This window comes from Hippoglossus hippoglossus, chromosome 22 (assembly GCF_009819705.1).
Source record: "Hippoglossus hippoglossus isolate fHipHip1 chromosome 22, fHipHip1.pri, whole genome shotgun sequence".
Classification (NCBI taxonomy): domain Eukaryota; kingdom Metazoa; phylum Chordata; class Actinopteri; order Pleuronectiformes; family Pleuronectidae; genus Hippoglossus; species Hippoglossus hippoglossus.
This window is the reverse complement of record NC_047172.1, coordinates 5,027,697-5,169,458: the sequence shown is the minus strand read 5'-3', so window position 1 is coordinate 5,169,458 and position 141,762 is coordinate 5,027,697. Positions and strand designations below refer to the sequence as shown.

Sequence of the window (141,762 nt, the reverse complement as noted above, 5' to 3'; positions counted from 1 at the left end):
ACATAAAAGTAAGAATAACAACCCAACAACAAACCCCCTCATACACACACACGCACACACACACACACACACACACACACACACACACACACACACACACACACACACACACACACACACACACACACACACACACACACACACACACACACACACACACCTCCAAGCCTTCAGATGGGATCAAAAGTCGCTCTGCAGCTGGGTGTGGCCTCTGTGTAATGATTACACCATGGATCGTATATACACTGAGGACAAAGTCACAACAGACACACATCGTGGTGTAATCCCATGAAACACACTGTTTCCTCAGCTGTGCAGCTACTGGTCTGTTTAACACAACCTGCAACCTTCATACTTATAATCATAATCAACTTTATAAATGTGGATAATGTTTCAATGTTTTCATTCATTTCAACGTCACTGTTTTTGTTTTCTTTGGATCCGTCAGCGAGGTTTTGTTTTCATGACTGCTCGTCTGACTGTCGGCAGGAATTTGCAGAAACTACCGAACCAATTTGATTAAAACCTGGTGGCAGGATGTGAGCAGAGGAAGAATTCATTTTTGTAAATTTCTTTTGACATTTCCTTTTGTTTATATTGTGTTTTAACTCATTCGCGACTTTTACTGACGTGTCTGTTTTTACTTTCCCCTTTGCTACTGTAACACGATAGATCATCTTATCTTGTCCTGTCACACCCACATACAAAGGAGAATAAAAGAACAAATCTAGATCAAAACAACGTTATTTGTTTCAACGGTTTATTACATTTATCCGTAACTTTCATCCATCTCAAGTACCATCAGTATACATATAATAAACAACTACATTTAAAGATGGTGTGTCTCTCTGACTACGAAGCAAAACAAAGGTGTGTGTTTGTGTGTTTGTGTTTGTGTGTGCGTGCGTGTAGAGGGACTTTGACTTGTATTATTCATCAGGGTGGGTTATCTTCCTCTTCATCAGCGAATAGTGGTGGAGTCACATATCAAGCAGATTGTGATGGAGCAGCAGGGAGGCTCCTCTACTGACGTCACAGCAGAGAGTGAATACTGAAGGATCAGAGCTCGGTGGTTCTCCAACTTGACTTTGGTAGATGTGAACTGTTTTATTAAGGGGATACAGAGAAGGTGCTTTTGGTTTATTACAGGTATTAATTATCATACAAAGTTTAACAGTGTGACCACAAACAAACATCTCTCTATCATCTCCATTACACAAAGTCCTGTTCTGACTCTGACTCTGTCTCATGAAGGTGTGACAGCAAACTGGACCTGACCTTAAAAAATAAAAGGACTTTTGTTTGGTGCATTAATAATTGATGGTTTGTTCCTCGGAGACGATTTGCACGATTAGTCATTTCATATGAAATATACCCCAGTGATTAAAAGACACTTATCAGGTCGGGGCGGTGGCGTGAAGACTCTGCACTTTAGTCACAGTGATGAAACACCACTGAGAAGATTATTCTTTTGAACAATAGTTTTATATATTATATAATGTCATATTCATATTCAGTGAGGTTTAAGTGCTCAAATCATCTTATACCATGATCATCTTTTCATATTTCATCTATTACATATTTTTCTAATACATCTTTCATATCTTCCTCCTTAGAATAAGAATAACAATAATATCAATATATTATTATCATTATGTCTTATATGTATGTACATTCTTCTTCTTCTCCTTCTTCTTCTTCGTCTTCTTCTTCTTCTTTATCTTCTTCTATATCTTCTTCTTTATCTTCTTCTTAGTAGTAGTATTAACTTCTACATATTTATTTGGCAGTTTTCTAAGCATTTTAAAAGAAATGAGTGGAAAAGCAACTAATTGAATCAATAAATTATCAAATAATATCATATATGTTATTTGATTTGTTTTTCTAAAATGTTTCATCTCTTCTCTTGACCCCACACTTTAATGATTGAAATCTAGATACACACAGTTTTAGGTATAAATTTGACAGTTTTAAGGTAAATTAAAAACGTATTTATCCATTTGTGGTCATATAAATGCCACAGAAAGGGGTGAATAAAGTGCAGTGGTCTCATTCTTTAGTTTAAGTGGCGCATGATGTTTTGTGCAACACACACATCCACCACACACACACACACACACACACACACACACACACACACACACACACACAGAAGCCTCTCCCCTCTGGTAGAAAAAAGTTGCGGTGGAGCTGTTTCGCGCTATAAGAAGCGGAGTGAGCGCATCCGCAGCTCAGAGCTGGTGCGTCCTGGTGCGTCAGAGCCAACAGGTCACTTCTCCACAGGAGACGCTTCTTCACTTTGTCCGCAGCAGATCCGCAGCTGACAAGATGCCAAAGTGCCCGAACTGCCAGAAGGAAGTTTACTTCGGTAAGGATGACGTTATTTTATACTTTTATGAGAACAAGCGTCTTTTTCTGTGCAAATTAGGAAACAGGAAGCTGAATTTCACCAGAGTGACAATAAGACAAGCACATGACTGCAAGCACACATATATATATATATAAATATCTAGTACAAATATTTATTTTAAGAACTAAGTACTTCAAGTTTTATATTTGTATTTCATTTATTTTAGTTTTGCAGAGTAGAAAGTTGCAGACAATTGTCTCCATCCACTCTATCACACTACTGCACGCACATTTTTAATAATGCACAAGTACAAACATACTGAATAATCAGCAAACTTCATTATTATTGGTGCACAGATACTTTAATGCTGCAGCTGGTTGAGGTGGAATCAATTTGAACTGATTTACTGTGTGAACTTTACTCACTGTATGTACATTATACTTCATTTAGAGTATATTGATATACAACTGTGCATAAAAGTGGATGTAGTGTAGTAATATGTTAGTGGATACAGGTAGAAGGAAGCAGAAAATGGAAATACTTCAGGAAAACTACCTCAGAATTGTACTATAATTATAATTACTATATAGTAACGATGCTGATTCTACTTCTTTACTTTGACTCAAGTCATATTTGAAAGGAGAACTTCTTTGATTTGTATTTGTACATATTTACATTGTGGTACTTCGTCGTTTATTGTAGTAAATTATCTTAATGTTTCTTCCACATATTATTATAGATTAACACCAGAACTGTACTTTTATAATGTAATATTTTGAGGTGACGCTACTACTCTGAAAAGTAACTATCGCCTTGAATTGAATGTGAAGGTCAATATTTCACCACTGCAGCATCCAAGCTTTTCACATTTCCTTCTAGTAGCCTGAAAAGTTCACTGCCCTGTGCAAAGTCTCTCTCTGAAGTTGCTTCGCTCGCTGCAGGAATTGAATTATCCTTCTCGATTAGCTGCATGAATAATGACTGGATGGAGCGGAGGAGGCAGGTTTCCTCCGTCTCACGAGGACCACGTTCAAAGCGCGGATGAATTACTCCGCTCTGGGAGGAGAGGGATGGCTCCATTTTACTCGCGTCTTAATCCATTTTCAAGATTGTCTCCGGTTCAGTGTAGAGCTGCGACAGAGGGAGTCTTCTCCAGAGAGACGCACAGAGGCTGAGGCCAGTAACAAAATACAGAGCCAGGTCTTTGGAGTGTCGGTCAGATGAATTTACTGTGTGACTGATGAGCCGTTGCTTCCATTCTCCCCCTTTCATGGATGAACCTTCCTCTTCAGGCCAAGACAAGCAAACCAATTTGTTTTGGCCTGAACAAACAAGCCAATCTCTGTTTTTCCATACGGGAGAAGAGAAAAATGCAAAAGTCTGGCTGAGGCAAAAGGCATCTGAAAGAAAGATTTTCTCTTGTCCAGGAAATTGGGTCTGGACATTTTCCAGAGTTTGGCTTTCACAATTGCAGCAGGAGATTTTCTGGGTCGGATGTGTTCACAACAACAGGAACATTTCTGGATCGTGCAGGCGAGTGGGTGGTGCTTGGGTAGAACACGAAGGAGGTTGGACACGACGTATAAATTCCGCTGCGGAAATCACGTGTTTTCTTTTACAGCACATCGACACAGGCGTCGGCCGTTATCGCCAAAAGCTCTCGGAACTCGTCGTCTTTCCACGTGTATGGCTCCTCTTTTTCATTTGGAGATATTTGTATTTGCCTCCATCGCGTGTTCGAAGCGTCATCGACAACCCACTCGCATGCTGTGAATTTTCTGGAAATGTTCCTGCTGTGTTCTCACATGAGCTCACTCTGACATTTTACTGGTGGACTGGCAGGAAGAGATTTAGAAATGTCCGGAGCAACTGACTCGGACATTTGCGTTCTCACATACAACCCCTTCCAGGACCTCCGTGCATGTCGTAAAGAAGCTTCAGTCTGTGATTACAACATCTCACTCCCCTCGTCCTCCTCGTCCTCGTCCTCCTCGTCCTCCTCGTCCTCCTCTTCGCTCCTTCTCGTTTACTACTCATCTGTCTAAATGTTAATCTGCCTTCAGATGGAAACAATCAGGCTACTGCTGCTTCTTCCAGCAGGAACCTGGTCCAGCTCCAAAAACATAATGCTTCTCTCTTACTGGAAAACTAATTACTTTTTTTTTCCGATCGTGAGATCACGGAGGCAAAGAACCTAAAATGTCTCTGTTGTTTTAAAACCTCAAGATCATTAACCTTAAAAGAATGAAAGCCAGTTAGCTCATGAGGTAGAGGTAGGAAACTAACCTGGTTCCGTGCGGAGGTAATAAAACCTGTCAACCAGCTCCTCTTAGTTAATCGTCGGCTGGATGAACTGTCACGAGAGCAGAGATCAGTTTCCTCATTAAACAAGAAAACAAAGGAGCCAAAATGAAAAACTCTTTCATTCTTCAACCTTAACACTTATTAATAATAATGAATAATATTTATCGGATGTAATGAGTGAAGCTGCAGTTAAGTTACTGAGTTGAGCTTCACTAAAGTTTGACCCAACAGGTGAACAGCTCTTTGTGCAGCAGCGGGGGTGCAGCTTCAGGTTTCTGTGGACTAAATCCTGCAGGTCACTTTAACGGTTTTAGAAACAAAGCTACAACCAGCATCACCACAGGCCAAACAAACAGCCCATTCCAGACAGGCAGGTTCAAAACAGCCACTGCACTGGTTTATATCAGGCGATATTATCTGTCGACCAATATATCAGCCGATCTCCATCTCCTATCGAGACAAAGTGTTGTATAAGCTGTTTTTCCATTCAGATGTGTGTGTTTGTGTTCACTGGACTGACTCCACAACGCTCCAGGCAGCGTGAGTGAGAGCAGGTTGGATTATTCGTCCGTCTGTCACACCTCATTCCATGTCAAGTTATCAGGTAAAACAAACAGCCCACGCACAAAAATCAAGCTCTATCAGATCCACGTACAATCAAGAGAAAAACACGGCCGTCGCTATCGAGCCGATCGGGGACGGACTCTCTGTGAGACTCTCCTCCATCGGTGCTCGGTCGGGCAGGGCCGCAGTGTTTGTTCAGTCCACTGGTTTGTTTTTTGAAGTTAAGTACAGTAATTATTTTGGGTCTGGACTGGACGTTCCATATCCGACCGCATTTTTCTGAAATGTTTTTGTGGAGCTGGCCTCAGGGGCTGACCCCACCCTGCAGCACTGTCTCTGTTGTGTAATCTCATGCCCCCATCAGGCTATTTTTAGGGAGGAAACATCATGTCATATCCTAATGTTGTGGGAATGTGTACGGGCTGGTGGGACAACCAGATGGTCCCAGAGGTATTTACATTCGCTGTCCTCCCTCAAAATCTGCAGATGTCGATCCCATTTTGTGCTCGTTAATTGCGACACTTCTTTTATTTGCAGCATTTCCTTTGCTTGCTTCTCAGAGGCTACGCCCTCTGACCTCAGCAGCTTCGTTTCCTGTCTTTGCTCGCAGTGTTCCCTCTTCTCAAAAGTCGTCCTAAACCTTCTCTGTGTCCTCCCGTAAAAGGCCGGGGCTCTTCTCCTCTTTTACAGTCCTCCTGGTGGGTGTTTGTGATGAGCTCTGCAGATAAAAAGAGTCTTTATCTGAGTTTATGAGGCAGATTCTTCAGGGACACTGAGTCAAAGCACCACACCCAGACAATGTCCTCCAACCTATCTATAAACTGTACATCTGGTTGGTGTAAAACCGATATTGGGCAAGGATGCACAGCACCAGGAGCTGAAACTCTTGTGGTGAACTGATTGTTAACGTCTGAATTCTTTCTTTCTCTGTGTGTCTGGCAGCTGAGAAGGTGACGTCAATGGGTAAGGACTGGCACAGGCCCTGTCTTAAGTGCGCTAAGTGCAACAAGACGCTGGTATCGGGCTCACACGCAGAGGTGAGGAATCTGGAGACACAAACACAAACACCTACAAGTCTGTTAAGTCCTTACTAAAGGGTCTTGGGTCAAAATAATAATAATATGATATAATATAATATAATATAATATAATTTAATATGCTAAAGTGTCAAGCTGGAGGAGGACTTTCTACAACCTGGCAACCCAAACGTGTTTTTTTAATATATGACTCATATCTAATCTTTTATTACTTATCCGTAATTATTAGCCAATAATTTAAGGGCGGATGCAGAATTTTTTTCTTTTCAACATTGTTATACACCTTTCAGGGAATAGTGCAGATGTCTTGATTTAACAGCCGTGTGTTCATTTCATAAATATGTGTCATTAAAAGTGGATCTAGTTGATATATATTTTGTGTTGCCATGTAAAAACCTGTGCAGATACTCAACTAAAATACATGTTGCAGTGGTTTTCTTATATAGGACGATGTTTTATGACCAATAAATCTTTGAGGTTATCAGACCACTTCCTTTTCTGCTTTCGAGCGCCATTACAGTTCAAGATGTTTTGACATTTCTGTAAATTCTTCTCTTCCAGCGTGAAGGAAAGCCTTACTGTCACTCACCCTGCTACAGCAATCTGTTTGGACCTGGTGGTGAGTACCGCTCCCTTCATCTGTTTATCAACATGAATGTTAAACCAGGAATAAATACCAGCGACTGAGGAAGTACTCAAACATTTTACTTTACCAAACAAATGGACTCAAGTAAAAGTAAAAGTAGCACATGAACTTTTCTACTTGAGGGAGTACTTGCTTGTAAATATAGTTATTGTCAGAGAAAAATTTAATAAAACAGGTCTCCAGCAAAGAAGCATGAGTGAAATACATGAATGAAAACTGACACAATGAAAAGCAGTGTGTTAACGAGGCCGTGTCCCAAATCACTCACTAATCATTACATAGTGACTTCAAGAAATCCAAACACAAGGAAAACAAGGTCAGAGGTTCACAACCATAACACTTCAAGTACTAAAGGTAAAAGTACTTGGAGAGTTTGGCCTATTCCCATTTTACATCTTTCTTGCATATCAATGGATCAATTCCCCTCTTGAACATGCAACACAATGCATTGTAATAATGTAGATGAGTATAAAATCTGAAGATATTTGCTGATATATGAAATACAAGTAAAAGTACTTTGTTACATCCGACCACTGAGAAAGACGAGCAGTGTGACTCGATCACCTTTGTTCCCTACGAGTGTGAGGACAGTGTTGTGTGTGTGATAGTGCTGAGGCTGTAAATGGTTCAGTCAAAGCACGAACTGTCACCTGATAGTATCACACACACACACACACACACACACACACACACACACACACACACACACACACACACACACACACACACACACACACACACACACACACACACACACACACTGTAATCCTGTAAACAGCCGTCAGGTTTATCTCCTAGAACTTTTTGTCCAGTTTTCGACCTTGAGGATTCTTCCCTCTGTTTTTATCTCCTCATTAAACCTTTAATTCTTCTTCTACTCTCTCCTCTCTCAGGTTTTGGCCGCGGTGGAGCCGAGAGCCACAAATATTAACCGACAGGTATTGTGCACACGTCCCTCATTCATTCGTCCCTCAGCTCATTTGCTTACATCTGTTCCCTATCGTGGATTTTCATGATATTTGTTAAGACAAACACAGAAGCTGAGCGTAAGCAAATCTCTTCTTGCACTTTGCACCGTCTGACGTGTTTTCTCTTGTGCTTCATCGTCAGGTTCAGACCTCGCAGTGAATATTGTTGCTTGGAAACTCGATGGAAGACGCCAGCTTGACGACGACTCCCAATAAAAACCAGCAAACAAGTTGTGCTCTGATTTAGAGGAAACATTTGGAGTGTCTGTGTTTTTATTCATAATACAGTCATGAAGAAGTCGTCCTCGAGTCTCTTCCTGTTCGAAATGTGGACATTTTGATTAAACTTTTTTAAAACTTGTGTTATTTTTCTTTTCTTTTGTCTATTAGTCTTTTTTGGACTCTCTCTATAAAAACACAAACTTTAAATATGAGAATTTCCTCTAGTTGAACACACACAAGTCCATTCAGCACTTGTGTGTGTTGCCGTGTGTAATTTAATCCATGTTCCCTAATCCATTTAAACCTATGACACATGCGAATGTTTAACATTTTCTCTGCCACAATAGACTCTTGAATCCTTGAGCCCTATTCTATCTGGTAACATCACCTTTTATACTTTAATAAATTAGTTAAAAATGATGATGAAATTAACATCATTGTCGCAAGATTAAGACAAACAACAACAACAACAACAACGTTTAGATGATCTTATTAATGACGATAAACTCAGTGGTGTCATTTATATCCAACTGGAACATTTCAAGCTCCAGAGAAAACTTTATTCTTACATCATGTTTATTTTTATTGCAGTGATATAATAAGTTTTGAGAAGATTTGAGGAAGTGTGAAACTTTAATAACTCTGAGGACAATAACATTCAAAAGATCATAAGCAGTTACTGGTACTTTCATCTTTATTACATGATCTTTCTAAGCAGGTAGTTTTCAGTTGTCAGGTCATCGTATATATATAGAAGTTCACATTTCCATTTTATAGACTTTATTTGTGAAGTTCAGATTAAACCCGAAAATAAATCACAAGTACAAAAAAATGTAAATGTCATAAAATAACTCGACCTCAAATTTGAGACTCAGTTTAATTTTTGTCATTTTCAGATATAATGTCACCATCATTTTATGGCATCAGTAGTTACAACAACAACAACAAAAAAGCTTCCAGCCACATTATGACATAAATACACTCAGGTCCTAGTGTAAACTACGTTGAGCACATACAGAGGATTCAGTCTTGGGAATAACAAATAATCACAGTTTTAACAAACTCTCCATCTGCTGCAGAAGATTTATTGTCACTACTGAAAACCTTGTGATGAGACTGTTTTGCCGACAACCGTCTCCACATTGGAGAATCAGATGTTTGCTGTGTGTGCTGATCTGCGTCATCAGATAATATGTTCCAACACTGCACAGGTTCAGAGGATTTAAAATCTGAACCCGGCTCACACTGGTGCATTGTGGGTATCAGCAGCTGAGGCCTGCAGCTGAGCCTGTGCAGATCAACCAGATGCTTCCTCTCTGGTTCTTTTTCGTCTCCGATGCCAAAACTTTTCCCCCTGCTCAGCCGCCAGTGGAGGAGTCGCCGCCTCCACCAGGCCTCCGCCATCGCGGTCTGACGGTGACCATGGCAACAGACACAAACAGGCCCCAACAGTCGGAGAGCGTGGCCCCCGTCCGCCTGCCTGTCACCTTTCTTCTCTGCAACAAAGACGCTCACTGTCGCAGGAGAATCTCGAGGCCACAGGAAACCGATGGAAACATGCAGAGGATGTTTGGCTGCGATGCATTTTGCAGCTTCTTCTTGAAACTGGTTGTTAAGCACATCTTCATCTTGTCAGAGACTCCTCCACTGACGATTCTGTCTCACTCAGCCCTTTTGTCACAGGAAACAGTGAATACTTTGTAGTCATGGTGACACTTCCAGATGTTTGCATGAAACCTGCAGCATGAGACGAGTTCACGGTTTGATGCTCGACCTGATAAGACGTTCTGGTTCTGGTAATGTGGCTGTAATTACAGATTAAGCTCCACAAATAGGAGTCAAAACAGGAAGAAGACGACACTGAACATATTTCTGGCTCCAAACACACTCCCACAGCAGATTTTTTGATTCATGACCCTGAGGCCTAGTGTATTAATAGAGGCTAATTTTCTGACACCATGGTAATGAAAGCATCATGCCGGCAGTAAGCATGTTTATGAAGCACTCATGTTGACTTAGGCTGCAGTTAAAGTGAAGTGCAAACAGGAGGAGAGAGCAGCCAGAGACGTTTACCAACGAAGACGTGTTGTGTCAGCGTGAATCAGACGCTCGCAGTCATGAAGCTGTAAAATTAGACCCATAAACATTAAATGAAGGGTCGGAAAATCTGTGTAGAAATGTCTTGTGGCGTTGACAAGTCAGGCGTGTACATGCAGAGCTGGGTGGGCAGGATTAGATCAGGTCAGCTGAATAAATGAATAAATGAATAAATTCACTCAGTGAAAGTTGTAAATAGTCCAGATGACGGCAGAGTAAAACAACACAGCATTTATGGGAGAGGTGATAAATTCTGCAATTAATTTTTGTTGTGTGTGAGACAGTAAAGAGTAAATAACCTGCCATTTTAATTGAAGGAAGCCCCTTTTTTTTTTTTTTTTACAAAGAATCAATAAACAACATTTTGAGCTTCTTTTTAAAGCTCAGTGTTTGAAACTTTCTGACTTTGGTGGCTCCTGGTGGCCGTGTGAAAAAAGACACCTGTGCTGAATGGGCTGTTGAGTCAGGGTATCCTTGTATAATTCTTTTGCTAATAAGAAAGGAAAAATCTGTAAAACTCATTTCAATAGTAAACGGTGTCAGAAACGAAAAAACTAAAAAAAAGTATTTAAAATGGTTTAGTTTTTTATTTTGAAACAAAAATGAAAAACAAAGTCACGTGATCTACTCGAGACGGAAGTGATATTTAAACATTCAAAGTAAAAGCCAAGAGGACAGAAGCTATAAAAACCCAAAGGTTATGAAAACACAGATGTTGTTGCATGAAGCACAAGTGAGCAACACACACACACACACACACTGCTGCACAGCTGAAATACTCACAATGCCAATAAAGTCAGTAAAGTAAACATATTAATAGTTGTACAGATGCCAGTAATAATGACAGATTTGTTATTTACGATGTTCATTAACGTTAGACACACATCTGAAGCTGATATGAATTATTATGTCAGTGGTTTGGCAGGTGTTTGATCCTAAATCCGTCTGTTGCACAGATTCTCCTCTTGATGTCATCACTGCTCTGGAAGCGTGGACACAGCATCTTCTGTCTTTGTGATTCATCCTCTGGGGAACATGAACATCCACACAGAAAGGTTTTCAAAGTGCTGAACTGACCAATTTACAGAATCTGGCTCCATATGCGTAAGATGTCCGGGATATCAAAGCTTCATTTCCTGAGAGGGGCGGGAAGTGTCAGTCTGTGGTCGAGGATTCATACACGGATACGGATTACGGTATTTTGTTTTTAAGACAGGATGTTGCTCATGTTTCTTTCAATAAAACCGACTAATACTGTTAGAACACAACACAACTGGAGATTACAAGAGTGGCGACTGTTAAACTCTTTCAGATGTGTGAAGCCATGAAATTCATAAAAATCAGGCCTGCTAGTTTAAATCTGAACGCACACAAACACACACACACACACACACACACACACACACACACACACACACACACACACCTCTCTGCTTTTATTAGTCTGAACATCTGTCTTTTCCTCCCAGACTGGACGTTTCAAAGTCGACCACTTAAGAATTATGAAGTGTGTTTGAGAAACTAATCTCCCGTCCGGTCCACTCACAGTTTCCACTCCGCTGTGACCTGTGAGTGTGAGAGGGGGACTTTCACTTTAGAAAAGAAACGCTCCTTAATGGTCAAAGTTTAATCAAAATGCATAATTGCTTCCCTGCTTGAATGAGAGTGAGGAATTACGGAAAAGACAAAATTCACATAAAATCCAGATCCAGTGGATTTAGATGTGGTTTCATAGGGAAGGTAGGATTTTATTAGCCACTGTAGAAAACTGTAAATACCACCAATGTGCAGCTGAGATAGCGTAAAGGGGCCTTAGTCATAGAATGGGTTTGGATTTAAGGGGACTGTTGGGCCTTTGGACGCATGAGCTCGACTTTTTCAAGCGCTGAACGGAAATCGTCAGCGCCACGTTGGTTTAACTGAAACTGTCAGAGGTATTGTTTTGTTCTGTAGAGTAAACGTTCAATCATGTAACTGTAAAGATTTGATTCAGCTGCCATATGTCTCACACACTTCTTACAGCAGAGCAGTTCAGGCTCCATCAGGTTTTGGCCTCAGGCTCCTGTTGGCCTCAGCTCTGATGACAAGACACATCATGGCCACACTCACCAGCTCCATGTTGACATGGACAGGTCATACTTTGATTGTGAGGGACGTGATATATAACCTGTGGTCTCTCTGGGCTCATGTGACGGATACTCAGCACATATATAAGTTATTATCACACCGGAGGGATTCAGGTGGATGCCAATGACCTTTCCTGCAGTTGTGTGGTTCAGTGTTTCCTCACTGATGTCTAATCTTCTCCAGCTGTAAAGGAGCCAGATAAAGTTGTGTTATTGCTCCCAGGATTCCTATTCCTCCCTTTCCTCGACTCCCATCCCTCCTTCTTGTCCTCCTCCTCCTCCCCCGGGTTGGAACAGGACACATCAGATCCTCCTGCTGCTCTTGTTTGCTTTTGCCAGATCGCCCCGGTGCAGGTGGAAGATGAGTGTTCATCTTCATCATTTCATCTTCAGCATCAAATTCTAACCATCCAGCACAGTCATAGTTTTATATGGCTGCTGTACAGGCCTGGATTAAAAATAATGATTAGTTCCCACAGCATGTGCTCTTGATGGGGTCATATTTAAAGGGTCTCAACCAGGGAACAAGGGAGGATTTTCTGTAATAATAATTCAACTTTATTACTTTTAACACTCACCATTTATACACTGCGGTTTTTGTTGTTCTTCATTTATCAGATATTTTTGGGGCAATAGCCCCACCTGCTGTTATCGAACATTTATGATTAATCATGATGAGCTTTCTCATTTTTACAGACACGCTGCTTTAACTGTCTGCATTTAGAGTTGATAATTTACACCTGTCCTTCTTCCCCCTATTTAAAGTCCTCATACTGATCACCACACTGTGTTTATGCACTAAGATATGTCACCTTGTTGCTAAAACTGATTCTGAAGAACAATTTCATCTGTTCGTCAACACAGGGCGTTTTGTAGAGGCAGTCAAATCCACCTAGGTTAATAGTTTCATATGTTCTTGAAAGTTCAAATTTAATCTTAAAATGTCAAGTTAATCGGTTATCTCTCTCTCTCTCTCTTCTCTCCCTTCTTTTCCACCCATCTCTCCCCTCTTTCTCATTTTTCTCTGCTCACCCCAACCATCTCCTAATGAACTACTTAAAGGTTCAGTGTAGAAAGGACCCACTCCTGTAAATATAAAGTATTTAAATATAAAGTATTTAAATATAAAGTATTTAAATATAAAGTATTTGAATATAAAGGGCCTATTCTAGGGTAAAGAAAACAACAATTTGTACAATTTAGATGAAACACACCAGTACAAACATCACTAGGATTATTTTATATTCCATTTCTGCCAATAGATCCCTTTCACATAGATCTTACTGAACCTTTAGTTTAGTTTAGTTTAGTTTACTGCCAATCTCCTGCTGCACACTCCAGTCCAGACGGTGGCGATAATGCGCCTATATTTGCCGAGCGCCAGTAAACCCCAGAAGAAGACGGCTGAGCGGAAGTGGGGCTCACACTCGGACTGTCATGGCGACCAGCCGCTGTTCGCTCGCAGCGATGCTCCGCAGCAAACTCCGCTCCTTCCTGTGCTGTTTGTTCGTTTTCGCGCAGTTCACGTCGCCGCCGGTTCGGGCCAAGGCGGACGGCCTGAGGGAGGTGACCGACGGCAGCTGGGAGGAGATCCTGAGCGGAGAGTGGATGATTGAGTTGTGAGTGTCACCACCATGCTAACAGCTAAGCAGCTAGCTAGCTTGTCAGTTAGCGCTTAGCTCGTGTATAACTAACATTTCCGGGGAGGGGGTGATTCCCTTGTGCGATCAGCCTGAAGCATAAATGTCCAGTTGTTATGTTTTTATAATTATTCCATCTGCCTCTTGTTGTGTTACTCCTGACAAGTGGATGAGTTGTGTGTGCTAGCAGCTGCCCTCCTTTAGCCGGTAGATGCTAACAACGAGCTCACCAGGGTCGTGCTCAGTAAACACTTTCACGTTGACTTCATCCATTTTTGCATTTTGTTCGAAGTTTTTCTACGTTGAATTAAAAGTAAACCTCTTTTCTTGTCCCCCCCCCCCCCCCAGCTACGCCCCGTGGTGTCCGGCGTGTCAGCAGCTGCAGCCGGTGTGGATGGAATTTGCAGCCTGGGGCGAGGACATGGGGGTCAACATTGCCAAGGTGGACGTGACAGAGCAACCTGGTATGTCCGGACGACCCCCCCCCCCCCCCCCAAACTAGTGATCATTAGATTCAACTGTTTAACGTCAAACAAGAGATTTCAACCCCTTGTTCTGTTAAACAGCAGAGAAATAGCGAAACCCAAAGCGGAGGAGTCAAATTTCCCATGTTGTCGTTATTGATGAGTCACATTTCAAGCTGTCTCCTTGTGACTACTTGTCTTACTTTAAAGGGATAGGTCATCCAAAAATGAAACTTCACTCATCTCCTCACCACTATGGAGGTGGGTGGGGGGATGTTTGAGTCCACTAAACACTAAACACTTTTAAACACAGGAGTCTCAGGGGTAAACAGTGTTGTAGCCAAATCCAATACAATTGAAGTAACTGCTGACCACTTCTTCAAACGTAATAAACAACAGATAGAAAACATAAAACGCCTCCATGCGGCTCCTGCGGTGTCATCCGAGCGTCAGCAAGCCCCGACATTCACATTCGACTCCAAACGGCGTCAGTTACACTATGTTTTTTTTTTTTGCCTAAAAGTCGTCTGTTCTCCTTCTGGATGCTGCTGCTGTAACTGCAGCTAAGAGGCCCGCTTTAAAAATAACCGCAGTCTAATAAATCTATGAGAGCAGACTGGTAAAATTCATCTGATTGTCTTTGTCAAATGTAAAGAAGCATAGTAAAGTCATCCGATTAAAAAGCAAATGAGTAATCGGGACAATAAAATACAAATTTTAACTACACAACACAGAAAAGAAGCTTCAACAACGAGGAGTTCATAATGAGGCAACTTTATTTTCATGTGTTGCGTATGAATGTATTTTTCCAGCTTCATTTTATCAGTAATGATCATCAGAGGAGAATTCAGTTGTCTGAAATGTTCCTTCCTGCTCACTCACTCTTCACACTTCCTTCCTGTGTAAGGTCTGAGCGGACGATTCATCATCACCTCACTTCCTACTATTTACCAGTGAGTTCTGAGTTATTTTGTGTTATTTGTTGCTTCCTCTTCCGTGTGGCTGCTCGTGGTTTTTGAAATGCTGCTGTGTAAAGTCTTGAAAGAACTACGCCTTCTGCTTTTTACTTCGTTTAGAATCTGAGCTACAAACTTTCATTCATTTGTCAAGCAAGAGAAAATGAATCTGCAAATGTTTCCGTACTTTAATTAATCGTTTGTTTTTTAACATAAAGAAAAATCTGTTCTCTTACTTGAGTATATTTGCTGAATATGCTCATCTTGATTTTAAATTGAATATGAAAATCACTGTATTTTTAACGGTGTGTCCATCAAAGAGATGTTTCCAAAGAAAACATGACTCATTATCTGTGTGTGTGTGTCTCAGCTGTAAGGACGGCGTCTTCCGGAAGTACCAGGGCGCTCGCACTAAAGACGACTTCCTGAGCTTCGTCGATGAACAGAAATGGAAAGCAGTGGAGCCGATTTCCTCTTGGTTTGGGCCGTCCTCAGTCCTGTGAGTTTATCCAATTCTTTACAGATTCAGGTCGAGGCCGTACAAAGTTATAAACCCCTCAGTCTTCACAACGCGCAAACATTTCCTGACCTCATCTACTTCTGTCAACACTGACTGTGGGGATACATAACCCCAGGTAACATATAACAAGTGCTGCTAATATGTTGTTAAATATGTCAACACTGCAAGAAGGTTTTCTAGTTTTTATTTGATGTCATCCACAGTCCCTCAGATTCAGATCTGTAGAGCATTTTCTCATGTAACCATTAGTTACTGTTGTTCCTGTTTACTTTGAAGTAACAGAAAAGAACCTGCCTGCCCCGTTGTCTCTATTTTTAGTGTCTCTCTGCGGCTTTAAAGCCAAAACCACAAACAAGTGCTTCTTCTTCACTGTTTTTGTGTTCAGGCTTCGTCTTCATAATGATGTTTGTTGTGATGTTACTGTTTTTCTTGATGTTACAGACAAATCTCTGTTAATTTACAAGCCGATGTTCTGTTGTTGTTTCCTCCTCCTTCTGACAGAATGAATTCAATGTCTGCTTTGTTCAAGCTCTCCATGTTTATCCGGGTAAGTGAGGATTTAACTCCCGTCAGTGTGCTGGTTATTATATATAGTAACATATTTACACCATTTCACACAGTCCATTCAAGGAAGACTGCAGTCCAGTGTAGCTGGGTTTTAAACTGACTTTAAGAAGGAAGCTCACTTGTAGAACAGATGATACGTACTGTGGGACAGAGAAACTTACAGAAAACACATCAATGATTGTTGAAGTTACTTATTATTTCCGGTGTCTGGTTAAGTTCAGTTCATTTCTTGAATAACATGTCACCAACAGTGTGATTCACTGATGTGATTCAGAGCCCAGTTGCACAATTGTTGTTCCTAAAATTAATTAATTATTGGTTTTGGAATTTTGATTGTTTTAAATTAAAAGAAGGAACAATGTGTCAGTGAGGCGCCTGATAGCTCGTCTGGTTAATCTGCTTCTGAAACTGGTCTGTAACATTTGATCGACTAAGAGTGATTGTGTTTTCCAGCGTTGTCATAATTACATGACGGACCAGCTGGGGATTCCTGTTTGGGGATCGTATGTCATCTTTGGTTTGGCCACTCTGTTCTCTGGGCTCGCTCTTGGTCTGGTGAGTAATTCCTCTTCCTCTGATCAGTTTCATTTAACAGAGAAACAGAATTGAAACTTTGTCCACTGTTCATGAAGCGTGAACACGGACATTGACGGTGAATTAATGGGTGGTGTTGTCTTGTCTTTTCAGCTACTGGTGTTCATTGCAGATTTTGTCTTCCCCTCTCGACGATTTTCTTCTACTAATTATTACCAGAGTGAGTTTTAAAAGAGAATTTACTGATCTAGTCCTGGTTTATATTGACTAAATTAAACAGTTAATAGAATAACATTTCATTGTGGTCTGTTTGTAACTGGTTCATTTACTGTCACTGATTGTTATCTTGATTGTGACTCTGCAGAGAAACAGTCCTTGGAGCAGGCGAGGTTACTCCACCAGCAGGAGGACGAGCACGAGGCTGATGGTGAGGAAGACGATGACGAAGATGATGAGGAGGAGTACGGAGACCAGGATGAGGTCTGGAGGAGAAGAAGAGGGTCCCCTGAGGGCCGCCCGGAACCCAGGGGACAGGGTTTGGCTGACGAATCTCTGAGGAAGAGGGTGGTGTGCAGCCGTGAGGAAGAGGATGAAGAGGACACTTAGAGCAGCAGTGTGGGAGTTCACATTGACCCGTACTTGTTTTGAGAAGAGCGCCTCAGAGCTGGAGGAGCCTTGGTCCTGAGCAACAGTGTTTACAGCAGGGAGCCCCAAACCTCCCCCTTAACCTTCCTCTTCTCCTCCTCCTCTGAAACACCTCGCTTCTTTTCTTCTCCCTCCCTCGTCTCTAACGGGAGCGCTGCAGACTCTCGCCACCGCCCTCTCTGCCTGATCAGCAGGCTCCGCCTGGAAGAAGCTAAAGAAACACTCCTGACACCTGTTTTTGCTTCAGCGAACAAACTGCCTGCCTGAGGTTTGCAATGACGTGCAGTGGAGATGGAATTTGCAGGGTTGTTTATGCTATGCATTGGTTTTTTTTTTTAAGATTTGTGTGTTATTTCATGTTTTTCTCTGAAATATTATTATTATTATTATACCAGGCTTGCATTTCAGGAGTATGTTGTTGAATTTTTACGCTTCTGCTCAAGTGTACATGCTGTCATTTTATGTTGCATTTATTTTACAAACCATGACAACTCAACCCGACGTTACAGTGTTCAAACAAAGTTTCACATTCAGAAATTGGAGATAAATGGAAGCGCCGAGGTTTTCATGTGACCGCAAACGCACAGTGTTTTCGTTAAGTGGTGATTTCACAATAAAAGCCACCATGTTGAATGCTTTCAGTTCAGACCAGTAGGATGTGTTTGTTTTGTATGTTCAGTAACTTAACAGCTCTGATTCAGCTGAAGTTCTAATCAGTCACACACTCTGATAAAAGACAATGGTGTCACATGATGCGGGTGATTAATATTGATCAGAGATCCGTCTGTAAACTAGAAGGACACATGGAGAACACCTACTTCTGCCCAGGCCTGTTCAGACATATCAATCCTCTTTCTCACAATCTTTGTGAGTTATTTGTTGAGGAATTCCCCAAAATGTAGAAAACGCGTCCACACACAATGTCAAAGAAAGTAAGAAGAGAAATCCTGTAAATCCTCCTTCAGGTCAACTCTGACCCGGGGAACCCTCCTTCAATCTTTCTGTGGTTTGGACAAATGTTCTGATAAACATCTGTTTTCCTCAGTTTCTATAAAGAGTGAATCCTGTCGGCGCAGGTGCTTCTCATTCATGGTTTAGGGGCAGGATCCCTGGGCTTTTCTCAGCGATCGCACCAGAACACAGACTGAGGCAGATTCACTGTCAGTTTGCAGAAAACAAGACCAGCTGAGGAACTAACCGTTTAAATAAGAAAAGCTATGATACCTGAGGTAAATACAGACCTTTTGTTAGAAGTAAATTCAACCAATTGGAATATACTAACATTATATTCACTCCAAGTCCAGTAAAACACCTGGTGAATGTCCTGTAGATACTGTTTGTCCCCATTATGTCTCATAACAACAATCTGAGGTTTAATCTAACAATTAAAAGAAGTTTACTTAACGGACTGAGATGAGCTGTCGGCCTGTCAGTGGGTCGACAGCTCAGTGTGTGCATGTGGTCATATGATTAAAGAGCCTGGCTTCCTTGTATGAATCCGTCCTGCTGCTGCTGTGTTGTGCGGAACACAAAGAGAACCTTGTTTTTATTAAACCACTTGAAATTATACTTTTATTTAGTCTAACAGATCAAATTAACTTGAATTATAACAATCTAACCATTATCACTCAGATTCTCAGTGTGTGTCCTCTTCAGTCAGCAGGGGCTGTGTGTGTATGTGTGTGTGTGTGTGTGTGTGAGCAGTGGTTTTAATACAGATTTCACTTTTAATTTAGATTTTAATGCTGTTTTTTAAATTCTGAAAAAAATCTAATTAATCTTTTTCTTGAGGGTTAAAAACAGAGTATGATTGTGTTTAGTTTTTTTACCTGATCCCTATTTACAGCTTGTAGCGTTCACATTTTACTCTGAGCTCCTTATTGTTTTGAACTTTACTTTGAATAAAGGATTAACTCGTGACGTTTGTGTTGTTTACAATAACTGAACTGACACAAACACTGTTTCATCAACAAGGGAAATGAAACAGCTGGAATGAATTTAAATGGCTCCAGGAACATTCTGGAAAACAAACAAGGATCAAATATTTGGAGAAGATGAGGGTTAATACTGGTACATGGTGTAGCAGCAGTGGGAGAAGTATTCACATCACATACTCAATAACCTGTGTAACAATACAAGTACAAGTACTGCATTCAAACTCTTACTGTTGGAAAAGTGCAGATCAGCAGAATGAAGAGAATTCAGGTCTCACAAGTCGGAAATGATCTGAATCACTGGATTAGCCTTCAACAATATTCTTGTTTGCTGTATAACATCTTAACTTAATAAAGTAATGAATAACAATAACTGTAAAATACATCTAGTGGAAGTAAATTGTAAGTACTTCAAACTTGTACTTGTATGTTTACTGTGCAGGAGACCTACTTGAGTAAATGTACAAGTTATATTCCACCTCTGCATATGGAGCATGTTTACAGTGTTTACATTGTTCTGTTTATTGTGTCACATCCTGCAGACAAAGATCTTTTTTCTGGATTACATCTTTTTTCATTACCATCTTGAACGTTTCACGTATTCTTCACGTTTCATAGTGAGAAACTTTCCTCCATAAAACTGCAGAGCTTGACCATTTAAATAAGATATCGCAGGCTACTTATTTATAAACATTTATCTCTATTTATCATTTCATGCTTCTTGCAGGACTTTCTTTATCATTTTGTGCCAAATATGTGAAAACCTGCTCGGCACAATTTGGATTCAGACTCTAAGCACCTCTTCTCCCGTCCTGTTTTTCACACTCAGAATTTTTCTTTATCAGTCGGACTCTAAGTCATTAAATTGGTTGAATAAAGTGTAAAAGGTAAGTTTGATTATTTAGAATTTGTAAGAACAAGAAATCCTAAGAAAATACATGGATAAAAAAATACTGGACAATGTCCTTAGTTGAACTTCCTGCCAGCAGATGTCCCTGTTGCCCTCATGTTGGTGAGTGCTCAGCCTCTCGGGTGTAAACAGCAAACTGGTGCTGGTGCTTTAAAGGTCACATGTTGCTTCTCCTCCACCTCAGGGCCCGTCGCTGTGTCACAGCCTTTATTACACTCCAGGTGATTTATCCACCGTGTCCCTCACTATCTGCTGTGACAAATGTGAAGTCACATCTCCCATGATCCTCTCTGGAGCTTCTTCATCTTCTCCTCCCCCCCCCTGGATTAAGAGGGGGAGTGGGACTCTGGAGCAGATCTATAATCAGTGCAGCTCCTGAGTCCAGAGGGATTAACCTCTGTGAGGAGGAGAAGAGGACGGGGCTGGAGAGGGATTCCCCTGCTTGCACCAGGCCGCTCTGATGTTTCCCTGCAGAGAGGCCGTGCAGTGTGTCGTGCACGTGGAAGAACACTGAGCTGATTGCCTGATACAAGCTGCCTGCACACTCAACTGATGCCGCCTCACTGGATTTGATTTATCGGGCTCACACACACACACACACATTCCTCTATGCTGGAGAGGCACACGGCTTTTTTATTGTTGTGCAGAGGAAAATGAAGGCAGATGGCATCGCTGCTGGTTCAGTGGCTGGCTCGTTTAGCTCGCTCTGGTCCACTTGGGTTCCTGTGGTCCCTGTTCTCACCTTAACGGGAAAGTTCTGCAGGAATGAAAAGACCCTGGATCACAGAGCGATGACGCAATTCATTCGTAAAGACGTTTTTTAATAAAGTAATTTGATTGATGATGTCACAGCTGTGTGGACGCGTCCCTACTTGGTGATGAATCGGATCCTCTCACTCGTCACATGTGGTTCAGGGTAAGAACCTTGACGAGAGTGCAAGTTCTCCAGAGGATGAATTCTGGTGATCTTCTGATTTCTTAGTCTAGCGCCATCAGCAGGTCAAAGTCAGTTCTTTCTTTTCTTTTTGTTAAGTACCAAGCAGAGGCTGGATGGACGACATGACAGCTCCCTAAAAGGTGAAGCCAAAATGTCTTGATTGCCTCCTGGTGGCTGGCTGCAGTATAGGTCATAAACCCTGCCTCCTCCATATTAGTCAGAGAATCAGAGAAACTCAAAATACATTTTTCTAAAACATGGTTTCTGTTACGATTGGTCGAACATGTGCATCATCTGGACCTAAATACTGCGGCTCCATCCTCCGAATCACGTCATCGGCGCCAGATGGCGGCATTTGGGGGAAGTGGAGACGCGTCGTCCATCTTTATTTACAGTCTATGGTTCCAAGTGGATTGGCTCAGTTGTCATTCACTACATGATTCAATTTAAGGACACACATACAGTATTATCCGTATCCCAAATATGACTCATTATATACTTTTCTATGTGGAAATATAAATATCTATCTCTCCTTTTTGGTCTCCTCCAGCTGGTGGAGCCTGAGGTGACTGTTACATAACTGAAAAATACTGAAGTACAAGTACCTCAGAGTTATAGGTTACTTTAGTAAATATACTCAGCAGTGTGTACTTAGTTTAACCCCGGAGGCTTCTGTTTATCTGCGCACGTGATGAGACGATGTCCACGACTGCAACCTGAGTCACTGTCTCCACCTCAGTGGCGAGCAGCCGACCACAAACACAAACAGAAACTGTCCGGCTCCAGTTTCTCACACTCCTCAATTCTCCATCTGATTCTTCTTATCATCACTGTCAATCACTTCAATTTGTGATAACAGGAACTTAAACCATAACAGGAACTCAAACCAACAAATGATGGATTTACAGGAGCCTATATAAAGTTTCCAAAAGAGAAAAGTTTTATGAAATGAGAGCGGGGGCGACTCTTCAGTATGCAGGAGGAGGCAGAAGCATTTTTGGATTTAGCTCTTTTTTTCAATTTAAATCCTCGGGCCAGTGGCCAGGACGGCTTTTGCTCAAACCACAAAAATCCCTGAGAAAAACGAGGCAGTGTTATATGATCCCGCCTCCCTCGCCGGGCCACTGGACGCCAGCGAGGTGCGAGTGTGAGCGTTCAACAAGGCAGCACTTGTTCTCCGAGCTGCTGCGTCCCCCTCAGCGTCCTCTGTGTGGTTGGACCATTAAAACCCATGAAGGAGATGAAGAGATTGAGATTTCTCTGTTTGGGCTTGTGATAATGATTTATTCATCAATCTGAAATGCTGCGGAGGACAATCACACGGAGACAAAGAGACGGCTATTGTTTTGGTTCTTTCTGCCTTTTTCTGAAATGTAGCTGCTCACATCACAATGTGCTGTATGTGCTCAGCTACAGGGACAATAACAGCGACTGTGTGAAGTTCAAAACCATAAAAAGATCATCGTATGTTCTGTTTACAGCAGCTTTGAAAGTTTAAATGAAGGTTTTAACAGCAGAGAAGCTTTTATACACTGGAAACAAGAGCTGAGGTCTAACACTGTGCGATATCATAAACTCTGCTTTAAACAAACACTAATTGAAGTTAAGATGTGAGATTAAATGAATTGTTCGGTTAACCTAACAAAATAAAGGTTATTTTGACCTCACTAAGACAAGTTTACTTTATTTTTCTGAGTTTTGTTTCTTTTTTAAAGTAAAAATTACAGATTTTTACTTTACAGTGTGTCGTTGTAATTTGTTGTCAAACTTACATTGGTGCTGCTGGTGGCTCAGGGGGTAGAGCGGGTCGTCCTTTAACTGGAAGGTCGGTGGTTTAATCCCCTGCTCCCTATGTGTGAGTGAATGGGTGAATGTGCCTTGTACTGTAAAGTCCATTTTCCTAAACAACACCAAGCTTGAATTTTTTGTTTTTCCAAACCTGATTTTTCAAAATACTTTATATGGTTTTCTTTCCTTTTTTCTGTCAAATAAATCAAATATTCAAATATCAGTCCGTCAAATGTTCTCACGCTAGAAATGTGGCAAACTTTTGAGAATAGCCACATTCACATTAATTCAGAATAAACTAATTTGCTGCCCTGAACCGAACCCTTCATGTAACCTCACCTTTCTCTCCCCCTAACCCGTCTGACTTGTTCGCCTGGCGCCCGGTCGTCACACAGACTCCTCTGTGTTCCAGCCCACTTGTGTCCATTGTACCGTTTTACATTAATCAAAAATACTCTACGGTTTAGTGACTAATTTCTTCTCCACTGTACTTTCAGTCAACCAAAATGATATGCCCTCTGCCTGCCCATATTTACATCTGTGAGCTGTGTGTCACTTCCTCTCAGGCCGATAATTACATGGGGGCTCATCCAGATGTGAAAAAACTGAAACACAAAGGTTTGTTGTTGTGTCTGCCGCAGGTATATTTTTGGGAAACCATCGCAGTCACGCCAGAAAGAAAGCACCCGCCCGTTTTTCTTTTTTTCCCTGTGTGCAGGAAACTAAAATAGCTGCTCAAGCTTCCTGCATTATAAACACACATAAAATGAACCCTGGCTGGGTTTGCAGTGTTCAGGAGGGTCCAGGAGGGAGAAGAAGAAAATATACACAAGGGTCCATTTTACTAAACAATATATATATAATTGACTCTCAGCCTTTTGATTTATCGAAGTAGAAAAACTCTATTAAACTGGATTATCCAAGGATTTTCCTCTAGAGACCAGCTTTATATGGAAAATGATTAAATACATAAAAGCCACATGTATGAAGCTATGAAACAGAGCTGCAGATTAATATTGTTGCTCATTTTCACTTACAGCAGTTGTGGAGAAACATTAGTTTTCCTTCTGAGTCGCCGCCAAGCAACTTTAAAGCAGCACTACGAGTGGGAATGAAAGAGGAAACATAAATAAAACCTAGCAAACACATTCTTTTAAAGCTAGAGACAATTTAAACTTGTAAAACTTTATGCAAAAGCTATAAATGTTCAGGTTTAATGTTCATGTTTATCTAAGTGCCAGGTGCTGATTCACTCCTTAATGTGTGTTGTTCTTTGCCTCAGTGTTAACGATAAGAGTCTCTGCTCAGAAGGAGCTGAATATTTAATCAAATCGCCCAAACAGAGGGTCAATCTGAGGGTTTGTTTTGGAGAGCGTCACCTGATATGAAACTCACATCTGCTCCTCTTGGATCAACTAAAAGTCCCCGAGCTGACTCACGAAAACACGCCAGAGTTTAAACATCATCACGTATCAGCAGGATGAGCAGAATATCTGGCTGGGAGTTTGGGAGTGGGGGTGTGTTTGGACGTCCAAATTCCTTTCTCACGCGTCCGTGTGGAGGGAAAATGGTTTTGTGCATCTTAAATCTCTTCACGGGAGACGGACCAAAGGAAAAGGGAAGGGAGGGATATTATATGGTTGTCACGACGTAAAAGTGCAGTGAAATGTTCCCTGTGACTGATTTATGATTATAAATGACATTATTACTGATTCTAGCAGCATTTTACTGTTGCAGCCGTTCTAGGGAAAGTTGATTTGAACTCATTTGCAGGTAGGTAGTTAGGTTCAGTGGTTCCCAGCCCAGGGGTCAGGCTCCCTACTGGGTCACCAGATAAAACTGAGGGGTCGAGAGATGATTAATGGAGACGGAAAGATGAAAAAACAAAGTTCTGCTTCATCAAATCTTTGTTCTTTTTGTGAAATATTGAATAAATTCACATCTCAAACAGTTATTTACTGGGTCAAGAGCCAAAAATGTTGTGAACCACAGTTTTAATCTTTAAGAAAGTTTTGTATTTTATGTTCTGACTATCATATGTTCTTTTTTAGCTAGTTAGTTATTTAGTATTATACATTATATAAAGTATCAAAAGTAATATGACTAATTACATCCATTCATGATACTAATACAGATGCATTGACATTTAAAGTAATTTAGATGAGTAATTTTACTGTTGCTGTTTGTCGGGGTGGAGATCGTTTGAACCATAGACTGTATATAAACTCGCCTCCTCCATGTTAGCAGATGGGACATGGACCAAACTAAAAAATACACGTCAAGTACATTTTTTAAAGATGACCTTGATTACGATCTGAGCTCATCCAGGATGTTTTTGCTTCATTTCTGTACAACAGAGAGGAAGTGGGAATGCGTCTCACATCTTTATCGACAGTCTCTAGTCTGAACCTTTAACTTATTCCAAACACTGTTTAGTTTAGTCTATAAAGCAACAAACAACCCTGGTGTTTATTTGAAATGTTGTGGAGTAGAAGGTCCCTGTAATATCAAGTAGACTAGAAAAATAAAGTGCCATAAAATAGAAAGAAAATCAAGTGAAGTACAAGAGCCTCCAAACAAAGCTCTTGAGTAAACACACTTGTGTCACGCTCCTCTTCTGGTGATGTCCCTCCGGGTCTCTTGAGCTGATTTAGAGACTGTGTCGGTTCAGAGTCGAGCGCTTTGACAGACGCTGATCGTCCGACGCACAAAGGCTCATATCTGAGACACTTGAAGAAGAGCAGCTCTGAACAAACAGTCAGATAAGAGGCGGGTCGGGGCCCCGGGGCCACAGGGCTGCCGTGTCTCTGTGAAGGTTAAGTCTCTGCTGTAGGTCAGGCTCAATGTGTTTTCCCTTTCACTCTGGGTTTATATGCTTTAGGCTGTGTAACATAGTTCTGCAGCCGTCACGTGGAAATCCAAACAAACCGAGCCGACTTCCCTGCAGCAACGAAACGTCAGCGAATGGATGTTTGTTATTTAGACCAAGCAGCCACGACATTATAAACAGTTACCTGTGTTTAATGTTGTGGCTGATGGATTCATGAGCTCTGGAGAGAAACGCTGAGGACAGAACAGTAAAGAGTCTTTACTGACTGGTGCAGCAGACCTTTCCACAGCGGCCTCAGGTCTCCCTTTATACTGCGGTTACATAACCATGGGAGTAGCTGTGGTGACGCCCCGCAGCGCCGCGAGGAAACGTCACGCGTGGTGTTAGCGCAGCACAGTCCAATGTTACATCAAAGCATTTTCTTCTAACCAGTAGTGACAGGATGTTTTGGCCTTTAGCCAGTCACATTGGTTTTCCCTCTGGCTCTGAGGACAGCTGCTGATCTGTGTGTCCACTGGAGACATGAGTCTGAGAACGTCATCGGCTTCTTTAACCTTTAACAAGTCAAATTACTTAAGCACATAATGTAATTTCCAGCAATGGACTCATACAGTGGCTGCAGGTGGAGGAGATTTGAAATAATGTAATTCACACATTTAAACTCACTAGATTTGGTGCAGATCTATTTGGAATAATTTGTTTTCCATTCCTGGATCTGCCCCCTGGTTTGGATCCGCACCAAAATGTATTGGAATCTTCCCTTAGCCATAACGTATCCTTCCACCAGGTTTCGTGGTTATCTATTGAGCAGTATTTACGTAATCCTGCAAATGAAAATTTGGCGTCTCATGAAAAACATATGAAAACTAAATTGTATGTGTCTTGTGTCCTAGTTAAGGGAGATATGGGCTAACAGGGTTTTAACTTTTTAGGGGGAATTCTGCCAAACTTCATTAAAATGTGACGGGGCCCTAGAGTGTGATGTGACACCGAATGACCGACCTGCTGAGCTGTGAAATAAGTCTGCAGGTGTCTAGTATAAAAAGAAGCTTCTCTCCGAATGTGCTATTTTTATTGAACCGAGATCTAAACCCAGGTCTCACAAGTGACGACAGGCTGGAGCACATCAGGTATGTAACAGCCAATAATTCACTGGAAATCATCTCTTACAGGAGGCAGTCCCCTCTTATGAGATAATGATAAGTGTTAGTCATGAGGACAGAAGACGTGAGAATTAATATCTTTACACTAAATTAATAGAATAAAAGTGGAAATATATGCAGACACCAATAGCTCGTTCACATTTCTTGTCTCTGTACAGACAATTAACAAGTATAACAATGCGACTTATGATCCACTTATCCTGTGTGTCAAACATCCAATCCTCCACATTGAGATCTCCTCGACACTTCCCAAACCTTTTAGCGCACGCTTCCTGTCACAGTTTCTGGCACACAGCTCGTTCTTCCTGTTTACATTTGAGACAAAGTGTCAGGAAAAGGGCTCCGGGCTCCGGGTTGAGACTCTGGTGTTTCTCTGCAGAGCTCGGGAGGAGAGCCGGGGGTTATTTCTGTTCGCCGACCTGACAGCCTCGCAGAGAGGAGAAGCCTCGATCGCCACGAGGTAATTACAAGGTTTATGTGACAGGGGAACAATCGCCGAACTTCGTCAGCACGCAGTCACTGTGTCTCGGAGGCCGAGGCCTTTTAATTGCAGAGCTCTGGTGTTTGTCAACATGTACTTTAAGGGGAAGGCTCAGGAGTAATGGAAGGGTTCATGTGACTCTGCAGGACGTCTACAGTGCTTAAACTGAGACTGGATGCATTACTCTAGTGTTTGTCCTCCTCTGTCACGTCTGGCTTTGTAGTGATGATTTAGCAGATCTGAGGTCAGATAACTTAATTAACCTCTGAGGTGTTCATGCATGGTAAGTGTTTCTCTGTGAGGTTGATCCTGAACAAGAGAAAACACACTTGACAGCGACACAAATTGCTTGAACCAGACCGGTCGAGGAATCTAAATCAGACGAACTCGTGCACATGATTTTTCTTCTTTACCAACATTTACACGCTTGATGTCTTTTTAAAGGTAAAATAAAGATGATGAGATGTGTTGGACGGATCTGGGACGAGCTGGTCAATGATCAGATCATGAGTCAGCATGTTTCCTGGATCAGCAGAAATGAAGCTGAGCGAAAGTTCAGTCAGGAACTTTGCGTTTTGCCTCTTAAAGCAACACTATGTAGCTTTTACCGAGCAACAGCGCCCCCTGCAGCCACACGTGGTCAAAAACGAATCCGAAGCTCTCACTGCGTAGTCCCACTAACTGAACTGAAACACAACTGAACAGTGGATATTTCCCATGATCCCCGGTTTCCTGAACCAAAAGCGCTGCTGCTGTAACAAATCTATTAAACTCTCTTTGGAATTCTTCATATTTTTGAATTTTCCTCGTTAAATATTAGAGATATTATTCAACACTGGTTTTTAATTACTTCTAATGAGTCTTTTAATCTGATCTAAAGTTTGTTTTAAGACAAGTATCACATTTTTATTGGTTTTCACAAATGATGGGGAACTTAACCGCAGTAAGTAACTCTGTTCATCTCATTGTCAACATCCGTTGTCACTTACTTCCATTGTGGTTGTGTTTCCATCGTGTGGCTTCTGTTGTTGTTGTTGTCACTTTTGCAGTCATGTTTTTCCGTTAACGCCCTCGTGTGAGATGTCTTGTTAGTGTCTTGCCCAAGGACACTCCGGCATGCAGAGTGGGGGAGACGGGGATCAAACCCCTGACCTTCTGGTTAGCGGACGACCCGCTTTACCCAGCCACAGCTGCCCGAGTTGCAGTTGGGATGTGAGCTGATGAAACTGTTATCACTTCAGTGCAGAATTCAGAATTTGTCAGCGGTGTGTCTGCAGCGCCGTCAACAGGGACCATCTTTGCCCGTTGTCATTCATGAGCTGCTGCTTCAAAGCCTCTGCTCACAGAGGATATGAAATGTGACACCCACTCGCTGTGTGGACGGCCGGCCGCGCTGACACTGATTGATTGTGCAGGACATGAAAAAAAAGGCCCAGTTTTGTCGTCCTGTGAAGTTCACAGCTTTGAATTCCACCCACTGTCTTAGTGAAACGTAGAGGAAGCTCGTAAGAAGGTGATTAAACTCGTCCTTTGAGCCCACAGCCACAGAGCTGAGAGAGAACAAACAGCTCTGAGGTGCCCAGTACGAGACGAGGACTTTGTCTCTGGAGAATCGAAGCATCTTCCTGGTCCCTTGTCTTTGCGCCTGTACCTTCGGAGGATTGACGCCTCTCCTGAACAGAATAAAGGGAATTTCACAGGTGCCTGAATTCCTGAACACCCAGGGGGGAAACTCCGGTCCGTCTGGACCGTGACATTCCTCCAGCAGCTTGTGGAAGATTCATTTCCCCTGACTAAAAGGTTTCATCTCCAGGCCTCTGATACCACAATCAGCTCCACAGCAGCGGGTGAGAGGTCAAGTCCCAGGCAGCAGAGGTCAGGAAAGTTCACGCCATGATGAGGGTAGTTTGCCTCCTGGAAGAATTCCCTCCTGTCTGAAGAACAGAGGGACTCAGGGAGGATTTTCTGTGTCTCTTTGTATGGATTTTGTTTGTTATGCCTGAATCTTTAATGCCTACTGAGGAATATTGTGTTATTGTACTAGTTTTGACTGATGTACTGTACTCATCTGATATTTCTTATAATGAAATGTGCTAATGCAGCTATTGTCTTAATAAAATAAACACAATGTTTCCTTACTACCTTTATTCTGAGATTTTCATCACAGCGATCCATTACAGGAATACATCAAACTCTCAAACAATACACGTAATAATGATAATGAGCTTTGTTTTTATAACTCTTTACGTAACAAAGTTAGAAAGTGATTAACAGAAAAAAAGGAAAATAAACAAACAGCAATTAAATTGCATGAAATATTCATAACAGTTCATGAAACAGAGAATATAATAAAGGATGTTACCTGTCTGATCTCAATCTGTAAACTGTCCCACAAACAAAGAACAAGCCCAACCTCAACATTTGAGAAACATCTGCTCACCTCCTGATTCTTTATCTGACCCACAAGTCACACACTACTATCTCTTTATTATTCTATATCAACAAACCAGTAGCTTAACAACCACAGTTACAGTATTACTACTTGAAAACTTCAATCTGCAGAGATGGAGTCTTTCTCTTCACGTTTTGCTCGTTTCAGGCAGACGGAGGAAAACTGCATGGCACAGATTTCTCATGGAGACACATTCCTCCATGTCAGCTCAGAGCCAGCTCTCTAAATGCAGGACAGGCCGTAACCTGTTCACCGCTCTCCTGACATCCTGCTGCCGCCCTGACACCACAGTAACCCAATCACTCACCTCTGCTCCTTTAACGGCTCACTATTTAAACTGCTTTTGTTCCACATCAAAATCAATTGTCAAAAAATGCATAGATTCCTTCTACTTTTCCTGTGATATTTTATCTTGATTACTACTTTGGTAAATGCCAGTGAGGTATTTTTTCCTCTTTTTTACGCTTAAAAAGCAGCATTTTTAAACAGCAAGAGGAAACAGGATCTTCACTTGGATGAATCCCAAAACACAGATGTTTACAAAGACGAGAAACCACAAGAAAACAAAACTACTCCGAAGCTTTGTCACAGTGCTCTGTTCACTCCTTCAGTAAAAGTCACCTGCAGGTATGAACACGTCCGGCCGACCGGAGCGCTGCGCTGTTGTCAAAGATGCACGGAGACTTCAAAAAACTAATCAGGGGGATTTTTTGGTGAAGCAGAACGAGACCTTCTATGTTGATCATGTTTCGGGGTATATGCGAAAAATATGGCAGGGTGGATTCAATTCTTATATCTTTAATAAAGTCAGTTGAAGAAAACACTCAAACTAAATTGAATATTCTTCGTTCACTTTATTTAAAAATTATAGTAAAGCAAATGTTAGGTTTTAGTTTTTATAGTGTACAATTAAAAAGTACCCATCAAAACAACACTGCGGAGAAAATACTTTCCAGAGATTATCGTAAACATCATTCTCAGAAGCACTAATTTGACTGATTTGTTTTTGCCAGTGTCGTATGTTTATTTGCAGTTTCCCTCATTTCCCACATTAAATGACGAGCGGTTCCCTTCTGCTGCATGTCCTCACAAGACGGCAAATTGAAACACATCATCTACTTTAACGGCCGGTTATTTCGAGAGGAGGAATCTGCTTCTCCCTGTGGGCGATCCAGAAACTATCAAAGCCCCAGCGTGCGCGCAGATGCGTGAGATGTTCGGGTGCCAAATGACTCCTGTTATTTTTCTTGTGCTGTGGTCGCTGCCAGAGCGATGGAATGAAAAACTTGAGGGTTGCTTGAAAATGTCCACACCAACCAGTTTGGGGTCTTTGGCTGAACTCAGAGCTTTATTAGAGTGCAGCATGATTTGTACACGGTTAATTACTTGGATTCACCTTTTCATTTTGATCATTTAAGCCATGGCTGTCACAGACTTACTGGCTGTGGCGGGGGAACAAACTTGTGACCCTCCTTGATGTGGGGCGACGTATGGTGTCAGGCCCGCCGCAGCTGTGGGAATTAACTTAAGTGTTGTTATTGGTGGCGTGTCTCTACCGACGAGGGGAGAACACGACGGCGACAGGCTCCGATTCCTCCTCCACGCTGCCGGCTTGACTTATGGGACACGAGATACACCATCAAACGCGTATTTCCCACAGTAACTGTAACCACACTTTTTCCGTCCCCTTTCATTTCTTGGGTATCAAGCTTCTTACAAATTTCACACTTCCTGGGAATTTGTTTACATACGAGATTGTCACATGCCATGCAGATGACTCTCTCCATGAGAAAATCACTGTACAGAAAGTTTGTTAAAGTTGGTTTAAACCTCAACGGTCTGAGTCTGTCTGATGGTACAAGCTTCTCACAGGTAAATTAATAAGTTATTACAGCTCAGGTAATTTTATACTTAAACATGACAAAATATAGAAAAGCATTGTTGTAATTACAAGTAGGGGATGATTTCTGATGGGTACGATATCCCTTCAGCCAGGTAAAAACATAGACTGTAAATAAAGATAGAAGAAAACGATGATGTCTCCACTTCCTCCCAAAAATGAAGCCAAAATATCTTGGAATCGAACGCTGCCATCTTGTGCATTTAGACCCAGAGCCATCAAACCAACCTTACTGGGAAAAATAACCATCATCAGTGTTATAAGAACTACTTAAAGTGACAGAAATCATCTTTGAGAATCATATATTTGACGTATAGTTTGACTTTTTAGTTTGGTCCATGTCCCATCTGCTAATGTGGAGGAGGCGTGATTTATGACGTACTGCAAAATGCCACCAGGGGGCAATTGAGACACTTTGGCTTCACTTTCCCTAATCTGTCTCAGTCTTTAAAGATGTGAGCTTGTATCTCCAGTGTTAAAGTCCTTCACTTAAAACTTCCACTTATTTCAGACTTACTATAAAATCCGTGTGGTAGAATAATGCACCTTCATGACATGAGGACATGTTGCCAGTGAAAATGATTCAGACAGTACAAGTCAAACAGGGACATAAAGAGACAGACACCAGTATGTAAATGCAGTTTCTGGGGGACCGGGTTCGTAGAAGATGTCAAAGCTTAGATTTTCATAAGAAAACAACAAGGCCCTTGATATTTCATGAGACTGAACCTGAGGCTCTAATGACTTTCCATAAATTTGGAGTTGAAAACCTGGATGGCTGTCTTGGCAGGAGAAACGTGCTTTTGTTGTAACTTAAAACTTGGGCTGGGGAAGTTTAGAGAGGCAACAACTTTGTGGTATTAGTCTCTGTGGTCCGTGTATATTTTCACTGAAAACAACAGATTTTCACATTCCGCAGCATCATTTATTCATCTGACAAGCATTATGGTGTCAGGCCTGCGTTATTAGATGATGCAAATCATTTCCCGCTGGGTGAAATCTGTCTCGCTTTGTTTATGATTGTTTTTTCTTTCCTGTTCTTGTTTTTTTTAATCTGTTCCCATGTGGAAGTTTTGAAACATCCAGTGTGTACGGACCTGACTGGGTCCACCCTGGTTCTTTGGGAGGAAACCGCTTCCATTCCCTTCATTTAGAAACCCGCCGCAGCTCCGAGCCTGCTGTTACACAAGCGGTGGGTTGGAGCGCGGCCCTCTCACATGCTGATGTTAACTACATACGCAGCACTTTCCCTCGGTCGAACCCCCAGCCCCCAAACCCACAGACTATCTATTAGACCCAAAACCAAGCTGTTCATTTGTGCTTGTGGTACAGAATTCCATTTGCATTACAGTAAAAAACTTTAGCTTTGTCATGGTACAGGAGACGATGAAGGATCGTTTCTCAGTGAAAAGCAGAACCTTGTGACTCATACAGCAATGGCCTGTACAGTAAACCCAATGAAACTGGATGAAGCAATGAAATCACACCTTGTTTCCAACTGACTTTACTGTGTTAATTGGTCTTAATTGGTAAGTTTAACTAACTTTATCTAGATATTATTATCTCGATGTATCATATCTACCCTTGCTAGCATTACACTATTCTTAACTACTCTTTAAAGTTATTCTATTAGAAGTAATCACTTTTTTAATTAGAAAAATATATTGTATGTCTATAAATTCCTTCGAATAAATAGTTATTTACTTTGATGAGACCTTATCATCATCAGTTTAAAATAAAATTCACGTACACCTCCCAAATTTCAGTATGTTAGCCAGTCAACACGTTCCAGATTAAGTAAGCAGTTTTATTTTATTTCAAGATGTAGGGGAAGTGGAGTTAGCCATAGCTAGGTTAGCTGTTGTTAGCATACCAGTTGATAAAGATCACGAGTAGTGTACGACTGATTTAATGAAACACAACAAAGACAGTAGGGCTAAGAAACTGTATATTACAACTAATTAACGTTAATTGCTGTTGATGCATGGAGCAGCCATCTTGGATTTTGAGGTCGGGGAAGGTATCTACTTTCGACTTCCTGAGTTGTCAATCTGACTTTAGAGTGAGTTCCACGTTAATTTTCACATTGTGAACTCAGAAATTCCGACTTCCCAGTTGAAATGGATCATTCAGTTTCTCCGAGCCGCTAGCGTGACCGTAGCCTTGTTGTCTTTTGTTTGTGCTTTCACTTGGAAAGTTTGCTGTCCAGCCAATATGCAGGTCCAGGTCAAAACAATATTTTCACTCGGGCCACATTGAGGCTAAAGTAATCCCGATTACGCATTTAGGCTTAAGTGACAGAGCTCGTAGTCACCGGGAGTCTTCAAAGACACCACTTCAGTCTCTTATCGCATTAATATTCTCCAAATGAAACGTATACATGGCTGTATAAAGGTCTCTCAGAATAGGAGAAGTAGCTCCTGTGAGGCACAGGAAGAGAGCTGTTTTGCTAAGGCCTAAAGCTGGAGCTGGTTTTCCTCGGTGACGCCGGGGATCAGCCCAACCCCGAGCGGGATCACAGCGCTCTCCGGTTCATAGCTGAAGGGAACATCTGGTTCTGTTTAGGCGCAGTGTTTGTTCCACGCGTCGTTCCAGAGGCTGTTTGTAATGTGTTCCTGTGTCTTTAGAGTCAATGAGGTCCCTAAGACAAGAGTTCAGCCATGAGATAATAAAAGTTAATGCCCCCACCCCCCTCCCCTCACCTTCAGAACTGTCCCTGAGCCTCAGCTGAAATGGATTTAATCTTCCTTATCCTTGACCGTCAGATAAGATCGCGTCCCTCTATTCCCTCAGTCTGCACTTTCTTGTTATTGTGTTGTGACTGTGTTTAGTATGAAAGCAGGTGGTTTACTTCTCTGTTGAAACAGGGAATTCCCTCATTCGTACAAGTAATTGGGGGCACAAGCGGATAAAGCCACCATTTAAAAGCAGACTTTTGTTTCAGAAGGAGAAAATTGCACCGCTAAGGCCCTGAAATAGAAACGTGGCGAGCACGCGGCCGACTCATTTCCGTTGCTTAAAGCCTCTTTTGTGTTGCTCTAAACGTTACAGAGCTACACCAAGAACTCTGTGTCGTAAATTTTATTTTTAGACAAATGTTGCGACTGAAATGTGGACGGAGAAACCAGCATGACTCCTGCTCTTGTTCCCATTCCGAGCACTATTACCACTATTTCCACTGCCATTATCAAATGCAACTCCACCTCCAGGCCTGACCATATTCCCAGTCCTTGTTTGCCTCAAACTCCATTCAACACTACTAGTTTCCTGGCTCAGTTTATCACAACCACCACACTGATCTCCTGGACAATCAGCAGGAAGTAAACGACCTCAGTCGGCCTCACATCAGGCTTTGTGACCTACACCATGATTATCAGCAGTCGCAGGGACACAATGAACGTTTTCCCTTTTTTTTTCGAGGAAAAGCCGTAAACATATCTACTGGCGAGGATTGTTTACAGAACCCTGAGGCCTGCGAAGCTGGTGCCAGACTAACTGGCTGATTGACAAATAGGCAAACTTAGACTACAGTAGATTATTGAACAACTCTTTACCTGTGTGCTGTGATTGAAATACAACATCACAGGCACGAGTGTGACATACTCTAAACAGAATACTCAAATCTAAAGGTTATGTGTATATTCAGATTTACTTTTTACTGATATGTTGGCCACTTGGTAATAGTGATGCAAACATTAATGTAACTACTGAGCAGCACAATATCTTATCACCGGCCACCTCACTCCTCGCTTGTTGCTCTGTTTTTGGTCTCAACCATCTCCTGAGAGACATATTTCTGCTGACGGCTAAACTCTGAGCTGCAAATCAATATAAATCTCAGTAAAGAAGAAGGGATCCACAGATTAAGGTGATAATTCTGTGGTGGCTTCATCGCCTCGAACTTTTTACATTGCACATTGTTTTCACAACGTCAATACTTTGTTATTATAAAAACATTGATTATAGCTACTCTAAGTATTTTATGAACACTCTGTTGAATCATTCAAAACAAAAGGGAATGTAAACTGACTGTCGAGAAGATTGTAGCCGCTGCTGCAGTTTCATAATGACTCACTACGAAGTGTTATTAAGAGGTGGTGAACTATGGTACAGCAAATTAAGAATCAAATGGTTATTGTTTTCCACCACTGGAGATAGTCAATTTATTTTCCTGCTGAACTTTCAACATTTTTCTCGCAGTCGACAGTAGTTAATCCTGACGTTGAGTATGCAGCTTACCTAAAGGGCCTTTAACGTCACAGTTATTGTATTCACAGCTCCTGTTAGCTCATCATTTAGGTTTGACTTCAAAGGCTTTTGTTAAACGCACACACTGAACACTTAGAAGAAGAGAAAACGTCCGACAGCCGCAGTGAGAATCAGTTTTCAGACGGGACTAATGTGACTGTGAGGAGGGAGGAGCTGGTCCACAGGTGCTTTGAAGCCGACTCACTGACTATGGGGGGGGGTTTCAGGGTTTGATCACTGAGGTATTTTATTGACGGCGGGAGCAGGGGGGGGTGCACAGCGCAAGATCACACAGTGAATGCCGGAGGTGAGGTGGCTGCCAGGGAGGAAACCAGGCACCAGTTAATCATTGCCTAATGTGTTTAAAGAGGAGAAACTACAACAGAGCCTGAGATTTCGTTTCTGAATATACAAGAGTCACAAGTAAATATTGGATTGTCCTTCACGCTAATGACAAGGTGCTTTGTTGGTTCCCTCGGGTTTGCAGATTCACTGTGTGCTCAGTCAACACAGAGACGTTAAGACAAAGAGGCTTGAAAAACTACATGAAAATACTCCTGAAGTAATTTACTGTTGGACAAGGAGAATAAATAGTAAAATATAATCAGAAGTCAAGAGTAAAATATAATCAGTACAAATAACACTTTTTAATAGTATAATAATATTTTATTGAATTTATTTCAGTTATCAGTACAGATGACTCTTACTATGCAGCAACTGCTCATTCATTAACTTGGATTTTTACTACTGAATGATTTTACAACCTAACATTACTCACTGGGACATCAGAGGGTGTAAGTCAGAGGCTAAATAATAATTAATAAAATCAGGGTGGTGCTGACAAAGTTTCTGACTAACTTATGCTACCATGTTGTTGGAGTGGAGCTGTTTAGTGACAGAAGGATTCGGAACACCCTCAGTGGAAACATTAGTCATCCTGTTAACCTGCAGGATGACAGACCAAAGTATTTTTTTAAATATATTAAAAATACTAATAACCAAACATCCAGATCATCAAGTTTTCGAGTTTATGATAAAGACAGTTAAAACCAATAACACTTAAGTAAAATCAGGCAAAGTTCTCAGATAAAAGTAAAGAGATTTTAAAGATGTTACTATTCCTGATACAACAATTACATTATAATATATAATATTTAAAATAATATTATGTAATTTCTTTATTGGAACAAAATGAAAAAGAAAACTTATTTAGAAAACAGGTACTTCTGCCTATAGTACAAAACAAGATGTAAATCTCGCTGAAGCTGCTGTTGATCACCACAAATGAACCTATTTACACTGACATGATCTTTTCCTTCTGCCTTATAATGAAACAAGATTCTTTGGGAAACCTGGTCCAGTAATTTGTTCCATGTCATTAACATGAAAAAAGAACCCAGCTTCCTAACACACACAATAGGAACGGTTCACGGCGCGGAGCACACACAAGGTGGGTGGCGCTCCCACGGGTTACTGTTCTCCTTAATTAGCCCATTACTGGATGACAGAGAAACAAACCGACCTGCGGGGGATTAATAGCCAACAAAATTCCCTTTGTTCCACCGAAAAAACCCTCCCGCCAGATACAGTAAAGCACATTTACGATAGAGAGCAGAGCTGTGAAGAAAAGAAACCCTTTAACAACGAATAAACAGTTACCAGGGCTGTAATTACAGCCCCTCACACACGGATACAGGAGTCAGGAGGGTCTGACAGCAGGTGAGCTTCTTGAATATGAAGTGTGACTGATCAGTTGGCAAGAACAAACAAGAACCAGACACGTAAACACGCTCGCGGAGAGTTCTGCTGAATCATTTTGCCTTCATAGGAATGTGGGTACTTGGAACTGATTCATGTTTATTGAGGAAGACTGTTGTTTCCTCTCGTGTCTTGTCATGTTGATGTCAGGAGTCAAAGCTGCGTCACTGGGACATAAAAATGCAGCCGGCCAATCAGAAGCACAGATATCCATCTGGGTAGAAAAGAAACTGACGAGGCTGCAGCGCTGACTCAACACCAGGACGCTGTTTGATCACGCACGGGGAATGTACTGTACCCTCAGGTGTGTTTTTCTATTTTGAAACAGGCGGCTTCCTCCTCTGTTGTGCTCCATCATCCATAGTCATGTGGTCTTGGTTGTAGAAAAGGTTTGACTTGTTTCAGTGGGAGCATCGAGGATTTAAAACTCTATTCAACTCAATTATCTGGATCTTTAGACGTGTTTATTGCCACAGATGAGATAAGGTTCAGCCGTTAGCAGTTCAAAAGGCTTCTGTGATGTTTTTTCTCATGTTAAAGCTGCTATTATTAGTATTTTTGTATTTGTCAACCCACAGGGAAGTAACACCCACCTCTACAGTTTTCTCCAACTGTAGTTTTTAAAAGCATTTTAGCACCTTTCAGCTCATTGTTTTGGTTTTTACGACCCACACTTTCACTGCTTTAATTCTCTCTCACCACTCTCTGACAGAAGAACCTGTATAAAAAGCTGCTGAACACAGAAGAACATGTAGAAGCTAAGCGAATTTCAACTCCTTGTAAATTAAAAGCAGTTAGAACAATTTGCCTCTGTCAGGAGTTACTGGAAAGTTGGAGCTAATCTTGGGGATGAGAGCGAATCCCCCTGATAGATTTAAAACAAATGGTGCGTGGTTGATTCACACTGTGTTATGGATGTTGATGAGACAGCGAGACAAGCAGCTGGGCGAGCCTCCTTCTGGCTCCACTGAGGGACGCAGAGCACAGCGTGAGTCACCCACTGATCATGTCGTTCACTTGAAGGATCGCAGTTCCTCTGTTCGCTCATTACGTGCGACGAGCAGCCAGGAAACTTTCACTCAAGAGTTCGTTTATCGTGCTCTGCTGTCGTGAACGCCTCGTCTCTCGTCGTCCGAGGCCTGGTGCTCATTTATATGAAAAAAAACTAAAAACCTTAGATCAAGTCAGTCAATGCGAACGTCTTTCAGATGTGACACGACATTGACTTTCTTTCAAACAGCCCTTTTGGGAGATTTTGAATAAACGGGGTAAAGATGAGGCCAAGATCTCACAGCACCGCACGTTAAACAAACATCAAACGCTGTTTCACAAAGGACAAAGGCTGCGAATAAAGATCAAACCCAATGACAAAGAGACACATCGCGAATTCGAGTCTCTAAATGAATGAAAAGATAATATTTTCCAACCGTTTGCTCTGTTCATTGTGGCGGCGAGGGACGGAAATGCAGATTGAGCAGGGAGTTCTAATTGTGAGGGTGATGACAGGTGAAATTACAGACGGCAACATCAGCCCACGTAGAAACCGAGTCCATCTTGTTCCTCTGTGTCTTTTGTTTTTGCAAAAAAAGCCACAAAGCTCTCTGGACGCTTACTGTGAATAATTAAAAAAGTGATTTCCTGATTTGTGTAATTTCATCACCAGATGACATTTACTGCATATCAACGCAATTATCGTCCTTCACTGACCCATATGAAACAAATTCAACTTCGCAATTGGGACGATAAATGGTTTTATTGAAAGGCTCCTGCTCCAGAACGGCACCCAGTCGGACTCATTGCATACAAAGTGCCTGTTTATGCTACATTCTGTTCCTGGGAATATCCCCCGTTCACTGGTTTGTCAAATAATCATTTCATTCGCTGTTGTGGCGAAAGCAGAAAAGCCATTAAAATCTCGAATTGACATTTTATTTCATTGTTTCATCATTTCTGCGTTGTTATTATGAACATGTTCACAAGCTGATGTTAGCATTTAGTGCCACTATAACGGCGCTTCGACCAAAAGTACCCAGAACCTTTACGCCCAGGAACTGAAAGGTTCCGGCAGTTGCACAATTAAACAGAAACTAAATAAATCCTGCTGTTGCCTTAGCCTTGCCATTGTTCAAGGAATTGTTGAGTTATCTGTTAGCTTCCAGAACTAACAGGTATAAAAGCCAGCACCGGTGAAATTCCTGTTCACGCCATTTGCAAAACGCTTACAAAACGTCCCACTTAACTATAAGTGAAACATCACCTGAAGGGTGAAAACTATGTGAGGCGCACGATCAAAGCCGAGCTGCTCTGGCCACACTCATGTTTTATTGCCTCAGTCAATCTTGAGATTACTGTCTGCTTTCAGGGCGAGGCAGGCCGCCGCAGAGCAAGCAGAAGCTGTTCCCGTTGACTGGGCTCTCTGTGCAGTTGTGTTGAATCATAACGGAGAGGCTGAGAGACGGAGAGGGACAGAGAGACAGTGACAGAAGCAGAGAGAGAGAGAGAGAGGGAGAGAGGGGTGGCAGCTGAGGGTGAGATCTTTGCCTTTTTCACAAAGGCTCCACAGTTCACATTTTAACTCGCAGCATCCCGGGTTGTGGCGTGGACAGGACGCCACTGCAGTGGGCCAATCAGGAGGGCACGCCATGCTGTCTCACCAGTCCCATCTGGGGGGGGGGGGGGATGATGTAATCAGACGGGGATGTAAACACTGACACCACCCTCACCCATGACCATCACCACCACTCCCTGCTGTCAGATGGGACTCTGATGACGTGCACTCTGTCAGGTCTCGATCCCACAGCCACTGACTGTAACACGGCATCAGGTCGTTACCTCACTGTGGAGTGATGAGTCTGAGACAGTCAGTGATTGTCCATCAGAGTCATGTCTCTGGTCATAGTCAAGACAATGAACCTCTATCTGCAGTGTTTTCATCTGTGTTTGTTTGTTTGTGAGCAGAATTATGCAAAAACTGTTCAACTGATTTCCATGAAATGTGGGTGGATCATGACCCGAAGAAGAAACCATTCAATTTTGGCATCAAGGGGCAGATCCAGGAATTCTTATTTTGCAACATTTTTCAATTTCTTAGAGAATAATTCATGCATCTTGATGAAAAAAAGGTGCAGATCCAAATACAAATCCAGATCTGATGAATTAAAATGTTGTGTCATAAACCGAATAAATCTGAAAACTTGATGCTTCTGAAAAAACATGTGCAGTTTGTAGTTTATGGCGTCGAGAGAGTGAAACCGCTGCTGTTTGAACCTCTATAATAAAACTGTTCCTCAGGTGTTTTCTGTGTGCGTGTCCCTGTTGATGTCCTGCACTGTTCTGTACATTACCAAAAAAAAGTGCAGACCTTTAACAGTGAATTCACAGCAGGACCAGTGAGCATCTCTCGTGCAGCCCGAGGGCCTCCAAACTTTTCATCCCAGTCTGCTATTTTTAGCCTCTCTCTTGACAGTGTGCGACGCATTTAGAGGGACACATAAGATGAAAACATTGAGCCTTTGTTCGAGCTCATGATGCTGCGCGCTCCGGAGAGCAGACAGAACAGGACGGTCCCTTCACTCAATATGTCCCTGTGAGACCGAAAGAGCCTGGCCTCTCAGCTCCTGTCCCCCCAGCGCTAAATCAATGTCTCAATAGAGCACACACACACTCACACACAGACACACACACTCACACACTCTGTTTTTGTTCCACATGAACTGAGAGAAAGAGAGGTTTACTTTTTCTGCCTTTCAATGTTTAAAAATGACAGAAGACAGGCAGGCACGTTACAAAACCATGATAAATACGTGACATAATTATACAATGATGTATCAGTTCAGTTCATGTTTGTTTAGTCCCACTGAACCAAACAATAAATAATAAATAATTTCTCTAAACCCTCCACAAACACCAATCGTCCCCCATAGTTTAACGAGTTGTCATTTCTTTCTCACTTTTTCCAAAACCTGAAACAAGAGGACACGTCTAAGACTTTGTTTAACAGTGTGTTTATCTGTGCTAAACTAAGCTGGCTAACACATCTGCACTGAACACAGATTAATGAGATCCAGTGAAGGACATCATGGCTTCTCTGTCCTCGGTGATTCCCTGGCTGTTTTGTATCTCTAGAAAGTTGGCCGAATAGTAGCAGAGCATTAGGCCACAGTTAAAAATACTTTTTAAAAATACATATAACTAAGTACACATATAAGAACATATAGCTCTCCTCTGTACCACAAACACAAAGATTATTTTGGTGGTGGCTCGTCAATCAGAGATCGTGAGGGCAGATCATGGATCGTGATCCACAATATGCTGATAAATCTGCAGCTGTTGTGATTGTTAACCTTGACAGGCTGCAGCAATAACGGCAATAAAAGTTCAAGTTAACGCTTTAAAATTGCTGTACAGAATATAATAAATAGCTCATGTGATTTAGGTTGTGGGAGGATTTAAAGCACAAACATTTTCCACTTCAGGCTTCACATAAACATAATAAGTAGAGCTGTTATATAAGTAGTATTAACGTTAGGATTTAAGAGTTGTCCCTTATCAATAATTGTGCTGATTCATTGTGTAATCCTTCAAAACTTCACACACGCCACCCGGCATCCCCGTCTCAGCAAATTTAATCCAGCGCCCTCCTCGCTCCCCTCCAATCCCCTGGCACCGGCGCTATCTCTGCCTGCGGAGACACAACACGCTGGGAGTCCAACACGTGGGAGAACAGTGAGTCTTTCTGTATCGATGTGGGTAGTATTTCTGACAGCGGATGGTGGGGGAGCGTTCCCAGCCTTGACGACATGTGTCAACAGGATTTATAATCCCCCCCCCGGTGCAGACACTGGGAGCATCATATCTTTCTTTATCCCAGCAACAAAAATGACGAGCGTGTCGGAATTCAAGGTCCAGCAGCACCTGTGAGGTCAAATTTGTTGACGAGGGATTTGTGTTTGGCCTGTTTCGGTTTCGACTGGCAGAGTTTGGGGAAGTGCGACTGGTTTTAGTTTCTGGACTTTGGACGAAGTGCTCGAAACCCAAACACCTCGACAGCGCCGGCAAATATTTGCTTTTGCCCCTTTTTTTTCCTTTTCCTTTCTCGGCACAACATGACTTTCTCTCTGCAGCCTCTTTGTCTGTTTATCACGGCAACATGTCCTCTGTTTTATCCTGTTTTGTCCTGCAGCGTATTGTGTTGTTATAATAAGAGGCTTAAGATACAGACAAGGACTCGGATACAGACTTGGTACAGATACTAAAACCAAGGTTGCTCGAGGATGTTGCATCCCGAGAGACACTTGGCATCTCTTGTCACTGTGCCCCAGTCGTGACCCTGCGCTCTTTGCTTGGCATTAATGAGTTATGATACAGAGATGTCAGGGCAGGATTTAACCTTGTCTTTTGATATCGTACATCATGTCAGCTTTGCTCGATGTTCCTCTGTGGAAAAGAACACGACAGATGGAAACAAAAAAAAGGACAGCAAGAGACACATCGAGATAGAAAAAGCACACGAGCAGCGAGTTTCATACCTGATCTGACCGGAGTCACATGTGCTTCAGATCACTGTCCCCCTACCTCTGTCTTTTGACCAGGGACACGTAAAGGAAGCACTGAAATAATCACATGCATTCAAATTCAAACTTCAGGATTATATATAGAAATTGTGGGCAACTTTTCGGATGCTGTTTTTCAACTGTGAAGTTCAGTTAAGCTCTATTCAATCTGATTTCAAGGGTGACTTCAATGAATATATCAGAGTCAAATGAAGTCAAGTCAAGTTTAAGCCACAGCGTCACAAAGAAAATAGCTCCTGTGAAAATAGCGTTTTATTTAGTTTGACAGTTGAAAAATATTATTTTTCACATTCTTGCTGAGGGTTAGACGAGGAAATCAACACCTCACTCTGTTTGGTAAACAGCTAGAGCCAGCAGCAGCCGTCAGTGACCTTAGCGTGGCTTGTTTTTTTATGAACAGTACTCACGTGCGATTGAATATGTTAATTAAAGAGTTTTTGAAGTGCGGAACCTTTAAGCTGAAGGAAAAGTTTGGGCGTTTTAGTTCTCACACTCGAGACATTTTCAGGACAATGTCTGGAGTTCAGAATAAAACAAAAAAATAAGAGACTATATATCCCTCTGAGGCTTTTTCTAACCCACAGCAGAGTTAACATATTTCGTGACATTTTAGCACCAAATCTCTTTCGAGTTTTGGAAAACGTCCACTGAAAATCCTCTGAGCTCGGCAGGTTGATGCTGGACCACATCATAAATCATAGTGACCGCTGCTGAATTTCAAAGAAGCACCAGATTTTGTTTGGAGTGTATTCAGTCACCTGTACAATCACTTCTGTCTGCCAATGCCCATCAATGACACTCATTCCCCTCCACCCAAAAATGTCGGCCAATTCCTCCTGACCATAATGACAGAGGCTTCTAAGCTTGCAAAGCTAAGAAGAAATCTACATATCACCCAAATACTGAAGAAGCAGTATTATTCTGTGAACTCAGTCCGTGTAGAACCACTTTTACTTTGCACTCAACCCCCAACTCACATATACAGAGAATGTTTTTATTGCAGTAATGGGGGAGGGAGTCGTAAAAGGAGGGGGGGGGGGGGGGGGGGGGGTGCTTCAGTATCCAGCAGATACCACAGTGCCATGAAGACTTGCCCATGTTCGGCGTGCATTGCCTGTTAGCATTAACTGTAACGACCGGCACTGACGGGACGACCCATTAGTCATCACAGCATTAGTGGTGCAGATATAAAGAGTCAACAATGACATCCACAGCAGATTTTCATGCACATTCCATGCAGTGGGGGTGGGGAGTGGCTGAAGGAGGTGGTGGTGGCGGTGGTGAGCTGTTTGTTTTGTTGTGCCTGAGCCTCCAGCCTTTCCATGGCCTCCAGCCCTGTGACCTCCCCGGCCGGGAAGGATCAGCGATCACAATCAACACTAATCCCAACAACAGATATTCTGATCCCCGCTGTTACAATCCTCCATAAACATGATGCGAGCTGCTGGTGAAGGTTGGCCCAGGTGATTTATGAGTCGGGAACAACCAGTGACCTGTGGCGGGACGGACAATAACCTGCTGACTGAGAGCTGCTGTCGAGATTTCAACCCAAAGGTAAACATCTTAATTCATGTTAATGGAATTCGGATGTGTCTTCTCAGTTTAGGAAGCAACAACAAACTGGGGCTTTCAGAGTGCAGCTAATTGCCTGTAACTGGGGCAGCTGATGGTAGCTGGGGGGGAAATGAGGTTTTCAAGGTGTCCCGTGTATGTGCACAGCATCAGTCACAAGGCGACTGCTTGCTCAGGATCTTTTCACTGACACATTTTACCCTTGGCAGCCAGACAATACACACAATTATGAAACTGTTATTAATAGCACAACCTCTACACCAGCACCATGGGGCTATTTTTATTTTGCTGGTCAATATATATTTACATTGACCACAAGTGACTCCAATTGGAATGAAAGAAATGTATCATCAATTCTTCAGTGAAACAATTATGTCTGTGGCAGTAAAGGACAAATCCTGGGTTGAACTCAATCAACCAACCATCCATCTGTCCATTCTCACTAACCTTGCTCAAAGGCACAAAGACCAGCTATGACGGACCAGCATCAAATCACACAGAGCTCTACATCTTTGGCTCTGGCCTTTCACAGCAAAGTTGAAACCAGCATGGACAGACAGAGAAAATCAATAATTGTTTACGATTGTTATAAAATGGCCCATAAGTAGTCTATCAGTCGTCTGATCAATACTCTGATCTTTTAGTGGTCAGAGAGGCCACACACGGGCAAAACACCAATACATTTTGGTGTAACACTTGGAATTGCATTCAATGCCTCCGATGAATAATTTAGCACATATACCCGTCAGTGATCATTATGAAAGTGATGCCCAGTGCTAAGAGCAGCTCCAACAGGAAATATCTCAATTTGAGAGGGTGACACCTACTCAGACAATGTTAAATGAGGTAAAATAAATAAAGGTAGATGGTTTAAAGAGTAATCCAATTCACTTTCACAAGTTTAAATGAGCAGCTTCACATGTAAGATGATAAACTCCAAACTTCAGACTGGCTCTAGGCGGATCTATGAATGTTGTGTTGTCCAGCGGTTGGCTTCACTTGGTCCCAGAAGCTGGGACCATTTCTATATAGAGTCTATGGTTAATGCACAAACTAGTGAAGCGATACCTTCACAAATCCACTGAAAAAGAAGACAACTATAGCGACTAGCAGGATATGAACCAAACATTGAATGATTTGAACTATTCTAAATATAGGATTTACTAATACTACCCTGAGGCCTCCAGGATTCACACAATGGGGACACAATGAGAGCAGAGAACAGCTGACAAGGTGCCAGGTCACAGTGTGAGTAGATGGGGACGAGGCCAGGTATGACAGCTGGTGCTTAGACCTGGCTTGTGTTGACCCGCAGCTACTAGCCCGACCCCACGTTGCTACATTAGCCACGTGGATGCCATGCAAAAACAAAACAGTGTCCCTCTGCACACACACACACATACACACACTTGCTGTATCCTGGCTCATATTTCTAAAGATGAGATAGAAAAGAGAAAGCCAATCAATCAATCAATCAAATTGTATTTGTATAGCCCATATTCACAAATCACAAAGGACTCCTGTAAATGATCAAGTTTTTATAGGTACTGTCCTTTTATCAATAAACATAATCATGTCAACTTAACACACCATTCTTTATCTGAGCTGCATATATTATTGTGGTATAGGCTGACATAAGCCCACTGAAAGAACCTAGTATAGTATTACCATTGTATATTCTTTTCACTGTACCATCTGGTGACTCAGACCCCTCTTCCCCCCCGTCCTTTACTCTCTCACTTTCTTCCTTTGTTTATATTTCACTCTCTCGCTCTTGCTCTGGTTGCTGTGCCACACCGCTCGTCCTCCAGTGAAAAATGTGCATCGAGAAACGAGCCGGTGACTGTGCAGATGTGAAGTGTGACTTGTGCGCTCCGCCGGCGAATGCTCGGCCCTTTTGTGTCAGCAATACAGCAGCGATTGTTTTCGTTAAACAATGAAAAATAGGATGATTAAAAAAACGACCAATGTCGTTTTATTATTAATGTTCAAATCGAGGGGGAAGCGGGGGGGGGATTATTTGCATTTGCCGTCAAAAGCTGCACCCCAACAGTTTTGTGTGTGATAAGTCGACAATATAACAAGCTGTCTCATCTCTGCACCATTATTTCTGCTTACAATGCCATTACTGGTGCCTGGGAGAAATTAATAGATCCTCAGACAGCACGTAAAGAGGACTTTGGCACCGCAACGCAGATCAATGCCCACATCTATCTGTATGCCTGCAGGATCCAACCACCTTTCCTCATTACTGTTCTTCCACCAGCTTTATTGCACACCGGGGCTTCAGAATTACGGCTGCACTTTCCTTCCAATATTGCAAGACGGGGAAGTTCATTCTTTTTAACTTTCAGTAATCTATTTCACTATTGCACTCTAACTGAATTACAGTGCTCAGGAGTGCACCTCAGGTGTCCTTTCACCATCTCACTTTCTAATTTATCTTGCATGCAGATACCCCTCCTCTGTTTCCCCAATATTTCCCAGAAGGGTCAGGTTACTGACGCAAGAACCTCATGAAACCGACCCGCCACCTGCCTTATTGCCTCAGAACAGATTCAAATTAATGAAAAAAAATCACATAAAATAAACATGGGTGATAATATCACTTCATGCTGATTGAAGTGTTTGATCTGGTACTCGAAGCAGGGAGGCGTCCAACTCTCATGACCCAACATTGCACAGGGAGACTGGTATGTATTCTTACATAACAGATGTTAGACAACATCTGCTTTGCTTTGATTGAACACACGGCTCCTTAGATTTCACGTCCGAGCTCCGAGGAGTTTGAAAGACACATGCTTGTTGTTAGATTGGAACTTGAAACGATTTGCAAGCATTTGTTGAACAAATAATAAAAGGCTCGTTAGGCTCCGTTCAAATATGCACAATGGTCTGACATGCCAGCAAAACAAAGTTTCCAGTAAATTTTAAGAATGCATCACTTCCAATAAGACCACAACACCTTCTACATTTCAGACATGAATGTGCTTCTAGCCTTCTTTGTTTAAGCTGGGGGGGCTTTTCTGTTTCCACACGACATTGTCTCCAAGCACAAGGTCGTGTCCACGGAGAATTTGACAGGTCTGCTCAGAGGCCTGATCTATAGCATAGAACATGTGGCTGTAATTTCTAGTGTCCACATATTTTTGACCACATAGCTTTAGTTTTATTCATCTGACGTAATAACACTAAACTTTTTTCAGCTTGCTCATTTGTACATTGCTTAGAAATAGATGTAAAATATAAACCTTACTAAAAGTAAAGTGCCTTATGTTGTGATTTGGGGCCATACAAATAAAATTGAGTTGACTTTAATTGAACTATCAAGTCATAAATGTCTTTTTTGCGTAGCCAAATTATCCAAGGTACAAACACTGACATCTTGCAGTGATTATTTGGAGTCAGAGGTAAAGTCCAACCCCTGATTGCTAGTCTCAGCTTTCAATCATGACGTTTCACGTTTTATAATAAAATATGAAACATATCAGAAAGATGAGCACTTGAACATACATCAGTGTAAGACACAAACCATTTTTGAGAGAATGTACTAGTAATGAAAAGGGTGGACATCTAGATTCTATGGTAACAATGTAGCAAATCGGAGAGGGATTTGTGTGTAACCTTCCTCATATCTGTTATTGTTACATTGTTTGATGGTGTTAGCTGCAAATATCACATTAGTGGAAGTGCTGATAGTGAGGAGTCCTCACACCGACTGACGTCTGGTGGGCGGCGGCTCATCTTCCCCTGATCTTCCCCCGGGGAGACAGAAACGCAGAGGGAGTGATTTCAATTAGTCAGATCCTGCCTCAACAAAAAGCCCAACCTGCTCCCAGTTGCATCTCCAGCACGGCCAGAGAAAGCTAATCAAATCAAGGCAGACGTGCTGCAGACAAAGACTGGAAGCACTCTGTGGTCTGAGGGGGAGGCCGAGGGGGGGGGGGGATATGGGCTGTAAAACATGTCTGGAGTGTCACGTTTGGATTGATACATTCAGCACAGTTTTGTGTTTTAGACAAGGAGTTTATATATGACTGCAGTGCATAAGGAACTGGTGGGTAGAGAAAACTGCTTGGATATTGAGAAATAAGTCAATTGGTTTTATTGTTGGCGTCAAATATGAAGCATTATGCCGTCACTTCCGATCATGGTGCTACCTTTTGACAGTTTTTGCAGCTTCAAGCGTTACAGTAACCCGATCAGTTCAGTGTCACATCCAGGGATTAACGATTTGTGGTCTGCAGTTTTTTGAAGATATGTTGAAGATAATGGTCTCCAGGGTTAGCTTTGTTGTTCACAGGTTCCTTTCTGATGTCACTTCAAAGCTGTGCGCAGGCTGGGCCAGAGGGGGTTTTAGCCTGGCTTGACCAAGCACACTTCCTTGGCCCGTTTCATGTCTGGCACTTCATTTCTCTCCCTGACAAGCAGTCGGAGCAGAGTCTGGGCCCCCTGAGCACTAATTACAGGTCACCATGTCAACTAAGAGGGTACCCCCCCACACACACTCTAAACCGGTGGCTGAAATCATGACGGGGGAGGACGGGGGCTTTATCGGATAAGCATGAGGATCCAGTGCACAAGCAATTCATCATAATAAACATGGAGATGAAGCATTTAACAGAAATGGACACTGGTGTCCTCTCAGAGCCATAACTATCTCTTGCTTTAGCTAAAAGCATCCTGTTGTCCTCCCATGTTCCTAATTCTCCTACTGACTGAACATGTTGGCTCAGATTTGAGATGTTATAAACACAAAAACATGAGTTTGCTACAAAATACGTCTCCATTGCCTGTTCATTCTAGTCCCTTGATGAATAGCATTATCTTTGTAATACAGGCCTACTACAAATAAAACATTCATTGAAGATGATATGGTGAATGTATTTAACATAAATTAACAGACTTGATTTTGAGTCAGACGATATCTGTCTAAATGGGTATTTTATTGTGTTACCACACTCTGTCATTATGTTTCTGGTCAGAGAAGGTATATTATTTATTTTTGGAACAATCTGCGGAATCGATTGGATAGTTCACCCAAAAATAAAAATTCACTCATTATCTAGTCACAACAATGCAGATGAATGGGGTGAGTCCGTGAAACCCCGACATTCAAAATCGACTCGAAACAGCGTCATTGACACCATGTTCTCGCGAGAACTTGCCATATAGCTGCTGCAGTAGCTAGGAGGATATCAGCCGACATTTAGGCAAAAAACGTGGTGTTAATGATGCTGTTATGAGTCAAATTGGAATGTCGGGGCTTACGGACACTGGGACGACACCACAGGAGCAGCATGGAGGCATTTTATGTTATTATTCTGTAGTTTCTTTTACGTTTGAAGAAGTGGTCGCCAGTTACTTCAATTGTGTTGGATTTGGCTGCAACACTGTTTAGCCTAGGGACTCCAGAAGTGTGTTGTGGACTCTAACACTTCACCCACCACCTCCATCGGCATTGTGGTGAGTAGATAATGCTTCTATTATCTGCATCTTTATTATTGATATATTATTATTATTGTCATCTGTCTTATTTGATTATCTGTGACTTTATTATGATGATGATAGTTTGCGAGTTGCATATTATTGGCTGTAAAGCACTTTGTTGCTTGTACTGAAAAGTGCAATACAAATACAGTTATTATTAGTAGGATTATTATAAAAAAAAACAGCTGGAGAGTATTTGGGTATTTGGTGTTTTTTGGGAGTAAAAATACCACCTTTCACCAGAGAAGTATTTATTCCTGAGTGTACTTATTAATACACAGGGTCGATGCCCGGTCTATTCCTGCCTCCTCTTCCATCATGACCGCGGTCAGCTCAGTCCGGAGGAATGGAATGAGAGGCAGCCGTGGACGATACCAACTCAGGGTTCCATTAGGGGGGTGAGACGCAGCGAGCACTGCGGCGTTAACGCGCATAAACTCACTCTAACGCCACCGAGAACCTTCTAGAACACATAACTGTTTAATTAAGATGTCGTGAGTATGACTGCGCGGGTCTACACGGTTGATTCAGACCCGTGTGAGATGTGGATGTCGCTCCTCGCTCCCCGTGTTTCCGCTCGCAGCCTCCACACATGTGTTCCTCCTCCCGGTCGCTCCTCGTCCTGCGGGGACAGAATGTGGCGCCGCTCGAAAGCTGCGGAGCAACGACGCGTTTCCCCCGAACTTCTTCCCTGAAAACTCGGGATTTCTTCCGCGTCAGTTCTTGACTTCGGACGCAAAACTACCGCGGCTGGATTAACGCTCTCGTTCGGAATAGCTGGTTTCCCCCCCTCATGTTAGAGACAGAGGTGAGTGTTTTGCGGTGGTTCTTCTCCATGCGGGATGCTGGGAGCGCTTTTCAACGTTTACCAAAAAATCTTTCGCACTCTTTTGCGGATACGACTCCAGTGACGTCATTGGAGCTAGCTAAATTCTTGCAACATTTTTATGAAAAATTTGCGTTAAATTTAACGTGTATAATAGTTAACGTGGGGTGTTTTTTGGAACAGTTTAAAACATGTAAAAAGAGTTAACAGTGGTGATGCTGCCAGGACATTTTACTTTGGAATGTTAGCATCAAAAAGTTTCTAACATTCCAATTCCATTCTTTTCTCTCAGGTGAATTATTTATTCACTGTTTATGACGCAGGTTATTCCAATGGCTTCACCTTTTTTCTCCCCCTTGTTAATTAATACTTTATGTGTATCGCAAAGATGTTACCCAAAATGTTACATGTTGATCCCAAGTGTTTGAACCTTAAAATGATAAAACTCCTCATTTGTTATTGCAGTGCAGTAAACATGCCATGGATCCCCCCCCCAACTCCAACAGGGGACAATGTTGTTAGATGTCAATCAATCCCCCTTTAATGTGCCTTTGAGCAAACTCAAGAGTTGTTTTCTTAGCAACCAGGAATGCCAACAATTTCCCCTCTGTTTAAAATCAGACCAGAGGACAACCGGGAACAGACCGACTCACGCCTTTCTGCAGAGTCTAGTCATTTAGGCTCTGAAACACTGTTTGGCTCCACTTGTTTTAACGAGAGTAAGTTTACTCTTCAGTGAGAGTATCTTTCATCCCCGGCCCACTCCCACCCAGAGGTCATTCTCGGGAAGGTGAGCGCTCCCTGGAGCTTCTTATTTTGCTCAAGGGCACTTCCGCTGAGAGGAATGCTTTGCCAGCTGAACTTGATTCTTACTGTAGAATTGTCACTATTATGTTTTTATGGGGTAATAAATGCTGTTTCACAATGCATTGCAAAATTAGGTTTTTCGCATTCGAAAATGTTAGCGTGACTTCTGGCTCGCTCAGCACAGTCAGTGAGGGGATCTCCTGCAACACTTAGAACTCATCCAGTACACATGGCAGGCTAATCACATACCTTGTGTGGCCCATTCCCCAGCATACAGTACACAGGCCTGCCATCCAGGTCTCTGCTCCAGCTGTGAGAGAGGGGGGGGGGGGGGGGGGGGGGGGGACACACAGAAGAAAAACAACTTGTGTTTTTGTGATTGTGTCACTGTCTTGGCTCAGTGGTGCAACAGAGCAAAGTGGTGCAGGTGCTGGCCGGACAGGAAGAGCTCTGCTTGAGCAGGAAACAAAAAGGAAATGTGTTAACAAAGGTGGTTGGTGTGTGTGTGTGTGTGTGTGTGTGTGTGTGTGTGTGTGTGTGTGTGTGTGTGTGTGTGTGTGTGTGTGTGCGTGTGTGTTGGTGACTCATTCACTTGAATCTGTGTAGGAATGTGTAATGGGGTGGCCTGAAATTGCACAAGGCAAACCCCACCAGCACTACTTCACTGATCACTTATGTCTGAGTAGCCCTGGAGCTTTTACCTTGATTCCACTGTCCCGTCACGTGGAAACCACACGTCACATATGACACTGTTTGTGACGTATACACTTCACTGAATTCAGGATCTATTGTTTTCCTGAATGTAACAGGGATTTCCTCAGCATTAAGGATTAAACCTGGCAGCCGTCTACCCTTATCCTGAGTTTTTGAGGGCCTAATACTTTTGGAAATGCTGCTGACCCCATTTTCGTTTGAAATCTGCTGGGCTGCATTTTAGTCTGGTCAGGCACAAATCGAGACTTTTCAAAAATTATGACGCTATCACCTGGGTTTGCTTCCTGGTTCTTATCAGTCACAAGTCAACCGCCAGTGATGTATGCATAGTGTTGTGAAAACTGACTGTCAGTCCAAGAGAGGAAATCCCATGTCTCACTTGTTCGTAGTGTTTACTTTAACGAAGCAACCAACGGAGTAGTACCTTTTAATTTGTCATCCTTGTAAAGCACTTTGTAACCTAGGTTTTGAAAGGTGCTATATAAGTACAATTTTACTTACTTTCTTCTGATACAGAGCTAAAACACTTGTCTGGACGGAGATTGTTTTAGTTGAAGAAGAACATCTTGTTTGTGCTTTACATTGCTAATGGGGAGATAACCTGTTATGCTAATGGAATAATCATCTCCTCACAAATAATATTCTCCAATGGAAGTCTGATACACGCTGGGAGATGATTTGCATACTGTTTCAGTGGCTTGTTTTCAAATACCTGAATTTAATGAATTGATTTATGTAAATTTATCAGCCTACGACTTTTTTGCCACTAGCTAAGATGTAAGAGGGATCATATTTTGATTGTCAGGACAATGTAAGTGAGGAATGAGGGTGTTACAGGTCCACGAGGAAGGAAGGATCAGATTACTGTTATTGTCATAAAGAGGTGAAACTCTATCTCCTACCATCCCCTATCGTGTGTTATCTCATCTGTGTTTACAATCTGTGGCTGTGTAGCATTTGAATATCTGTACTTGTAATTTATACAGGTGCCCTGGGCTCTTTGCTTTACCGTCCAGCCCATGTAGCTGCTTTCAGATGCCATCTTTGTATCGCAAGAAAAATTGCACAGACTTCACTATAGTCCTGACATTGCTCAACAGAAGACCACAAGAAGAATTTTAAATGAAAACCTTCAACGTCGGTGTTGCATGCTTTTTTGCATGACTCCTTATATCCATGTCTGAAGTGCTCCATAGGGGGGGAGAAGAAAATGGGGTCAGTTCTTCCAGCATTTCTGTCTGATTCTCACTTTTTCTTGGGTTTTGTTTTTTTCCCCTCTGCTTGCTTGGCCGCCTTAGTGAAGCTCGAGTCCTTTCAAGGAAGCAGACCAGAGAGATTTAACCTGCCGGCACCCCCTGAGGATATTATCGACTGCTCTCACTCCTCGCTGCAGCTCTCAGAACTTCCTGTTTGATATTTAGCTGATATTCAATGGAGTTTTTTGCAGGAAGATATGTTACTGAGACGCAGGTTCACTCCCAGTGCCAAGGTTTGCATATGCATAACCCAAAATTGCAGTTGTTGTTCCAGTTTTAAGTCCAGTTTGGCCTTTTTGGTGGAAGTGGCCAAATGATATATTTACAGGTATTTGTTTGATTTCGTCTAATGCTGCAGATGCAGAAGCTTTTTTTGTCCTGTTTAAGAAGACACACCACGTCTCAGCCTTGTGACTCTTTTCAGGTGTGACAGTGTCAATAGAGGAGACGACCCCTGCTCACAGGAAACGGATCCGATCACCTGCAACAACTCTTCACATTCTGTCCAAACGCAGAAATCTTTGGTCGAAACAAAGCAGCAGGGCTCGGTCTTGGTTTGTTATAATTGCAGCTCATTTTTTAACCCTCTCCTTTAATGCTACTCGCTCTATTTCGAGCATACGTAATGGTCGGGTTGACGTTTCTGCGGTGTGTTGCACTGCGACTGCTAGTTTTGTGGGGTTACTCATGCACAGTCCAAGCCTGACTGCTGGGCGGGGAGGGAAGGGAGCGACTGCTGACTCTGTTCTAACACGTCTGGCAGCGCAGGCAGTTTGAAGTGTGTGTGTGTGTGTGTGTGTGTGCATGCATGTGTGTGTCCTTGCTCAGAGCAACATGGAAGCCAGATGTTATGGACGTTGAAAAATCTTTAGCATAAAGAGCATTTTTACTTCACTGAGAACTCATAGGTTTTTTGAACTTTACTGTTTGAGCTCCCTGTTGCTTCAGGTTTACAGCTTCCAAACAGTTACCTGTCGAACATTGTCAATACAATGATGTTGATTCAAGCAGTCAAGTGCACACTCATAATAGTTACCTGGTGGTTTGGCTTCAAAGAAGGAAAGTGTTTGGGTACAACATCCCAATGCTGCCAACTCCAACTCAAATCTTTCAGCCAACTCCAATAGGGACATAATCTAACTTAATCAAATATGTTTCTGTTGCATTCTGGATTACAATCGATTTATCTCCTCCAAATCTCGGTGGAAAATCAAGTCAAAAACAAAGGCACTTGTTTATGTTACTTGTTTAAGTAGAAAAGCTGGGTACTCCGACACTCCCTGCATAGTTCTGCTCCTCAGACAATGACTGTCATCAAGAGCAATTAGCTGCCAGCTATGTTTCATATTGTAATTTTCCTGTGTGTGCATGTGTGCGTACACGTCACAAGTGTGGGTTATATGCAAGGGTTGAATTGTGAAACAGCCGGGGGGCACATTCATTTAATTTATCATACTACTATGAACTATTACTAAGGAATGATGAATCCAGCTGGAAGAAGCTCCAGGTGCCAGTAATCCCTGGACAGAATTGATCAAAAGTCAAGTGAAAAGTCTGTAAAATTCTCTCCAGTAAGACGACTTCTCCAGTGAAGTCAGATAATGTGCAGTAAATATTGCAGCTGGGTTTATTATGTGATTAGCAGTTGAGCCCGAGGCCACCCACCACCCATTCCTCGACGTTTCCCTATGAATTATAGAATATCATTACAGTGCTTTGCTGTGTACAGGCATGACCTTGAGAGGTTAATGAGCGTGACATTTGATTAAGGAGGACACGCAGGCGTTTACTCCTCACATCCTGGATTTATGAGGAAACACATATACGATAGATTATACTTCCTGTGAAAGAAAGCGATATTTACTGAAGCTGGTTCTGCCTGTGTTGTGGATAATTACCATAATCCAGACGCTACTTTTCATCAACTTGCAATAAGTCATTCAACACTGGTTTTAGGTTCTCATACTTTAATTTGACTTTGAGCCACAGATGGTTTGAGCCGGTTGGAAATAGACAAGGAATTCTGACACAAAAAAGTATCTGCTGCCTGAACCTATGGGCAGAGGATCATGGGAATCGCAGTCTTAAATAGTGCTCAGTGTTTTTCTGCTTGAGATTAAGCTTAAAGGCTGAAACAAACACACACAGGGCATCCAGGTATTTATGGCGGAGCAGCTAAACTTGCTTCTAGGCTCTATTAATACCAGCAAGGGTCACAGCAGAGCTACACAAATATATAAACGACAACATCATCACAGTGAGGGCAGCCTTCTTTTGTAAGTAAAATAAACATAAATGAGTATTTTTTTTTCTGTACATAACGACAGCCACTTCCTGACATCACGAGCCGGCCAGGACCCAAAATAGATGTTTAGACCATCCATCCAGGATTAGTGGTTCGGGTGGTCAAGCATGTCGGCCACTAGCGAGCTTCTTCCTGTTTACTCTCCACACTCGGCCCCTCCTTCTTCAGCGTATCGGTAGGTTAGACAGAGACGAGCAGGGAAAGTCTCACAGCAAGGGCTCGTGCCATCTTGTGACCAATGTGATTTAGGGCTGCCCGTCAGCTCAGCAGCATTTCTCATTAGCTGAATAAACAGATATTTTGGCAGCGAACCGAGGAGGGGAGGGGAAAAAAGGACCAGTTCCCACTCAGATTTAGTTGTTGGCACTATTTTTAAAAGCTGTGGCCTTTTGAAAACGAGCCCTTCAGATATTTCAGCGAGGGCAGTTTGTGTCAGCATCTGCAGCAACACAAACATCCATCCTCTTATACGATTGTTTGTACGATAAAATTGGGATTTGATTTGTCTTTTTGCTGCAGACACCAAACCTATTGTTAATAATTTGAGTGAAAAATGAAGTGAATCTAGTCTGTGAACTTAGTGCCATTATTTTAACTGTTTGATTGTTGTTTGTCTGTCCGGCTCATTCTCATGAATGCAATATCTTAGTAACACCTTGAGGGAATTTCTTCAAATTTGGCCCAAATATTCAGAGGGCAACAATAAAATGGTCAAAGTTCACTGTCACCTCACACTTTTGGCCATAACTCAAGAATTCATACATTGATTGTGACACAATACCTTTATAAACTTATTGTGGAAAGTATCACATTTTCTTATAGCTAATACTCCAAATAAAGCTGCTTCACCTAAGTAATGTTTTGCTTAAACAACAAATTGATTGTGAGAATCGATTGTGTTGATTACTTCCGTCAATTGATTAATGGTTTCATCTTTTCAAAGTTGTAAATATTGGAAAGTGAGTTGAATCTGCTTTTTTTCCGTACCTGAAAACCTAACTGGCTCTACCTGTTGGGTCCTGATGCAGCCGTATAGTTCTCAAAGTCGGTGAAGCCGAACAACACCAGCCAGTTATAGTGAATAACACTAATGTATAACTTTATAAATAGGGTTCTGTTCTAGATTAGGAGTTACAGATCACGTGTGCAGCTCCAGGTTGTAGGATGATGGTGGAGAATGCAGTATATGTGCACGTGGAGCCGGTGGCGGTGCTGCCCGTTGTGTTCGTCAGGAATCAAAGACCGCCATTGTTGGAATGAGAAGCAGATGTTGGTGAGGAATTCTCCTGACTGCAGCAGTTTTTTTCATGCCTGAGCTTTGAGGGCCGCCTCACTCCATCTCCCTCCCTCCGTCCTGCGTTCTCTCGCCCCTCTCTGCTGTATACATCCTCCCTCTTCTTCCCTCCTTTCTCTGATAGTCTAACACAGACTCCACCTGAAGCTATTCTAAAATCAGCCCCCGTCCTCCTCCTTCTCCTTCTCCGAGCTGAGGAAGTTTTTCTTTGGCTTCACCCTCCAATAGTTGGTCGCAGAGACTCTCCGCCCCTCTGGTGTGTGAATGGAGGAGGGAAAGAACGAGAAAGAGAGAGGTGTAGTTGTGACAGAGGGCCTCTCTTTCTCTCTCCCAGTGTGGGGTTTGATGTCATGACTCTGAGGTTTGCCACGTTGACAGAATTCCTGTTTTCGGGCTGAAAGGCAGGAGGTAGAAGTTCCGTTCGCTGCTCTTTGTGTGTGTGTGTGTGTGTGTGTGTTGCTTTAGATGGACTTTAGTGTTGCATCACACTTTGCACGGCGGTGAAAGGGGTGATGGAAAGCAGCAGTAATGTTATTACCCAGCAGCACTCTCCTCGCAGACCCAGCGTTTGCCATGCTGAGTGTAAGAGCCCTTTAATTTCACTGTGGACATTTCCTCTGTGGAGTAGACCAGACATGACACTATAGACTTTTAAACCCATCAATAATGACTGTACACAGTTGTCTCTGAGGTACCCGCCTCTGCATGAGACCAGCATACGTCCACTTTCACTACAACACTAAACACTATGATAATTGTGTCACAACTAGGGCGTCTGTGGAAAGCAGGAATCATATTTCCGGCTGCAGATGCAACATGATATGATTTTAGCGGAGACTGCTTCAAGGGCCATTAACCTCTCTGCAGGAAGACATGACTAAGCTGAATGTGTGAGTGTTTCCATCTTGTTCACAGATTTCAATCCCTGAGAAATACGAGTTTTTGAGCCCCTACAATAAAGAACTATGGAAATGCTGCAAGCCAGGTTTTAGGCTGAACCCATGCTACTATGTTTTAGTTTTAAAATGCATCATTGTTGCCACTTTTCCACCTGCTACACTACGCCAGAGTTTTCGAGCTCCTAAAACAAAGAACTCTGGTAACGCTGCCGGCCACGTTTTAGGCTATGTCCACAAGCATTTTGGCTTCAGTTTTAATCCCTGTTTATACAAACACGTCTGAAAACACATATCACGTGACCTCTCATGTACACTTGCCGTACGCATGCCGCTGTGAACATGAAGCATTTGGTTGTTTGTTTCAGAAAACTCTAAGCTACAAACAAGCAGCTGGAATAATAGCTAGTCACCTACACATGTAAGCAGTTGTGTCCATGTCGATGTTTCCAAACATCCCTGTTTCTGCTCTTTCAGACTAAATGCAGCTCCACAGGGACCAGCAGGGTTTCCAACATGTTTTAGAGATTGATATTAGCTTTAGTAATGATTCAATCTGCATCTTATCTTTTGCCTCTTTCAGTCGGCAAACAACAGAAATAATCATCTAGTTACACAAAGAACGGTACAGTTAAGTCACGTTTCTGAAACTCCCGTCATGTGCGTGTTTTCTGTGCTCTTGCAAAGAGAGCAGTTAAAAAACACGGTGTTCTCGGCAAGTGTTGTATCGGTCGTGGTTTACTGGAACCACTCTCGCTCTTTGGATGAGAAGCGAGCGATGCTTGGAAGTGATCCAATTAGAAAGATCTCAGTGCTAATTAACCCTGCTGCCATCACACAGCTCAGCTGCTCTGTAGCTGCACCTGACATATGGTCATGGCAAGAGAACAGAGTGTGAGAGTGTTTGTGTGTCTGTGTGTGTGTGTGATGGATTTTTGTCTTCATGTACATATGTGTTTGTGCAGTGCAGCAGTTTACTCAAGGTCAGCAGCAGTGCAGGGAGTCGTCCCAGTCACGGCTCATCAGCTGACTCTGCTGAGTGGCCGGTTGCCTGCCACGCTGCACATCCAATGACCAGCTTTAATGAGAACTGATGCAGGATGTCAACGGTATGTGTATTTACGGCTGCTTTGCCCACAATGCTCCCTCTCTATGAATGTGGACAGCGGGCGTATTGAATGGGCACTTAGTCCGAAAAGCACTTTCAGAGTTTGCAGCAGAAGTCCCATCCCACAGCTAAAGGTGTTGTTTATTGGTTTGGGTCTGGTCGGTAATTTTTGTGTTGTTTCCACCGGTGACAGATAATCGACCTGCTGCTTTGTTACAGTAGCTGAACAACAGGGATTTTCATTATTAACACTCACTCTCCCATCTTGCAAGGCCTCATCCACGTTAGCACGGTTCAGTTTTAAACACATCATCTTCATCTTAGACACCTCACTGTTGCTGCGGTCACGCCCGCCATCCACACTACTCCAGATTTTTTCAACCTCCTAAAACAATACACTCGATAAACTGCACCGTCTTGTTTTTAGTTCTCTTTGTAGTAGGAACAGGCAGGAACTGAGATGTTAGGATAACGCAGTCTCCCGCATTTACATCCTGAGTGGTTCTTATCATTCATGACTAGACTACCAGCGGTTAATGCAAAACGCTGGTAGTCTAACACTTAATGTCCTGACCTCTAAGAAAAGAAATCCCTAATACATAATTTTCAACATTGCTTTTCCTTGTTTGTTGTATTTTCTATAAGTTTGGAACCGGCTGCAGAGGAGACAATCTGTTTCAGGAGTCGTGACACTGCAGCAAAGCCCAACATTAAGATAATGATCTATTGGTTCCTTAACCCTAAACTTTCTGCCTTCGTCTTTTAAAATTCAAATTGCTTTCCTCTCTCCGTCATGTGATCCTGCCCATTATCTGCCCTATCTGTTTTTAATGACAACATGTCCTCTGGGTGAGGAACTTTAAAACAGGATGAGGTGATAATCTGGATCCGTTGTTCTTAAACATTCCTTTGTCTGCTGTGAGACTTTTCACACCCCCTGCTGGTCTCACGTGCCCCAGGGCTCAGTTCACGCTGTGAGCTGTTCTCAGGAGGTGTGTGTGTGCGTGTGTGTGTGAGTGTGTGTGTGTGTGTGTGAGTCACACGAAGTTGTGAAGATTTAACATGAGATTGGCTCAGGTGCAGAATAAAGTCAAATTTCTCCAACACATTTCTGTGAAAACACTTAAAATTCACTGAGCAGATATTCTGACACATTCCTGCAGCACTGATGTTCTTTACTTTTCCATAAATACCATAAAATCCATTTAGTGAAAGATTAAACATACACATCACAACAATCCCAGTGTTTAAGAAATAATAACATAACTTAGGGATGTTTTAAATGTTTGTCTTTCTGTGTCAGCATCAATAGTACATTTCAGCAGACAACTAAATATCAAACCGTGTCGACAGCTGAAAACAGAATGAGTTGACAAATCTGATGCCAGGAGGAAAATGTGGAGCTGTTTGACTCCCAGTGCCGACAAAGTCAGATACCCGCTCAGCTTCTAAATCTCCGTGCACGAGTTTCACAACAGCTACTCTGTCGCTGCTGTGTTGTAATTCTGTTTTTGATGGGAAAGTGATAGGAAAGTGATAGAAGTTGCTTTTCAGTCTGACTCAGTCTGAGTTCTGCGTGTTTCCTTCGAGCCATCGTTACATCTCATCAGTTCCTGTGCAGACAGATGTTCACATGTTCCTCTGGAGTCACTGACATTCTCCTGCACTGATGTCACACGTTTAAGGACATGAACAGGAATGCTGCCTCCTTTCATATGAAAACATAGGACTGTGGATGTAGCCTGATAATATTGGCTGAAATTAGCTATTCAAAGACATTTGATAATCTGCTTTTTATGTTTTTCTATATGAAAACTATCAGAAATATTTTTACCCCCTAATCCATTATGGTCAGGGTCTAATCCCCTCTCATTTCGCAGAGCCCATCTTCATACGTTTGCATACAGCGTGATGCATTAAACTCAAGTCCTCCATCCTCTCTGTTGTGTCTCCACAGTGTCAGACTGCAGCTCACGTCCCCATGCCCTGCCCTGCGAGTGCTGCTCGGCCTGCTGAGCCCAGAGGTGCGTCAGGTGTGTCTGTCCTGGACTACAGCGACTGAGCTGTTGAGGAGGAGGAGGCGGGTCGTCAGAGGGCCCAGAGCCCCCGAAGCAGGCGGAGGGGCCTGTCCTGTCCCAGCCACTCGAAGATGAACAGACTGAGCTTCCACAACAACAAAACCATGCAGGACCGCCGCTGTGTCTGTGTCTTTCTGCCCAATGATGACACGCTCAACGTCATAGTCAATGTGAGTAGACGTGTTGTCACTTCTCCTGTTGCAATGCTGCTTTCAACATATATTTCAACATACATGGCTCCAGCTTTATAGATGAAATGTGCAGATATGTACAGTCAAAGGAGCAATTTTATATTTTGGGAAATAAAAAGATCGACACAAGAAACATGAGGAAACAGCTTCCCTAACTAAGTCTGAAGATATAAGTACATAACAATATCATTTAATACGTGTAAATGAATAAACTCGAGAGGTGCTGTTAACTAGGATCAGTTTCCTTTAGTGTTGTATTGATTTTCTCATCTAAGAAGCTTTTTTAAAGAGCATAAATAGAGTTGTTTTAATTTCATAATAAATTTTGGTTTCTTGGCATCTGACAGCAGCTACTTACGAAACCCTGTTTTTTTGTGGTGCAGAACCCTGAAGATGTTAATTACAGTAAATTAACAACTGTTGTTCCATAACTACAGCTTTGAATGTGACTTCCTGGTGTTGTTGGCCAAGAACAAAGTTTCGACATTAACTAAAATAGGTTTAACTTTACACAAGAAGTCACAGGGAGTCTGCAATACACACCAGACGTTAGCGTTCGATAGCGCATGTCTGATTGTCTTTGTGTAAGGTATGTGATCGCTAACAGATAAGCTAAAATTAACCTTTCCTCCTCCTCCTCCTCCTCCTCCTCCTCCTCTTATTTCCTCAGGTGAAGACTTTGTGCCAGGAACTGTTGGTGCAGGTGTGCGACCTCCTGAGGCTGAAGGACTGTCATCTGTTTGGTCTCAGCGTTATTCAGAGTAAGACCTCTCATCTTCTTTCAGGGAAACAAAGAAAACAAAGAAATGCTTCCTTCTTCTGTTTGTGACTGAAGACTGTTTATATAGATTGACAACGTAAAAGAATCTCCCTGGTGGCCGGTTGCAGTATAGGCCCTAAACCCTGTCTCCTCCATGATAGTGAATGGGACATGAACCAAACTAAAAAGTAAAAATACACGTTTAGGTAGATCTTATCGTACTGATGTTTGTCAAATAAATAAAAAAGTCAAAAAAGGCCCAAAAATATCTTCCAAGAATATACATATATATTTAAATTTCCCAGTGATTGGATAACATGTGGTTACATGATGCAAACTGTGCAGTGAATCCACTCACAACGAGTAGCACATAAAACTGTGTAACCAGGCAGTTACTCTCCTCAGACAAATAACTTGGCTGAGAAGCGGGAATCCGCACTAGCATCTCTCACCTATCTGTCATGACGGCCTCCCAGGAACCAGGCCCACCTCGTCCTGACTGCCTCCCATTGTGCTGTGAGGGTAAAGTTGTTTTTACTGTGACGCTGGCCCAGCGAGGGTCGTGCGCATGGATTGAGTCAGCGTGTCTGTCCCACGGCCGAGCAGACAGCGGGTGACAGTTGTAGGCAACTGCAAAGGGAGAGTAAATGGCAAAGGCAGTGTCTAAAGACAGCTGGCCTCCACATGAGCCAATGACGGCACAGCAGGGCAGTTGAGCAGGAGCCAGTGGGTCTGATGGTGGGACATTCCTGAAGTGCTTGTCTGAACAGCGTGAAATCCCCAAGGCAAACAAAGGCCACCCACTCCCTGTGTGTCACCCAGTGTCCCCTCTGACCAGAGCGTCACACAGACATACATCTGTTTCCTCGCTGTTTGGAGGATAACAAGAAAAACAATTACTCCTGCATTGATGAATGGATGAGGGTATTTTAATGTTTTGCTCAGTGTGGTTCTCTACGGCAGATTATTTAACACTGTCCGGGATCCGACGGTTCAGGCTGGGTTTTGACAAACCTGGGATATAGACATATATCGGGCTCGGATCAGGTTCGGACACAAAATACAGAATTCCTCTTGAGTTCTGGTCGGGGTTGGTTAGTTTTCTCCCGAGCTCGGACGGAAAAAATTACTTCCAGAGCTGCACTCTAATCCACGCTATTATGTTTTAGTTTCAACAGCAATGATCCATTTCATTGTTAGTACAGTTACGCTTATGGTTCACACTACTTCGCAGTTCGCAAGCACCTAAAACGGAGAAGTCTTGAAACGCTGCTGACCGTATTCTAGTTTGAAAACTCTGGGGCTGCGCTGTAGCATCGTCTCAGGCTCTTGGAACTTGTTAGTATGAAAAGAATCATTAGCTGTAGCTTTACAGCGGTTGTTAATTGATTGGTTCTGACTTTGTTCCTCCATCACTCAAACTTTCTTCAGACGACCTCAGACGATCTCTTGGGATTTTTACAGATGCATATCCACTGTTGTTGTTCTCACACACACACATCAACTACATGATCGATGTTAACTGACAGCATAGGCCACTAAAATTAAGTTAAAGACTTCAAACAAGTCTTAAAAAACACGAGTTTCCACTTTCGATATTGGATATCGAGCAACAGGGATACTGTTTCTGGAAACAGTCGTCTCTGGAGTTTTTAAAATGTAATTTATGGATTCCTGAAGCACCACACACTAAATGCCGTTGACCTCAGCTGTAATGGGACGGCGGCAGAAGCCTCAGCTATCGTCACCAAATAAAACCCAAACTTTCTGGTGAAATGTTTTAAATTTAAAAAGGTGAAAACGAGGCCGGTAAGATTTTGGACATCGTCTTCATGTCTTGCTGCACATTTAATCGCTCTGATAACACAGTCACGAAGATATTCTCCGGTGCTCTGTAGGAGACGCTCTTCATCAACTGCAGCTTTTCAACAAGTCTTCATTTTATAGAAACTGTGAGTTGTCAGATCAGCGAGCCGCAGCTCATGAAAGGCGTCACTTCAGGAGAAGATTAAGACGTGACAGAGCGAGGTGAAGAAATGAGAAGGAGTACCAGAGGCTCCGAGTACAAAGAGCGGAGCAGAGACTGTCTGATGTGATTGCTCTGAGCCCCGTCTTTGAACAGACCTCATTCAGGGGGGATTTCTCTGAGCACACGCAAACATGAAGGCACCTATATGCACACACACACACACACACACACACACACACACACACACACACACACACACACACACACACACACACACACACACACACACACACACACACACACACACACACACACACACACACACACACACACACAGTGATGACAAAGACCTAAACCCGTCTCTCTCTCTCTTGACAGATAATGAACACATCTACATGGAGCTGGCTCAGAAACTGTCCAAATACTGTCCCAAGGAATGGAAGAGAGAAGCCAGCAAGGTGAGAAAAGATGTGAAGGGATTTAAACCTTCAGTTTAAAAAAAGTGTAACAGTGAGCAGAGGAGTGTAAGTCCACATTTTAAAGTGACACGAGAGAAGTTTCAGACACTAAAACTTAATAAAACTGGATTTAATAGATCCCCCTGTCTCGGATTTACAGGATTTATCTAAGAGTCAGCATCAGGTGAACATGCTCATAACGCAGGAAGTGGAAATATAAACTGTCTCTTTTATTTTTAACCCTGTAGATTGCAGGTGTTTTTACCTCAGCCAAGGAGGTTATTTTTTCCCTTTTGGATGGTTGGTTGGTTGATTTCCACAAAACTTGGAGGAAGTACAGATTTCCTAGTTAATTATTCATGGTTCTCGATGTAAACGTCGGGCATATTTAAAGGGACTGATCTCTATGAGTATGCGAAATTTTGTTGCACCCCAAAATATAATGGTTTCTTTCTTTGGGCCATGTCCCATCCGTCATAAATTGCTTTCTTAATTGATTTAGCTATTAATTGATTTAGCTGTTAGCTGTGAGACATGTTGCCCTTTCCCTTTGCTATCCATGTGCATTTGAACTGACAGCAGATCAGCCCAGTTGGTAAACATGCTAATTGGAATGTTTTATAACTATTTGCTCTTTCCAGTTAAAGACGGAGATCTTCATAGCTGTACCTTTCAGACCTAAACATTTCTTTAAAACTGCTCTTTCTCAATCTTGATGCTAAACAGTTGCTCCCTGACTTAACCGATGTAAAAATGTTCCCTGTTCCAAACAATAAACGTGGATTTCCACTTGTGTTTTTTCCAGGGTATCGACCAGTTTGGTCCTCCGATGATCATTCACTTCAGAGCTCAGTATTACGTGGAGAACGGGAGATTGATCAGGCAAGTGAAGCTCAAAGACTGTCCACAACCTACTGCTACGAGTGACATCACCCGCCTGTAGCAGACTGTGTTAGCGTCACCTATAACATATAATCTGTTTAACTCTGCCCTCTGTCTGCCCTGCAGTGACCGGGCAGCCAGGTACTACTACTACTGGCACCTGAGGAAACAGGTGCTGCTCTCTCAGTGTATCCAAAGGGAGGAGGCCTACTTCCTGCTGGCGGCCTTCGCCCTGCAGGCCGACCTCGGCAACTTCAAACGCAACAAGCACTTTGGGAAATACTTTGAACCTGAAGCCTACTTCCCCCCGTGGGTGAGTTTGTCTAACCTGTAACGCATGTGGCCTGAACTCCTGTTTGTCAAAGTTATTAAAGAGGAAAGAAAGTGATGATTTAAGACCAGCGACCGTCATCCTTCATCTTTCTTCTAACTGTTCACACCAGTTCACATCTGGATCTTCTTTGTTCTGCTGCAACTGAGCACAACCTGGAAAACAAAAAACAAAACCTGACCTATTTTCTCTCTGGCTCTTCTTTAAATATCAGGCACTTGTTTATTTTATGTGATTATGTAAGAGACGTGTGATTATTTGCTTTAGAGCTCAAGGTGACGTCTTTAAATATCTTGTTTTGACCTACTCACATTCCCGAAACTCAAAGATATTAAGCTCACAACTAAAAATAAAATGAAGAAAAAGCAGCAGCCAAAAATTGCTTAAACATGTTGTGAGTAATACAGCAAACACATTAATGTATTAGACGGGTAAGTCGTTCTGTGGTGAGCTTGTCTGACATTCTACTGAGTCACAGTGAAATCTCCCTGAAATAAATAACAGGTCCAAGCTGACCAAATATAAAGTTCAGGGTCCTGGTCTGTGGTGTGAACAGAATCTGGGTCTGTAGCCACCTGCCATTAATCACACTGACCAAACACATAGCGACAGCTCCACGTCTGAGCATGTGCGATAATGAGAACTGGGACAGCAAGTTTATTTTTGTCCATGAAAGTGGAACAAACACACACTGTTAGATTTTTTTAATCTTGAGAAATTCTCCAGTTTATGTTCCTATTCTGGCCACACTGCCGTTCACCGCCGTCCTCCACCGTGGCGTTTATAACCACCACACCCGTCTGATTGCCCTCCACTTCCTGTGATTAGCCTCCTGCCTCCTTATCGCCACTTGAAACCAGGCGGTGACAGGAAATGGTTTGATGATGAGCGCTACCCAGCAGTAAATCTCTCGTGGATTTAGGTGCTTAGAAAAGTCACTTATGAAATCTTCAGAAGTCACATGCGGAGCTTAGCCGGAGTGTTTCCGGTTCCTTGTTCGGTCTCTGCAGGCTGACATCAGTTTGCTCTGCAGCAGGCAGCCTCATTATCCTCATTGGCAACTTGTGCTGCCAATCTGCTGAAACGTGTCCACACAACTTCAGGGCAGCCAAGCCTGACATTTCTCTCTCTCTCTCTCCTTCTTCCTGCCCAGGTGATAGCCAAGCGCGGCCGTGAGTACATCCTGAGACACATCCCCAACATGCACAAAGACCAGTTTGCTCTCACGGCTTCAGAGGCGCACCTCAAATACATCAAGGAGTGTGCTCAGCTTGATGACGTCACTGTCCACTACTACAGACTCTACAAGGTGAGAGATGGGATCAAACGCACAGTCGCTGTCTCTTGTACTTTTCACAACGCAGGTGGTTGTTTCTGTAGAAGACTATGAATCTACATTCAGATGCCGTGGTTGGAAATACAAGCTCTGCTGCTTTTTGTTTAGTTTTTGGCTGAGGGTAAATTTCCTTTACTTATATCAGGCTCTATCATTTATGTATGGTTTCTTCTCTTTCAACAGGACAAGAAAGAAGTGGAGGCATCGCTTACATTGGGACTGACTTTACGTGGCATTCAAATATTCCAGGTACAGTTTTTATTTGCGAAGCGATAGAATATGTGTCTATTGTGGGTTTTACTGTCTCCCTGCCTTTCCTGGATCTGAGTTTGAAATTGTAATTATTGACTTTGTCTGTTTTTGTCTTTTTGCAGAACGTCGGCACTGTGAGGCAACTGTTGTACGACTTCCCCTGGACCAACGTGGGAAAACTGGTATTTGTGGTGAGTCAGACGCACCATCAGAACAACACATTTTCCATCGGTGCCGTTTGTTCTTTCTCTTTCTCTATTGTAACGAGGATGAAACCCGAGCATCCTCTGGCTCACGGAGATGTTTGTGGAAGCCTCGCTCCTGCTCAGGGTCGTGGAAACGCAAGGCTCCTTTTCTCCACGCTGCTGTTTTATCTTAGCCCTGCAAGTCCTCTGGAACAAATCAGGGATTTAGACCGACTTTTTTTGCTTGTGCGCACACACTAACACACACACACACACACACTAACACACACACACACACACACACACACACACACACACACACACACACACACACACACACTCACAGCATATATGTTTTCTCGTAAGCAGCATTATATTCTCTCATGATATACATGTCTCCAGATTTATCAGAGTAAATTTTAATTATTGCCCTCTCAAGGAAATCCTGTTAAATCTTCTCATCTCTGCCCTGAGTCAGCTCGTTGCTCAGTCGACTGCAGCAGTCTGTTAATTTGCTTCCATAGCGTTTCTGTTATCACAGGGAGGCAGAGAAGCCGACCATATATCTGTTTCACTCTGACGCCTTCATGTTTTCTGCCGGTCGGCTAATAATCACAACCCAGAGAGGTAATTATTGCTTGTCACTGCCGTTTGCTCCTTGTGCGTCTAATTTTGTCTCCCTCTGTATTTTTAAATATGTTAATGGTTTTGGAAAGTTTTTACGACTGCGCGGCTTCTGAGAAAAATGCTTTGTTGTCCCAGAATGTTTACGGTTTTGCGTCGCCTTGATTTTGGCATTGTCCCTCAGTTCATAGGGGAAAGACATCCTGTTTTTCTCATTTCTCTTTTTTTCCCGGTGGTTTCCCTGCATCTGCCGTCTGCGACGCCGTGACAGTGCACCGGCGATGGCGTGGCTGTGGTCTCACAGTGGACATGAAGGGCCTCTCGCGGCCACGTCCCACCCTTCTGCTGAATAACAGGCTTTCTCCCTTCGCCCCACCCTTGAGTCACGTCATCCAACACCGCTGCCACCACGGCTGCAGCAACGGGCCGAGCGAGCCAGAGAGGGCGGAGGGACATGTGGGGTCAATAAGCACCAGATGTTGCAAATGTTTTGGATCTGGGCTTTTGGCCGATGTGACTTTAGCTTGTCTTTGGTATCGAGGTTAGAGAAGGAGGGGCGCGTTTTCCGCTCGGTGTTGGAAAAGGTTGGAATTCAGTTTTCTGATGCAATAGGAGAAAACCAAGTTCTGCTTCTCTGGAGCTGGTGAGAGTTCGATGTGCTCCCACTGAAATGAAGTCATCACCCTGGTGTCCTGTGGTGTGGGATCTGGGGCCAGCCTCTGACCTCAGCAGAACTCTAGTTAATGCTGGTGTTGATGATAGATCGTTGGATAAAACGTCCCCTCGGTGATGTGGGCAGTTTTTCGATGTGTGTGGCCTGTCTTTTTGGAAAAAGGGGAGAAAGTTGTGCAGCTGTCTTGTGCAGGGAGTTTAGATGGAGCGATCACGTGTGCGTCATGTAACAAGAAACTTGTCTAAGTGGTTTCTGAACAGTGTTTAATAACCTGCTTGACACCAGTCGGCTGCTGTTTTGTGTTTTGTTTGGAATAGAGTTACTGCCGGCAGGGAGGCAGTTGACTCGGCATGTTTGGTTTCTGGAGTGTGGGTAGATTTGCCCCTTTTCAAACACATACTAGTGGAAACAGCAACTTAACTCGTTCCCGTGTCGGTTCATGATAAACATCCATAGATTGATTTAGAAATAATTCTCCTTTAAACTTGATATATTTACATCTGTGGTCTCATGATCTTTTAGCCTGACTTCCTGCTGAACACATTAAGGCTGTCACTTATCCCAAAAATCTAGTTCGAATGAATTTTATGTGACAAAACGTTTCCATTCGCCGCTTCTCAAATGCTTTGGTGTTGTGATTTGTCCACCTAGGACGGCTGTGCATGTTAGCAACCTCCATTTTCGTAGCCAAAGAAGTTGACATCGCTGACTTCATTTACTGACAGGTCAACAGGGCATGCAATAGGTCAAACTCGCTGGATCCCGAGGCAAATTATTTCAGATGGTCTGATGTACTTCTAGACTGTGTAGTTTGAAGCTCTCAGAAAACTCCTCTATCTATCTATCCACATTTGCTTTGAAAACTTGCTTGAAAACGTTCCCAGTACAGCAGCGTCCCAGTGGCCTCTGGGCTTGTGGCGCTGCATCGTCCTTGGTTTGTGTTGCGCCGGATCTCTTTGTCCCATATCGTTCCTGTTTTCTGTTCGCCCTCCACTCCTCTCATCTCTCCACTGTCGGCTGTGGAATAGAAGCCTTGATATAACTGTCCTGGGACATGCTTAGTATCACTGACGACGTTAGCATCGGCATTTCCGAGCATCTTCACTGATTTGAGCTAAAACATGCAACTTGTCAACCAAGTAGACCTGAAGTAGAAACAGCCGGGAGTTCAAATGTGTCAGATGAAAAGAAGAAGCACATAGAAAAACTTGGTGTTACAAAGCAGAGATGTGATGCAGCTGCAGCCTGTGTTGACTCACTCACTTTGGCTCGTTCACACCTGGCTGCTGCCCAGTGCGACTCCACCGTTTCACTGGCGGCCACTCGGAGCTGTTGAGGGGCAGTTTGAGGTTGAAGACAAATACTCAACTTGGATGAGAATAAATCCCTTTCGTTTTCCCACCAACAGTTTTCCTCCCAGTCCAGGGTTTTTTCGAACAGGAAACCTCTCGGCCTCAAGGAGACCTCTGCCCGGAGAAAATTATCTTTTGTAGGAAAAGCCACTGTCAAAGACCTGTCAGTTGGTTTTTATGATCTAATTTCCCTACAGTAAGAAGATGAATATTTAAAACGTGCTTCCCCTTCTTGAGTTCAGGCTTTAAAGAAACTTCAAATCAGCTGGATTCTTTAATAACATCTGGATAAATAAAGTCAAAATCCTTGTGGTCAAAAACCTGCACCTCTTTGCGTTTTCACAGTCTTAAAACTGGGCCGTCACCTTTTGAAAGTCCAAACCTTTGCAGAAATGTTTATAGGTCTGTATTGAAAACAACCCCGCTGACACTGGAGACAGCTGTTATTGAGTCGTGCGTCTGCCAAAAGGCGAGGGGAGAAAGCACAAACCCACCATTTTAGTTTTTCCGTGTATTCAGCCAACATGTCCTCTCCCTGGAAAATCATCAGAACGGCTCAAAAATGCTTTGTTTCAGGGTCTGTATGAAGAAATGAGAAACAGACACGTGAACTGAATGTCGCTTTGTGTTCGGCTACATAATCGTATTTTAAAACAGACTTCGTTCTTCCTCTGAGGTTCCTCTGTCTTTCATTCCTTCTTTCATAACTGCAGTAAATCATCCTGTAGTCCTGTAATCAACATTCATCTTTTCCTTTTATCCTCCTGCTCTCACAGGGGAAGAAGTTTGAGATCCTTCCTGACGGTCTCCCCTCGGCCAGGAAACTCATCTACTACACCGGTTGTCCAGCGCGCTCTCGCCACCTCCTGCAGCTGCTCAGCAACAGCCACCGGCTCTACATGAACCTGCAACCTGTTCTCAAACAAGTTCGGCGACTCGAGGAGAACGAAGGTAGGCGCCAGCAGCTAATATTATTTAATTACTTAGTTTTTTTCATCTCTTCTTTCAGCGTGTGCCAGAACTCGATAACAATGATCAGGTGAATAATGACAGCTGTAAAATACGACAGCATAAACTCTTGGAAGGGAAAGTTACTTCCTGGAGTCTGACATTCTCCTTCTGGAGGGGCAGTATGTGAGACTGCAAATGTCTGAGTCAGTTCCTCCTGACATCCTCCAGAACTTTTCCTACCAGCCCTCTTGTAATTTGTTTGGAAAATGTCGGAGTGAGCTCATGTGAGAATACAGCAGGAGAATGTCTGGAAAAATCCCAGCGAACGATCTGGCACGTTGATGATGGTTTTTATCACGCAACAGACATAAAACTGAAACTAAACTAGAATAAAACAGATGAAAAAGAGGAGTCATACACGTAGAAGACGTAGGCAAAGACGTCAACTGGGAAAGTCCAGACCGAATTGATATTGAAAACGGTTTCTCTTTCTTTGGCAGCTTTGAAAAAATTGTCCGACATAAAAAACACAACACATTAAAACAAAAAAAGTTGTTTTTACACTTTAGTTTTGTGAAGTTGAAACAAGAGAGAACGTGTGTTAATTGTTGAGTTTTAGAAAAGCTGGTCTGTGGATTGTTTGACCTTTGAGCAGAAGGAATTATCTGCTAGAAAACTAATAATTTCCCAGAGTTTTGAAGTTTTGCTTTAAGGTTTATAATTCTAGACAGCACTTAAAGTTGTGGCTCTTGAAAACTGTAATTTTATAATCGATTCAATCTGTAATAAATTAAATGCGTCTCTGCTTGTGTGATTTCAGAGAAGAAGCAGTACAGGGAGTCGTACATCAGCGACGCTCTCGAGCTGGACATGGACCACCTGGACAAACGCTCCCGGGCCAGCGGCAGCAGCGCGGGGAGCATGTCCCATCACAAACGCCTGTCTCGCCACTCCACAACCAGCCACGGGAGCTCGCACACCTCCGGCATTGGGACGGACAGCTTCAGGGCCCCGGGCCAGGCCCCACACAGGCCCCTGCGGACCTGCAGCTCGTCCACAACCAGCCACGGGAGCTCACACACCTCCGGCATCGAGAGCAGCGGCAAGGAGCGCATACTGGATGATGACGGTAAGAGCGAAGAGTTGATGTTTCAGCTACAATTAGTCAGTAGCAATAACCGTAATATCTAATTAAAGGAAGATACCTCCAGAAAAATACGTCACTGGATGCAATTATGACTTGAAATATGATTTTTTATGTCCTTGCATCAAAAATGCTGCAAAATAATATCAAAAGACAGAAGGAAACTGCAGGTTATCAGTTCAAAGTTGTAATTATTTCAGGGGTTTTGTTGTGTAATAATTTAGGCAACATTTGTTCCTGCAGAGATCGAGATGCTGGTGGACGACCCCAAAGATTATGAGGAGCTACATGAGATGGCTCTGGACCAGGAGCTGTGCATCCACATCACAGAGGACATGTTGACGATGTCTCCTGATCAGACCAACGGATACTCAGGTACACATGGAGTTCTTTTTATATTACCACTTAAGGCCTGAATTACAGGTAAATTAACATAGACTTGATTTACTTCAGGGTTTCAGAGTTTTCCTAATCTGATGTTCTTCTAGAGCAAACCTGGAGAAGTAAAATTATATTTGAGTCACAGTTTTCCAACATTATGAGTAGAGAACGAGATTTAAAACCAGATATCAAATGTAACAATCAACCATGGGGAACACTTGCATAATACAGTAACTAAAACATTACCATACTTTCTCCTCAGGCCTGATCGTGAAAGATGTCAGCTCCTCCACCTCCAGTTCCTCCGAGACCGTCGTCAAGATGCGAGGACAGAGCATCGAGTCTCTGCCGCAGGTGATTGAGATTTAATGCTCGAGTTTCTCAGCGCTGCAGTTAAAACATCAAATATATTAAAGAGCATTAACCTCTTTTACGGCTTGATCCAGAGTGCGGTGACACGACGTCATCAGCTCGTTCCACCAGAGCACTTGAACAAACACCATAATTCATGTTAAGGATACAATTGGCTTATTCGGTGGACGGGTGGAATACTTGTCATATAACTGCCAATCTCTTTTTTGCAGATAAAAGAAAGTGTTGAGTGTCACAAGCTAAAGATGAGTAACTATTATTCAGGGTTTAATTTTGATTTGTTTCCTTCTCTCGCAGACATCTGCATGCAAGAAGCCCGACTCTTCGACCGACCGCCACAGCCAGTCCCTGGATGACGTCCGGCTCTACCAGAAGGACTGCCTGCAGTGGGCGGAGCTCTGCCAGGACACCGCCCACAGCTACACGTTCGGCTGCGCCCAGGAGCTGAGCGACAGCAGCGGCTACCAGGGTCTGGCCGATCAGCGCGCCGGCATGCTCGCCGACCAGCACCCGTTCCCCATCAAGAGAACCAACAAGTACTTCTCCCTGGACCTGACCAGCGAAGAGGTCCCGGAGTTTGTGGTGTGACGGAGACGAGGCGACCTCAGGGTGGCCTTTTCGCTCCTCCGTGTCACATGTGGAGATATTTCAGCCCTCAGGGAACGAGGCGAGAGAGGAGTGTCGGAGAGGTGGTTTCTATTCTTGGCAAGAAACGGAAGAGATGAGTAAACTGGCAACAAGTCGGCTGCATCTTCAGTCACCACGTCACACGTGTTACACGAGATAAATGAACAAATATGGAGGATTATGACTGAAACGGTCATTTTAAGAACGAACACTGGGCTCAAGAGAACCTGTGTCTTCAAAACCGGCTCCTCCTGTGTGAAAGGAAACAAAAGGGATCGTGGCATCTTCTTAAAAAAACAATTTTATTCAAATCTGTCTCCTCCAAACTTGTTTTAAAACAACGTGTGCATGCAGGTAGAGCCACAGCAGACACACAAATACGATGAGCATATCGAGGATTTCTGTGGAGGACAGAAAATCTCTCTGAGCTACGAACCAAAGACAAGAAATGATGCGTTCCTGCATCCGCGCCATTCTCACAGTGTGACGCAAACATTTCAGAGGGAAGATGGACCCATAATCCTTTTACTCTTCCTCTATGCCACTTCATTTTACCTCAGCAGGAAGTGCGGTGTGCCAACGCTCCCCCGTCTCCTCTCAGACTGGATCCTTAATCATGTGAAGACACACTCGACGTGCCTTCATCACACTATGCAGGTGTCAAAACCCTCGCCTTGACAATCACCCCCCCCTTTACCCCCTCGTCATTTTTAAACATCCAAGCCATCAGATTTCAAAGCTCTACTTTAAATCAACACATCGTGCACGCGCCTCGTCGGCAGATCAGGCTCGTTTTTCAGCATCTTAGATCACAAAAAGGTCAAAACTGTTTATTGTCCTGTGAAATCCGATCGAGTTTCCTGGGAGGAATGAGGTCGAGTTCGCTCCTGCGTGTCCAGACTCGAGTCGAGTTTGCGGCCTCAGAAGCTTCCCTGTAATCCAGACTCAAGATGGAGCCCGGGCTGGTCGCCAGCCAAAACAAAACAGTTTTGGATGCATGCGTTATTTGTCTTTCTTTGAGTCCTTGTTATTTTTTGTTTCGTCTCATCGTTTTAAACTGGAATTTGTTACATTGTTTCCTGTTGTTTTACCTGAAATCTCTTTACATGTTGTGTTTTTTGTAAAAAAAATCGTCCAGACTGTCATACAGTATTACATTCAAATCTATGCGACAGTATTAAGAGGTTTGTGGCTCCGAACAAGAAATTCTGGTTTCATTAATGAGATGTGAGCGAACTGTAGCCTGCGGTAGCTGACAGGTCGTGTTACACGCTCTTATTACGCGTAAATAACATCTCAACGTTTCAGTCCGCTGGTGTGAGTGAGGACGGGAGGTTGTTTTTGTTTTTACTCGTAAGTCATGCAGCTCAAACTCAAAGTGCCGCAGTTATAGCTTTAAAAATACAGCCATAATGTTTTTATTTTAAAGTTCTCTGGGGTGAAAACACTAAAGATTTATTTAAAATGCACCGTAACCTTTTATCACGACAACAGAAAAAACGCTCTGTTTTAAAATGAACTTTTAAAACAAGTGTCACCATTGTGTTGCTTTAAATTATTTAAAAACAATAATTGGAAAAAAAGACCAGATTCTGCTGAATGAAAGTTGTGGTTTTAAAGTTTTCTTTCTAAGCAGAGAATGTCAAACACTTCATAAACAACATCACTGTGTTTACACAAAGCATAAGAAATATATCAATATATATTTTACATTTGCTATATTGCCATTGATTTAAAAAAAAATACTGTACAACCTCGTTAGCTTTGGACAGAGCCAGGCTAGTTGTTTCCCTCTATTTCCAGTCTTTATGCTAAGCTAAGCTAAGCAACTATGTGCTTGTGGTACAGTAGCTTCATATTTACTGTAGAGACACGAGAGTGGGTTCAATCCTGTTCTCCAACTCCCGGCAAGAAAGTGAAGAGTGTATTTCATGAAATGGCAAAACTATATGTTCAGTGTTCACTCTGCCACATGTCGTAGGCAGAGGAAATCCAGCAAACAACAAACATCAGAGCTGATAAATGTTCAGTCGAGCCTCAGCTCCTTAAATTCCTGTTGCTAAGCTGAACTGTGACGTGTGCATTCGTAGCTGCAAGTTTCCAAAGTCATATTTAATTTTTCCCCGAGTCAGCAAATACAGCATCCGAACAAGTTTTTTTTGTTTTGTTGAAAAAGACGTCTCTGTTTGACATAACTCATGAATTTGATACTGCTATGTAATTAAAAACAACTATATTTCTTACAGTTTGTTTCTTTCACTGTTTTGTGAACTTATACGTATTTCTACTCATTAATGGCAAATGTCTTAAGTCATATTTTGATGGACAATGATGTTTCTTATATTCAAACAGTGTGTGTGTTGAGGTACATAGCCATACAGTCATAACCCACCACCTTAAAGTCTTCATGATCTCTTCTGACTTCTCTCTCTGACTTCGATATATGGTCCAAGAGGCCGTATGTGTGTGTCCATCATCCTTTCTGTGAAAGGATCTCCCTTCAGGAAAAATGATTTTTTTTTTTTTGTCACCTTGTAGTTTGAAAGAAAAAAAAAGATTTGTTATTATGAAGTCTGGTCCGTGCCTTCCTGGTACTAACGCCCTCAATATCCAATAAAAAGGTACATTTATCTACCAAACATCTGCTGCTCTGTGGTGATTTCACTTTCAAGTTCAATTTGCAATGAATAATACGTTTGTTTGTCGTCCTACTTGGTTTTAAATATGTCCAGGAAACTGTTTATTATTAATGCTTTTTTCAAAATGAAATAAATGTTTATCAGACAGACATATCTCTATAATAATCCACAGGAATGTTCTCGATCATGTTTCCAAACTCTTTCCTGAGCTTATGCTGCCCTCTGGTGACATTAACTTTCATGTGATTATCATTCTTGGCCTGAAGGTGGCAGTATTGCCTGTGAAATCTCTTATCCAGCTGTTTATCATTACATGTTTGCATCTGCCCAGAGACACAAAACAACTAAATTATGTCAAAAAGTACAAAATGAGGCAGAGACATTTTAACTCTGTTTCTCTGGTGGAAACATTGATGAAATATTTAAAGTGCTGACAGTAAAAGTATTTTGCATTTTTTTATTGAAACACAGTAACTGTACATGTTGTGTAGCACTGAATGACTCGTACGTCCCTGCAACCTGATGCTGATGTAACAGAAGTCATCTGTGCTCCAGCTGCTCTCGTCTTGTCCCTGAGGTGACGGAAAACCTTCCTCCTCCTCCTCTTCCTCCTCCGCCTCCTCTGTTAAATCTGCCTCATAAATCTCAGTGACACTTTTGACCAGGCATTGACTCTTGAACAGAATAATGTGAAGCGCTGGATTCATTCCTGTCTGATCCTCCATCTGAGGAATAATCTTAAACTCGTGTCTCATTGTGTCTGACCCCCCCCCCCCCCCCCCCCCCCCTGATTTCACAGAGAACATTTATGAGTGTGTGCAATGTGGTGCGGATCCAAATCAAAATCTGTTTCTAATTGGTTTCATGAGAGTGTTTGGCCTTAGCACAGATATGTCAGAGATATGTATTCAGCTGCAAAGTGCAACTCCACCACTAGATGTCACTAAACTCTACACACTGAACCTTTAATGGAGAAACCTCAGCAGAGACTTGACACTATTGAAAAGTATCAATAAATAAGTATTTGAATCCATGTTTAATCCAAAATACTGTAAATGTTGGACTGAAGTTACAGATTCCCCTTTAATTGATAGTGAAAACGTGGATTGGATTATTGGGGGACGTTTCCTTTAAGAGGCAGGTAAATGTTAATCTGTGCAGGTTGTCATGGTTTTAATTCCTAATTCTAAAGGTTTTTTTATCATGGTTCCTTTCTTGAAGGTTGTTTAATGGAGCTGTGGAGAGACAGAGACCTGAGGCTGAGAGTCAGAGGTGAAGAGAACAGCTGTGTGCAGGTGTTTCCTAAAAACAAGGACTTGATCAGTGAAGTCTGGCTCCAGTGATCAACAGCTTCAGGAGCTGCAGCAGCAGTGGCTTCAATGAATCAATCATAAACTTTCTTTTGATTTGAATATCAACGTGACTTTCACCTTTTGGAGAATCGTCGTCTTCTCTGATGCCCACAAGCCTCAGTGAACCTGCTTCCACATCCCAGTAAGTACCGGCCCAGAACTTGCCTTAGAATAAAGAGGTTTTAAAGTTTATTTCAGTGTCAGAGTGTTGTATTGATAATCAGGTCATACATTTATGATACATAGCAAACAGCAGCTCCTAGTTATTAATTCGGTGCATTTCAAATTCCAAAATGTTTTGCAAATAAAGACTAAAAACGAGTTGTTAAAGTCTGCATCAACTGGACGGCTAAAGACAGAGCTAAGCTAGTAGCAGTTAGCCACAGCTAACACTGAGTTCACTCATTGGTGAACAATGGACATTTTAAATGAACCGACATCTTTGTAGTTCTCTTGTTATTTCCCATTACTCAGTGAGGCTGTGACGCTGTTGGCTAAAGTCGTTAATGAAGCTAACAAAGCTAACTAGCATGTTAACTTTAGCATTAGCAAGTGGAACCAGGCCTACGATTTGGTGAAGTTAAGCTACCTGTAATTACAAATAAATGAATTTACTGTTTAATTTACATTTGAATAAAATGTAAGTAATGGATTCAGTTGTTTTATATTTGAACGTGGGACTTTACAAATAGTTAATGAATGTGTTGAAATGAAAATAATCTGTAACTAGTTTGATAAAAATATATTAATTTCTTAATCAAATTTCAAGGTTGTAAATAGTTTTGGTCGGACAAAACAAAAATTAACATCATTTCACATATTGAGTGATATATATATATTTTTTATAGACCAAATGGTTAATGAATTATTCCAGGAAACAAACTGCAGATTTATTGATAATGTAAATAAGTTGTGGCTCTGGTACAAACTTGATAGAGACACTTATTTCTCACTGTTTCTGTCTCTGTAGGTTCACGTCTGCTTTGCTGAGCAGGTTGATCTGCTGATGAAGACACTGGATGTGGCTGAAAGCTGCAGAGACAACAAACATGTGGGTGTTACAGTCAAATTTATTTTTCTTAATGTTTCTACACACACACACACACACTTAAACATCAGGCTGTTTGAACAGGGGTGGAACGTAGCTAAGCTTATTTACTTTAGTATTCTTCTCCTACAATTATCTCAAGTATAGAATAGATTATTAGAGGTAAAACCGGTTTCATAGAAAGCTGTAGCTCACAGAGACACGTACGTTTTCATACATGAACCTGCATCTGTCGTTTGTTAGAAGCTTCAAGCAACTATGGATGTTTTAAAAGACCTGGGTAGGGCACTGCCACACAATTTGTGCCAGTGGCCGTTTGTTATATTGCAATGAAAAATATTTTCCCTGCAGCCCAAAAATAATTTTCCAGATATAAACATAAATATATCATAAAAGACACATGCAAAACATTTCCATATCAGACAGGATCAGCTTCCAATACAGCAGCTGCTATAATAAACTAAAACCTTAATTATTATAATAAATATAGAGAAAACAACAATAACTTTGTGAGCTTAGAATTATCTGCTTGTCATTGCAACCTGGTTTCATTTATGTCCTTAAAACGTGTACTTGTGACATGTAGCCCATGTATGTCTGGGGCTTATGGGAAATGGTGTTCTGTAAATGTAGCTAAAAAGATAACTATTGGATGAACAACAATGTAGAGATAACACAGAAATACTGTACAAAGTCAGCCAGAATATACTGTGGAGAGAGCCTCTGTTCCAAGGTTTAATATTTAGTTATCAGTGTAGTTACAAATAACAGAGACTCAAAATATGTTACATCAAGGCAGAAAACACTGATCACCACAGAGAGACCTATGTAGAATTTAAGAGAAAACATGGATGCTTTTCTGCGCGAGCTCCACCTCCTTCCTCCGACACAGATAACGTGTCTCTCCCCTCTCTCTCCTCTCCGAGCTCCACAGCTGTACAGGAAATCAGTCATCCACCATCCACTGCTGTCGCCATGGCAACACAGAGGGGGAAATCCATTCTCTCTTTCTGTCACCACCCCCTCCTCCCTCTCCTTTCTTCTGTCTTGTTGCATTAGGTGTAGCTCGCGTCCAACTCTTTCCCCGATGTTGTTTTTGCGTTCAAACCGGGTCACTATTAACCTTAATAACACTTCTAATGATCAAATCATAATGACGGCTGAACTGGAGATCTGATCCTCTATTAAGACGAATATATAATCTGTTTATTTGTCATCTCACAATCTTCTCTCTACAAGTTTTCCCCATTTGCATCCTTTCTAATGTGTGCGATCATTTGAGCCGATTGTTTGGAAGTATTAGGTGACAGTGCGTCTCCGGCAGCGGTGGTGACCTCTCTGTAAATCCCATGAGGCATTGGGGCAGGACAGGCGGGGCGGCTCTGTTCGGCTCGGGGCCTGCAGCTGCCTGGAGGGGCCAGATGGTCACAAATCAGAAAGTAAATCCCGGCCCTTCCCCCGCCCATGGTGATAACCCCACCCCTGCTGCACACTCACACACACATAAACAATGAGCGTACAGCATCCTTCATCCTCCTCATCCTCCTCCTCCTCCTCCTCCTCCTCCTCATCCTCCTCATCCTCCTCCTCATCCTCCTCCTCAGCCAGTATCACCATGGTTTTGAGAAAAACCCTGTTATTATGGTCATGATTTGACCTCAGCTGATGGTTCTCCTAAGTGCTGGAGCACATTTTACAACACGTCGGGCTCATAAAACCCTGAAAACACTGTTGATCTGAATCCAACGCGGCTTCTCCCAGTTCCTGAAAAGCCGCCCTGATTCAAAACGATGCTATTAATTGCACCAAGACAAAAATCCTTGTAGTGATAGTGAAAGTCTGAAGTCGCTACATCAGCCCATGTCATCTTCGAGGTGGATTAACAGCACTTAATAAATCAGCCTATTAACGGAAAAACAGCTGCACTGACACCACAGGGTTCAGAGATGATCCCCAGAGCCGATAATAAAACATAGTAATCAGATTACAAATAAACAAATCTCTGGGTTTATCTCTTCTCCAGTGATGGAGGGAGGGAAGGAGCGGTCTCTCTGATGTTAAACCAGGACGTAACAGAGCAGCACTGCACTGTAGCAGAGGGCAGTGAGGTAGATGAGCTTTAATTTAAACAATTAACTCGCATAAACAATTAAAATACAGTATTATACACTATAAGAACAGTACCACACCCCTGTTCAGTAACACTAAAATGTTAAGTCATTTCAAATACAACAATAGATTCTATTTGTTGATAGCAAAATCCCCAATAAGCTAGTTAAACAAATACAAAAATAACTAAATACCAACTGTATCATAATTATTATTATTTCTATTGACCTTTTATTTTTGGTAACAGATTGGAGCTTCCTGGGCATAGATGATTTTAATCCTACACAAATTTGTTCAGCCGTTCGTCACAGACAATTTTTTCCAGTTGCTCTTCTTGCTTTAATGGTTTTGATGCTTTTACCTTCAACTTTAAAATACTCTGTGGTTTTCGATTGGATTCAAGTCAAGGGAACTGGCCGGATCATCGTTTTCACTCTGTTCTTTTTTCCAAACTCTTTCTGTGTGTTTGAGATCATGGCCATGTTGGAAAGTCCCTGTCCTGCCAAGTCATATTTTGATTCAGTGTTTGGCTCCACAAATTCATAGTGTTCTGCATCAGTGCATTTTATTTTTGCATTCATATAGTGTCGTCTATGAACGTTATCTCTCCTGCTCTCATGCCTACACTGCCATGTTTCACCGTGAGGTCACTGTGGCCACGGCAAACAAGCTAAAATAATTGTTGAAATCGTTTGAAAAGTGAGAAACATTTTAGATAATTAGCTGAAATGTATAAACACATAAAACAGGAAGTAACACAGCTTGTCACTTAAAACAGCCATTACCAATGCAGATTTACATTGATAAAATGAATAGTAATATAATTCAAAGACAAATAAAAACATCTAGTTTATAAGCCATTCATAAAAACGTGACATATGGGGGTTGTGTACTGGAGCTCATCTGATAAGACTCTAGGGGCACGTCAGGACAAAAGATGTTGGGAAACACTTGCACCGTGGACCCAGGAAGGTCTGTCACTGTTATCCTGGTGACAGAGGCTTCCTGTGTTCACCTTCACAGGAACCATGACTCAATAATTCTCCATCCTCCTCCACCTCCCCTCACCGTCTCTCCCTGGTTGTGTGCTGTTACTGTACGGCTCAAGGAGAATAACATCTGCATGAATGAAGCTGAGGAAAGTGTGATTCACAGAAAACGAGATGTGCGGTTGAGACAGCAGGGCAAAGATGAGTAACGTTCACCGAGTTTACCTGCAGGCGAAGAACACGCGCAAGAGAGCAGATGTACAGTATGCTCATTTCAGAACAGATGCAAAGTGTCCACGTGCATGAACAATTCTCTTAATATTGACAATTACAAATGTTTAGAAATGATTAAATCCAGATAATGACTGTTAAAGACACGTCTCCACAATATCCCAGATGCGAATGCTGCCATCTTGCACCGATGACACCAGTTAGAGACAGACTCTGCACAGTAGCGTTTTGGTGGATGAAGCCATGATATCAAGGTCCTGCCACTACACACTCTCCACCAATTGTAAGTCAGTGACAGCTGTCAATCATGATGCTTCACCTTGTTTTTGTACAATCGAGTGCCAAGATTCGCAGAAAACATGAACACTTGAATATACATCAGTGTGATAAGAACGACCTAAATCGAGACGCTCTGGCTTTGCTTTTTTGGGAGCTGTCATGTCGTCCATCTTTATATACAGTCCATCCTCAGGGTCCCACCACTGAATGTCTAAAAAAAATCCAATTAGAAGTGAAATGGGTTCAATTGATCAAATCATCGTTTTCACTCACTTATTGTAAATTCAGCCTCATGTCTATTTCAAAAGATTCTATTTAAATCTGTAAAATTTAGGTTTTTCAAATCTCCTGCGTCTACATTAACATATGTGAACAAGTTTGACCAGAAACAGGATCTCCTCTGTTAAGGCAACACACACAAACACAGCTGCACATTAGATCTTGTTCATCTCCCCCTAATCAAATACATCCTGTACATTCTCTGTGATGTGTGAAGGAGCCATGTGTGTGCAGCACTGTGTTTGTTTATGTGTGTTGCCCCGGCTTTGTAATGCCGTTGCTGGGACGCTCTTTCTCTTCTTTATCTTCTTTTTTTTGGTTTTAATCTTTGATGGTTCACTGTTGTGTACAAGTGGTGCAAAGCCACAGCGCTGGCAGTGTCACACGTCATGTTTTGCGATGCAGGATGTTGCTGCTGTGGTCAAGTGTTGAATGAATGTTTTTCTCGTCGAGATGTACAGTAGCAGCTAGTGAGTCAAATGTGAGTTAAGAAAGAAGAAAAAATGCTGAGGAGAGCTGTGCAGGAGCCAGAATGAATATTTATCAGCAGGGAAATCCAGCTAGTCCAGACTGTCTTCTGTCCTGGTATGCATTTGTTTACCGTAGGTGTTTAGAGAGACAGTCAAGGCTTTTCCTGTGGACCTCTGGGAGATGGAGGGAGTGTGTCCCTAAAGCAGAAAAGAGAAGACAGAGAGAGCGAGGGAGGGAGAGGAAGAGGAGGAGGGGGTGGGTAGTTTCTTGCAGCCTGAGCATTTGGCTGAAGGGTGGAGACTCAGAGCAGCAGCGAGGAGGGAGGCAGGGAGGATCTCAGCTGGAGCAGAGAGAGAGAGAGAGGGAGAGGCATACAGAGAGAGGAGTGTGTGCGTTGGGTGTACGCGCTTGCCTTGCTGACTGACTGACAGACAGACTGTGTGTGTGTGTGTCTGTGTGTGTGTGTGTGTTTGTGTGTGACAGAAAGAGAGAAAATCGCGTGGACACTACTCTGCAGGACTGGATACGTCTGGCATCACGGGAGGAGAACACGCACACTCAAAGAAAGGTAGGATTATTCTACATTACTGGAGGCAGGTGTTATTTATATTGAATTTCTGTCCCGGTGACATCTGGGTTGATTGCATCCAAAACAGGGTGTGTTCCAGAGGAGCAGAGGGGGGGGGGGGGTTTCAGGTCCACACTGTCATTTTGTCAGCGTTCGAGGGGCGAGATTGATGCCGCTCGCTGGTTTGCATCATGGAATCCCCTCCTACCTCTAAAAATCTAGAAAAAAAACATCCCTCCTGCTGCTTTATTTCCCTCACCTCCCTTCATGTGTACATTTGAGGGGAATAAGAGAATGGACCGCTGTTCTCTTCTCCCACCCTCCCTCCTCTTCCCTCAGGATTGGGCAGATCTTATAATGTGGAGCCAGAGGAATTAAGGGCATCTGTTTCTGAGGGATATTTGCACGAGGACAGAGAATGAGACAGATGAAAAAAGGGGGATGTGGCATACAGAAGAGGGGGGGATGCAAGAGTCGTGGGGGGGGGGCGAGGAAAACCAGAGAAGAAACCGACACGCCTCCCGCAAGGTTTTCCAGCCACTCTCAAGCCTCTCGCCCCCCCAATACCTTGAGGAGAAAGCTGTTGACCACACACGAGCTCCATGTAGTGGTTGTATCAGGCAGATGGCGATGGGAAGGGAGGTGAAGGGGGGGGGCGGGGAGGTTGTGTTTTTATGCTGTTCATAGACAGATAACGTCTCTGACACTGGCCTGCATTCACAAGAAAAACTGAGAAAAGGAACAGGATGTGCTGTTTTTCCCACTCTCAGCTTGTCATGCGAAAGCATCGTCATGCACAACTCGCATTAAATCATCCAATCGTGTGTGTGGTTGTGCTTTACACATGCAGGCCTGTTACAAATGCACACAGCGAGTCAGAATTACGCAAGAGCTCACGTCCAGGCAGCTCGTACTGTATTTCCAAGGCAAGCTGCTCCAAGGCCACAGGTCTGTTCACACACGTCAGTGTTGAGGCTACAAGAGACGTTCAGTGTTACACAAGGAACGTCCAAAACCCTGAGAGTTATCTGGATCGCAGTAGAAAGTATTGAGCACTACAGCGGAAAAGGGAGGGATTACAGAGGAGAATAAGGAAACACGAGCAGCCGTTCACGCTTTACTGACCACTTTGACCTCTCCACTCCCTTCACAGCCGTCCACTGAAAGAATTCTTCCATTTCAAATCAAAAAGTGAGTCGTTCTTCCCAAAAGCATCAGTCTGGCTGAAGTCGTGTCAGTGTGAACCTGAAACCTCTAAAACAGAGTAACTTGTGTCTCTGAGATGTGGAGGGCTTCAGAGGGACGAGTAACACAAGGTAGGAAGGATGTTGTTGCCCTGGAGGCCTCGACCTTTGTACTGGCTGCACCTGTTTGTTTCAAACTGTGTTGATTTTGGGTTTGGAGCTTACTCAAGCCTGGTATGGTTTGTCAAGATAGAAGCATCCAGAGCTCTTTGTAGATTTTATTATTTTGTATTTATTTATTTGGAATGGTTTAAGATTCAAGTTGTCAAGTATGTGGAAGGAACAAGTCAACCCTCGTGTTCTGTCCAGCTGGCTCTCAACTATTCCATAGTCCTTGACTTTTCAAGTCTTAATTGAAGTCTTCAGGGTCCCAGAGCTCTAAGGGTCGAAGGAGCTTTTCAGTCTTTTGTGGTCTTGTCTTGTCCAATCAAGTCTTGAGATAAGCACAATCAACACAGGAGTTTTTAGTCCTTGTTTTTGTTACTCAAGTCTGAATTGATGTCAATGTCTCAAATCTCAAGTCTACAGTCTTTCTCAAAATCGTCCTTGAGGGTAAAATATGATCTTGCACTTAAGGCTAAAGTCAAGTCTTTAGGGAGTGAAGTCTCAAGTTTCACAGAAGCCAGGTTTATGTCTGAAATCCAGATTTTTGTGACTTTGGTCCTATTCTCAACTCCATCAGAGCTGTTTTGAGGCCTTTCTTGTCCAACCACGACTTAAATCAAGACCAAGTAAAGTCAGATCTCACAGTAGTCAATCATAAGTCCTCATATTTGTGACCTAAGGCTAACCAATCAGCTTTTTTAACTTGTAGATATTTTCTTCGTGGGAATTCCAACCAACTCTCAAGGAATGTGGCTGAAGTCCATCAGAAGAGAAGTCTCAAGTGCTCAATTGGTGACTTAAGTCTAACCCAGGTCTAAGTCTAGCTAACCTCTTTTATGTCTTTTGAGACATGTAAAGTCTCAAGTCAAATTTTTAAACACAACAATTTTATGTTTTTGCTGTTAAATCCCACTCCAAGTCTTGAGTCAAGTCTAAAGTCCGTCCAAGTCAGGTCTCAAGTCAGGTCTCAAGTCAGGTCTCAGGTCCTTAAGTGGATGTCAGAGTCAATGCAAATGTTCTGCATCACAGAACTGCATCTTCAAGTCTTTTAGGTAAATGCTGACCTGACAGACGTTCTACTGACAAACGCTCTCAGTCAGTTTCTGGCAGTTTGGATGAAATCTATGGCAGATTCTTCCCTAAAGTCAGATGCACTTTCATTACCTTCCAGTCAGTTAGAGCAAGTCGGGGTCTGAGGCTCTCTGAGGAGCTCACTCACACTCTCAGCAGAATCTAAACAAGCCCGGATGTTTGTAATATTGTTAACAGCCCAGGAGTCTGGCCGTGTTATTCTTGGCATGCTGATTGATTCCAGAGGAAAAGTGTGTTCGTGCCTCCGAACTCAAATGCAAATGCACTAATACTGCTCATTCCACCCTGTTAAGGCACAGAGATGAGACCTTAATGTTCACAAGATATGGTAAAGGTCATCATCTGTGGCATGGGGGGCAGGAAGCTAACCTTTTAAATTTGGCGAAAACAGTGACCACTTCCAAATAGGACTTCCACAGTGGAAAAGTAGCTCCACACAATGGTTGGTTTCATGCCGAATTGGCCAGGGGATTTCAAAACAACCATCACCAGCATTATTTGGCTGGTGTTAATTTTCCACCCTGGTCGGACAAAAGCACACATGTGCCTTTTCTTTGACTACAAAGCTTCCAAAGCTCTGTAGCCGTTCCTGTGACAGCAGTGCTGTGCATTGTTTCTACCCCACTAACTACACGGCTGTTACATAACACACATATCAAAGGTTTTGCGCACAAGTCTTTTAAACGTTCGAGGAAAATAAAAACCACTTGGTCACCGCTTTAATCTAACAAAGAAGAAACATGCTGATCCTTGATCGTTTGATTTAATAAACATAATGGAGCAAATTTGCCCTCCCTGGAGCAATGAGCATCCTCCCTGCTGCCTCCTTGACTCCCAGGGGATGCATCATTTCCTGGGCCACTGCCTTCTCCCTTCCCCCCCTTCTGGGACCTAGATTAACCCTCAACACACACACATATCATGGGCATACACACGCACACGCACACGCACACGCACACAAACACACACACCGCAACCTCTAAGATGGCAGGATGGGCAGGGCATGCTGGGGGTGGCACAGATGTCCGGGCTAATCGAATGATCACGGGTGGTGGTGGTCTGACCGAGAGGCGGCAGCACGAGGTGAAACCAAAACACAAACTGTGTATCGCTCCTTTAAAAGGAACTGAATGGATAGTGTTACTGTTTATTCTGGGTTTTATTTTAATGGAAGTGCCAGCTGTGGTGCATTCGCTGCCATTCTGTCGACTATGTGTGTGGTTCTTTTCACCAAGGGGTTTGCTGTAAGATATTCCCAGTATCTTAAGGGTTGAGGCTTTGACATGATTACAACAGTTAAAAGTTTATAAAGATGCTGAAGATTTGGTGCTTTATAATGGTCTCATAACTTCACTACTACTAAATATTTCACCAGACCAAAACCTCCCTCTAAATATGCTTCCTTCGCACAGTGTGGATCCAAACCTCAAAGGTGCCATTAGATGCCTCTCAGGGTAGTAAATTCAGGCCATAGACTCTAAATGTTATGTGATAATAGGACCTTCTTCTTCACATCTCGGGTGCTCTATTTTGGGGGCTAACCTTTTCCAAATGTCCCATATTCCTGTATAAAGGTTGTTGGAGGCTGCTGTGATGTGAGGTCCAAGTCTGAGTGCTGCTCACATCCTGGTGTATTCAGGAATTGTGATGGAGAGAGAGGCTCAGCTGTCAGACTCGGCGTCCTCGTCCCCAGACGATCGCGACCTGACGGCTCTGTGTCCCAACTCTTTCTCTTTGCGTCCGTGTGCAGGGGGAGCGGTGTCCTTCCTCCGATTCAAGGGCAGGGATCCGTGCTATATTACATTCAATAGTCAATATCTTCTTGATCGTGTTCATTAATAACTCCAGAGGTCAGTTTTAAATTACTTCTCCTTGCTGCGGTCGCTGTAAAACACTCAGGAAGAGGATATTACTGCCACTTTTATCTTCCTGCGAAACTTTTCTTTCCTAGTTCCAGCTCTTCTTTATTTTTATCTCACTCCATTCACCATCTCCTATCAATTTACGACTCTGTAAATCTTTGTTTAGCAGCGCGTGCCCTTCACCGCCTCTTATTTCACAGTGACATCGCAGAGTGTACCTCATTGTCCTATGACACACTGAGGATGGTACAGTCACTCAGCCACACTGCGAGGGCTCGGATGACTTCCACTGCCACATTGTCTTTGAAGAAATAAAAAAAATAATACATTTCCTTAAATCCACAGGGGGGCTCTGGATTCATTTTGTGGGTTTTGTAGTAAAACACTTACTACAGAAAGGAAATGACTCTCTCAGCACAGAAAAGGACCATGTCAGCTTTTACAGTAACAAAACTGGAGTCAGGAGTTTTTTCTGTGATGAATAAATTAGAATTCCAGATTTAAAGGGTCAGTTCACCCAGTTAAGAATCAACTGACATTTAATTGAAAACCTCTCCTGTACAGTGAAGGTAAACATAGCTTAGCAACCAGTCGAGCTTTGGACTTCCCCTTCTCAGTCACTTACTTGACCTTTTATCATAATGTCCCATATATGGTGCAGTGGTTGGCGATGTCGCCTCACAGCCAAAAGGTTCTTGGCTTGAATCTCCTGTCGGCATGTGGCCTTTCATGTTCTCCACAGTCCAAAGACAGGCTGTCAATTAAAGACTTTGAATTGTCCGTGGATGTGAATGTGAGTTTGAATGGTTTGTCTCTATATGTTCTTGATATGCTGGGTACACTGGGATTGGCTCCGCGACCCCCAAAGAATAAGTGGTCTAGATTATGGATGGATCATGTATATCTCCATCAATTACAAATTTGAAACTCCTTTTCCAAGTCAGCATTGTGGAGCAAACTAGCTACGTCCGTCACATGTTGTGAAAGGATGGAAAGATTGACAAGTGCAGCAACAATAACCCACGGGGCAGGGTTTAGTAAACTATCAGTTGTTTGCATCTGAAGCTTATGTGTCCCTCACAACTTAGCCCCTGTTTTGGCTGAGCAGGGGTCCCATCCTGCCTCGGCTCCGTCCCTGCAGACCCTCGCAGGTTAATCACTGGCTCTCCAGGGTCCAGATGGCGGAGCCAGGGACAGATTTTTAATTACCACGCTCTGATTTCACACGCTGGGCATCGTAGAGGACAGAACACTCCCTGCCTGGCCACCTTAATTTCTCTCTTTGGATGGTGTGAAGGGTAAAAAAAGGCAGGATAATAAGGTGTGCACCACAAAAGGAGAACGGGAGAAAGGGGGAGGATGAACCAAGCCGAGAGTCAACGTGTGTGGGAGTACGTGAGAGATTGTCATTCTCGACAGGCCAGGAATTATATTTTCCTCACCAGGATGTTTCCTGCGGTGTTTAATCTGCCTTTAAGTCTGCGACACCCAGAGTCAAGCAGCAGCTATAATCACATCTATGGAGGGCCCCGTCATGAACACAGACCCCCCCGAAAACCCCGGAGGAAGGGGTTCAAAATGGCTCCAAATGGCAGGGTGAGGATGGCAGAGGGGGTCAGATTGATTTGGTGGTGGTGGCAGGAGGACAGAGCTGCTGGGGGTGCTTTAGTCCCATCACTGAACACCTGTCGGCCACAGGAGGGAGGGATGGGAAGCAGGAGGCTGGAACGCAGGATAGAAATGGATCACCAGACACATCACATACACATATTTCTTCTTTTTTCCCCTCTCGCAGTTCAGCTCAAGATGCTTTGCCAGAATTAAGTAGAGAACAATATTGCCAAAGCATCAAGATTGAAACAAATCTGCTTGCTCTTTCCGTTCTCTCTTGCACACTTGCATTAATGTGATGACACACACAGTCTACAAGCTAAATCAAATTCTGCACTTTGCTTTTTTAAGAACCTTTTTCTCTTACAGCGTTCAGTAAAGTGATCTAAGAGTGGAGAAAACACAATGAAAGATGTGAGACTGCTGTGGGAGGAAGTCAACAACACGATAATTCATGTTGTGAAGCATTTAGCTGCTAAAAAGAAAAATATTTTTCCCGGGGGTTGGGAGGAGACTGTAAAAACAGAGCTATTCAGGAAAGGGCATAATCATCAGGTGACTGTAAACACAACTAAAATAAAGTTGTTTTGCATCTGTGCCACGTGTCATTGGCTAACAAGTGAAATCAGTAAATGCACATTTAACTTCAAACCACATCTTTGATCAAGTATCCATTTTTTTAGCTGCCCTATATTGGTTTAGACTTTTAGATGAAGTTTTTCTATCATATCATTAGAGGACAAATTTGCAGATGGATTACACAACGCAAGCAATTTTCAATTTACATTTATATTTCTAAAACACAACAAAGTAGTTCTAGCTCTAACATTAATACCGAACAAGGCTAAACTGATCCTTTTTTAATTGTTCGGCACAAAAACTGCGCTCTACTAATATGGTTACACACACGTTTCCATGCTCTAACAGGTAATTCATAATTCAATTAATCAACAGAAAATTCAGTGGAAGAACAAACACTATAATACCATAGACACCTTTCACATCTCCACTCAGTCCAAACCAGCAGCGCACACAGTTGTACTTATTTCCTGAGAAACGTAAATGTGAGTCTGACGGGTGAGGAGCCGGATGTCTCCGAGGGCGAGCACATGCTCCGAGCAAATAAAACTTGGTCACAAGCTCCAGGTCATGTGACTGTTTGTCATCAGAACCTGTTTTTCAGCAGGAAAGATAATGTCAATAACGGTGATGAGTTGAAACTTAGTTTTGCATATTTTCTGACTCCTGAAACGCCTTCAGTGGTTTTCAGTTAATATGTAAAAGAATTGACATAGAAATATGATGCAAGATGCAACTGAAAAGAAGATTGTTCCATTTCTTTTCCATTTGGATTGAGCAACATTTAATATCATTTATTCAAATATATATCAAGTTAATTGGCTTTTGTCAATGTTTTCATTCAAAGTCAAAGAACAGGGTATATAATCTAAATTTGTTGGTCCTTTAAACATCAAATCCTGTTGAGTACACAAACATTTTTTAAATTACACAACAAATACATCAGCTAATTGATAAAATAATCGTCTGGTTAATTGATTCCAACCCTGAATTCAACTTTGCATTTTATTTTTTGTATTAAAATATGTACACAGATTTAGGTAAATCAAGGTTATATCTCAGTCAAATTAAAGTTAAAGTGTTGTTTGGTATTTCATGACAGTAGAACATTCCATGTGAAAACCCATGAGACAATCCTGCTACACACTGAAACCCTCCAGCGAATAGTTCAAGAATCCCTGCACTGATAAAATGATAACACGTTGTAACAGTGTAGATTAATGATGCCAGAGGGAATCAGGTCTGATGACAGTGCTGCTGCTCTGTCTTCTATTTGTTTTTTTAATCTCCGAGCAGTGTCAGTGTCACTGGGAAACTCTGGCTGCGCTGGGTTGTGAATGGATGCTTCAATGTAGCGCTGCTTTAACGTTTTGTGCTGTCGTGATTGACGATGGGTAGAATTCCCTTCCTCTGCAGATCTTCTCATGCAGGGTAATTGGCCCATTTATCAGACGCAGCCGAGTGAATGTGTTGGACCAGAGAACGAGAGACAGAGGAGTGGATAGAAAAGAGAGGTGAACAGGTCAGAACTGACAGGACAGTAGCTACAGTAGTAGTGTGTGCAGCCAGTTAGCTTAGCTTTGCTTAGCATGACAACTGATGGTTAATTACTGGACTTAGTGCCTACAAGTCTCTATGCTAAGCTCAGCTAACCAGCTGGCGGCTGTAGCTTTATTGGCAGACAGTTATAAGTGTCACTGAAATCGAAAAACACATTTTTCAGATTGTTCCCAGATTTCCAGATGTTTTGGCTTCACTTTTGGGAGCTGTCGTCCATCTTTAGAAACAGTCATTAGTGCTAAACATCACAATTCTTTTTATCTTATAATAAAAAACCTTGATGAGACATAACCCTGCAACCTCTTGTTGTTTTATTTTCTAGACCCAGAATAGCAGGCCAACAGTTTTCCCTGTTTCCAGTCTGAGCTAAGCTAAAGTAGTTGCTGCTTCATGTTGTTAATAGTGCATCAATCTTCTTGTCTGACTTTTGGCATTTCCCGGAACAGTTGAACTATTCCTTTGAATTCATGACTTCCCTCTGTAGTTTGCTATTGTAATTTCCATCAGTGTTTGTCTTTGAGGCCTTGAGTTTGTAAGAATGAGCTGTGACATTCTGACACACAGTGACCAGAGGACAGAGGCTACACACACACACACACACACACACACACACACACACACACACACACACACACACACACACACACACACACACACAGTCGTGGCATCATTTATCTGGAATGCAGAAATGAAAGCGCACAGAGCTTCTGCCTCTGATCAGCGTTCTAAATGTCACTGTCTGTATCTCTGGGTTTGCAGAGAGCGAGCTGGACACAAACTGCTGACTGAACTGCAGGCAGACACCGGGGCAGAGTGCGGAGGAGTGAGCAGACAAGGTAAGTCACATCAAGACAAGAGGATCAGGCAGTGCAGCATTATCAGAGGAGGCAGAGACCCGGCACGTACACAGCAGCCACTTTCTTAACCGTACAGCAGGAGGGGTCAGCGATGACAGCACCTTCGAGCCGCTCACAAACTTTCTGCTTGCAACTTGTGCAACAGCGAAGTGTTTTTGAATTCATGGCGACAGCTGACACAGTTGAGGCCTGCGTCCGTCTGAATGCATTATTTATCAGTGCCCACATTAATCAGCATGTTGTCACCTTGTGCAACATCTCAGGGTATTTTGAGCGGCTGATAGGACGGAGGGAAGGAATGAAGGAAGGAAGGAAGATAGAACATGGGCAGCAGATAAATTATATCCTGAAAGAATGAGTAAACCAACCTCCAACACCAAAAGGACAGGCCGCTGTACTCTCTGCTTATCTTTCATTTGAGATCCTTTCAGTTGCCTTCCAGGTACCAGCTCTTTCCGCTTGATGCCTCCCCCCCCCCCCCCTTCCCCTCCCTAGTTATGAAAATGTCAGGGTGGCATTTATGCACGCTCCACCGACAATAAACAGGAAACTAAATAGCTTATCTCATAGATTTAGATGTTTTACATATTCTACACAAGAAACACACTCCCATAACACGGCAGCTTTTCATTTCTACACAGTGTTGTGGTACAAATCGATTAATTGGGTTTTAATTAGTTATTTGATGCTATAAAAACGGGGATGAAACATCGTGATTCACAGCTGAGACTGACTCTTGATTTACAAAAGTCATCCCTCGTATTTCAGCCCCTTAAGATGCTGTTTTTAATTTTCTTTTATGATATTTACCAAAACCATCATGTCTCTGTCAGTCTCACATAAAACTAGGTTATTGTCTCGGTGTCTGATCGTTTTCTGTAAAAACACGAAGCCCTACTTTTTCCTAGACATCCCAGAAACCTTTAAAGAGGGACATCTCTCCCTATCAATAGTCGGGTGATAGTCTGGCCTGTTTTGACGTCTCCCCTGAGTGTTGAAACAATGTTATGGCCTCGAAACACTACAAAGACTAATTTCTACTCAGAATTCTCACCTTGTAAGAAGTCTATGGCCTATTTTTTTGTTTTGGCGAGGTATAAATCTGAGGTTTTTTGCCACAGTCACAACATATTTGTGCAAAATTTTCCTTAAAATAGATAGAGCAGTGTGAGAATGATGTGTGATAGAGAAAGTGCCGCACATAGATGCACTGATAGAATGTGTGTGGTCATCAGGAGGAGAAAAGTGCCATAAAAATTCTATTTTAAACCTAAAACATCACATAAAATACACTGAACCAGCTCCATCTGTGATTGTTCAGATAACACAGGAACGTTGGCATATGGCTTCCACACAGGGAACCCAGATTATTGTATTTTAACCCCACAAAGATGTCAATACGCTGAAGCCAGGAGTCCACTGAGAGGAAGTAATCCAAAACCCCTCCAGCTGGTGTAAACACGACCTCCTATCATTTCCTTTCCTCTGTTTCTTCAACATTTCTTCTGCTTTTTAAAGCAAAAAAACCTTTTGGGACGTTTTCGTAGTAACATATTTGTCTGCTGTTCAGACTTGTACCCGTCTCATTCATAAGAAGAGGAATCTGACAACACAACAGATGTAGAATTATATATTCTGACACCTAGCTCCGTTTTGAATCACCATAAAAGGTGAAACTCTCCAACCAGGATCCCTCTGCTGCACTGACTGTAAAACACAATGTTTATTAAAGCTGCACAGTCCACTGCAGGTTTTGCACATGAATCATCTTCAGGTTGTCACTTGGTTTACACTGACGCTGGTTCGAGATCTTCCAGCTCAGTTCAGATGTGGTTTTCAGCCTTAAAATGGGAATTAAGTAAATAATGTACGATTTTAATCTAAACCTGTGTTTGTCTCGTCACTCGTCAAAGAATAAGACACAAGTCTATTCAGGCTCATGCTGTGAATAGAGACATTATTAGTGTGGATAAAATCACCCCCGCTGTAAACACTGTTATCTTCAAACCTGAAGCCACGAAACGCTTTGTAGATGAATTAGTCGGCCGACAGAAAATGTCAGACTGTTGTAGACGCAAGATCATTACAGTTCATCATCTAATCAGACACTGCAAACAGTGATAACTTGAACATACAAACATACAAAATAGACTAATGTGCAGTAGACCACTGAGGTATAGTAACAAAAGTGGATAGAATGGAGGAATAAAAAAAGGTATTTGGATATTGCAGAAAATTTACATAAATTTAAAAAAGGCCTCATATATTTCATTTTAATAAATACAAATATGAAGACGACACTCTGGGGTCTGAGAATTAGTTGTCGTCCATTTTTAAGATGGAACGATTAATAAAGAAAATCATTAGGAAACAAAGAAAATACTCATTAATTGACAACCCTGAAGTGCAACAACATCATTAACCACATATGAACTGGAATCAGCGGAAAATGTGTGTATGTGGGTAGTGTGAGCTCATCAAGAAACAGGAAACTAACATGGAACAATGCAGAGGAATACAAAGACCACAGAAAACAGAAGAAAAGCACAGAATAGTATCACATTTAGTCAGAGTCCTCTGGTACGTATTGGAGTTATCACGTGAAGCAGACAAAGAGGGAACCGGTGACCCTGAGGTTGTGATTAATGAAGCACGTCAGGTCATCGGGGTTCAGGTCGTGTGACACCAGAGACTCCTGCGGCAGTTTAGCGGCCTGATGAGCAGATGTGCCACCGTGGAGCATCAATATTCACGCTCGGCTCCTGCACCTCGCTGAGATCAGTCTTGACCCCCCTACTGAGTGGCACCGCCACCCGTACGGACGGATGATGGAGGGAGGGAGGGGGGTAGCACGGGGAGGATTGATCCCACACCGAGGAGGATGCTGTTTGAGAGCGCACGCAGCTGGATCCAGTTAATCAAAGAGGTTATAAAAGGCAGGGAAGCAACTGAGGACACGGAACTAAAACTGTGAAGCAAACACACACACAGGTGGCAACTGTGAGGGGAAAGTAGATGGTTGGTACAACGTGGAAAAAACAGATGCTTCTATTCATATAGGACAGCAGAAGTTTAATTCAATTCCACATCAGAACCCGACACGTATGGGAGATTCTAGAGTGACCTGTTGAACTCCTCGCCCCACCACCATCAGCAAAACCACAAATTAGGGAACACAGAGTTTCAGAGACGTGTAGAGTCTGAACTGGGGATTCCACTCATCGCTCTGCGTGACACATACCGAGCAAACAAACACAATTGCATCTAACTTCTTGTCTAATGTCCTGAGAGGTGACACATCCCAACCAACACCAGTAAAACAGTGATTTTGAATCTTAATCTTAAAGCTGCTCTGATCAATATTTTCAGATCATGTGGCTCATGTGTGTTCAACGTGAGCATCACTGTTTCTGTCCCCTCCCCTCAGTGTTGTTGCCAACGGCAACAGGCCTTGAAGAACAAAAACCTCACATGAGCTCATACACTGTTTGCTTCCTAGTTGACCTTTGCAGCTTTACTGAGGATTAGATATTTAATTTTCAAGTTGTCCTGATATTTTCTTTACCGGCATTCACAAATTAAGTTTAGAATAAATTAAAAAACCTACCAGGTAAAGTATCAATCTATCCTTAGTAGCCATGATTCAACATGAAGTGAAAGTTCAGCCCTTTCCTCCAAATATAAAGAAAAAACAATGCTGTGTTTATACTGACTTTATTGAAATTTACTGCTTTGCATTTAACGAATGATAAGGTAAACCAAACCAAAGAGCACCAAACTCTGAGCTGAAGTTCACTGTAAGAACAGACACACTCATATATATAAACCACTGGGCTGTGTTTGCATCTGCTGCCCCAGAGGTGACCGGTCTTACTTTGCATCAGAAATACACTCCATCACTTTATTGATTTATTCGCTCCTCTCGTGAGGCGGAGGGCGGACGCGGTGCCCTCCTGTGACACTGTGGCTGAGCAGAGTGTGAGCACGGGCAGAGTCTGCAGAAAACAAAACAAGAGTTTTTATCTGGGGAAGCAGTAATGTCACTTATCCGTTTATCTATTTTAAATATAGTGCACGACAAAGCGCTGCCCCCTCACTCTCCTCCCACCCTCTCTGCCTCCCCCTCACTGTCATGGGCTGCCTAGCAACTGACACCATAAATAATGTGCGTGTGCGTGTGTGTGCGTGTGCGTGTGTGTGTGTGCGTGTGTGTGTGTTCGCAGGCATGTGATAATAAACAGGTTATCTGTTTGTAGCACTCCTCTTTGCATGCCTGCTGTATTATGGTGCTCGTCCTCTTCAGTGTCACACTGTGGCTGAAGTAGATGATGTGTAAACCTCTCTCTCTCTCTTTCTCTCTCTCTCTCTCTCTCTCTCTCTCTCTCTCTCTCTCCTCCATGTAGACAGAGCACACAAGACCCGACTGATAGCGCCCCAATGGCGAGCAATAACACAGCCAGTATCGCACAAGCCAGGAAGCTGGTGGAGCAGCTGAAGATGGAGGCCAACATCGACAGGATAAAGGTGAGTTGACACGTTTTGGATCTTTTTTTTAAATTCTCCATCGTCCAGGAAGCTCTTAAACCCAATGAGATGTTAGATTGGAATCAATCAGCAGACTTTGATCTTGAAAGGGTCTTTAAAGTGAAGCCAATGTGGAAGTGCCTGAAACCTGTATTCCCCTTAATGACCAGCAGGGGGCGACTCCACCGTCAGTTTCTATAGAAGTCACTTAAAGAGTGAATAAAGAGTTTATGTTCTCAATCTCCAGTTTCAAGTCTTATCAACACAGGATGATGTTAATTTAGTAAATTATAAATAGACGATAAAGCACCATATGCATTGGGGGCGTGGATACTTGATGTGATTGACAGCTCGTACTGTGCGACGTGCGAAGGTCGCAGGTGTTCGTGGGCGAGCGATGTCGTGGAGCTCTCAGTCAGGCGTCCAGACACTTCTTCTGAAAATAGATTTTCCAAGATCACTCTGTAAATAATAGAAAGACGATCTAAAGCTTGTATTGATCCAAAAAATATTATCAAATAATTATTAATCGTATGATGTCATGAAGGAGTTCAAAACTGCATTTTGATTGTATCTCTGTATCCTATAAACATGACCTAAAGCTTAATTTATAATTATATGGGGAGAATGATGTCATCATGATGTCACTGTACATATATACAGTATATGACTAGCCCCTCTCCCCTGTATCCAGCTGTTATGCTAAGCTAACTGGCTGCTACCTGTAGTTTCTTATTTTCTGTATAGACCTGAGAGCAGCATCAATCTTGTCATACAAATAAGTACATTCCCTAAAATGTCAAAGTACTTCTTTAAACCTGGCGCATGCTGACACGTGTGTGTTTGTGTTTTTAAATCCAGGTTTCAAAAGCAGCGGCGGACCTGATGTCGTACTGCGAAGCCCACGCCAAAGAGGACCCTCTGTTATCGCCGGTGCCGGCGTCAGAGAACCCGTTCAGGGAGAAGAAGTTCTTCTGTGCCATCCTGTAAACTCGGCATGGCCCCTCAGCAGCCTGCTCAGTGTGGGACTTTGAACGAGGACGTTCAAAATACGTAGAAATCTTCTAGTAGGAGGGCACGGCGATTAATGCCCCCTCCCCCCCCCTTTTCTCGAACGGCACCTACAGAGTGCACAAATTAAAACCAGAGTTAACATGTAAACATTAAAGGGGTTGTGATTGCTTTGTTGAGGGGGGGGTTGCAGCATGTTGAAGGGGCTCGGTGCTTTTTAGATGAAACAAAAGGGATGATATTGATAATGATGAGGAGGAGGAGGAGGAGGAGGGGGAGTATGATGAAAACCCAGAGACGCAGAGTGATGGACGACCAGTCAACTGAGAAAAGTCTTCAGGTTGTGACGTGTACAAAACAAAACAAAAATAGATAAAATGAGAATATAAAAATATTTCGTGGTTCTTTTGGGACTTCCAGATGTTCTGTTAAATGGTTTGTTGGTGGCTCGAGCTCCGTAGGACAGAAAAACTAAAAGTACGCCTTCCACTAGACACCACCTGAATCTTGGAATGTTTTTTAAGTTGTTTATTTTATGTTTATTTGACCTTTCACCTAGATATCTTTCTATAACTGTACGTGGTTACTGCTCTGTTAACTTCTTTTCTTTCCTTTTTTTTACACCAACAGGTTAGTGAAAGTTTTTTTAAATGGGATGTTTGAAACGTTCGACTCTGTGATTCTCTTTACAAACACCTTTCTGAAAACCACCAGTCTCTGTGTATCTCAACATCCATCTGGCAAATGTGACGCAGTTTGTCTCCTTCAGATACAAACCCTCTTTCTACTCTTTGTATAAAATGACTAGCAAGTAAACTGTGCTGTGCTGTGAGTTCTGAACCGTTGTGTTTGTATCATTGTCTAATTGCATGAAATGAGCAAAACGAGCTTCTCTTTCCTTTCGTGTGGAGATTGTGTGAAACAGGGTCCGGCCTAAAGAAATTAAAAGCAGAATGATTCAGTGTGGACTCGACAAGGACGTCTCTCAAACGTCAGAGAAAAAAAACAACGATGAGCGTTTGCTGATCATGTTCTGCAGCACATTCGCAGTTTTGAGACGATTGACTGCAGAAAACATCAGATTTTACGAAGATTGGTTTGGATGCTCCGGATAAACTTACATTTATTTATATTCAAACTAAAAAATAAACTGTTTTAACCTTAAAATATTAATATGTTCACTTATTTTTCTTTAAATTAGCGGGAAGAATAAACTTTTTCCTAAAATATGTAACAGTATAAAAATCTATATATCTGCTTTAAATAGAACTATTAAAACCCAGAACATGTGTTTTCATCATTGCTTATAATTTGATATAAAATCCTTGGAATTCCTCCAGTTTTGACGTCTTTTAAAAACCTAATAAAGTCACCTGTCTTTGATTAGTGCTCGGTTGCACAATACAAGTTTGTGAAAATGGATCAAACCAAAAGTCTCTGGCAGTTAAAGATGTTTTATCTACTGTTGAAGCACCATTTGTTTCTGCTGCAGGAGATGATGCGCCCCCTACAGGTATTTTAAGTGCAACTGTGTAGATGATATAAATACATGTATAATTTTTTTTTTATTTCCCCTTTTTGGGATAATGAGATACATCTAATTTATAAAAACTTGCATCTTCTTCTGCCATCACATGGGGTCACCAAACGTGGAAAAGATAAATACCAACGTATGATCTCAGCTGGTCACTTGTTTTCTCTGTATCATATTCAGTTTTCATCATTACAAAAATAGCTTCACAGTTTTTGTTTTGGCATCAAACATCATCCGAACACTGATTCTCCGAAGATACAAATGTTTGGTATTAGTATGATTTTAAAACAAAGTCTGACCTTCACGTGTAATCAAGTATTTTTGTTGCGTATAAGTTTATTTCATTCATCCACCAAACAAAACCATTTCAAACGCAAACACAAAATCTCAAATCGTTAATGAAAAGGAGCAGAAAGAAGAATTATCTTATATAATCTGCTCCTGTTTCACGAGACATTAATTTACAAGGCAAATAATTCAATAAAAATTAACGTAATTAAATTCTACCTTGTGGTATTAGTACACTTACTTAAGCTTAAGTTCGGAGTACTTCTACTTCTGTTGATGAAGCAGTACAGTATAAAACACGTGACTCCTACATAAATATAACATACTGTACCAATAGGAAAAAAGGTTAGTGTCATAAGCGGGATTCGAACCCACGCCTCCAGGGTAATGGAACGCGTGTCGGCAGCAGCAGACGGATCGTCCGTGGAGAATTTTCGACGCGAGGGCCAATCACGTTCGAGCCTCCAACATTCAGCGGCCAATCGCAGCGGCGGATTCTTCCCCTCTCTCCAACATTTCCAACATTTGACCAATCACAGCACAGAAATGTTGGAAGTGTTGGAGCAGCGAAGGTGAGTGTAGGGGGCGTGTTTCAGACAGCGAACACGTGCGGCTGGCCGAAGGAGGAGGGGGCAGTACGGCAGCAGCCAATCACAGCGGCAGCAGCCTTTCCCCAGCTTTACGTAAACAAGTTCATCGAACGCTAAAGCTAGCAAGTCACTGAAAACTACCGAAGTTACCTATCGAAATGGTAAGAATCTACTAATTTTAATAGAGTTCGACGACTTGCCCTTCAGTGGAGAAGTAGTTTCACCTGTGATGTCGTGTTGTCATATACATGTTTTTAGCTCTTTAGCAGCTAGGCCCAAAAGCAGCGACCGCCATTGAATTTGTCGATGGTGTTTGGAGATTTGTTAACATTCACAAACTGACAATGACTAATTCACGTTTTATTCACTGAGTGATCGTTTGACATTATAACCCAGTCGTGACAAAGCCTTTTGCTGTTCTGCCTTTCAGTTCACAGCTTCTAAACGTACGGTTACACAACTTTGACATATAAATAGATAAAAAAACGCTTTCTTCCTCTTTTCTCAAGATAACTGAAGCGTAAACATCCAACTCAGTGTTTGTGCATCGTCCATGTTAGGAAAACCAACAACTGTCGTCTTTTCATGAAGCTCAGCATCAGGCAGTCAACTATAAAATGGACAAAACACTTTGAGCACATTGGGACAAATCTGCTTTTCTTACACTAAGTTAACGGGTTGTTCAGTTTCCACTGTTAAAATTTAAAATAGCTGTACATGATCTCAGCTGGTCACTTGTTAGACATTTGACATGTTTCTCTCTATCATGTTCAGTTTTCGTCATTGTAAAAATAGCTTCACAGTTTTGTTTTGGCATCAAACATCATCAGAACACTGATTCTCCAAAGATACAAATGTTGGGTATCTGATATTAGTTTGATTTTAAAATAAATGAGAGAGAGAGAGAGAGAGAGAGAGAGAGAGAGAGAGAGAGAGAGTCAGAGTCTATTGATTAATTCACAATTTTACTGACTGTAACACAGAAAACCTGCTGTGCTTATTCTTATTCCCAAACTCGGAGCCAGTGACTTGCTGTATTTTGTTCACGTGTGTGTGTCAAGGACTCTGATGTGTTATTCACGTGTAATCAAGTATTATAGTTGTGTATAAGTTTATTTCATTCAACGACCAAACAGAACTGTTTCAAACGCAAACACAAAATGTCAAATGTTGAATGAAAAGGAGAAAGAAGAATAATCTTATATAATCTGCTCCTGTTTCACGAGACATTTATTAACAAGGCAAATAATTCAATAAATATAAACCTCATTAAGTTCTACCTTGTGGTATTAGTACACTTACTTAAACTTAAACTCTGAGTTTAAACTTCTACTTCTGTCGATGGAGAAGTACAGTACGAAACACGTGACTCCTACATAAACATAACGTACTGTACCAATATATTAAAAAAATAGAAAAAGTTATTGTCAGAAGTGGGATTCGAACCCACGCCTCCAGAGGAGACTGCGACCTGAACGCAGCGCCTTAGACCGCTCGGCCATCCTGACTTAAAACCGCATGGACTCCACGTTAATAATAACCTCGCGTAACTTTACGTTAACTTTACGATTTACGATGACAGGTGATTGCCGCTGGTTGTCTCTGCCGCACCTCGCACCGTTACATAACAAACCAGCAGCTGTTTTTTTTTACTGTAGCGAGAAGTTCATTCATTCAACTCGGCGAGTTAGCTTGATGCTAGCTTGTTAGCCGCAGCGTTGGGAAGTAGCCGAACATCGATTCATCACAGAGAAGAAACTGTGAGTAACTTCACTCGGAAACAGGAAGCTTTGATATAAGTTTGCTGGGTAATAACAACAGTTGTGTCCTCGCTTGAGCAACATGTGTGTGTTTGTGTGTGTGTACATGACGTTAGCTGCTAGCTAGTTAGCTTCCAGTGGCTCTGAATTGGACTTTGACACAGAAGCTAAATGACATCATCGTGTCTTTCTGATCTTTGAAACAAGGTGGAGGCAGCTGCTTGTATTTCCGCATCAGGCTGACTGTGACTGACTGTGATGAAATGTCTTCAGACTAATCCCTCAGGAAGACACTGGACTAGCCAGACTAGACAGTATGCTAATGTACCTTTAGCTGGAAATGTTAAAGGTTCATTGTGTAGGATTTAGTGACATCTAGTGGTGAAGTGTCTGAATACCCCTCACTTCACCCTCCAGTTCCAAACATGAAAGCCTGTCTCTGTCTGTCTGTGCTCAGTTCCTCCAGTCATGGCCTCCAATGCTCCAAACAACTTCTCCTGGGTCGAGCCAGGCAAACTGGCCGGACTGGCATTGCCCAGGATGACGGCTGAATACCAGTATCTGCTGGACAACGGTATCCAACACCTGGTTTGCCTGTGCGAGAGAAAACCGCCTCACTACGACTCGTGCCCACAGCTGCAGCTGCACCACATCAACATAGCAGACTTCACTCCTCCTTCGCCGAGTCAGATCGACAGATTCCTCACTCTCGTGGAAGAGGCCAACTCCAAGGGGGAGGTACGATTTTCAGTTACCTGATCGACTGTGATGGGATGGATGGATTACTTTTATAAAGTAGTTTCAGGGTCACGTACAGTATTGTATTTTGTTTGCTGGCTCACAAGCTACGGTCGAGTAACCTAAAACACATTAGGAATCATTATTAGGTGAATTTGATGGAGCCCGTGAGAGTGGTACTGAAGCTTATTCAGCTGTTTGTCATTTACTTTGTCATTTGAACTGTTATATATAAAAGAAAAAGTCTAAAATTCAGACATGTTCAGTTTAAAATCCTATAAAACAATTAAATACAGCTAATCCTCACAATTAGGAAGCTACAAACAATGAATGTTTTGCAGTAAAAAATCCCTTTGATAATTAAAATAGTTGACGTTTAATTTCCCCTTGATCAAAATATCCCTGTCTCAGAAGAGAAACTAATGCAGGTTGTGTGCGTAGCTACAGCTGATTAAAAGATATTGAACGGTTTCTCTTCAGGGTGTTGCAGTTCACTGCATGCACGGCCATGGTAGAACCGGGACAATGCTGGCCTGCTACCTGGTGAAGACGAGGAAGATTTCAGGCATCGACGCCATCAAAGAGATCCGGCGGCTGCGGACCGGCTCGATCGAAACACACGAGCAGGAGAAAGCAGTGGTGCAGTTTTATCAGCGCACCAAGTAACTGTGACACAGAGGATTAGATAACTGTTTCACAGATGTAGCACTGATTATCACAGATGAGTATAACATTATTTTCCTAAATTAATACTTTATTCTCTACAAGTAGGAAAATACAAAATAATAATGTTGAAACAGGCGACAAATCAAGAAACAAAGTCCTGAACAATAATGAACTTAAATGTTAATTACTCACATGATCCCGTTGGGATATTTAACTAAGAGAAACACTTCTACAGTTAATTAACACAGAACATGCCTTTTATATTGTACTGTATACTCTTCCCTCTACTAGCACATTCTTACTTCTCTTTATATAAACATTCTGACATTTTCTTTTACACGGCTGTAACTTCTTTCATGCACTGGACGCCAGAGAAAAGAGACGCTGCCGCTCCCTGAATGTGAGCTTCTCAGGATCTGGGCTCTTGATTTTCTCCTCCTGGTTTCTGCAAATAAAAACAATCATAATGAATACTGGAATTTAATTTCTTGTGAAGGGGGGGATTTATTTATAGAGACACAAACAGGAGCTTGTTTTTTTCAAACGCTTGAAAGAAATTCACGAAGCAAACTGTAATAAGCTTGACGAATAGAGACTAATGTAATAATCTTTATGTGCTTATTGATTTCTATGTCTTAAAGTCATCATTTGTATAAATGCTGCATAAACATCTTCATGTCGGTTGATTTAATTTCAATGTTTTGCCTCAATTGCAAAAAACTAAAGTCAACTCACTCTTTTGATGCCACGTTGTGAACATGTTCAGTCTGTCCAGTTGGTCTGTGACCTGCCAAACACACAAGAAATGTTGCAACATGAAATAAACATTATATATATTAGATGAAAACTGATTCTCATTGTCATGCACTCGTGAACAATTACCTATGTTTGCCTTGTCTTCTTTTTGGAGAATGTGATTTCCAGTCTGCTGATTCAACTCTTTCAGTTCGCTGTTGATATTTCCTCCAGAGCTTCTCTTGTCCTGAAGATGGAAACAAAAAATATTAGCTATAGATTATCGAGACTTTTTAATCATCACCTTAATTATACAGTGAATATCACTAGTATTTCTGAACAGAGATTGACACAAAGCTTTCAAATTTCTGTATTTTCATACAATATAACCTTCAGTTTATCAAGTATAACAAGTCCCAGTTGGTTTGGATAAAGCCTCTCAGCCTCTCAGCCTCTACAGATTCTGTTTTAGTATAATCTGTGTGATATGAACAATCCCAGCATCACAACACATTCTTATGTTTGTACATTATATATCGGCCTTGAAGTAATTTGGGTTGTGATTTGCCACGAGAGAAATAAAATGTAATTGTTTCCAGAAGTTATGTAGTTATTATCCTGCACTTCCTAAACCTGACTAATCTATTATAAGTAATTTGCCTCCATCTCCCAAAGAACCTCTGAGAAGGAGCATGAAATCCAAATTCAAAACAAAAGATTTTAAAAGTTAAAAACACTTTACTGTTAATTGAATAACTGCACCCTGTATATTTCCCTTAGAGCCATGTGATGTGATTCACCGGAGTTCTCGCCTCCAGCTGCTGTATCGCCACCATCATGTCCAAATCCTCATATTCGTCCTCCTCATCGTCTCCTCTCTGCTGAATCTCCCGCAGCCTCTTTTGAAACTGCCACTCCAGGCTGAGTTTCCGGAGTCGGTCGTTCTCCTCCGCCGAGCGCTTCACCTTGGCCTGGAGCTCCTGAACCTCCTGCTCCAGGAGCTCCACCGCCTGAAGCCTGTGCTGCTTCTCCAGCTTCTCCTGCATCTCCCTCCTCCAGGGGTCGGACAGCTCCTGGGGGCCTCTGTGCTTCGGAGCACCTGTGCCCTGCCTCTGTTGAGTGGGAGGTTCTTGGAAGGAAACATGTTTTGTTGGAGGGATGCTCACTTGAGGTTTTACAGCTTGACCCCTGAATATGCCGGGCCTGTGCTGCTGTGACGACAGTGAAGGCCGAGGAAGCTTCTTGACTGCAGAGATGGGGCATGCATAGATCAGATGGGCTTGATGGTGAGGGATCTGATTGTGTCCATTTATTTTAGGAGTTGGGCTCATGTTGGTCGACAGCAGAGCCGGACTCTGGAAGGTGGTGAGTGGAGGATTGGTGTTCACTGCTCTGGTGATGGGGATGTCGATGCGTATGGGCTGAGCTGAAGGCGTGGATGTGGGATGTTGGGAAAATGGCGCCCTCCAGACACCGGCGCCACTTGTGCGAATGCCCTGCTGGTGTTTTACAGGGGAACTGTAATCAGCGAGGATGTCGTGGGTGGAAACGCTGGAGCGAATTGGAAAAGAGGAGTAGTGGCTCATGGTGTGTTTGGCACTTGTGTCCTTCCCCCTTTTGTCCAGCAGGGGACCTCCACTCTCCATACAAAGGTTTTCCTGTGAGAGGGCCTGACGCTGGAGGGGCACACACAAAAGGTTTTAGGCACATTTACCTGGTTGTACCATTTTTTTTAAAGAAAACAATGTCAGCTTTCGTTTGTTTACTGATTCTTGACATGAGAAATAAAACAGTTGATGATATATAACGGTTTTAGAGCCTGAAGGACATTAATATTCACCATGTACATCTTCTTACTGCAGCTGCTTCCACTCAAAGGCCCCAAAGACACTAATGTTTGCTGCGGTCGACTGGACTCAGACACGTTCTTGTCCTGTGATTTAGGGGTTGGAAGTGTCAAGTATTCCCTGTGAAACGTCTGAATGGAGGAAAGAGGGAAATAAAATTTGTCATTAAAAGCAGTTGATTTGGAAGCAAGGTTTCCACAAAAAGTTCAAATTCTATTCAATATAAAAACAAAAAGTGAACAATTGCATATACCTTCATAAGACCTTGGTAAATAAAATATTATTACAACACTTTTACATGAACGTGTGAAAAAAAACTGTAAAACAATATGACATTTTCACAGTAAAATCATTTGTTCTTGTCAGTGCAAGGGAAAGATGATGGATTATGCTTGTAAAATATAAGATTGAAGAAAGTCATTTTTGATAAATGAAAAGTACATTACGTCAGTGCAGAGGTTGGTGGTGGACACAGCCGCCATGTTGTTTCCTCTCACAACAGGGTCAACGAGTTCATCTCCATCCTCCAGGCAAAGGTCGGCTGAAATACGGAGAAAATAAAAAACATGAAGAACCCTCGAGCATTAAACATATTTCACATTAAGGCCATTTACTGAATGTGCCCAGTGCGCAGCTCGACATGGAAGAGCACCCACTGGTCATGTTGGGGTTGGAGCGAAACAGCTGCCTGTTCCTCTGCATCAGCTCTTTCTTCCTCCTGCTGCCTCCATGGAGCTGATGCCCCGACGGACCAGGATCCACTGCACGGTACAGCACCAGCGCTTCACCGTTTGGTTTGGCAAAGATTGTATCACCTTGTGGAGCAATAAAAGGTCTAAATTAGGTCATGATGCAAACAAAAGTGAAATAGAATTGTTTATTTGCTCATTTTGTTTTTACCTGTAGTCGTTGTTGGAGCTGGTTCACTCAGCAGAGCTGCCAGGCCGTGGAAGCTCGCTCCCAACTTTGCCACCTGTAAAGTCACAACAGGGCCGGTTTGCACCATGATGGCAGCAGCCCTGAATCAACACAAGAGTAATATAATCAACCACCATCCACCATCATATTAAACTGTTAGCAATGCTAACCTGGCATTGATTAAGAAACTGGGGACTGTATAGGCTTAATGATTTTCATAAGAATATCTGTCTTACAGTTCATCTTGAGGGGAATACGAACGACCGATAGTTTTGTGTCACATTTCCTTCAAAACAGCAAATGTAAACCTAATGGTGGCGCTAGAGGACAAGTCGGGGAATCATTGGAGTTATTGGGATTCATCTTCTGGATGTTGTGAAGTTACCTTTCTTGGTTGAGGCCAATGAGGCTCTGACCATCCACACTGAGCAGCTGGTCTCCAGCTGCTAACCTTCCATTCTGTAGAGACACATGAGGCTTATGTCAATCTTTCCTTTTAGAATCTCAAGTTCAGCTGCAGCAGAAACGTGTCTCACCATTTCAGCTGGTCCTCCCTGGACTACAGATTTGACATAAATCCCAAGGTTACCCTGCTGTGCTCCCTGTGGCAAAACAAGAGGCGGGTTGTTAATTAGCAGAGACGTTCAGCTCACAGGTCTGGTGTTAGAACGGTTCCAGTTAGTGAGCTGGAAAACATGTGGTCAAACCGAGGCAGTCACCTTGGCAGCCACGATGCTGACCCCCATCCCACTGTTGAGAGGTTTCTTCAGTGTGATGGTCACAACCTCCGGCTCTCTGTGTGCTGCCTGGTAAAGAGAATAGAAATCAATAAACGACTGCTTCATTAATGCTTTATTTTCTGCTGAAATTAAGATTCTACTTTAAAACCTCTGTATTTACCAAGTATATGTTCTCTGTAGGAGGTGAAGATTCACAGAAATACACGGTCCAGTCACCTTTAGGGTTCGGCTGGGATGTTATAGAGCAGAGACCTGGAAGAGTAGGATGTCAGGAAGTATTACACAAATAATCTATTTTAGCTGTTTTAAATACAGCACATCCCTGGGGTGTGATTATGTTTTGTATTTATCATAGAGAATTCACAATCATGTACCTTTTCGGCAAATTGGCTCCAAAAACTCCCTGAACCCATGAGGGATTCCTCTCACGGTGTCACAGGAGTACCCTCCCTCCGGCAGCAGGAAAGGCAGGTGGAGGTCGAGGCTCTCCTCCAGCTGGATGTCCCGCCCCTCACTGTCAATCAGGCTGTCTGCCGAGGCCTCGGCGGCCGCCACAACAGCATCGATCAAATCCTGCAGCGAGGATAACAGCGGACAATATTTCAGGAAAAGGTCGTTCTAGGATATATAGATTAGACATTTGTCATTCTGTGACAAGGCTCGATTCTGCAGACTGCGACCCTGAACAAAATACTAAAGACCTTCCTGCGGATTACCTTGACCTTTGACCTCAGTGTAACATAATGTTAACCACAACTCACAGAACTTCCGTCTTAGGTCGACCAACTAACTTCCCTTTAAGTTTTGTTAAACCGTCTTCCCGTTCTCTCTCTTTTACACCCTATTTTTCAATTGATGCTCATTATTTTTATAGTCTTCATTTGTTTTTCCAAATTATACTCATGAGAATGTGATCCTGTTTTATGGCTTCCCTTCCACATCTGTCAGCTCTTTCTGTTCTCCTCTCACTGAGCCAGCCTCTGTGCTGTTATCCATACAAACGCCACACTTAGTCCCATCATTTGAATTCAGTTCCAGTTGCTGTATCTCTATTAAAGCGTCTGCTGGGCTGTCTGAACGGCTGAGTTTCAAGCTGGCTGGTTTCACGTCCTCATCCCACTGCAATGCTAATAAAGGATCTCACCGGTATACGAGGACAATCCTGAGTCTTTTGAAATCTGGAACTACAGTAAGAGTTTGTTCAAGCATCTGCGTTAATGAGTGTAGTTGTTATCGTCATTTTGTTTGTTCGTCAGCAGAAATACCCCAAACTACTACCACACTAGTATTTTGTTATCACTTTTATAACATTGTGAAATATGGTGTTTATTAAATAGATGCATGTTATATAGTGTTTTTCCAGCCTCAGGGCCACTCAAAGTACTTTACACTCAGAGTCACACTCATCCATTCATACATAAACCTTCTCTATCACTCGTATATTCATAAGAGGCAGATTTGTCTGTGTCTAACCCAAGGACCCTCCAACATGCATACTGGAGAAGGCAGGAATCGAACCTATGACCTTCTGAACAATGGACATACTTCCTCCTCAGCAGTAACTTGACTCCTTATCTTTGTGGTTGTTGTCCTGCAGTGTTGTGCAGTAGACGTTTTTATATACTATAAATATAAACAGGAAGTATCCAGGGGCTCAAGAGATAAACTTGTAATTGGTGGGCGGTTCCCACGGTAACCGACACACCTGCGGCTGGATCATTCTATTGACGAAGCCCCGCCCACTTCTGCCACCCGCGTTCTCTGCTCTTTTCCTGTGAGCTCGTTAGCCCTTAGCTTAGCTGCTAAGTTAGCTTAGCTGCTAGTTAGCTTAAGTCAGCAGCCATAAATGTTTTGCTGTCTTAACTAAATGAGGAGTTTCATATGTCGCCCTGCCATAAACGACTGCTTCACCTCCACAAGATAAGTATTGTTTATAATTGCTGTTAGCATTAATACGTAGCTTCCTTGGAGTCTCAGCTAGCATCATGTTTTCTTAAATAATTAGGATTTAAACACCTTGAAAAGGTCTTTTAACAGCACAGAGTTGTTTTTATAAATGTTTTACAGGCCAAAACGACTCCATCACAACGGTAAAAACATTCAAGTTTGAATTTTTCATCATTCAAACTTTTAGACAGCGAAGTACAATCCTGGGGTTTTTGTTTGACAGCCGAAAAACAAATGCAATATTGTTTGTGAAAGTTGCAGCAAACAAGAAAGGTACATATACCTTATGATAAAACTTTAAACTCTCACAAACAAGTGAACCAAGGAGACGTCATAGATAAAACTGTAAATACATGTTAAAGAGACGAAATTGAGAGGGACTCAAATAAACATGTCAGACACAAAGTGAGCTTAGTTGGACACATCCATTGCCTTCATGCTGTTCATAGTTAAATATGGATGTTGATGTTTATTGTTGTTCGAGTTTTAGTGGCTGAATTGAGCTCAGGACATATTTCCAGCTCCTATTGGCTCATTGCAAAACCCAAACTGATGATGTAAACAAAAGCTTCACAACGAAACATGATTTGGCTTTTGTGACTCGTGGAATAGTCGCGTTAATTTGCAGTAAAGCATTAGAGAAATATTTCACTCAGAAGCAATCAGGTAATGTGACAAGTCGCTTTACTCGTTTTCATATATTATTCATAATCACATTCATCATTGTTAATTATTCACAACTGTTAAATCTATACTGCCGAGCTTCTCTGGTGCAGTTGAGGCTGCTGCTACAGTCAGACACATTCATTATGAAACTTATATTCATACATGACGTCATCTGCTTTGTACAGTTCTAAACCCCAAGTGCCCCAAGTTTTCTCTGTATCCACCCTATGTGCATGAGTTGCCTCTGATTATGGACGACTCCTCTCGATTTCACAGATCTCATACGAGGATTTGTATCAAAAGCTGCATCGTGGTTTTAGAAGCAAACGGGAGAAAGACGGAAGAATGAGAGGAGGAACACACTGCAGTACTCACGGGGGGGATGTGAGGCTCAGTGTTTGCATAGAGGTAGCCAGCGAGCAGCGTCTGCAGCTGCAGTGAGTTCAACTTGAAACAGGTATTCTGGATGTCCTTCGCCTCTTGCATTGAGTACTTATTCATGGTCAGGAGTGCGGTTGCCTAGAAACAGAGAGGCAACAGTATTTTAACAGCTTCTACTCTCTGAATGTGCTCAGACGCTGAATAAAAAGCTGGGATAAAAGCTGCAAAATCACAAACGAGTTCTTACACATCGATATTGAACGTGTAATATAGATGCACTGAGAAGCTTCTGTCATGTTCTTAGATGTTTTTAACCTTATTTGGATTATTTATCCATCATTTTACTCTATAGACTAAACAACTATCCCTCCCAAGAATTAAAAGGTAGTATTTCACCTAAACACTATCTCACAATGTACAGTATAATCTCTTACATGGATTTAAAATTCTATAAAACAAGGTGATTAAATGTATCTACTCATCAAATAATCCAAAAATAGAAAATATGTAAAGAAAAGATTATATGATTCCGATTTTACCCTGTTTCTGTAGAAGCAGACAGACTAAACTTGGCTTTTGCCAGTATTCAGACAGGAAGTCCAGGTAGGAACTGACCTGGATGATGTGTCCGAGGTGGCAGTCAGCGGCCAGCTCCAGGCCCTGCCTCTCCGCCCAGGCCTCGATGCCGGTGAGCCTCTGGCGGAGAGCTGCTCCCCAGTAGTGGGAGCGCAGGCCTGGAGCGGTGGCCGCTGGGCTCATGAGCCGGTTGAACAGCCAGGCACTGATGAAATGGAAGAGCTGGGAGAAGAGCTGGATGGTGAGGGCGGGGTTGACCCGACAGCGGCGCAGCAGAGACATGGTGTTCATGAAGGTGTTCAGCACCATCTCTGGAACACGCAGAGCACGAGAGATACAACTTCAGAACAATAAACAAATCTCAGCTCTTATAAGAGTCAATTATTCAGTATTAATGAACGTGTACCTATACCAGCCGGCAGGGGGCCATGTTGCTCAGGATCGAACAGAAAAGTTGGCAAATGCTTCGTTAACTCATTCTGAAGACACTGTAGCAGGCAACTGAGAAGAATAAAACAGACATAAGCATTTAGATAACAACCCATATGATTATTTTGAATTTAAATACTTAAATGACTTTAATTAAATGACCACATAACCTGGGTTCGGAGAATTTGTTCTTTAGGTGAACTAAATTGAATCTAGAATGTCAGCAACAATAAGAAGCAGTCTTGGGCTGACACTAACATATATTAGTTTTTGGAGTAGTTGATAAACCTATAAAATATTTGAAAACATTGGAAAAGGTAATAAACTTCCCTCAGTCCCACAATCATCATTAAATTACTAATTTCTTCAAACTAACAGCCCCAATTAATGAAGAACGTATTTCCCATTGATTATGAGAAGAGAAGTGACTTATATTTGAGAAACTGGAAAACCAAACCAACATTTTGATTGATTAATTCATTATTTGTTTCACTACCACATTCACAAGGCAGGAGAAATGCTGAAGTTGCACGGTGCTGAAGTGCATGTAGTGTTCACTGTAAGGTTTGGGGATTTGGGGAGTTGAGGTTTGCTTCTGCAGAGCTAAAGAATTTATTTTTACTGCGGTTTGTTTAGACCTGCAGGACAAATGCCTGAGTGGGTAGAGACAGAGTGAGGCGAGTGAGATCAGATGTGATTCTAATTCCACTTTTCATCACGTGTGTTCAGCACAGTGACATGTTTGATGGGGAAGGAGAAAGCTGAGTCCTGCACGAGGATAGAAACACTGGAAAAGCATCGTATGCCTCCGCTTATCGTCTTGTTGTTTCACCTGTAAGCTCTGTGCACCAGGTGGGCGAGGTCCAGCTGACTTTGCTGTGTGAGCGGGCAGAGGTCTTTGTCATGCTTGATGAAATTCAGCAGCTCGGAGGAGTTGGCCATCCAGAAGGCGAGCGCCCCGGCAATGGTCTGCTGCCTCTGAGGGTCAAACACAGCAGCAGTGTCGTTTCAAACTCGCAACAACATCTGGTCTCGTGTTTCTCACTCTCATCCGTTCACATGGAACAAAAGTAGGTGTTTTTCTTCCACTTGCCTGGATGACCTTCCGTGTCATGGCCACCATTTTGCCAGTGATGGATGTGACGCCGTGTGTTTGTCCTGAGCGCGGCGAGCCTTGCCTGTGATGGCGCCGCAGGGTGAAGCGTCCCACAGCATAGAGGATGTATGCAGGTGAGAGCTTGAAATGGACCGTGGAGCTGTTGGTGTAATTTATGACTGCAGACAGGAAGGCCTCCTCAGCTGAGAAGTGAAACACACCAGCAGGGGGCACTGAACTTCTGACTAACAGGTTATTAAAGTTGAAAATAACTCGGTGGAAGGAAAACATCTAATCTCATACTCACAGTTATCACAGAGTTTAATCCCGAGTGGTAATCCAGGCTGATCTGAAAAATCAGGATGGAAACTTTCTGAGTGTTTCACAGCAACAACCGTCCTTCCTTGTGTTATATAATCTATTTCTTATAGAATAGATGTTAAATATTCCTGTATTTTATGCATGAAAGTAAATTCATTACAGTTTCTATATCTCTACACCTTTCAGAATACTCACCTGCAGCCTGCCTCTGCTGCTTTTGGTTTTCTGTGCCGTGATTTGCCTCCTGGTTGTTGAGTAGTTTTTCAGTTGACCTGGATATTGGTTTTAAAGGGTAGATGGTTTTTCTGACAGTTAGATACAGACCTGGGACCAGTAGTTTGAAAATAATGACTTGTAGTGAACACTGGACATTTTACCCCTTCTCGTCTCCTTGGACCTTGTCAGCAGCTTTAGCTTTGTTCTTCTCCGTCTTCTTGTCTTTTCTTGACAGCGTCCTCTTGAAGTTTTGGATGATGCCTCCTCTCTCCTTCTCGGGAGACATTTCCTTTATTTGTCAACACATAAAACAAATGTGAAATTGTGTGTGTGTGTGAAGGAGGAAGCTAACTACTGACTAAATTATCATATACCTGTAAAATAGCACATTCATATGAGATACATTAAATCTTGCAATAAGTAATAGGTTGATGATACCTGGGAAGTCTCCTTGTCTTTCTTGAGCACAAAGCGTCCTTCTCTGTTGTCTGAGCTCCAGTTTAATTGTACAATCAAAGGTTTCTCGTCCTGCCCTAGTTTGCGTTCTTCATCCACATAAAACAAAGAGAAGTGATCAGAGTGACGGTTTGCAGCTGCTGGAGCAGAGAAACAGTCTCACCCAATGCTCACCCTTCTTGGCGTGGATCTCGTAAAGGGAATAACTGGAAGTCAGCATTTTCATATCGGGCCTGAACTTCTCCGAGAGAATTTCAATAACCTCACGAGTCGAAGAGTTGCTGCAAACACGCAGGCACTTTGTAGCCACGTTCCCCTCGTCGTGATTCTCATGGTAGAAACGCATCACACCGTGAAACTCCAGATTCTGCTGGGAAACGGAAAACGTGCAAGTTTTTTTTAATGGGTCCTGTGGTTTCTGTTTTCGTGACTATATCGTTAAATATGCTTTGAGAATATATAGAAAAATAAATTCTTATTTTCATAAAACACTGCTTTGAACTTCACATCAAACCAGCTGCAAAACATCCATCAATATGTATCTGTTGTCATTAGGACAATATTAGGAGTACTCCGTGCTCAGTATTTCTATCCACACCTTTAATAAACCAACTCTTAGCACAGTGAAATGTCACGATGGTCACAACAAAATATGATGTAAATCAGAATATCAAGAATCAGAGTAGCAAGGATGTTTTGACACTGATCATTGCTGTAAATAACTAGAAGTAGTTGTCACCGTAGTAGTAGAAGTAGGAGGAGGTAGTTGTTGTGTAGTATTTCTACTTTTGTAGAATTTCTATTTTGTTATTACTATAACTACCCTACATCGCTCCATGTCTTTGCATGTTTACATCTCCATACTTTCCAAACTGCCAACAGCTGTAGGGCAATAACCATTCGGCTCAAAATGTATGAAATCATTATTTTCTTGATTAATATTTTGACCCGTTCAACAAAAACAGAATCAACAACTATTTTGACAATCGCTTAATTCTCTTGTGGCAAAAATGCTTCATATTCTCTAGTTTCAGTTTTTTTTTAATAACATTAAACTGAAAACCTTATTATATTTTTTCCTACATTTGATAGACAAAATAATGACTCTAAAAGTAATTGAATTACCTTCTGCTTAAGTATTACAGTGGCTGTTAACTTTATAAAACAGCTCTGAGGTTTATCTAAAGTTAACAAGACTGAAGGTAAAACCAAACTCCAACCGAGTGAGGTGCATGAATCCAGTCTAATGTTTACAGCCCACTCACCTCGTCAGGTTGGCTTATTTCAAACAGGTCCAGTCTGTTGTTGTTCCACTGTCTGATGACTTTGGCTAACTTCTCTCGTTCTTCCTCCTCCGGCATTTTTCACCAATTAACGTCAAAGTCTCTGTGGGACTGACTCCTGTGGGTTTGCGCCCCAAAAAACCAAAGAGAGGAATAAAAACAATCCTTTTGAAAGAGAAGTTATTATCCGTAGTGGCTAATGTATTGAGACCCCACCCCGTCCTCACTCTATTCTCTGTTAGTTATAAACCCATTGTCCCGTGCAGGGAGTTCTTAAACATAATTGCCTACTTCATCCCCACGTTCACATCTCCTCTCCGAGCCCTCGCACCCCTCTGCTCCCATTTAACGGGTCAGTGCATCTTTGTTATGTGAGGCAAACACTTTCCTAATCATAGATCCTTCACAGGCAAATGATTACACTCGGCTAAATGTAATCTGTCAGTTTCTCTTAATGCGTCATCAGGTCATTTCCCAAAGTTTATGTTCGGATCTCTCCTCACGGGTATTTACACGTGTTCAAGTATTCGGATGTATTCCAACCGTGCCGCAGAGGTGGTCATGTGACGCGGGCGGTGTGCGGTGGACTCAGAGACATTTCCACAGTAACCATGAGAGATTTCCATCCTCCTCTCTACACAGCGACATGCATGTTCACGCTTGAGGGAATCCCACTTCTCATGCATACCAGTGATCTTCAACACAATTTACGGTTACATGTCGTCCCATTCAGTCGGCTCTACGTATGTGGGGCAGCTTTTGTTGGCTGCACCGAAGCTCTGGGGGTAAACCTACAATGGAACAAAAGCCTTAAAGAAACCAACCCCTCAATTAGATATAAAGAACTGCATTAACACAAACTGAACAATCAAGGGTATTGTTGTCTGGATGCTGGAAAATGCGAAGGTATTTTTTTTTTTTTGAAAGGAAAAACACATACTTTCTGTGATGATGATCCCTTTGAGAAACCGGTATGGGGCCATGCTCCAACAGTGTAATTCTGTCAATATTGTTTTGAAGAAAAATAAGTTTTTATAATAAGGAAAAACTGTTTAAAACAGCATTAGAATCCAGATCTGACTGATGTGGCTTTGATTTCTGATACCTGAATCCTCTCTAGGACCACAGAGGTATATTCAATTTAGCATCGAGTATCGAGAAAACATCTTTATATAATCTTTATTTGCAGGATCCCTGAGTTGATATGTGCGTGTTGTTTTGGTTTTAGTAGCCGGTTCTGTAGCAGTTCATGTTCCCTTCAATTCAATTAGAAAAAAGTAAATTGAACACACTCACAGGTACTCAAGTATCAGTCCTCTAAATCTGCCAGATTTAGTTTTTTTGTTTTCATCAGGATCCATGAAAAAAAATCCCTATCTCGCAATCTTAAAAAAAAAGTCCCTGCATCCAACCCTTTGTCTGGATCGGCCCCAAAATGTAATGAGTTCTCTCCTGACCCATGTCCTAATGGAAAAATCCATTCAGTAGTTTTGCGTCCTGCTGATAACCGACCACATGTCACACCTAAAAGGGGTCAAAGTTTTTCCTTTCAACCAAATTTATACCAGATTTTGTGATGACTGGATAGAACATTGTGAGATGCTGGATAGATGTTATACCACAGACCTTTGCAGCTGGATTTAGAAGTAATGTTATATGACATCTTAACATTAGGTTTAAGTTATCTCAGTAAACTCACACTTCCTCTTGGATGTGTTATATTAGAAGTGAGTCCAAATTGTTTCCCAATATAAGTGGAAATCAAAGGTAGCACAGATGCAGGGTTTAAACTACTCAAACCTAACCTGAAATAATCTATTCATCTTTGATTTTAAATCCTCTTAAGAGAACATGTTGATTTTCTGTTTTTAATCATTCTCTTAATCGTTAACAACAATTTTTTTAATTTGCTGCTTAAAGCTGTTTTTAAATATTTATCATTTAACAACTCCGCATTTAACAATCTCTTATTCTTAACTGGGTCGAACAAATGAATCAGCCTTCGCCCCCTGTTTCTGTATAACTTTAATTAATTAACGTGTGCATGAAGGAGTTTAATATTCACTGTGCAGATAAAATGTCCTCCAGGGTCCGTCTGCTGGATCCTGGCAGCAGTGACAGAACAGCACCCTCCCATGTTCGACGGAAACCAAGTCACCTCCCGGCTGGAAAATACAGGGAAACAAAATCAACAAACAAATAAACCAAAATACTGAAACTCTCCCTGTGAAGATTAGAATAAAACCAATAAAAACCAACCACTTTATATATCAGAACAATATTATTTGAACTCAAAGGTTATTTTTTTATCCTTCTGGTTTATATTTGACTGCTTTTAGCATTTTCAAGCAGCTGAAATGTTCTGATTTGAAAGAATAGATCTTCTGTTTATAAATGCAAGTTAATTAAATCTGCATTAATTGAATCAAAACAGCAAAGTTTTATGGTGTAAATAAAGTAAAAACTGAAGGATAAAACTGCTGAGTCAGATGATAATCACCTGTTAGAATGACAAGAATTTTGAGCTTGTTTATGAAATGTTGACAATCACAGCTTTTAATATAATGACACCTTCCATATGCTGAAATATTAGTGACAGAGATGACATTTCCTTGTCTTATTTTTAGAGCCGACCAATATGGGGTTTTTTTCTGGCCAATTTTGATACAATTTCTAATATTGGATATATCAGCCTTTATTATACATAATTATAGATAACCAGAAAACACAAATACAACCAAATAGAAAGAACTTGAATTTTATACGTAAAATGTAAACATAAACATCTTTTCTGCATTGTTTATTCTGTAAATAAGAAAGAATTCAGATACTGATGTTATCGGCTGCCAATGCATCGTCAGACTCTATTAATTTGACAGTTTAGTTCATTAGTTTTTAGTTGTCTGACGTTTACCTGATTCTTCTCCAGGTCTTTACTGTGGAGACGACAGAGCAGACAGGAGAACCGACGGATCAGCATCGACAGGATCTTTTTACCTTCCCAAGGTATTTTTCTACTGTCACCGTTCTGACAAACACGCAGTAACAGTAGATCACTGAAACGCCAGCACACATGTTTCAACAGGTGGTAATTTACGAGTTTTCTTAACAAGAATAGTTACATAAAAATAGATAAATCAAACTCGGTGTGTCAGGTGAAATACATTTTGATTGATGGTCCCCAGCCGGTATCTCAGCACTAAACTGTAACTCATCATCCAAACGCTGTGGAAAGGAATCCCACTGCACCTGTGTTACATCGGCCACACTCTGGAAGAAGAAACAAGTTTCAGGCGATGGCACTGCGGAGAATACTTTTTAACATTTTTAACAAAATTGAAATAACTGACTTCCAGCTGCTGAAAGTGTCTCGCACAGCTGGAAATGTCATCCAGCAAAGTCTTTAGGGTTGTTTTAGTTTATGGGTTATGAGTTCTGGATAAATGAATAGGTGCACACTGAGGTTTACTGTTGCACTTGTACTTTAGACATGTTATACTTATTATTTTGTCAATGTGCTCTGCTACACGTGACATCTATTGCACTTAAAATGTTTTTTGGGTAGTTTCTCCTCACACTAGTTGAGGCTTAAGCACAAATGATGTTGGATCTTGAACAGATTTAGTTGAGCCCTATTTTTACAGCATCAGGGTCAGTTACAGCACTTTTGGTGGCTTGAGTAAGTGTAGATACCAGTTAGATATAGTTTAAAACCATGGGAAAGTTTAAGATGTGTCAGTTTATAGTAGTGGTGCACCGATGTATCGGCCGTATATCGGTAGCGGCCGATATTCGCCTCGTTTACTGCTATCGGCGTATCGGTAATAAACTTGACTTTCACCGATAACATTGGCCGATATTCATTGGTATGTTTTCTGCAGCCTGCCAATCTGGCATCCAGATTATGGTACACTGACGCCGGGTTTACACCGGGCGCTGAAGCGCCGCGCAGCGCAGCGCCAAGGAAAGCCAGCGCCAAGGAAAGCCAGGCGCCGACATTGAACGGGTTACATACAACAACTAGCGGGTCCGGTGTGAACAGCCAGGCGGCTGCGCTTGAGAATAACGCTGCGCGGCGCGGGGCGGCGCTTCAGCGCCCGGTGTAAACCCGGCGTTACACACCAAGAAGGCCACATGCAAGTAATAAACAAATATCGGTATCGGTATCGGCTATCGGCTAGATTGTTGTTTTAAATATCGGTATCGGTATCGGCCAAGAATTTCCATATCGGTGCATCCCTAGTTTATAGTTATGTTTGCTCTGAGACTCTGGGAATTCATGCTTCGTTAGGAAGTAAATGCTTATTTTGACTTGTTGCTCTCACTTGTTTTTATTTCTGGACGTCTGAGTAATGTGTTATTCAGACACACACTGATTACGTAACTTGCTTCACAAAGAAAACTGTAAACAACGGCCCAAAACAACAAGTGAGAGAATGTTTATGTTGTTATGAGAAGTCTAGCCACAGTCTAAACTGTGCTAACTAATGGGAAACACTGCACTCACCGTCAAGTGCAGCACAAGAGTGAGTCGGCTCTGCAGGGAAATCAAACTTTAAAGATCAGAGCAAGTGAGCTGACATGCGTCTTTTATTATAAAATGTCCGGTGCAATCGGCAACACGGGTGTTGGAAACATTTCTACACAATGGCATCCCTGATCTGAGTGTGAGGATCAATCTACGATGCAACGAGGGGTCATATGTAGTTTTATTTTTAGAAAACATGTCGAGCTGAGCGATAACACAATATCAATAATTGTCACAAATATAATTTTCATCAATAGCAATGCAACAAAAGTCCAGTATACATCGATATAATACTTCTGCATTTTGTAAGCACAGTGAGGAGGGATAACGTCGACCTCAGATTTGTAAAAGATTTTGTTTATCGAATATTTGTCTCTGTTCGTAAAGTAGAATTTAAAACCACAACCTTCACTTTGACATATAATGTAGAAACTGCTCACAGCCTTCTGCACAAGGCTGCAGCAGCTTCACTCGGGTGTTTCTGCTCGATGCGGATTCTCTGCCCGATGAATTCCTGGAGAGAGACTGTGGGAGATGAAGTAAAGAATGAAACCTGTTAGGATTTATTCTTTACATCTAATTATTGACAGGCCGTCTGCCGCCACCGCTCAGGGTACGAACCATAAATCGCCTGCCAGCTGCAGAGCACGGTGTCTGCGTGTCTATTTTTACGCGCACTTGTCTGGCCCCACAAAATGCTGCCTACCTTCTCCGCTCTCCTTGACGGCGAGCTCCTGCAGAGCTTTTCCATTTTCAATAAAAAGCAGTGAGAGCTTTTACACAAGAGACCACAGCTGGGTTTGCCCCCTCAGCCATTTTCTGTTTGAATGTGGATCTGCGATAGTTTCCTGAGATATGCAGCTTCAAATAACCTCGGCTTTCTTTACACGTGTGGAAGCAAAAGATCCTTCTGCTGAAGCTTTGTCTAAAGGGGTGTTCCACTGGTTTTAAATTCATTTGATATGAACTATTCAGCCTGGGAAACCAGACATTATTTTCAATGCTGTTAATATTTTGCAGTGATGATCAACCAGGATTTTCAGCAGCTTTATGTGTATATGCAGGACATTTCTTTACCTGTGAGTTAGAAAGACATTAAGCTGCTTAGCTGTAGTCGTCCCGTTGCAAAACATAAAAGGAAGCATCTCTTAAATCACTTGACACATCAGGATCACACACACTCAACATTAAAGCCAGCATTTTTCTTTTTATTGCCACGAATCTCGGATGAATCTGGTTTCTTTTGTCACAGCATTAATCAACTGACTCCATTTCCAAATCTCTCTGTTCCTGCTCTCCCTCCTGCCCGCCTGCCTGGAGTTGTTCGCCGCCGCTCTCCCCTCTGTGGATCTGTTCTGGCTCCTGGACGCCCTCGCAGTGTCCTTGTGATTGGCTAGCGACTGTTTCTGTGGGTATGATATGAGAGATCGTAAAAGAACTGGCGACCTCCTTCAGACGGGCCTGCTCGGCTTTCAGTTTCCCCAGTTCCTTGGTCTTCAGAGTTGGGATTGTCGGGGTCCCAGTAGGGGCAGCGGTGGCGGGGGCTTCTGTGTTCTGGACCGGGTGGTCGTCTTCCTTGTCTTTAGGGGTCTCCTTCACCTCAGGGACCTCCTTCACCTCAGGGACCTCCTCCGCCGTGGGTTTAGCAGTGTTGACGTCTGCTTGACTTGCAGCTCCCTGCACCTTCTCATAGAGACCCTTCCTCTCCTCTTGCAAAGCCCTGCACAGATTCTCCAGCTTCTGGTTCTTGTTCATGATCAGCTCAAACTCCTTCTCCTTGATGGCTTTCTGTAAAGGATCAAAACATGTTTAATGTGTTAGTAAAAGTGAGGAAGTCTTTGCTACCTTCTTCCGAACTTGGTGGACAAATACAGCACGGGTCAGGGGGCGGATACAGTAATTTCTCTAGTATTGTGAGGATGTTTTCAACATTTTCATTGATTTCTCTGAGAATAATTCATGAATCTTGAAGACCATGTCATACTTGGACTGATATCTATGAGTGTGGGTCCACATTGGACTTAAGGGGACTGTTGGGCCTGAGCAGATACGCACTCAACTGATTTCTTTCCGTAAGTCTTGCATTTGTTGCAAAGAAAACGAAAAATGCTTCTTACATCTGACACCATTTCAACGAGACTCCTGTTGCAGCCGTCAAAGCGAGTCTTCCATGACTGGCACTCCTTGTCCAGCTTTTTCATTTTCTTGGCCATCTACAACACAAAAGAAACACAATACATGATCAAAGGATCTTCTAAACATAAAAGGGCACTGCAGAGGGTAGGTATATACGGTTTGTCAGATTGTGTTTTCTTGTATGTTATCTTGAGGCTTCAAATATTCTCTTACTTTGTCCATGTCCTGCTTGAAGCCGCTGTAGACGGTGTTACTCTTTGATACCGTGCCCTGGAATTCATCAAACTTCTGGGAGTACATTTCGAGCTGGGGAGAGACGGTGAGAAAAATCATATACGCGTCTCCGGGGAGGTAGAAAAACCAGCTCATTTAGCTCGTGATGCTGTGTTACTGAATACCTGGATCTTCATATCGTTCTCTTGTGCCCTCAACGCCTTCAAATGCAATTTATACTCTGCCGCCTGTTTTACCAGCTGTGGGACGTTCCATGAAAATGAGCATTAGGAGGATTAGTATTGAAAATGTTATTAAAATGCTTCAGCACTCGACAAATCTGTCCACACAAAACCTACAAGCTCTTTTTCCAGCTTGTGCTTCTCCTCGGCCTCCTTCAGTATCAAGTTCGCCTGCGCAAGTTTGGTTTCCAGCAGCTTTTCTTTCAGGTCTCGGTGTTTGAAGACCTTCTCCAGGTTCTGGAAGACGTTCAGGAGGATTTATGAGTGGTTTTCACACAGAAAGCTCTTTCTGTTCTTTGCTTGGCTACACAGAGCTGAAATACTGTTGCTAATAAATGTAAGAATTGGGTGAAACTTGCGAATAATTCATGTGTTTGATAGTCGCCCCGAGGCCCAGATGTGTGAGGTTTGAGTCCAATTCAAGCAACGTTGGAAGCTGCTGCGAGTTTACAAGTTCAAATTCACTAATGCTTTCCTGTAACTGCCAGAGTGTTGTGTGACTGTCTCGTCTAAAACCCCAGGTCTCGTTAGTACGTGGCAGGATCCATACCGCCTCTCGCTGGTCGTACTGAGAAATGAGCCCCTTCAGTTTCTCTGCCAGGCCGCTGTTCTCCTGGCACAGCTTGGTGTTGCGGCCGCTGTGCTCCTCGATCTGGGCCTGAATGTCACTGAGCGTCCCCTGGAAGTGGGTGGTGATCTCTTTCCTCTTCAGATCGTCCTCTCTGCACCTCTGCAGGGTCTCCTCCTGTGTTTCGGGGACGGAGTTTAGTGCTAAAAACCAAACTGTGCAACATGAAGCTGCAGTTACAACATATACTTTATCAGATTTTTATGCAATCCCCAGGTGTCCATGCATTTTGACTGTTTCTTTCTAACCAATAGTGAACAGCCTGTGTTTTTTTTTCCCATCTCCAGTTTCTCAGTTAATTTATTAATTATTTCATTTTTATTTATTTCGAAGTACTAGAAAATGTATTATTTTCAAACAGTGATGAGGAAAAAATAAAATCAAACACTTAATGAATCTACATATTTGAAAGGGAGTGAGAAGAAGTACACACTTATTTAATCTCACCCCTTCTCCATTAGGCATTAATTAATATTTATCTTATACCAACTTCATATATCTATAAATATATTGTTTACCTGCGCACTATATTGTATATAATGTACAAAATATATGTAATAATAAATAAATATAACAATATAAATAATTAAAATAAGGCTCTATATATATATATATATATATATAAACAATTTCTCACAATTTCGTCTGGTTTGGCGGATTAGAAATCTTTGGCAGCACTTGTTTTCACAGTGTGAGTTGTAGTGGCAGTTTAAGAGGTAAAATCCTGACCTTTGACATCGCAGCTGACCTTTGGTGCCAGCTGATGTCACCTCCTGTCCAGCAGAACATATGCTGACAACACCCGGCACCAAAACTCAACTTAACTGCACCTGGTCATTTCAGTAGCTCAGACCCCAGGCGTGGACTTACTCTTCAGTCCGTCTGAAATACTTACTAGTACTACTGCTGCTACTAACACTGAAGTACCTTCAAGGTCTTGTTGTGCCTCTGCAGCTCTCGGCAGAGCCCCTCCAGTTTGCTGCGAGCCAGCACGGCCCGGCTGTGCTCGCTCTGCAGTTGGTCCTTCTCCTTCAGCACCTGGAGCAGCTTCTTCTGCAGAACCTTCAGCTGTTTCTGATCACTGCGATGCTCCTCCAACTACACAAGTACACACAAACGTCTATGTCCACAAGAGGGGAAGATATCTGTCCTGAATACCAGTCCTCTTTCCAGCTCTTTGCCTTTTAATTCATGGTCCACTCACCAGCTCAGCGTGCTTCTTGATGATGGCCTCCAGTTTCTGCTCTGGAGAACCCAGTTTGTTCAAACTTTGCATCAGCAGCATCGCTTCTTTCCCTGGAACAGCCACAGAAAACATTACATGTCCGTGATCATCCTAGAGCACAAGCTATCACACGCTGATTTGTAAAAAGAGATTTTCCACAAAGAGATGCAGAAATATTTGTTAGAACACTCTGTTAAAAAGGATTTTTGCTCCTGAGTCAGTTGGACAAAAGGCAAAATACTACTTTCCCTGCACATCTGTTGCAGATGGATGCACTTACATGCACAACAGCTCTGCTTACACACCTATCAGGTTCAGCACTACTCGGACTTCTGCTGACTGAGCTGAATGAAACCCACATCAGCTAAAATCAATACAACATTTTGGGTGGAGAAAGAATCAAATACAACACCTAGATTCTTGAGCATCTTCTTCTCCAGTTTCTGGTCCTTCCGTGAGTCTGTCTCCCTGATGGCTGTGACCTCCTCTGTGTCCTCTGGCTCAGCGGGAATCTCATTGGCCTGGTAGGTGCTAATGATGTCCTCCAGCTGCTGGGCCAGGTCCTCTGTCAGGTCAATGTGGGGACCCTCGGCCGGCGGCGCCGTGGGACCAGTGGGCGCGGGGACACTCTCCTGACAAGCCTCCATTTTTATGAACGAGTTCTGGGAGGGAAGGAGTTGGGAAGAGGTGATATTTCATCTCATCCTGATGTTATCTAAAGAATTATCGTCATAAAACTGACCTCTTACATGTTCTTTAACTTTTTAAAGACTTGGATCCATCATTAATTGTCCAGACTTACTTTTAATATGAATTTTGATATGACCTGCATTTGACCAAGCAGTGTTTATGAAATTACTGTAATACTGAAATACTAACATATATCAATTACTTTGACTTTTAAAGGAGTTTAGAAAATAGGAGAATAAAAAAGAATAGCAGACATTAAAAAGTAAATCATAGGTAAAATCACCACTGTAACAATGGTCTGTTCTCCATTCTCCCAGCGTCCCAGTAAACCATGACAGCGAGACAAAGAACCAACGTGTGTGTCCTTGTTACCGTAACTATGAACCCTGACACAGCTCCACTGATAACTCAATCACTTAGACACAGAAAATCTACTGTGATCAAGAAAAACTGCAGAAACATTTGCAGGTTGCAGCTTCTCAAATATTAGTGTTCACCACTTCTCTTTGTGATATATGAGAGTGAAGTGAGCAGCTACTGATCTGGCTACAGATAAACACAAGGTCACATTGGACTGTAGGATTTTAAAGCCAGTTACTGTCCAATCAATTAATTGGGACAATACTTAACACTTCAAATGTGAGTTGCAGCCCTATTGCAGATATATCAAAACGTGTGCATGCTGGATGTTGAATAATAAGTGTCCTCAGGGCAGAAAGGACAAAGAGAGCAGTGACGGGTTGATTTCTCTGCAGTGAAACGTTCCACTCAGTTTGTAGAAATCATCAAAACCTCAGCGCCTTCACACTTGTTTCTATCTCCATCAGCCTCATTAATCCTTTTAATGAGATTCAAATTTATGTAATTTGCTGAAAAATGTATTTTTCTTCCACTGGTGAAAATGTGAAGCTCCTCTAGTTAATGGACGAGTTCTGGTATAAGATTCACAAGAGTCCATTAAATGACTTAGTTTCTCAGTGTTAACCTCAGATTAATAAAACACCTCTTCCCTCGGGGTTATCACCACAGTGGCTTTGAGCAAGGCACTAAAACCTGCTGTATACGCAGTGGGAAATATATAAATGCAGCTTCCACACTTTGGGAAAGTGATAAAACACCTTTGATTGAAATAACAAAGCTTGCTAGTGTAGCCACAGCGATATGAAGCGACACTGTGCCTGCACTTGCGTCGGTCTTGTGTTGTACAGGCTCACAGCCAGAGCCTGTTTACGTGCATAAAATTAGTGCAGCCTTCAAACTGCCTGTGCTTTCACAAGCAGAGCACATGGCACCTGTTCCAGGCCCCACGGGCTATTTTAAGAACTTCTTAATATGGGCAAGTTATTTATTTATTTCTAATCCACTCTTATTGATGTCAATGTCAGACAGTGTGTGTACAAAAGTTGCTTCTATAAAAAAAACCATCAATGTGACACAAGCATCCCCATCTACTGTATATTCAATATTTTAAGAGGGAGGCAGGGATCCGAGTGGAAATTCAACTAAAAATAAACGTCTGTAAGGAAAAGCAGTATTGATTTCTTCGCTGTCCAAGGAAACAACAGTATTATAAATGAAGCGTCTTCCCTTAAACGAAATAAATCTCGGTACACAAAGGACACAGGCAAGTCTCAATAAATCCAACGTCTCCTCATCTTAAATTAACCTACCAAAGTCCTCAGATTCACACAAAGATTAAAGGTTAAGAAGAGCGGTTTAAAAGACAGGATGCAGAGTTATTTTGATGTTAAATGTCCCTGAAGAAGCAGGCTGACGAGCAAACGGGGTTCTTACCAGGACCAAGGGCCAGTGGGGGAAGTGGAAGAGTGTCGAGGGGCTCGGCCAGGGCTGCCACCACAGATACAACAGCTGTGATACGACCACCTCAAAATAAATCAGAGGAGCACAGCTCAACTCTGAGCAGAGAGAGGGAGGACAGAGACATGCAGCGCCTCTGTCTCTGTCCAGGACACCCACAGAAAACCCTTCATAGACCTCCTCTGGTTGTTATCATGCAGGGAATTTACCCACGTGGCCGCTGAGTGACTGCTTCATCACTTCAACCTTTTTTCTGTGCAGATCTCAATCAGCCATTTTATGTGACACCTCTGCTGCTTTAAACCAACACGGCGCAGGTTTTTATTTTAAGCCGGGATGCTGTTAAAAGCCGTATAATTATTTTAACAAATGGGGCCCGACAGGCCCAGTCGCTGAGCAGGAGAACTATCCGTGATTGGCCAGAATTAGAACAGACCCCCTCCCCAGCTCTGAGAAGAGTGTCAGCGCTGAGCTACTGCAACTGGAAGATCACAGTCATTTCCTCGCTCAACACAGGCAGCGTTAACTCACAGCTCCGTTCTGTATGAGGTGTAACACGCAGCGGTGGAGATGATGCTTGATTTAATGCGGTAAAATAAAAAAAGATGGGTGAATATTATCCACAAGGTGAGAACTATTTTTGGAAGCATTTTTCTCGTGCCGTGTTATGACTGCAGTGATCATTCTTCACCAGAGGATGTCACTGGTCGGAGTGGCTACAATTATTCACCCTGGAGGTTGTTTTTTATTTCCACACACTCCCCCCCCCCCCCCCCCCCCAAGATAAACTGTGAATGATTTCATCTGAAACGCTCAATCGTGAATTGTGCAGGTGGGAAGATATAAAAAACAGGAAATAAGCTGCGACACACATCCTTGGGTTAGAAGTTTGTTCTTTTAAAACAATTTTTGAATTTAATCTGAAAAAGTAGAGCACCAAACAATAAATTCCCCAATAAAAGCATAAAAGAGGCACTCCGTCCTGACTAACCACTTTTGATGCAAATAGCTGAACAACGCATTGGCTACTGAGGATTTTTTTTTTTCTCTCCCTCAAAAAAAACCTTAGCTGAGAGGTCAAATGATTTGTCCTCTGTGTGTTTTACAGGAAATTTCATATACATGAGAGGCACAATGCAGTTCAGTAAATATGAATACACAACAAAAACAAAACACAATCTGAGTACATGTGTATGCAAAAGCAAAGAAAAGGCTTCACTTTCCCTTCACATTTTATGAGCATTCTGCACCGTTACCACAACAAACAAAAATTACATGACCGTGAAATCAAAAGCTACGTACATCTCCAGAAAAGGGAAACACAAAATTAAAGCAGTGCACCTTGTAAATGTCTTTTTTTTTTTATGTAAACATGAGTGAACAGAGTGTTTTCAGTCACGTGACCACTCGAAGATGTGAACACACTCGTTTCTTTCTTAAAGATGAGACGCACGGTGTTGGCGATCAACACTGTGACACGCTTGCCCTCATTAAACCTTCTGATATATGTCAACTGCAGACATTTTACCTCTTAAAGAGATATAAACAATCCACGTAAAAAGTTTTCATAATTCAACACTGCAAAAATAGTTTAAATCATAAAAATACACGTATATATACAGAGAAGAAGTAATGCATAAGGTGAATGATTACTTACATTTTTTAGCTGAAGCACAGTAATATGCCACCAACTCACGATGTCAACATCATTACTTTAGTTTTTCTTACAGTAAGTGATATCCATTTATCCAGTTACACTTGAAATGCAAGAAAACGTACGACTGACGGATCATCGCAGCCCCTTGAACTCGTGTTCCACACAATGAGAAACGTGAAAAACACCTGGAATGTTTCATAAAACCACACGAGAATGCAACACGGTTTTTTTTTTTTTACTCCCCGGTTCAACATCAAACATGAACGGATCAAAGTGCATCATCAAAATCAAAACTCATAAAATGCTTATGGTCGTAGAAGAGAGACAAAAGCTGTCTGTTTAATCAAAGCAAAGACATGAGATCAAAAGCAAATGCCAACTGCATAACTGCTGCATAAGTACAGATATACCATATAAATAGTAGTCAAATATTTACCAGTATTAATAAGTGCTTACGTTCTAATATATAAATACATCTTACAGTATTCATAATTACATATTAACTTCCTCTATTTTTGTGCAATAGCAAATACCATGCATTTTACCAAGATATAAATCACAACATTAAGAAAAATGCAACATAAGAAATAGATTTTTTTTCTTTTTAAAGATTATCTCACATAAATCAAGCTGCATCCGTCTGTCAGCTGAGCCGACAGAACAAAAAACTGAAAGCTCTCCTTTGGGCGATCGCTCGCTGAATAACGTACCTCGGCTTTTTTACCGTGTACTCGACAACCTTCTGATAAAGAAACGACGAAAAGCAAAAAAAGGCACAGACCCTTGCTGCTCGATTAGAAGCACCAAACTGCACATGAAGCGTCTACTTAAAATTTGGTCAGACTGTTTCATAATACACGTACTTCCCCCCCCTTATAAATAGTCTTAATTTACTGCACTACTGCATCACACCTCGATATGATTACATTAAACAACAGTCTATTTTCAAAGTACACATACAGTAAAATACACTGTTTGTATGCATCTAAGGAGTATATGTTAAGTACATTTGTACAGAATCCATAAATATAATTTATGTGCAATTGTACGCAAACTACTATGTCAAACAAAAGGCATATTAGCATAATATCTTTCCATATTGCACCTGCACCCAATAGTGATTCTCCACCTCGCAAAAACCTCCTGCCGCTCGTCCAGTCGTTTCAGAGTCTCTGAAGAGAAGAGCGCACCAGACAGGACGGGTTCCTTCTGCTCTGTGAAGGCTAGATCTCCACTCAGATTAAAAAGGAGCGCTCTGGGGTATGTGCAAGACCAGAGGAAGTGTCATTATATTGCCTCTAATGGGATAAAGATGAGGTTATGTGCATAAAGGGCTGAGCACGACAAGGTTGCAGGTGTAGCAGGGGGGTGTCTGATCTTGGGTAAGATCGGGGAAACAGAAAACAGGTTCTTAGTGAGGGTCTTCTGTGGTAATCTTCAGCGAGGCGATGGCTTTCAAACAGGTTTGTACGTTCTCCTCCTGTCTGGTGTCGCTGCCGCCAGGGTTCAGGCTCTCCTCCTGGTGGGAGGGGAGCTGGTTCTGGCCGCCGAAGTCCTCTCCTCCTGTCTCGGGCTCGTGGACAGATCCCTCTCTGCTGCTGCAACGCTGGCTCTCGCTGCTCTGTGGGCTCGGCGCCGAGGAGGAGGTGACATCAGTGCTGGACGAGGACGGGGACTGTAACATCTGGAGCGCTCCGACAGCAACCACGGGGAGCAAACTGTGGACCTGCTGCTGCGAGTGCAAAGGGAGGTGGCTGAGGATGTTCTGGTGATGAGAACTGGCAGCGCCGGGCAGAGTCGAAGCCAAGCTGCCTCTTTGATCCTGAAATGACACATTGGCAGCGTTAGGAGCAGTTGTAGCGGAGCCAAGATCAGTTCTCCTGAAAATGCATCTCAGTTGGAACACACAGAAATGTGAGAATGAAATGTAAAGCACTCAAAAATATTAGCTATAAACTTCCTCCACAACAGAATCATCTTCGAACCCATTTTGATAAAGTTTCTAGGTATCGCACCGTCAACTCACCTTTACTCTAGTGCTACGATGATGTAATATTTGTTGTTTGGATTGAAACATCTCGTCTCATATGCCATCTGCTATTATCTATATCACTTACACCAAGCTGACATTGAGCGAAAGGCGGGGAACACCCTTGACAACAATAACGCCCTCCTCCAATTTATTTAGTTTTCTTTGGCAGTGGTTTAGTTTAACTTAACACATCGTGCTACGTACCATTTCCATTTCAAAGGCTCCTTGTTGTTGAGCCATCTCCATCTTTGCTTGGTGTCTGGTTTTATCACAGCTGCCTTTGTGTTGGTGCGAACCTCTACGCGGTGAAACGGCTCTCAGCACAACCCTCTGTCGGCCCCTGATCGAGGAGTCTCGCTTTCCAGTCAGCTCTGATCCAGGAGACATGGGTCGCTCGATACAGGCCGGGGAGAGATGCTGAATGGGCGTGAAGCTGGGTGAGCTGGGCCTCAGCGGGGAAGTATCCCATCTTGGCGAGGAGCGACCTCGCGGGGAGAGCTCTCGCCTTGGGGATGGGTAACGCAGGCGAGAAGGCGAGGGCTCCCTGATGGGAGACTCCCAGCCCGGAGAGAGCAGACAGGAGGAGTAAGGGTCAAACAGGAAGCTGGCGTGGTCTGGAGACAGCATGGTCAAAGAGTCTTCATCCACAGACTTCTCTCTGTGGTCGCTGGCGAGGACAGGTCGCTGGTCGGAGTCTGTCCATCTGCCAGAGGGCTGTTGGCGGACGTCGGTGCCGGGCAGAGAGCTGAGGGAGCAGCCGTGGATAGCAGCGGTGGCTGTAACTGACAGAGAAGTAACTCCACAGGGCTGAGGACTGGTACTTCTTGAGCACAACTTTGGAGTGGAGTCGCCTTCGTAATCATCATCATCGTCGTCATCGTCGTCGATTTCATCAGCTTCTTCGTCCATGCCGTCCGACTCCTCCGCGTCTGAGAACTGATGTTTGGCCATGACCACCTCTGTCTTTGACTCTTGTTGGATGTCGTCAACTTTAAAAGACAAGGGCACAAGTTTAGTTTGATTTGTTGTGGTATAATAAGTGCACATGTATGTGTGCAAGTATCTTACCTTGTTCCTGCATCTCTGCCTCATCCATCGTCACTGACACGCCCAGCTCGAGACATTTCTTCATGTGCGCCTTTGACTTCATATGTTTAGTCAGGTTTCCTGTCAAAGGATAAAATAAGTACGAGGTAAGGCTTTGGGTTTTTGGTAATTACCAATTTTCAAAAAAGGAAAAAAAACTTGACCTTTTAAAAGGAGCAGATTTGTGCAGAAAAACATATTTTTTTTATGTCCCTACACAACCAAAAATAGCTTTTTCTACCACAAGAGGACACTGGTTAGTGTCATGAAGACGGAGCCAACTCCCAGCAACAGAAAGGAAAAAGGAAAATGAGGAGACAGTGCAGCTGAGTTGCTGATTTTGCAGGATGGTGTAGTACCTCTAAATAGCTGCGTTTCTGCTGCTGCTGCAGAAAGTATTTTTAAATTCTACTGATCATTTATTTGTTTTTACAGATTTTCACTCAAGTCACAAAATGCTGAAAACATTCAATTTCCCTTCATACAAACTGAAAATGAATTTGTTGTTAATTCAGTACCTTTAGTTTTAAAAGCGAAGTTGCAAACCCGGCAGATGTACGGTCGCACGTCCGTGTGGGTCCTTATGTGTTTTTTCAGCATGCTGGGCTTCTTGCAGCGAATACCACACTCCTCACAGATGTATTTTCCCCGGCCTCGACCTCTGACATACACATAGTCCTCACTGGACTTGTACCTGAAAAGTAGAGACAGTTTCCATTTTAATCAACAAAAAAAACATGAAATAAAGCAGGCTTGAAAAGGTTTGCCTGCTACCGTAATATAGCTGCTGTATATGCTGTCGGCAGAAATGACAATCACTATGCTAATCTCCTCACTGACCCTCCCTCGAAGATCTTAATGCGTGTTGGCACTGTTTGGGTCGTGGAGGCCTCCCTCTCTTTCCACTCCTCCTTGGCAGTTTTCACTCTGCAGCTAATGTCTTTCACCTTCTTCCCGTAGCCGATGTCCACCTCTTTGGGCTCCGGTTTCCTCTGCAGCTGAATCGGATGAACAAACATTTTGTTAACGTCCTTTCTAAGTGGACACCGTATTGACAGCGTAACGCGATGCTTTCTAGATTGTGTGTCACGCGTGGTGTTACACAGCCTGTTGTGCAAACACGCATTATGCTGCTGCAGGGGGAAAAAACACGCAGTACAACTTTGTAAGAGTTTTGCCAGCCTGGAAGCTGTGACATCACAACCAACAATGGGGTAAATGCTCTTTTCAGTCACTTGCCAACGGTAAATGACTGAGTGTGCAGTTTGCCAAATTCTGGATAATAGGGCACTTCAAACTTTCTCCATTTTCAACAGCTACATCTCACTGGTATGTTGCTAAGGTAGAGAGACGACCTTTGCAGCTTAAATGTAGGTGTTTGCTCTATAAATAGATCTCCTTTATCGGCAATGTTGACAATATCAATCCCAACTAGTTATGTTGCAAATAGGCTTTTGCTCCTGAGGTCCAGAGCAAATTGCTTTTTGAACGTTTTACAGCTGTGATATGTTTAGAGACGATGCAAAGACGGGATCATTTTCTCACCTGTTCCATGCTCTGCCTCCACAGGATGAGCGATGACACCAGTTTCCCGGTCCCCGGCTGACACATGGCGGCCACGGTGTATATAACCTTGTCTCCCCTCTGTTTGGACCGGAGCAGTGCCAGAGCGGCGCTGGTGCTCACTTCCAGAGGATTTGGGTTGTGGGAACTCACACACCAGGAGGTGTACACAGAGAACAAAGGGGAGTTGCTGTGCGAGCAGCTCGGCTTGGTGTAGTTGAGGAAACACCAGCTCACACCTGTCGTCGTGCGAAGACTTGGAAACTGAGATAACAGTCTTGATGGCTCGGCGTCCGAGGTCAGGATGTCTTGACTGGTAGCCAGCTGTGCCACCATATCCATCTGCATTCGTTTCTCCATGCTAATGCCTTTTCCTTCTCTGACTGATATCACAGAGAAAGGAGGAGAGCTGCTTTCCAGGGAGCTGCTTTCCATAGCTGACTCGGCACCGTGATCAGTGGCCTCTGTGGCTTTCTGCTGAAGCGTGATAAATTTACTCCTATTTAAATCAGGTGTGCATGCACCCTGCATCTCTGACCTATGACCCTTCTCTTCGCTCAAATTACATTTTCCCAACTCCACAGCACTCAGCTCCTCTACAATCTGCCCAAACATTCTTTCCTCTTTCACGCGCTTTTGCTGCTTGACCTCCATGAAGAGGTCGAGGCTGCTGGCAGGGGATAGCATCCGTTTGTTTGCACCACCGCTGGAGGCATTAGTGGTTGAGATAGTTCTGGAAGTCAGAGAGAGTGGGATGCCCGTCTTGAGTTTAGCTGAGGACAAATCAAGGGCTTCGACACTGAGTGTGTGTACAGAGGGTGGTTTGGTCTGAGCTGATACATTATGAGAATCAAGAAATCCAGGCAAACGTAAAGTTTGATGCTGAGAGGTGACTGTAGTACAGCTAACACTGTCGTATTGATTGTCAAAAATCTGTGATACTGAGGTGTATGTGATGCTGCCGTAGGATGGCACATGGGTCTGTATTCGTACGGGAACTAACAGGCTTGGATGTGACAGCTGGGGAAATGTATTCCCTGTGGAAAATATTGGCAAAGTCTGCGGCAGAGCAGTAAGTGCCGTGAATGGAGGGGAAGTGCTGCTGAGGTACTGTGGAAACACTTGTGATGGGACTTGTGTTACTTCACTGTCCATATTCAGCGACTCCTGTCGCACCAAGTTGCCCCTCCTTCTCTCATTCAGAGCAGAGTGGCCAGCGCTGATGTCCACGTGTCTAACTTTGGATGTTGGAGAAAGACTGCCATAGTCAAATGATATGCTGCGTACCTCTGGGAACTCCTTGCGCAAGTTACACGGCGCCTGCTCCGAGGAGGAGCGTCTCATTTCATGTTGTTGACGCTGGGTGAGCACAGAGAGGGAGTGCCCACTCCCTGGCACTGCTAAGAGCTCTAGTGGTTTGCCAAATTCATCCTGCCTGGCTGGAGAGAGGGACTTTAAGCTCTCCTCCCTGTCAAAGGAGAAGGTGGAGCTGTATGATAAGTTGCTGTCTTGGCTCGGACTGCGGGAGAGACTGGTGCAGGCGGACTCAAAGCTAGATTCACCAGAGGAGTGCTCGATATCAGCGAGGCGTAGACGTTTCTTCTTTGGAGGGAGTTTTTCCGGAGGGAATTGTGCTAAAGTTTCACTCCTCTGAGGCCATTGAAACTCCTCCACGTGCTTCTCTGGCTCCTTCACCTGCACCTCTGGAGCCTTTTCTGGACTGTCAGGCTCCACAGTGACCCTGATCTCTGGGACTTGTATGTTGGGCTGTCTCACAAGTTTGGGGCCCATTTGAAATGACTGCCGTAGTCGACTGTCACTCCGTTCCATTTCATATGATTCACTTGCCTCCATAGCTTGAAATAAAGAAATACTCTCCTGCCTCTGCCCGTGATACTTGTAGGATTCTGACTGTTCCGAGTGAGGCCTGTTTATGGAGTTTGTGTGCTGAATAACTGAAATCACATTCCCTAAGGTTTTTCGACCAGAAATTTCCGGGCTCACTGATATGTCCATGTCACACCTCTCAATTTGTGTGAGCACACTTGAAGAATGTCCTTTCCCTAAAGCCAAAATGCCCAGAGCAGCTTGTTTTGAATCATAGTCCTTGCTTGAATCAAACATTTCCTCACACTCTTCATGATGGCCCTCGTACTGAACGGACAACTCCTCCTCCTCCCGCTTCTCTTTCCGACGCTTCCGTGTTGCCAGTTCCATTGCATGTCTCTGATGGCTCATATTAGACGCCATCGAGGGGTAATTTTCCATTTCCATTCCTGAGGCTGATATGCCACACTCACCCATTTTTCCATGGCTGTCAGCATCTGCATGCCCGTCATGTGCGGTGACTTCGAAAGCAGCTTGCCGCCTGAGTCTCCTCATGCCCCCGGTGCTTGTTCGCTCATCAAACGAATGGCTGCCTCTGAGGGATTGAGGCATCGTCAGACACACGGCTGAGGACGCTGGCATTGAGTTGCTTCTGATCAGAGGCCCCATATCAGAGTCTGACTGGGGTTCTTTCACCTCATCCCTTGTGAATGACTTGGTGTTTATTTTGATCGACTCCACGGTGTCTTTCTCCTGGGTGAAAACACGGGAAACACCTTTTTCCGAGCGCTTCCTGGTGTATTCACTCGAGTCTGTGCTGCAGACCGTCGTCTGCTTAGGGCTCGGCCTGTAGCACTTTCCAAACATGATTTCTTGATAGGACTTAGCGTTGGTGTTGGGCGGACCAGTCTGGTGCTCAGAACTTTCGGAGCGAGAGAAGTAGCCGGAGTCCGTGCTGCCCTTGCTGGACTGACTTGGAAGGGACAGATTGTGGTCCGAGTCGCTGCTTCTTTTTTCAGACAGCCGAAGTGCAAGCCTCTGTTTGATTGTGCAAGATTGAATTGCACGGCTAGCCTCGGAAGCGGCACAAGGTGCATTGATTTCTTGAGGCTGGGATGAACCATCTTGGGCTGACATCGAAGTGGCTCCCTTTTTCTGAGCAATGAGATTCAGTACTTTTACAGCAGTGTTATCCGATCCCTCCACTGGAGAGTCCAGCAGCAGCAGCGGGTCGTTAAGAGTGTCCTCGTCCGTGTCCGTGCTTTGCTCAGCATCAGAGAATAATTCTCCTTCCCCTTCAAAAGACCCCTGGTCCGTGTTGGCATTGTAAGAACCAAGTTCTGAGAATGGCACTGTTCCAGCTTTGACAGCGTGAGCGTGGGACTTTCTGTGTTTATATAAATTACTTTTGGTTTTAAAGGAGAATCCACAGGGGACACAGGGATAGGGCCGTTCCCCAGTGTGTGAGCGAATATGTTTCTTAAGCACGCTGGGTTTGGCACATGCTCTTCCGCAGTAATCACATACATACTTCCCAGGCTTTTGTGGTTTCTGATCCACCTTACACACAGGTTCCACCTTGTCCGACAGCTCATCCATCTCTGAATGCGAACACTGTTGTTGGAGTTCAAGTGAACCGGAGGATTTCCTGTGAGATGTGGGTCCCGCAGACTGTGCAGAAGCCAAGTGGCCGGCAGCTTTCTGTCTGCCAGAGGGAAATTGTTTTGTGGACTGTACTGGATATGAAGACACCTCATAGTCTGGATGGCTTGTGGACTGGGCGGACTGGGAGGGCTGATCTTCTAATTGTAGTAATTTCCCTGAGTCAGATACTTCTTTGAAACCACATGTGTCTTGGCTCTGAGCTTCTTCCAGTTGTTGGTGCCACCCCTTGCCTTCCAGTTCCCCTGATGGACTCCCCCCAGTCTGTGCAGCCTCCGATGTGCATTTTGTCTGTGCAATGTTTCTGTCCTGACCCTCTGTGGGGCTGTTCACCCCTGCAGTAGTTTCAAGTGACTCCATGAATCCAATGTCACTTTCTTTGGGATCGATCTTCAAGGACAATATCTGTTATGTAACTGCAGTGAAATTAACATGCGTGTGGATTGATTGCAGGGAAGGGTCATCTGAAAGAAATAAGACAGAGTTCAAAATTAGACAATTTGAGCTGCAATAATATACATCATAGAGTCACAGATTAAAACTGAAGGTTGATGAGTGGAACAAAAATCTGAGTTCAAATCCACTCCTTGAGACTGAGAACTTTTCAAGGCTGTTTCCCAAAAGTCCCCCTAATAAAACTGGAGTGTAAAATTCATAATGAGCTCCATCGCAGCAGGAATGGAAAAAAAGTCTCTTTATCAGCTTATAAAAAAAGCCAAAGGTCAGATACCCCAATGGTGCTGAAGCCCTGTGGACACACCTAGGTGTACGTGCCTATATGGTAAAGTACACGCAAATACTGTAGTTTTTGCATCATCATTGATGTCTGTATGTGTGTACGTCTATTTTCAGGGTGGTGGTTTGTGCCAGAGCTGAATGGAAAAAATCATTTAATTGTCTCAGCTCCATTTTCTTCAAGTTCAAAAATCGATTCCTGTTTTTTAAATATGAAATGTCACTACTATAGTAAAAATATCTGTTAATGAGTTAAATGATAATAATGCACCATAGGGGGCATAACTATCGATATACTGTATTTTGCATTGTAGCTGCACACACTTAGAAAACAAACTAAACCACCCATTTACTTCGTTTTATATCCAACTCTGACTCAGTTCCTGTCAACGAGTTTCTGTCAAGACAAGACTCCAGCATGAAACGGTGCCACATGCCACAGCATTTAGAGCCAAGGCTGACGCGCAACACTCATCCCTAGATGGATCTTTTCACAGTATCAGAAAGGAAAAAAAATCCAAGCTCCACTACAGGTCTGCTTGCCAAATGAAAAGAGAATCATCTGCCCACATAAAATACTTGAAACTGGAGAAGATAGGAGGAGAAAGTCAGAAAAGACATGAGTGTGGTGTGTGTGTTGCATGCCAGCGCACACAGTTGACACTGTTAGAGTGTGGGCAATGAAGTATGACAAGTCTTCCTACTCGTCCGATGTGATATAAATACCCAAATATTCCTTCACTGTATCCGCAACTGTTCATCATTTGCGACAATTCATTCAAACCCTTTAACTTGTGGCGGTGTTATCGTCTCCACGCTGAGCTGCACAGGCATTTACTGTACATACTGTATGTAAACACCCCCGGACCTCAGCCGGTAGCATCGCCGCGCCTGTGGTAAAAGTGAATTGGTCTTGCCACTGTACTCTGGTTTCATAGCAGGGGGACGAGTCTCTGAGGGCACGTCGTTTCCATCTTCTCAGTATCAAATACTGTGTCCTCCCTAACGAGGTTATGTAAGATTATCTGGTTCAAACCCTCTGAGTTCCCCTTAATTAGGACATCCTCCGACTCTCTTTCTCTCACTCTCTCTTTTTTCTCTTTGTTAGCACGCCACACGCTCCTCAGGCAGAGACCAGAGGATGTGAATCCAAGGTGACTCGAGATGCAGAGGGATGCGTGAAAGCAGCAGTAAGGATAATCTCCCATAAAAATATTTTTTTTCGTGATTGCCCACTCCCTCTTTCGACTGTTTACGGCTCAGTAGCTCTGCTTGCAGGCTGATTTGAGGACTTCTTCCAGAGCGGAGGAGACAAAAAAATAATGCAGGCTTACAGTAGGAATGATGGGGAGAGGGCTGTGTCGGGGCTGGAAGGATCCATGTTTTTACAGGAAGGTTTACAGAGGTAAACTAAGTGGGGTGCCTGGGGGGGTAACAACATTCAGAGGCCTGGTAGGGAGCTCCCTTTCAAGGTCGGTCTGACCTCATTGCTTAGTTTCCATCCTCTGTGAGCCATGAGAGGAGGGAAGGGGGGATATGGGTGCAGAGTGAGAGCGAGATAAGACCCTCAGAAACAATGCATACCTTTGAAAAGCGTGAGCAACACGAGCCGACGTATTCAGAGTCTCGCGGACGAGTCTCTCTGCAGATCCAGACTTTTTTGTGTAAAGACTGTACCAGTAAAACCCTTTCACTGCAAACGGCTCTGGCTCCGGGTAACAAGCACTGACCCAAACGAAAATATATGACACGGCAGCAATGACGTGCAACAACAGGAGGCAGGTGGGCGGCAGTAGGTGTGTTTGGGGACAATTGTGGGCAGACTGTGGTACAGTATGTCCGCATGGATGGAGAAATGACTGTATGGAGACATTTATGTGAACAGGCTGCATCGGTGGGGCACATCCCCGACTGGTTTACACACGAGAGATGACAATGAGCAGAAAAATGCTGGCTGTGGAGAGCTGCTGCATTACATCATTAGAGGCTAAGTTGGCCATTAAAGGGAACAGGCATGTAGCCTCACGCTGACAACAAATCCATAAATATCATATGGAGATGACCGGCTTCACAGAGGCTGGATGGTAAAGACCCTCTGTGGTTCACCAGGAGCAGCACAGCACATAGCATGCACAATCAGTCGGCTGCTCTCACTGGGAGCAGAATGACATAAAGCACACGGTCTGATGGGAAAAACGCCTCGGCTCATACAGCAGCTGACATTCAGACATCAAATATAATCCTCACACAAACCTGGCATTTGAATCGTCCCTGTCCCATATCGACGGTCACATGTGACATTCCTCATGCCGTGTACTCCGTTTCTCCATTCTCCTCATGTCCGGCTGACAATAATGAAATAGATCAGCGAGGTAAAGTCCCATCAGTCATGAAGCTGCTGGCTGACTGGGTGTACATTAGAAGATCTATTGATGCGAGCTAGTCACCAGAGAAAATACCCAACCGTGACGTGCGGACCCAGGCACAAAAATAGCAAAGGGGCCCTGGGAGGGATTACACAACAGCCCACGTTTAAGGACGCTTTTCCTCTCTCACTGTGTTTCAAAGCACAGCAGCAGCTGCCTCGCTCTACACACAGTGCGGATGTCATGATGTAAAGAGCTAAGCATCACCTTTCTGGATTCAGTCCTTTTTATTATTTTAGCCACGAATTGTGTGATCTGGGGGAAGACACAAAGGTACACATGCTCATTAACTATTATTATTATCTGTTGGACGGTGTGTGTGTGTGTGAATGTATGCAAGAGCAGAGGAGGATTTGCAGAAGTTACTAAACGCTTTGAAAGACACTAATCACATGGTGCGGCCGCCCTGAATGTACATTTCTGACAGCATGCTCCCATTCAGCGCGTATATCGAGAGGAAGCGGATGAAAAGAATTAGACATGTTCTCCAAATTTCTGAGACACCCACAGCCCCGTTCAGAGGCAGTTCTCTCCCGTCACGACAGGATTTGCTTTGTGAATGGAGAGAGTTGTGATGAGGGTGTCATTAACACGGCAAGAAACTAGGACAATACGGCAGATTATGTGCAGCTGCAAACCTCATCCTGTGAATCAGATGCACGGGTTCAGAGTGAGATGGAGACGTTTCGGCATTTAGGCAACAACTCCTCTGGATCTGAACACTTTCCTCCCCAACAAGAATTCACCAGGAATAAAATAGTGTGTTGTATTTTTTATGAATCAATTTCCACAGACTGTTGTCTTATTTACAATTGAAAATTTGATATTTATTTGTTTTATTTTTAAATTTGTATTTAGTAGAGCCCGACTGATGTATCCATGGTTGAATAGTATCTGCCTTTCACAGCTATTGTGTTTGAGTTTGCAGGTATAAAAACTTTTACAGAATAAACAATGCAGACATGATGTATTCTTATTTTCTACATCAAAGTTCTATATTTGTTTTTGTGTTTTCAATTTTTTCTATAGTTATTTATAATAAGGTTTATTGTTATACTGTAAAATATCAAGCCTCATAAGATTTCTTTGCCTTAATTACAACTTAGGAATCACTGGATATTTTTGTTATTACTGATTCTTACATGTATATCAGCTGATAAATCAGTATCTGCCCCCAAAATCCACATCAGTGGGACTATTTCTTAGAATTAAGACGAGCTGCAAATTTTCAAGAGATTCCCTGCATATA

The 141,762-nt window shown here is 42.7% G+C and overlaps 8 protein-coding genes and 1 non-coding gene across 18 annotated transcripts; 5 read left to right on the top strand and 4 right to left on the bottom strand.

The window, feature by feature from the left end:
- The first annotated feature begins 2,199 nt into the window (after positions 1–2,199).
- On the top strand, positions 2,200–8,240 carry crip1 (cysteine-rich protein 1). Of its 2 annotated transcripts, XR_004612672.1 has the most exons (6): positions 2,200–2,368; positions 6,161–6,255; positions 6,817–6,874; positions 7,795–7,839; positions 8,012–8,097; positions 8,143–8,240. XR_004612672.1 is itself a non-coding variant. In XM_034575905.1 (5 exons), exons 1-4 carry the CDS (start codon positions 2,329–2,331, stop codon positions 7,830–7,832), a joined length of 231 nt encoding a protein of 76 aa, XP_034431796.1. In that variant the 5' UTR covers positions 2,200–2,328; the 3' UTR covers positions 7,833–7,839; positions 8,012–8,231. The 2 variants fall into 2 exon arrangements, 1 of the variants encoding a protein (XP_034431796.1); XM_034575905.1 differs by having other exon boundaries at positions 8,012–8,231.
- Positions 8,241–13,715: 5,475 nt separating this feature from the next.
- Positions 13,716–19,560, top strand: tmx1 (thioredoxin-related transmembrane protein 1). The gene is made up of 8 exons (XM_034575904.1): positions 13,716–13,933; positions 14,303–14,418; positions 15,326–15,371; positions 15,745–15,873; positions 16,396–16,441; positions 16,915–17,016; positions 17,149–17,215; positions 17,360–19,560. The coding sequence occupies exons 1-8, from the start codon at positions 13,752–13,754 to the stop codon at positions 17,599–17,601; spliced, it is 930 nt and encodes a 309-aa protein (XP_034431795.1). The 5' UTR covers positions 13,716–13,751; the 3' UTR covers positions 17,602–19,560.
- Positions 19,561–51,275: 31,715 nt separating this feature from the next.
- On the top strand, positions 51,276–77,087 carry frmd6 (FERM domain containing 6). 2 transcript variants are annotated; one of them, XM_034576035.1, is made up of 14 exons: positions 51,276–51,484; positions 61,840–62,130; positions 62,822–62,912; positions 65,259–65,350; positions 66,144–66,220; positions 66,347–66,533; positions 67,705–67,860; positions 68,071–68,136; positions 68,262–68,330; positions 71,750–71,924; positions 72,745–73,053; positions 73,312–73,443; positions 73,712–73,803; positions 74,119–77,087. In XM_034576035.1, the coding sequence occupies exons 2-14, from the start codon at positions 62,032–62,034 to the stop codon at positions 74,407–74,409; spliced, it is 1,836 nt and encodes a 611-aa protein (XP_034431926.1). In that variant the 5' UTR covers positions 51,276–51,484; positions 61,840–62,031; the 3' UTR covers positions 74,410–77,087. The 2 variants fall into 2 exon arrangements, with proteins under 2 accessions (XP_034431926.1, XP_034431927.1); XM_034576036.1 differs by having other exon boundaries at positions 51,303–51,484; positions 65,259–65,338; positions 74,119–77,084.
- Positions 77,088–84,103: 7,016 nt separating this feature from the next.
- Positions 84,104–99,698, top strand: gng2 (guanine nucleotide binding protein (G protein), gamma 2). 2 transcript variants are annotated; one of them, XM_034576037.1, is made up of 4 exons: positions 84,104–84,413; positions 93,226–93,302; positions 97,727–97,847; positions 98,709–99,698. In XM_034576037.1, the coding sequence occupies exons 3-4, from the start codon at positions 97,761–97,763 to the stop codon at positions 98,835–98,837; spliced, it is 216 nt and encodes a 71-aa protein (XP_034431928.1). In that variant the 5' UTR covers positions 84,104–84,413; positions 93,226–93,302; positions 97,727–97,760; the 3' UTR covers positions 98,838–99,698. The 2 variants fall into 2 exon arrangements, with proteins under 2 accessions (XP_034431928.1, XP_034431929.1); XM_034576038.1 differs by having other exon boundaries at positions 84,210–84,393; positions 93,223–93,302.
- A 1,645-nt stretch (positions 99,699–101,343) lies between these two features.
- Positions 101,344–105,286, top strand: dusp23b (dual specificity phosphatase 23b). Of its 4 annotated transcripts, none has more exons than XM_034575458.1 (5): positions 101,344–101,423; positions 101,572–101,579; positions 103,488–103,768; positions 104,249–104,924; positions 104,964–105,286. In XM_034575458.1, the coding sequence occupies exons 3-4, from the start codon at positions 103,499–103,501 to the stop codon at positions 104,432–104,434; spliced, it is 456 nt and encodes a 151-aa protein (XP_034431349.1). In that variant the 5' UTR covers positions 101,344–101,423; positions 101,572–101,579; positions 103,488–103,498; the 3' UTR covers positions 104,435–104,924; positions 104,964–105,286. The 4 variants fall into 4 exon arrangements, with proteins under 4 accessions (XP_034431349.1, XP_034431350.1, XP_034431352.1 ...); XM_034575460.1 differs by lacking the exons at positions 101,344–101,423; positions 101,572–101,579 and adding exons at positions 102,887–102,977; positions 103,011–103,030; XM_034575459.1 differs by lacking the exons at positions 101,344–101,423; positions 101,572–101,579 and adding an exon at positions 102,813–103,030.
- trnal-cag lies at positions 102,696–102,778 on the bottom strand. Its single transcript has one exon. It is a non-coding gene; the product is annotated as a tRNA-Leu (tRNA).
- LOC117755562 (afadin) lies at positions 104,509–116,643 on the bottom strand. 2 transcript variants are annotated; one of them, XM_034575449.1, is made up of 24 exons: positions 116,028–116,643; positions 114,937–115,132; positions 114,745–114,851; positions 114,468–114,595; positions 114,286–114,362; positions 114,077–114,118; positions 113,767–113,972; positions 113,506–113,651; positions 112,651–112,745; positions 112,284–112,555; positions 111,663–111,806; positions 109,049–109,247; positions 108,835–108,926; positions 108,654–108,740; positions 108,471–108,536; positions 108,320–108,393; positions 107,917–108,035; positions 107,673–107,831; positions 107,463–107,557; positions 107,010–107,147; positions 105,970–106,845; positions 105,317–105,416; positions 105,170–105,221; positions 104,509–104,879 (listed from the first exon to the last, which is right to left on the bottom strand). In XM_034575449.1, exons 1-24 carry the CDS (start codon positions 116,121–116,123, stop codon positions 104,789–104,791), a joined length of 3,657 nt encoding a protein of 1,218 aa, XP_034431340.1. In that variant the 5' UTR covers positions 116,124–116,643; the 3' UTR covers positions 104,509–104,788. The 2 variants fall into 2 exon arrangements, with proteins under 2 accessions (XP_034431340.1, XP_034431341.1); XM_034575450.1 differs by having other exon boundaries at positions 114,937–115,129.
- A 5,111-nt stretch (positions 116,644–121,754) lies between these two features.
- Positions 121,755–127,677, bottom strand: txlnbb (taxilin beta b). 2 transcript variants are annotated; one of them, XM_034575451.1, is made up of 10 exons: positions 127,502–127,677; positions 125,430–125,679; positions 124,997–125,088; positions 124,720–124,890; positions 123,715–123,909; positions 123,282–123,401; positions 123,108–123,182; positions 122,923–123,015; positions 122,691–122,786; positions 121,755–122,361 (listed from the first exon to the last, which is right to left on the bottom strand). In XM_034575451.1, exons 2-10 carry the CDS (start codon positions 125,662–125,664, stop codon positions 121,828–121,830), a joined length of 1,611 nt encoding a protein of 536 aa, XP_034431342.1. In that variant the 5' UTR covers positions 125,665–125,679; positions 127,502–127,677; the 3' UTR covers positions 121,755–121,827. The 2 variants fall into 2 exon arrangements, with proteins under 2 accessions (XP_034431342.1, XP_034431343.1); XM_034575452.1 differs by lacking the exon at positions 127,502–127,677 and adding an exon at positions 127,378–127,501.
- A 1,248-nt stretch (positions 127,678–128,925) lies between these two features.
- On the bottom strand, positions 128,926–140,701 carry hivep2b (HIVEP zinc finger 2b). 2 transcript variants are annotated; one of them, XM_034575446.1, is made up of 7 exons: positions 140,341–140,701; positions 133,846–137,816; positions 133,141–133,298; positions 132,819–132,994; positions 132,283–132,381; positions 131,419–132,203; positions 130,594–131,004 (listed from the first exon to the last, which is right to left on the bottom strand). In XM_034575446.1, exons 2-7 carry the CDS (start codon positions 137,710–137,712, stop codon positions 130,594–130,596), a joined length of 5,496 nt encoding a protein of 1,831 aa, XP_034431337.1. In that variant the 5' UTR covers positions 137,713–137,816; positions 140,341–140,701. The 2 variants fall into 2 exon arrangements, with proteins under 2 accessions (XP_034431339.1, XP_034431337.1); XM_034575448.1 differs by lacking the exon at positions 140,341–140,701 and having other exon boundaries at positions 128,926–131,004; positions 133,846–137,712.
- Between the last annotated feature and the right edge of the window lie 1,061 nt (positions 140,702–141,762).

Bases quoted from the DNA above. Each gene is read 5' to 3' on its own strand.
- tmx1 (XM_034575904.1), top strand. From the start codon at position 13,752: ATGGCGACCAGCCGCTGTTCGCTCGCAGCGATGCTCCGCAGCAAACTC. The intron at 15,372-15,744 runs GTGAGTTCTGAG...TGTGTGTCTCAG, and splicing joins TCACTTCCTACTATTTACCA to CTGTAAGGACGGCGTCTTCC. The intron at 17,017-17,148 runs GTGAGTAATTCC...TTGTCTTTTCAG, and splicing joins CTGGGCTCGCTCTTGGTCTG to CTACTGGTGTTCATTGCAGA.
- dusp23b (XM_034575458.1), top strand. From the start codon at position 103,499: ATGGCCTCCAATGCTCCAAACAACTTCTCCTGGGTCGAGCCAGGCAAA. The intron at 103,769-104,248 runs GTACGATTTTCA...GTTTCTCTTCAG, and splicing joins AGGCCAACTCCAAGGGGGAG to GGTGTTGCAGTTCACTGCAT.
- gng2 (XM_034576037.1), top strand. From the start codon at position 97,761: ATGGCGAGCAATAACACAGCCAGTATCGCACAAGCCAGGAAGCTGGTG. The intron at 97,848-98,708 runs GTGAGTTGACAC...TTTTAAATCCAG, and splicing joins CCAACATCGACAGGATAAAG to GTTTCAAAAGCAGCGGCGGA.
- frmd6 (XM_034576035.1), top strand. From the start codon at position 62,032: ATGAACAGACTGAGCTTCCACAACAACAAAACCATGCAGGACCGCCGC. The intron at 67,861-68,070 runs GTGAGAGATGGG...CTCTTTCAACAG, and splicing joins ACTACTACAGACTCTACAAG to GACAAGAAAGAAGTGGAGGC. The intron at 73,054-73,311 runs GTAAGAGCGAAG...TTGTTCCTGCAG, and splicing joins GCGCATACTGGATGATGACG to AGATCGAGATGCTGGTGGAC.
- LOC117755562 (XM_034575449.1), bottom strand. From the start codon at position 116,123: ATGCCGGAGGAGGAAGAACGAGAGAAGTTAGCCAAAGTCATCAGACAG. The intron at 114,596-114,744 runs GTATCATCAACC...TGACAAATAAAG, and splicing joins AAGACAAGGAGACTTCCCAG to GAAATGTCTCCCGAGAAGGA. The intron at 105,417-105,969 runs GTGAATCACATC...TTCCATCTTCAG, and splicing joins AGCTGGAGGCGAGAACTCCG to GACAAGAGAAGCTCTGGAGG.
- txlnbb (XM_034575451.1), bottom strand. From the start codon at position 125,664: ATGGAGGCTTGTCAGGAGAGTGTCCCCGCGCCCACTGGTCCCACGGCG. The intron at 125,089-125,429 runs GTGTTGTATTTG...TGGCTGTTCCAG, and splicing joins GAAGATGCTCAAGAATCTAG to GGAAAGAAGCGATGCTGCTG. The intron at 122,362-122,690 runs GTAAGAAGCATT...GATCCTTTACAG, and splicing joins TCGTTGAAATGGTGTCAGAT to AAAGCCATCAAGGAGAAGGA.
- crip1 (XM_034575905.1), top strand. From the start codon at position 2,329: ATGCCAAAGTGCCCGAACTGCCAGAAGGAAGTTTACTTCG. The intron at 2,369-6,160 runs GTAAGGATGACG...TGTGTCTGGCAG, and splicing joins CCAGAAGGAAGTTTACTTCG to CTGAGAAGGTGACGTCAATG. The intron at 6,875-7,794 runs GTGAGTACCGCT...CTCCTCTCTCAG, and splicing joins CAATCTGTTTGGACCTGGTG to GTTTTGGCCGCGGTGGAGCC.
- hivep2b (XM_034575446.1), bottom strand. From the start codon at position 137,712: ATGGAGTCACTTGAAACTACTGCAGGGGTGAACAGCCCCACAGAGGGT. The intron at 132,204-132,282 runs GTAAGATACTTG...TGTCTTTTAAAG, and splicing joins GGCAGAGATGCAGGAACAAG to TTGACGACATCCAACAAGAG. The intron at 131,005-131,418 runs GTACGTAGCACG...GTGTCATTTCAG, and splicing joins GAGCCTTTGAAATGGAAATG to GATCAAAGAGGCAGCTTGGC.